Source organism: Mus musculus, chromosome 1 (assembly GCF_000001635.26).
Source record: "Mus musculus strain C57BL/6J chromosome 1, GRCm38.p6 C57BL/6J".
Classification (NCBI taxonomy): Eukaryota; Metazoa; Chordata; class Mammalia; order Rodentia; family Muridae; genus Mus; species Mus musculus.
Genome location: NC_000067.6, coordinates 67112198 through 67256376, shown reverse-complemented (window position 1 = coordinate 67256376; position 144179 = coordinate 67112198). Strand labels below are relative to the sequence as shown.

At 37.9% G+C, this 144179-nt stretch overlaps 1 protein-coding gene across 2 annotated transcripts; it reads right to left on the bottom strand.

Annotated features, from left to right (window-relative positions):
- Nucleotides 1-25109: 25109 nt before the first annotated feature.
- Nucleotides 25110-133951, bottom strand: Cps1 (carbamoyl-phosphate synthetase 1). 2 transcript variants are annotated; one of them, XM_011238500.1, is made up of 39 exons: nt 133935-133951; nt 133087-133230; nt 116511-116620; nt 113368-113512; nt 112422-112511; nt 110534-110590; nt 107575-107667; nt 104006-104095; nt 100116-100244; nt 99447-99553; nt 98500-98638; nt 97436-97513; nt 95420-95518; nt 93701-93796; nt 90806-90995; nt 89851-90008; nt 88008-88136; nt 85384-85528; nt 83511-83721; nt 81876-82074; nt 79292-79468; nt 76188-76306; nt 61093-61234; nt 59774-59839; nt 59309-59372; nt 57895-58076; nt 51675-51869; nt 51178-51245; nt 49546-49621; nt 46704-46781; nt 43867-43974; nt 42271-42360; nt 40797-40967; nt 38451-38525; nt 35776-35874; nt 29194-29253; nt 28029-28141; nt 26859-26988; nt 25114-26129 (listed from the first exon to the last, which is right to left on the bottom strand). In XM_011238500.1, exons 2-39 carry the CDS (start codon nt 133210-133212, stop codon nt 26031-26033), a joined length of 4503 nt encoding a protein of 1500 aa, XP_011236802.1. In that variant the 5' UTR covers nt 133213-133230; nt 133935-133951; the 3' UTR covers nt 25114-26030. The 2 variants fall into 2 exon arrangements, with proteins under 2 accessions (NP_001074278.1, XP_011236802.1); NM_001080809.2 differs by lacking the exon at nt 133935-133951 and having other exon boundaries at nt 25110-26129; nt 133087-133350.
- Between the last annotated feature and the right edge of the window lie 10228 nt (nt 133952-144179).

Sequence of the window (144179 nt, the reverse complement as noted above, 5' to 3'; positions counted from 1 at the left end):
ACACAAAATCAGCTAAGCAGGGCTCATAGGGGCTCACAAAGACTGATTCAACAATCATGAATCCTACATTTGTCTAGGTAGGTTCTCTGTTTAAATATTATGGTTGTGTATCTTGGTGTTCTTAAGGGGCTCCTAACAGTGGGAGTAGTAGGTATCTCTGACTCTTTTGCCTGCTTTTAAGATCTTTCTCTACTAGGTTGCATTGATCTTATTGTATCTTGCTATGCCACATTCAGTTCATATCCCTAGGAGGCCTGCTCTTTTATGAAGGGAAAAGGGGAAGGGAGATCTGGGGAAGAAGGGATGAGGTAGAGGGAGTAGGAAAAGTGTAGGGAAGGGAAACTGTGGTTGGGATGCAATATATGAAAGAATAACTTGAGAGAGAATAATTCAGACAACCTTATTCTAAATTATTCTAAATTTCTCATTTCCTTAAAATCCGAAAGTCTTACTGTAAGTTTCTCTGCCTGCTTTGATTTTTTTTTTAATGTGTAAGGGAGATGTGCATGGAATACAGGCATCCCTAGACACCAGAGGCATCAGGTCCACATAGAGCTGTAGTCATAGGTAGGTGTAAGCTGCGAATCAAGCAGGGATCCTATCAATAATAGTGTAAGCTTTTAACAGCTGATCATCTCCTCAGCACAACTCTATCCACTTCTAACATCCCAATTCTTCATTTCTTCTCCTTGTGTTCCAGACATAGCAACAGACTCAGTGTTGTTTTTCCACTGATTTCTTCCCTGAGACCTAGTAAAATTGTCATTCTCTGTGCCTAGAAATCCTTCTTCTTCATCTTGTCAGGGCACTCTGTCTCAGGTCACATATCATCCATCTACCCAGTTACTCCCCACAATATAATCTGTTTGCATTATCTCCATAACACTCCATTCTTTGAGATGAGCTTATTGATTTATTACGTGATTTCTAAACATTATGTCATCTCTGACACATTATCTGTCTTGTTCATCAGTTTATCTCCAAGGCACATGGCAAGTTCTTAATAAACATTTTAAATACCTCTTACATGAATGCATAAGTAAATGCAGGTAAATTATCAGAATTGCAAGACAAGCAACCATGTGTTTATACAATATTAAGCATTATATAAATGCTTTCACAGTTTATTGTGCTATGTCCTATCATATTTAAAAGATGTATTCATCTCTAAAAGATTTATTGGAAATGCTTATCTTTGGTATTTATACACAAACATGACTAGGACTCGTGTGATTCATCTGGAATTATACATCTCTTGTACCAAATTGTATTTCTGTTTGTGGCTACCAAGAATTTTAGGTTCAAGTTAAAGACCTAGTTTCAAATGACAGAAATGTATGGTGGACATTTGGAGTGTTGTATTTACCCCTGAGTCACATACATGATATTTATTTACATATCTGATAGTTTTACTTTAATATTATTTTTTATGTTCTCTACAAATACTATAGCAAAACCTATCTAAAATAAGTTAGTAAAATCAACAACCAAATAAACTATGTATGTTCATTTAGCAGTGGGCAGCATAGCTCAGGAGCCCATCTTTGTAATTGTTTCAAGGGTTTCTCCCCTTCAAAACAAGGTGAGTTTTAAATTCTTTTGGTTAGAAATCAAGTTTTAATGAAACATGCTTACATTATATCATAATTAGTTCATAACATCAATCCAATAAGATTTTAAGCCCTCTATCTATTTATATACATTTTGCATAATACAAGACTAGAAATTGACTTGTCCAACAATAGATCTGCCTAAATAATCTGCCTAACAGACCTTTGCTAAGTTCACAGGATGAGCACATGACCTTGCATGGCTTAAGACTCAATGCAAGAGTAAAGCAGTTGCTAAAGGCTGGAGACAGAAACAAAATTGATCCAATCCTCTCCCTAGTCTGGAGATACACTTGCCCACAGTCAGAAGCTGCAGAATGCTTTATATAATGGGTGCCCCTCCTTACAAGAACAAAGAAAGCATCAATGATACTCGACTACATAAATATCAAGAGACAGCCTGTGCCATGCTTCTAGGATGTACAATTCTTCTGGGCACAGATTCATCAACTGCGTGATGCTTTTGTATTGATTCTAAAGTGTTTTTTGGATGAACTTTGAAAGCCATTTGCTGAGTGTGGTATTTTGTAGGCTTTGGGTTGTCAATAGGCGTGTTTTGCTGCAATTAATAACTATATGCTCATGCACCTGTGGAGAAGATGAAGCATCTTTCTAATTTCATGTTCGGCAATAAACATGAGCGACTGTCTGCATGATCCCTCTTTTGATTCCAGCTGCCAACAGCTTGGAAAGCTTTGAGGCCAGCTAACTCTGCATTCCCTCATTAGCTGGTGTCCCCATTTATTTTTCTGCCTAAATGGGTAGAGAAGTCATTTTGTTTAGCTCATTCGGATCTGTTGAGAAAGATACCAGCAAATCAACACCTGTCACTTTTCAGTAAATCCTAAGAGGAAATGGGCTTTATAGCAGCTTTGCCTTGGCAGCACAAAGAATGCTCAAGGTTTGAAGCAAATGCCTAGATTCTAGGAAGCAGCCATCCCCAACTCAAAGCCAGTGAGGGGGTGCCTATGTGCCTATTATGGATATAATTAATCCAAATCACTCACAAGACAATAAAATTTAATTATGGGTTCTTAGTTTCTAAGAACTCGCCAATTATTGTTAATAGGCTTTGCCTTGATCATAGCTAGTGAGTTAAATCTGTTGAAGCTATTTTTCCAACAGTTAATTTCTTAAAAATTCACTCTATCTTTAGTTAAATGGGTTTAATCCAGCATTGCTTTGTGGTAGCAGACAAAATGCTCTACTGACCTCAGTTTAGCCCCTGTGTTTTGGAAAATACTTTAAGGTCTCAATATCTGGATGGTTTTTATGTAATTGGCATTTCCTGCACTCAAAAAACATCTAGCCCTGCTATCTGTCATGAGTACTTCCCCACTCATCTTGGGGCAGTTGGATATCTCCTTCTTCGTTGATTTTAGGTATCTCTGTGTCTGAGAATACAAGCAGCGCAAAGTCTTTCAAAGTTCATATTGATTTTATAAGATCCTATATTGATTCAGTTGTGGTTCAATCCCTTTAATATGTATAATCAAGAGGGCTATGGAACTAATGATCATTGTATTCACAGATGGCTAAACTGTCCCTAGAAATCAGCATTTTTTTAAAAAAGGAATTTGAAAAGGAATGTTTTGTTTCTGTAAGAGTCTCCATGAATTACCTTGTTTACCTGAACTACACTTCTATAAATAAACTGTGTTTCTTCATTGGCTGTCTTCTGGGGAATCTCAAGGATTTTATATACCTTGATGAACATTATGTAGCAAGTTACTCTTGACAATAGACTTCAACCATCAAGGATCCTGGATTTTACCCATTAGCTCTCTCACTTAAGTAAATGTAAAATAATAAATGCTTATAACAGAAGCTCCAGTTTCTTCAAAATACTCCATGCTGTTACTATGGCAGAACAACATGACTAGTGGAAAATTATTAGATGTGCACATAATGTGTAGTTGCCTCTTAGGAAGAGGATGTCAAAATATTTGTTAGAGCCATGGTTGTAGTCATTGATCCAGGAGTATAGTCAGAATTCCCTGCCTGTGTCTGAGGATTTGTCCAGATGAGTTTCCTGAAATAATTCTGTTTTGCTTTTGAGTCAGTCAAAATTACTTTCATCCTAGCCCTTGACCTCAGTTGACTTAAAAGTATTATGTAACCTTTGATAGCAAAATTCTACTTTGTGCCATAGAGAATCTGGGTATGTCCTGAAAAAAAAAATTGTGGGGATGTTGCTTGATTGCTGATGGCAAGATTTGTACTATGAATGATAATGATAGCTAGGGTGACAACTGAAGGAGAACTTCTGCAAGGAAGCATTGTAAATTGTCTGTGGGTTATCTAACAAGGGTCAGGCACTATAATTAATTAAAGATGTGTGTAAACACTTGGTTAAGCCTCACCTTGAAAGGAAGAACTTCACTCCTTTATCCTTAAATCTGAATTTCCCTTAGAACTTGAAGTGTTTAACTGGTGGAATACAAAGAAGGGATGTCCTGAGAGTTCTAGGACAAAACCTAAGAAGACACTGCTTCCACTGGGGTCTCTTGAAATGCTCACTCTGGAAGAAGCTAGTTGCCATGTCTGGCCCCAGAGCCTGACTTAGAAACTTCAACTGAAGGCACTCTGGCCAAAACTCTGGTTGGGCTTTAGAATTGTACCTGTGAATGAAGCTATCTTGGATCTTTGGAGGAGGGGATTGTTTTGTTTTAGGTTTTATAATGGTATGAGTATGCTTGGCCCAAGGACTGGCACTATTAGGAGGGATGACCTTGTTGGAGTAGTTGTGGCCTTGTTGGAGAAAGTATGTCATTGTGGGCATAGGTTTTAAGACTCTAATCCTAGCTTCCTGGAAGCCAGTAATCTGTTTGCCTTTAGAACAAGATGTAGAACTCTCAGCAGTTTCTACATCATGCCTGTATGGTTGCTGTGATGCTTCTGCCTTGATGAGAATGGACTGAACGTCTGAACCTACAAGCTAGCCCCAACTAAATGTTGTCATTATAAGAGTTGTCTTGGTCATGGTGTAGGTTCACATTGATAAAACTTAATTAAGACAGGGTTTGGTTTTTTGTTGGATTTCTTTTGGTTGATGTTGTTTGCTTTGTTTGTTTTTTGAGAGGACCACATTATAGTTCTGCTAGCTTTAAACCTACTTTGTAACTAAAGATGACGTTTGAATTTCTAATCCTTCTCCATCTACCTCCTTAGTACTAGAATTACAGAAGTGTACTACCAAGTCCTGTTTACAGCATGTTTGTTATCAGATTCAGGACTTTCTGTCTGCTAAGGCAGCATCCTACCACATGAGCTACATTGTCAGCCCAACCTTTGAATTTTCAAGACCAGTCAATAGACTATTTTTGTATCACAAAATGACCTCTACCAGTATGACAGAGAAGAATGAAGTAGGGAACCCTGGTCCAAAATTCTAAGCTTTACAGTAATACAGTTTAATAACATGATGTTCCAAGCCACTAACATCAGTATTCTGTAGTGATAGAACAATAGCAAAGTACATCATGTGGCATGCATAGGTAGAAGGAAATCAGACCTTATATTTTGATTCTGTCCTCACATAATCTCAAATTCCCAGGCCATAAAGAAGTGAGTTCTTCACACTCACAGCCAAATATTCACTTACCTGGAATCCACTGAAATCATGTGGCTGTCTGATTATCTGCCATACTTGGACCCTCAGGATATGAAGAAGAGGGTAGACCAGGAGGGGGATAATGACTGTACTGTAAAAAAGAGATTAAAGATAATTTTTTAAAAGAAGAAATTCATACTTAAAGCAAGTAAACTAAACTGTCTACCAGTTGAACTCTGTTCAATAAAACTATATATTTCTAATGAATGCACCATATTATTTAACCTGATCCTGTAGACTATCACATCTCCAACTAGTTCAATATATTACTGAGATATGTTTCCTTAAGCATTTGGTAATGTGTCATAATTTACATTTTTGTCCTAATATACTTTTCCATTAATGTATCTCTAAATGTTTTAACATTGCATTACTTTTACTTTTATGATATCAGTAATAACTATAAGGAATCACCCTTTGTGAAATAATTTATTCCTGATATACAATAGACATTCAATTGATATACATTGATTGATAACCTACCCTTTTCTGCTCTATGCAGATGCCAGCTAGTCATCTTCATTTAGATCAACAGTTTTCAAACTGTGGGTCTCAATCCCTTTGGAGGTGGAACAATCCTTTCACTGGATCACATATCAGAAATCCTGAAAATCAGAAATTTACATTATGACTAATAATAGTAGCAAAATTACAGTTATGAAGTAGCAACAAATTAATTTTGGGGTTGGGGGTCACCACAACATGAGTAACAATATTAAGGGGTCACATACAGCATTAGGAAGATTGAGAACCACTGGCCTAGATGCTCTACAAAGTAATAACAACAATCATAACGGCTACCATGTATCACAGCCTTCTCTGTACTCAGTGTGATTCCATTCATCACTAATATTTTCTCAGTCTACCATCACATTAAACATATGAGTAGGGGCCATTGTCCCCATGCTATAAGAGCAGGTAAGATAAGAAATATAAGCAGCCTGCTGAAGATCAAGTATCTGCTAAGCATCAGTACTTAGATTCACAACCAAGAAAATAATATCTACTTCTAGCTGCAAATTAATTACACACCTAAAACATAACATCACTTTCAGTTAATTCTAATTCACAAGGGATCAAAAATAAATAAATAAATGTGGTCTCTCAAGCACTCTCTCACTTACCCAAATGCTACAGGCCATTTCTTTCTCCCAAACATCATAGTAAAATTTGTTGCTCACTTCTATTGTATTTTCAGAAATCTCTAAATACTCCAACCCCATCTAATCTCTCTCTCTTCTGTTCTTTTCAATAATGAAAGTAAGTTTTCCAAAAGTTCAAATATAATTATGTTGCCTTCTGTCTTAGGGTTTCTATAGCTTCAATGAAACACCATGACCAAAAACCAAGTTGGGGAGGAAAGAATTTATTTGACTTACACTTCAATGATGTTAATCTCTTCCTAATCACCGCTAATTTCTTAACTTCAGCTAACCAGCATCAATTGTCCCAATAACATAAAAGTTTTTCACTTTAATAATTCTGCTATCTTGTTCATCACAGCTGATTCTTAAGGCCCAGATAACCAGAATCAAAGAATCCTAAATCAAAATAGCTCTGATGAAGTCTTATTTTTCTTTCTGAGATTTCACAAGCCAGGTCTCCATCTTCTGCACTGCTCTCAACATTATCTTCCAAGGTCCTACAGAACTTCCCACAGAGTTCCTAACACTCAATGGTTTTTCTAGCCCAAAGTTCCAAAGTCCTTCCACAGTTCTCCCAAAAACATGGTCAGAGATGTCACTGTAATACCCTATTCACTGGTACCAACTTGTCTTATTCAGGGTTTCTATAGCTGCCACAAAATACCATGACCAAAAAGCAAGTTGGAGAGGAAAGGGTTTGTTCTGGTTATACTTGCACATTCATCACCAAAGGAAAACAGGACAAGAACAAAATCAGTGGAGGAACCTGGAGGCAGGAGCTGATGTGAAACCATGGAGAGGTGCTGCTTACTTGGTTATTTCTCGTGGCTTGTTATGTCTACTTCCTTATTGAACCCAGGATCACAAACTCAGGCACGGCACTACCCATAATGGGATGCACCCTCTCCCATTAATCACTAATGAGAAAATGCCTTGCAGCTGGATCTCATGGAGGCATTTTCTCAACTGAGGGTCCTTCCTCTCTGATAACTCTAACTTGTGTCAAGTTGACACACAAATCCACCCAGTATACCCTCTAAGTTAAATACTACAACAGCTTCTTATTGCCCTTAGCAAATGTTAAATCCTCATCATAGCTTACAGGGCTCTTGTGAGTTAGACCTATTTTCCTAGTTTCTCCATCTGCTCTCTGAGCTCAATGCTCTAGTTAGTCTCAGTTCTCTTTAGTTCTTCAAACATAGCATGTTTTTCTCTTCTCCAAGTCTTCATGCTCTTTGTTCTCTGATAAGTCCTTTCTTGCCCTCAGAGATTTGGACCTGAATAGGGCAGTGATAGAATGAAAAGGGGGCAGGCAGACAGACAGAATGATATACAGACAAGCTGAGTTTGAATGATTTAGGCCTCTGTCCTAAAAAAAAATTAGGGCATTCTTGAAGCTTGGTTGGTTTACTATAAAGAGTTGAACAGAAAGGCAAGATGTCTGAATACAGCTGAACAAGGGGGCAGTATTATTTCATAAAGGTAAATGAGGTAGGTTTTATAGTATATAGCTGGATCAAGGAGACAGCTTTAACTAATCTTGGTAGGAGCAATCTCTGTGGGAGATCAATCTTAGGGCTGTAAATATATGGGGGAGAAATATATTTTCTATGGTTTACACACACACAAAGATCAGAATAGAAGGTTTTGACATTTTCCCATGAGTCTGAGGCTATTGAGTCCTTGACATGGCCATCACCATGTCAAAGGCCTCATTTACCTCAGAATCTCTGTCCCTGCCTCTTTCTGAGAGAGAGAGAGAGAGAGAGAGAGAGAGAGAGAGAGAGAGAGAGAGAGAGAGAGTGTGTGTGTGTGTGTGTGTGTGTGTGTTTGTGGATTAATATGTAAGCTCTTAGCTGTTCTTTTGCTCTGACACCATGAACTCTATCTGAAAGCATAAGTTCAAATTCAGTGTTTTCCTTTGCAAGTCACTTTTGTCATGGTGCTTAATCACAGCAACAGAATTGCTAAGACACTCACCCATTGCTGTTAACATTGATTCTTCTCCCCTGATACTTCCCAAACTACAACAAACTCTAGCTTTTCCAAGAAACCCTAAGGCCATGCACAATTATGGAAGAACTGCACTCAGCTGGCTAAGATGATAAGTTGGGTTAAGACTTCCCTTCCCCTTTTTGCTAGAGGAAAAAGCAACAGCCAATAAATCCAATTATGATGACCTTTGGAGGAAAAAAAGGCTCAGCTGGATTCCTAAAGATGGTGTTAGTTTACGTCAGAAGATAGCCCTGTACTCTTCCCCTAAATGTTACAGAAATACATGTCATGGGAAACCTAAGAAAATTAAGAGGATTGGAAAGTAGCTATGGTATTTGTCAGGCACTGGCAGAGCTTCTCAGGAGACAGCTTTATTAGGCTCCTGTCAGCAAGCTCTCCTTGGCATCACAATAGTGTCTGGGTTTGGTGGTTGTTTATGGGATGGATTCCCAAGTGGGGCAGTGTCTGGATGGTCATTCCTTCAGTCTCTGCTCTACATGTTGTCTCTGTAACTCCTTCCATGGGTATTTTGTTCCCCTTTCTAGGAAGGATTGAAGTATCCACATTTTGGTCTTCCTTCTTTTTGAGTTTCATGTGTTTTGCAAATTATATCTTGGGTATTCTGAGCTTCTGGGCTAATATCCACCTATCAGTAAGTGAATATCATGTGTGTCCTTTTGTGATTGGGTTACATCACTCAAGATGACATCCTCCAGGTCCACCCATTTATCTAAGAATTTCATAAATTCATTGTTTTAATAGCTGAGTAGTACTCCATTTTGTAAATGTACCACATTTTCTATATCCATTCCTCTGTTGAGGGACATCTGGGTTCTTTCCAGATTCTGGCTATTATAAATAAGGCTGCTATGAACATAGTGGGGCATGTGTTCTCATTACAAGTTGAAGCATTGTGGGAAGCCACATGTGCTGTTGCAGGGTGGCGCTGGCTGGCGCTGGCTACCGCTGGCCACCACACATACATAGGCAGTAAAGTTTTTTTTTTTTTTTTTGCCAAGATGAGGTTTTGAGAATTAACCAATCAGATGAGAGACAAGTTACCCAATCAGATGAGAGACAAGTTACCCAATCAGATGAGAGACAAGTTAACCAATCAGATGAGAGAGAAGTTGACCAATCAGATGAGAGAGAAGTTAACCAATCAGATGTAGGCATGCAAATGAGGTGGTAAGCATAACCCATGCATAACCAATCCGGGTGTGAGACACGCCTCTCCTAGGCCTATATAAGCAGCACCAGTTCTGGGCTTGGGGTCTCTTCACCTCTGCAATCAACCTCTCCCAATAAACGTGTGCAGAAGGATCCTGTTGCAGCGTTGTTCTTGCTGGCAAGTCGGGCGCAGCCAAGAGAACATCTTCTGGATATATGCCAGGAGTGGTATTGCTGGATCCTCCAGTAGTACTAAGTCAGATTTTCTGAGGAACTGCCAGACTGATGTCCAGAGTGGTTGTACTCACTTGCAATTCCACCACTAATAGAAAAGTGTTCCTCTTTCTCCACATCCTCGCCAGCATCTGTTGTCACCTGAGTTTTTGATCCTGAACTTTTGATCTTAGCCATTCTGACTGCTGTGAGGTGGAATCTCAGGTTTTTTTTGATTTGCATTTACCTGATGATTAAAGGATGTTGAACATTTTTTCAGTTGCTTCTTGACCATTCAGTATTCCTCAGTTGAGAACTCTTTGTTTAGCTCTGTACCCCATTTTTAATAAAGTTATTTGGCTTTTTAGTATTTAATTTCTTTTTTTATTACATATTTTCCTCAATTACATTTCCAATGCTATCCCAAAAGTCCGCCATACCCTCCCCCCCACTTCCCTACCCACTCATAACCATTTATTTTTTTTTGGCCCAAGCGTTCCCCTGTACTGGGGCATATACAGTTTGCGTGTCCAATGGGCCTCTCTTTCCAGTGATGGTCGACTAGGCCATCTTTTGATACATATGCAGCTAGAGTCAAGAGCTCCGGGGTACTGGTTAGTTCATAATGTTGTTCCACCTATAGGGTGGCAGATCCCTTTAGCTCCTTGGGTACTTTCTCTAGCTCCTCCATTGGGAGCCCTGTGATCAATCCAATAGCTGACTGTGAGCATCCACTTCTGTGTTTGCTAGGCCCCAGCATAGTCTCACAAGAGAAAGCTACATCTGGGTCCTTTCGATAAAATCTTGCTAGTGTATGCAATGGTGTCAGCGTTTGGAAGCTGATTATGGGATGGATCCCTGGATATGGCAGTCTCTAGATGGTCCATCCTTTCATCTCACCTCCAAACTTTGTCTCTGTAACTCCTTCCATGGGTGATTTGTTCCCAATTCTAAGGAGGGGCATAGTGTCCACACTTCAGTCTTCATTCTTCTTGAGTTTCATGTGTTTAGCAAATTGTATCTTATATCTTGGGTATCCTAGGTTTGGGGCTAATATCCACTTATCAGTGAGTACATATTGTGTGAGTTCCTTTGTGAATGTGTTACCTCACTCAGGATGATGTCCTCCAGGTCCATCCATTTGGCTAGGAATTTCATAAATTCATTCTTTTTAATAGCTGAGTAGTACTCCATTGTGTAACTGTACCACATTTTCTGTATCCATTCCTCTGTTGAGGGGCATCTGGGTTCTTTCCAGCTTCTGGCTATTATAAATAAGGCTGCTATGAACATAGTGGAGCATGTGTGCTTCTTACCGGTTGGGACATCTTCTGGATAAATGCCCAGGAGAGGTATTGCTGGATCCTCCAGTAGTACTATGTCCAATTTTCTGAGGAACTGCCAGACTGATTTCCAGAGTGGTTGTACAAGCCTGCAATCCCACCAACAATAAAGGAGTGTTCCTCTTTCTCCACATCCTCACCAGCATCTGCTGTCACCTGAATTTTTGATCTTAGCCATTCTGACTGGTGTGAGGTGGAATCTCAGGGTTGTTTTGATTTGCATTTCCCTGATGATTAAGGATGTTGAACATTTTTTCAGGTGCTTCTCTGCCATTCGGTATTCCTCAGGTGAGAATTCTTTGTTCAGTTCTGAGCCCCATTTTTTAATGGGGTTATTTGATTTTCTGAAGTCCACCTTCTTGAGTTCTTTATATATGTTGGATATTAGTCCCCTATCTGATTTAGGATAGGTAAAGATCCTTTCCCAATCTGTTGGTGGTCTTTTTGTCTTATTGACAGTGTCTTTTGCCTTGCAGAAACTTTGGAGTTTCATTATGTCCCATTTGTCAATTCTCGATCTTACAGCACAAGCCATTGCTGTTCTGTTCAGGAATTTTCCCCCTGTGCCCATATCTTCAAGGCTTTTCCCCACTTTCTCCTCTATAAGTTTCAGTGTCTCTGTTTTTATGTGAAGTTCCTTGATCCACTTAGATTTCATCTTAGTAAAAGGAGATAGGTATGGATCGATTCACATTCTTCTACATGATAACAACCAGTTGTGCCAGCACCAATTGTTGAAAATGCTGTCTTTCTTCCACTGGATGGTTTTAGCTCCCTTGTCGAAGATCAAGTGACCATAGGTGTGTGGGTTCATTTCTGGGTCTTCAATTCTATTCCATTGGTCTACTTGTCTGTCACTATACCAGCACCATGCAGTTTTTATCACAATTGCTCTGTAGTAAAGCTTTAGGTCTGGCATGGTGATTCCACCAGAGGTACTTTTAACCTTGAGAAGAGCTTTTGCTCTCCTAGGTTTTTTGTTATTCCAGATGAATTTGCAGATTGCTCTTTCTAATTCATTGAAGAATTGAGTTGGAATTTTGATGGGGATTGCATTGAATCTGTAGATTTTTTTGGCAAGATAGCCATTTTTACAACGTTGATCCTGCCAATCCATGAGCATGGGAGATCTTTCCATCTTCTGAGATCTTCTTTAATTTCTTTCTTCAGAGACTTGAAGTTTTTATCATACAGATCTTTCACTTCCTTAGTTAGAGTCAGGTCAAGATATTTTATATTATTTGTGACTATTGAGAAGGGTGTTGTTTCCCTAATTTCTTTCTCAGCCTGTTTATTCTTTGTGTAGAGAAAGGCCATTGACTTGTTTGAGTTAATTTTATATCCAGCTACTTCACCGAAGCTGTTTATTAGGTTTAGGGGTTCTCTGGTGGAATTTTTAGGGTCACTTATATATACTATCATATCATCTGCAAAAAGTGATATTTTGACTTCATCTTTTCCAATTTGTATTCCCTTGATCTCCTTTTGTTGTGGAATTGCTCTGGCTAGGACTTCAGGTACTATGTTGAAGAGGTAGGGAGAAAGTGGGCAGCCTTGTCTAGTCTCTGATTTTAGTGGGATTGCTTCAATCTTCTCACCATTTACTTTGATGTTGGCTACTGGTTTGCTGTAGATTGCTTTTATCATGTTTAGGTATGGGCCTTGAATTCATGATCTTTCCAAAACTTTTATCATGAATGGGTGTTGGATCTTGTCAAATGCTTTTTCTGCATCTAACGAGATGATCATGTGGTTTTTGTCTTTGAGTTTGTTTTTATAATGGATTACATTGATGGATTTTGGTATATTAAACCATCCCTGCATCCCTGGAATAAAACCTACTTGGTCAGGATGGATGATTGCTTTAATGTGTTCTTGGATTCAGCTAGCGAGAATTTTATTGAGTATTTTTGCATCAATATTCATAAGAGAAATTGGTCTGAAGTTCTCTATCTTTGTTGGATCTTTCTGTGGTTTAGGTATCAGAGTAATAGTGGCTTCATAAAATGAGTTGGGTAGAGTACCTTCTACTTCTATTTTGTGAAATAGTTTGTGCAGAACTGGAATTAGATCTTCTTTGAAGGTCTGATAGAACTCTGCACTAAAGCCGTCTGGTCCTGGGGTTTTTTTGGCTGGGAGACTATTAATAACTGCTTCTATTTCTTTAGGGGATATGGGACTGTTTAGATCGTTAACTTGATCCTGATTTAACTTTGGTACCTGGTATCTGTCCAGAAATTTGTCCATTTCATCCAGGTTTTCCAGTTTTGTTGAGTATAGCCTTTTGTAGAAGGATCTGATGGTGTTTTGGATTTCTTCAGGATCTGTTGTTATGTCTCCCTTTTCATTTCTGATTTTGTTAATTAGGATTTTGTCCCTGTGCCCTCTAGTGAGTCTAGCTAAGGGTTTATCTATCTTGTTGATTTTCTCAAAGAACCAACTCCTCGTTTGGTTAATTCTTTGAATAGTTCTTCTTGTTCCACTTGGTTGATTTCACCCGAATTTGATTATTTCCTGCCGTCTACTCCTCTTGGGTGAATTTTCTTCCTTTTTTTCTAGAGCTTTTAGATGTGTTGTCAAGCTGCTAGTGTGTGCTCTCTCCAGTTTCTTCTTGGAGGCACTCAGAGCTATGAGTTTCCCTCTTAGAAATGCTTTCATTGTGTCCCATAGGTTTGGGTATGTTGTGGCTTCATTTTCATTAAACTCTAAAAAGTCTTTAATTTCTTTCTTTATTCCATCCTTGACCAAGGTATCATTGAGAAGAGTGTTATTCAGTTTCCACGTGAAAGTTGGCTTTCCATTATTTATGTTGTTATTGAAGATCAGTCTTAGGCCATGGTGGTCTGATAGGACACATGGGACAATTTCAATATTTTTATATCTGTTGAGGCCCATTTTATGACCAATTATATGGTCAATTTTGGAGAAGGTCCCGTGAGGTGCTGAGAAGAAGGTATATCCTTTTGTTTTAGGATAAAATGTTCTGTAGATATCTGTCAGGTCCATTTGTTTCATAACTTCTGTTAGTTTCACTGTGTCCCTGTTTAGTTTCTGTTTCCACGATCTGTCCATTGATGAAAGTGGTGTGTTGAAGTCTCCCATTATTATTGTGTGAGGTGCAATGTGTGCTTTGAGCTTTACTAAAGTGTCTTTAATGAATGTGGCTGCCCTTGCATTTGGAGCGTAGATATTCAGAATTGAGAGTTCCTCTTGGAGGATTTTACCTTTGATGAGTATGAAGTGTCCCTTCTTGTCTTTTTTGATAACTTTGGGTTGGAAGTCGATTTTATTCGATATCAAAATGGCAAATCCACCTTTTTTCTTCAGACCATTTGCTTGGAAAATTGTTTTCCAGCCTTTCACTCTGAGGTGGTGTCTGTCTTTTTCCCTGAGATGGGTTTCCTGTAAGCAGCAGAATGTTGGGTCCTGTTTGTGTAGCCATTCTGTTAGTCTATGTCTTTTTATTGGGGAATTGAGTCCATTGGTATTAAGAGATATTAAGGAAAAGTAATTGTTGCTTCCTTTTAATTTTGTTGTTAGAGTTGGCATTCTTTTCTTGTGGCACTCTTCTTTTTGGTTCGTTGAGGGACTACTTTCTTGCTTTTTCTAGGGCATGATTTCTGTCCTTGTATTTTTTTTTCTGTTATTATCCTTTGAAGGGCTGGATTCTTGGAAAGATAATGTGTGAATTTGGTTTTGTCGTGGAATACTTTGTTTTCTCCATCTATGGTAACTGAGAGTTTGGCCGGGTATAGTAGCCTGGGCTAGCATTTGTGTTCTCTTAGTGTCTGTATAACATCTGTCCAGGCTCTTCTGGCTTTCATAGTCTCTGGTGAAAAGTCTGGTGTAATTCTGATAGGCCTGCCTTTATATGTTACTTGACCTTTCTCCCTTATTGCTTTTAATATTCTATCTTTATTTAGTGCATTTGTTGTTCTGATTATTATGTGTCTGGAGGAATTTATTTTCTGGTCCAGTCTATTTGGAGTTCTGTAGGCTTCTTGTATGATCATGGACATCTCTTTCTTTATGTTTGGGAAATTTTCTTCAATTATTTTGTTGAAGATAGTTGCTGGCCCTTTAAGTTGAAAATCTTCATTCTCATTCACTCCTTTTATCCGTAGGTTTGGTCTTCTCATTGTGTCCTGGATTTCCTGGATGTTTTGAGTTAGGATCCTTTTGCATTTTTTATTTTCTTTGATTGTTGTGCCGATGTTCTCTATGGAATCTTCTGCACCTGAGATTCTCTCTTCCATTTCTTGTATTCTGTTGCTGATGCTCGCATCTATGGTTCCAGATCTCTTTCCTAGGGTTTCTATCTCCAGCATTGCCTTGCTTTGGGTTTTCTTTATTGTGTCTACTTCCCTTTTTAGTTCTAGTATGGTTTTGTTCATTTCCATCACCTGTTTGGATGTGTTTTCCTGTTTTTCTTTAAGGACTTCTACCTGTTTGGTTGTGTTTTCCTGTTTTTCTTTAAGGGCCTGTAACTCTTTAGCAGTGCTCTCCTGTATTTCTTTGAGTTATGAAAGTCCTTCTTGATGTTCTCTACCATCATCATGAGAAATGTTTTTAAATCTGGGTCTAGATTTTCAGTTGTGTTGGGGTGCCCAGGACTAGGTGGGGTGGGAGTGCTGCGTTCTGATGATGGTGAGTGGTCTTGATTTCTGTTAGTAGGATTCTTACGTTTTCCTTTCGCCATCTGGTAATCTCTGAAGCTAGCTGTTATAGTTGTCTCTGGTTAGAGCTTGTTCCTCAGGTGACTCTGTTAGCCTCTATAAGCAGACCTGGGAGGCTAGCTCTCTTCTTAGTTTCAGTGGGCAGAGTATTCTCTGCAGGCAAGCTCTCTTCTTGCAGGGAAGGTACCCAGATATCTGGTGTTCGAACCTGCCTCCTGGCAGAAGTTGTGTTCCACTCACCAGAGGTCTTAGGATCCCGTGGGGAATCCTGTGTGGGCCCTTGAGGGTTTCGGGAGACTCCGCTGGCGAGGCACCCTGGTGCTCGAGTGGACCGGAAGGGATTTGTGCCCCAGGTCAGGCCCGGGTCGTCTGCTTCCCTAGTTACCGCAGTCTCAGGTTCCGCACAATTAGAATGGGGGAGATGCTGTGTTCCACTCATCAGAGGTCTTAGGATCCCATGGGGAATCCTTTGTGGGCCCTTGTGGGTGTCAGGAGACTCCGCTGGCAAGGCACCCCGGTGCTCGATTTGGTATTTAACTTCTTGAGTTCTTTGTATATATTCGTAAAGATCTTTTCCCAATCTGTTGTTTACCTTTTTGTCTTATTGACAGTGTCCTTTGCCTTACAGATGCTTTGCAATTTTATGAGGTCCCATTTGTCAATTCTTGATCTTAGAGCACAAGCCACTGGTGTTCTGTTTGGGAATTTTTCCCCTGTGCCCATATCTTTAAGGCTTTTCCCCACTTTCTCCTCTATAAGTTTCAGTGTCTCTGGTTTTATGTGGAAAAGTGGATGTTCACAGCCATCCATCAAAAGGAGCACCAGATCCCCAGTGAAGGAGCTAGAGAAAGTACACAAGGATCTGAAGGGGTTTGCAGCCCCATAGGAGGAACAACAATAGGAACTAATCAGTACCCCCAGAGCTCCCAGGGACTAAACCTCCAATCAAAGAAAACACATGGTGGGACTCATGGTTCTGGCTGCATATGTAGCAGAGGATGGCCTAGTAGGTCATCAATGGGAGGAGAGGCCCTTGGTCCTGTGAAGGTTCTATGCCCCAGTATAGGGGAATGCCAGGACCAGGAAGCAGGAGTGGGTGAGTTGGGGAGCAGGGGGAAGCAGGTAAGGGGAATGAAATTTTCTAAGGGGAAGCTAGAAAAGGAGATAACATTTGAAATGTAAATAAAGAAAATATCTAATAAAAAAGAAAGAAAGTGGGTATGGGCAAATGACAATGGAAAAAGATGAAGTGAAAGTATGGATGTGTTTTCATGGATTTGTTGGCACACTGATTAACACTGGTGGCATTGAGACAGACAATAGCACTCATTAATTTAGAAAAACTGTAACTAGGATCTAAGATAACATGTTGAGCTACATATTTTTTTAACAATAATTGGTTGAAGATTTGAAACAGCCATATTGGCATTTCTACGACAAGAGCCTGCCAAGTCCAGTTTGGCCATGATAGGGATGGCATGGCATGGTTCCCACCTCTGGAACAGAGCCATCAAGGTGTGGTCCTCCAGGAGGGTTGAGGTCACTGTGGACATAATGCTTGTTTGTACAATAATGTACATATTTTCATGTTCCTCCTTCAAGGAATGCAGTCCCTGTTAATGTTAATAACTTCATGATAATTAGAAACACTACCAGTCCAGGAGTCAAGGGTGTATCTATGACTCAGCAAAATGGAAAACCCTGAGACTGTCAGGATGGTTCTTAAGGCTATGAGAAAGCCTTATGAGGTCAAAAATATATAATTTCTCAATTATGCAAAATATAAGGATGCAAAATGAGTTGTAGAATGAGCTTTACACATCTAAAAGAACAGAGGCAGCTGCACTATAAGCCAGCTTTTCAGAAAGATACTAAGGAAGGAGATAAAGAGATTCTGGGGTGGAAATCACAGGGCAAGATCCCACCCAGCTAAGTTTTTGTTTTGCTTACAAAGGCAGGAAGATTCCTGAGTTCAAGATCAGCCTGGGACAAAGGGAGTTTAGGTCCAGTCCCAAGTGTAGTAGAAATGGTAATTTCAGGGCCCGGTTCCACCCAGCTAGCTTATTGACTGTGCTCTACAAAGGCAAGTAGATCTCTGGATTCATTTGCAAGGAAAGAAGGAAGGAAGGAAGGAAGGAAGGAAGGAAGGAAGGAAGGAAGGAAGGAAGGAAGGAAGGAAGGAAGAAAGAAAGAGGAATGTTCTTGTTGTATCTTTCTAAGAATAAAGAGCCGGGGGTCATAGGATGCTGATTCATGGGATAGTCAAAAGGTAATCTGGCATAGTGACTGAACTGATATGTAAATAAAAGACTGGACTTTTTGACTGCAAAAAGATGGACTATTTAGAGAGGAATTTTTTTTTAGAGTATCAAGAGAAAGCTGTCTAGAGCAGAACATAGAGGGAGCAATCTGGAAAGCTGTCTCAAAAAGAACACAGACTATCTGCTTGTAACCCACAATTTGACATTGAGTCATTTGTTTGGCCACTCCCAGACACTGCTTCCTCAGAACCCCTCTCCAAGCTGAGACTGACCTTTGGCAAGAGCACATGAATGGTTCTTATTTCTTGAATGCATGAAAAATAAGGTTAAGACCCCAGGCACAAAAGAGTCCATGACTCATGTTGCTAACCCAAAAGAAATGACAAAATCTAGCAGCTAAAAGACAGAAGAGAAATTTAATTTTGATAATCAAACACATCTCAACACAAGTTTTCTTATCATGAAAATTTTGTGGATCAATAATTTTGAGTAACAGCTGTAAATTTTGCAAATTCTGCAGTCAATAAAATAATATGCCCATAAATTTCATAGTCTTCAACAACTACCAGTGTTTCATGATTGTTTTCTTGGCTATAGGTTGAAGGAAAAGGTTTTTAAAATGATCTAAAATCACTGTGAGATTCACCTTCCTGTATCAAAGGAAATTAACACTGATTAAAATTAAGCCTGTAACATTAACACTAGTACCAAGACTAGTAATCAAAGGATTTAAGTTCTCACATATACCTGAGAATAACCCATTTACATCAGCTTCCCAATGCTTAATATGGCAAAACACAATATGTTAAGCCAGGGACCATTCCAGAGAAGGCAGTTTGTTTTCATTAAGTCCCCAGGGCCCTAGCAAATCCAGATTTCAACAGATCTAGGCACTAGGATTAGTGAGGGACCTCTCAAACTAACAGTTCTTTGCAGAGGGCCCAGGGCAGGTAATAAAAGATCGAGGACAAGATGATTGCTTGCTCTGGAAGGCTTCCCTGATGCTGCGACTCAAGTTAGTGCTGTTTATTTCATTCTGATCCAGTAAATAAAATTTGAGCTCACTTTATATGAAACACTTAAACCTCATGGCTTTTCTTTTCCTTCTCTGTTAACTCCTACACGCTCACATTTTACCCAGAGAAAATATATTTGCCCTGAAAGCTTCTTCAATATTTTAATTGGGAATAGAAAAGAAAGTGTACCAAACAAGAGAATAATAGGACAATACGGCACTATATATCTATAGTTAGAGAGTAGTTTTTGAAAGGACCCATATGCAAATCCTCTGGAAGAGAAGTTTAGTAAGTCTTACAGTTCAAATTATTTCACATATGTTTATTTTTCAACATTCTATTGAATAATTTGCAAAGAGATATGGAAAATGTTTAACTAGGATGACAATCTTGCCATCTTTCAGCTTTCAATATATTATATAGAAAGTGGGTGAAATTTTGCAATGGGATTTCTGGGAGCAGGCAGGCTAGAGGTTAGTGATTAAAAACACTTGTTTCTCTTCCTTAGGACTCACCGTCAGCTCCCAGCACCTACATGAACTGATTCACAACCACCTGTAATTCCAACTCCAGTGGCTCCAACACCTTCTGTGGCCTTTGTGGACAACTGTATTCATATGGTACACACACACACACACACACACACACACACACACACACTTGAGTCTTTAAGAAAATGAAAATAGATTTCATTAAAGACAAATGGTATGTCTTTAATGTCAAAATGGAAAATATTTACTGGGCACTAGACATTAGGATATATTCTTTAATAATGAAACCAAATAAAATTTTCAAGTTAGTCATCCCCTTCATAGCTTTATCTGTACTTGGATTCTCTCTCTCCCCATTCCTGCATGATATCCTATGGGGAAGTGACTTTGGAAGACATAAGAATCTTTGACTGTTCTTCCAGAAGGATGTATACATTTATTTGATGAACAAAAGCTCCTCCTGGTGGTTTATGGGTCTGTTCTAAGCAAAACCATAAAAGGAAATAATTTGGTAAGCTGGCAGTTTCTAGAAAAATGGGCTTTTACTATTGCTGGAAAAGCCTGATTTGTTTGTTTTATTTTGGAGAGGGATTGATCATTTTCCGTGTAGATATAAATTCTTTCCAAAAACAAAAGCTGTGAAGACCTAAATATGGTCTTTAAGCAATAGAAAGCAAGCACAAATGGTACTAATTTTGACTCACTGAGGGTTTTGATTTTCCTATCGGCTGTCTTGATCTCAACAGCTGCAGGTACTTAAGTTCTTTCTGCAGCCTTTGCACCCTCCATTATGCAGGAGAGAAGACTGAGAGACAATTATTACCAATTTTTTCATGGAACCCAAGGAGCCACTTAGAAGGGCACAGACATTCTCCCTCCTGCTACATTAACTTCACACTCACTAATCGCCACATGTCTGACAGAACAGCAAAGTGACATTTATTAAGGAAAATAGAAATTTTATATATTAGAACAAAGGGGAAAGAAATGGTAATAGAAAGAAGAGAGAAATAAAGTAGAGCTGGTCTTTTTCAAGTTAAGGGTGTCTCAAACAATCTGTAATGAAAGGTCTTTGTGGATTTGATTGGGTGTGCAAGAACATGTAAGGCACGTGTGCCTGCAGGGGGCCGCACCAGCAGCCAAATGGTAACGCTGGTGTGTAATTACAGAGCACTTAACTGCATTCAGACATGGTTTTGTTTCTCTGATAATTTCCACTTTCATTGTTCGAGAGGCCGTGGACACTGTAGAAGCTGAGGTTCAAGTACCTGCAGCTGTTGAGATAAATGATTGTTGGAGCTGCTTTTAAAAGTTTCCATCAGGAATTCTGCCTAACAGGAAAATTTCACAAAAGTACTTTAAAAATATTCCTCTCCCCTTTCCAAAGCTTTAAAATTCCAAATCTATAAATGGACTATTCTTTATCCCTCTTCTCCTCACAAGCCAGCTATACTCCCTTCCCACACAGAGAGTCCATCCTTTTCAAAAGCTATTATATTCTTAATATGGAAACAGCACTTCAGTTTACTGTTCGGCAATAGGACTGTTGTCACTGTGTTGACTGCACTTGTGATGTACAGCAAACTGAGAAATCTAAAAATGTGTTAACTTGCTTATATGAAAGACTCTGTACAAGGAGAAAACCTTGCTAAATCTGAACACAAGAGTCTCTATTTCCTTGCATTTCTCTCTTCCAACTAAATATTGTAAATGCGATATTTATTTGCACTTAAGTTTTATTTAAAAATGAGACATCTGGAAACAGAAAGGCAAAGGAATGTCATTTTCAGCACCATGGAGAAGGCATGTACGATTCACCCCCTAAAATAGAATTTATCCACAATTTGGTTGTTATTATTTTTCTCATTTTACTGTATTTTACAAATGACTTCAAATTAATTAATTAATTAATTAATTAATTAATTAATTAATATTCTTACTGTTCAAGACAGTACCTGAAGCCACATCTCCCCCCCCATATCATTGCAGGCAAATATTTAATTTTCTGTGACTATATATGTGTGTGTGTGTGTGTGTGTGTGTGTGTGTGTGCGTGTGTACTATATGTATATATAAAATTTGTTATCATGATACGATTGTTTAGGTGTCTTAAGCATGTCACTTGCCTTCGGAATGTCTAGTTTCTATAGGGATTACTCACAGGGATATTGTGAGGATTGGTAAGTTAATTCATGGCTATTTAGAACCACCTTGAAAAATAGTAGGAACTCTATAAACTTCATATTAGACTTGTGGCTTTGAAACTACTAACAAGTAGTTTATTAATAAGAAAGCATTAGGATATGTGGGTCAAGTATAGTAAGCATTCAACACAAAATATTCTGTAATATTAAATATTTTCAGGCAAACAAAAATAAATATGAAATAAAAGAACTATAAAGTACAACGGTCTCATCCACAGTCACTGGGACAAGAGTTAGTGAACCTGGAACATCTCCTGTTGTAGACCTGTACAAAATATCATCAATTAACTCTAGTGTGAAAGAAAATGAGCAAGTTAGTCATGGTATCATCTTCTCAGAGCCATCACAAAACTGAATTCTATGTTCTTAGTCTGGCTTTGAACATCACTGTACCCACTGGTACTGTCTTCATCAGATGTTTGTCAGCTCTGAATTCAGTTACTGTCCTCTGTGTTATACAAGACATTCTTAAAGTGTATCATAGTTTTAAAGTTTATTATATGTATCTATCAAGTGGTAGAGCACCTATTTAGCATTAGGGTCTATGCTCTACCAAACACTGCAGGGTCTCATTATAGATACTTAGATACTTAGAGCAAGACATGGAAGGATAATGGTTATAACTAAATATTATTTTATCATAGCTATGTTTGTAACCTATATAAAGTTGTTTCAAAAACTAAGCAAGGGTATCCTGGCTCCAACTCCTTTTTATCACAGAAAGCAGATATTTTTGTATGTCTAGGTTAATAAGTAAATATAGCAATTCAACTAGCTTTTGTAAACTAATTTTATTATGGTTAGCTATGTTTAAGATGTCCCTTTCCATCCCTAATTTCTCTAGGGATGTTATCCTGAAGAGTTGTTGAATTTTGAGAAAGGCTTTTTATGCATCTAATGATATGCTCATACGAGTTTTCTTTCAGTTTGCTTATAAGGTAGTTGCATTTATTGACCTTCATAGATTGAATCATCACTGCATCTCTGAGATGAATCATCTTTGGTCATGGTGGATGATCATTCTGATATATTCTTGGATATAGTTTGCAAATACTTTACATTTTGCATCTATATTCATAAGGAAAAATGATCTATAATTCTCCTTTTTAAGTCTTTACATAGTTTGGGTATAAAGATAATTGTGGCCTTATAAAAAAAGTTGGGCAATGTTCCTTGTGTGTCCATTTTGGGGACTATTTTGAGTAACGTTGGCATTAACACTCCTTTGAAAAATCTGGGAGAATTATGTGCTAAAAAACATGTGGCCCTTGGCTTTGCTTGGCTGGAAGATTTTCAACGACTACTTCTATTTCACTAGGGCTTATAAGTATGTTTACATTGCTTATTCACATCTGATAAAGGACTAATATCCAAAATATATAAAGAACCCAAGAAACTAGATAATCAAAAAAAATCCAATTTTTAGAATGAGTACAGATCTAAACAGAGAATTCACAATAGAGGAAATTCAAATGGCTGAGAAATATTTAAAGAAATGTTTAACATCCTTAGCCATTAGGGAAATGTGAATCAAAACTACTTTGAGATTTCATCTTGTACAAGTCAGAATGATAAAATCAATAACACAAACAATATTAATGCTAGAGAGGATTAGAATAAGGAGGAAACTGATGTATTCCTGGTGGGGGTGCAAACTTTTACAGCCACTATAGAAATCAATATAGTCATTCCTCATTAAGGCAAAAAATCCAACTACCTGAAGATACAGCTATACCACTCTGGGGGATATACCCAAAGGATATTTCACTGTACAATAAGAATACATGTCCCCATGTTCATGGCTGCTCTGTTCACAATAGCTAAGAATTTAAAACAACCTACATTCCTCTTAGCAAAAGAATGGATAAAGAAAGTGTAGTACATTTACACAACGGAGCATTACTCAATTGTTTAAAAAAAAATAAAATTTGCAGGGAAATGTATCAAACTAGAAAAAAATCATTCTGAGTGGAATAACAAAGATCCATTAAGATAAATATAGTATGCATCCTCTTATATGTGACTATTATCCATTAAGTAAATGATAGCCATGGTACAATCTATAGGCCCAGGGTGGTTAACTATAGAGGAAGGGACTAGGCAGGAACACATGGATCTCCCTAGAAGAAGGAAATGGATTATATTTTGGGGTGGACTTGGGGAAGAGGTACAGAATAGAAGGATAAGGTGGGGAGAGATTAGAATAAAGGGGAATTTGAGGGGTGGTGTGGAAACTTACTAAAATATATGAAGGTGATCCTAATAAAGTCTCCAAATAATGACCAAGCCCAAACTAGTCATCTCTTGTCACAAAATGAAGCTTCGACTTCTAGGACTGGATTACATCCAATTGAGTTGTTGTCCAAATAGGTCCCTTGGAAATCCCCAAACAAACCAGGTTGTTGTCAAGATAATACATTACACTCTATAAACTGAGAGCAAGCCTCCATTGATGAACAACACCCACATAACTCATTGAACAAAGAGAAGTTGAGCTTATACCTACATAAAACATTCATCCCTATGTTGTAGTGTCTTTGACAAGGGAAAGTACTCTGCAGGCTATGCCCCCCACCCCCCAAAAAAAGAAACAAAGACATCAACCCAGCCACAAAACCTTTGATTTAAAATGCTTCTGTTACTGGGGAATATGCTAGGGCAATGGTAGTATAATGCTTGTGGGAGTAACCAACCAATGTCTGATTTAACTTAAGGCCCACTCCATTAAGTGGTACCAACACTAGACAGCTTGGAGAATCAAGAACCAGAAACTGCATAGCTGAGAGGCCTCTGATAAACACAAATATTATTGGTCTAGAAAAAATAACAATAAGATGACTTCCAGTGATATTCTGCTCGACTTGCAGGCCAGCGCCTTTCTCAGCCATCATCAGAGAAGTTTCCTCCTGCAGCAGATGGGTACTGATACAGAGACCCACAGCCAAACATTGTGCAGAGAGAGAAGCCTTGGCATACACACCTCTAAATGAGATGCCTTCATCAAATCTCCCCCCTTCAGAGCTCAGAGATCTCCACAGGAGAGGAGGTAGAAAAAATGTAAGAGCCAGAGGAGATGGAGGACACCAGGAGACTAAGGCCCTATAAATTAACTGAGCAAAACTCATACAAACTCACAGAGACTAGAGTAGCAAGTGCAGGGCAGACTTGGGTCTGCACCAGGTCCTCTACATATATTATGGCTTTTAGTTTAGTATTTTTATTGGACTCCTGGGTGTGTGAACAAGTGTGTCTCTGATTCTTGTGCCTTCTCTAGGGGCTCTTTTCCTTCTGTTGATTCACCTTGCCCAACTTCAAAGCGATGGTTTTTTGTATGAACTTATATTTTATTTTGTTAAATAAAAAGAATTCAACTGCATTTTCACTTAATAGTATTTTATTTAAAAGTTCACAATTAAAGTATTGTAATAACCAAAACACTTAAAAGCAACAAATGCTATCTTGAAAGAAAGAAAAAAAAATGTTGCATGTAAAGGAATGGAGGCCCTATGTGTAATATGTGTGGTATACAGAATGCAAGGTGAGAGTCAGGCTACTGCCAGAATCCATCCTACAAAAGGAACAGGAACTTCTACAGGGTTTCCAAATTGGAGCAGAAGGTGAATCAGCCTATACATTTCACTTGACTTATATTAAAATCCAACATGAATATCAAGAAAATAACCACTTCTGTGTCCTCTGTCATCTGCTGACATCTTCTAAAACCTGAAGCAAGGATCTATCAAAGAAATCCAATCTCACTTTGTGAATCATGGGAAGAAAAAATGCTATTTCTAGGTTGACTATATAAGTGAGAATCATTGCCAAAAAAAAATAACAATACACAAGCATCATGATGCCATTCATAAATTAAATCCATATTTTATTTTAACAAAATTTCATGGTAATCTGTCCTGTTTGTGGACTTTGGGTGTGACTGAAGTTACTTTAAAACAAGAGTATGTTTAGAGTATAGAATTCAGGAGATAGGGCAGCAGCTTTTTCTACTTCAATCGTTATAAACCAGCACCATGAAATGTTAAGTCAGTCTACAAAAGATAATGTGTGAATGGTTGAATTCCTTGTGAAGAACAAATGACTTGGGAAGAACCTATAGTTTTGAAACAGTGACTGACAACAATCTAGTGGTTAAAGATACAGACTACTAAGAACAAAGGAAACCAAAATAAAGTTTGGCAACACCATCCATTCCTGGAGATAGGCTGGGACCAGTCCCTTTGGTGCAGCATGACTCGAGCTGACTCGAGGATGAATTCACCAGACCAGCATACTGCTTTAGGCGGCCTTTCCAGCACTGTACTGCCTGTAGTGGAACAGACTCTTGGAGTCCACAGTGCGAGATTTCTGCACAGCTTCAGCAAAAAGTTTGGTCACCTGAAAGAAAATGTCAAGAATGTTAGCAACCTACAAGAGATGAAAGTGAATGCAGGATGAATCAGGAGTGAAAAGTCACAAGATCTGCTCCCAATTTTCAAAGGGGTATGGAATGAAAGATGTGATGTGGCTTCTTTTCAGAGTTCAGACTTCAGCACCAGTAAACTTACCCTACCCCCAATGAGGATTAAAACCTACTTAGGCCAAAAATATGATACACAGATCATTAGTGAATCTCAGATATGTGGTTCTTTCTGTGATAACTCTGGCAGCTCATAGTCAAATAAAATTGAGTGAGCTTCATATAATCTTTTGTGTGTGGTGTGATGTGGAAAAGCATGTGTATTACAGCTGCACCTTTGATCAATAAACTATTGCTTTCCTGCAGTGGCTTTCGCTTGGAGATAGGGAGATAGCACTTCCAATCTTCATTCCATATTATACTATATCTTTGTATTCACAGGATAATTGAATAGGTGATAAAAGAACCACTCCTAATCCTGGCTTTTGATTATCTCTAACTTTTTCAGTGAGGTCATGATCTATCATATTAACTCCATTGTTTTGGAGTCTATTAAATCCATCTCTGCTCTGTTCTGAGAGAAAGAGGGGGGGATAGGGAGAGAGAGACAGAGAGAGAGAGAGAGAGAGAGAGAGAGAGAGAGAGAGAGAGAGAGAGAGAGATCCAGAAGTAAAACCTGTACATGGCTTATAAATGAAGAAACACACCTGGAAATTGGTGAGGAGAGCAATTCCACTGTCCACAGCTGTCCTCCGAATCACGTAATTATCATGGACAAATTTGGTGTTGTTATTGGGGAGGTTAATCACTAGGTCAATGCTTCCATCTCTTATCAACCTAAAAGAAAAAATAAATAGAATCCTACAGTTGACAACACCTATTTTTTACTTAGCTTCAAAATTGCTAACACAACTCTCTCTCTGATTATTATTTGCATAGATCCCTGATTCCCACTACCTGTCCAGAAAAAGCATGAGAGTACCTTGTTGTGAATTAACCTGTGTCACATTCTGTTGTTGGACTGATGAGACATTCAAATGTCAAAAGCATGAAGCCAAACTGGACTCATTTTACAAAACTCTAAGTAAGGGGCTCATAGCATCAGTGGAAGAGTTCTAAGGTCTGCATATGTTGCTATTTTTTCATTTATTGCAAAATGGTTTCCTGACTTTTAATAAACACCATAGAGCATAGAATTTGGTATGTTATAGTTACTGGGTAAACCATAACATCCGGGAGTAACATAGAAGGAGCTATTGTGCCCTCGTCCCATGTAGCTTTGTAAAAACAAATTCACTGCTGTTGCCAAAGCCTCAAACAGTGTACCTTACAAAATCATGTGACAATGTGGCTAAGGAACAACCATTTCATTAGTGACATCATCAAAATGCTTATTTTAGTTTTCTCCATGCAGCAAGTGCTCAATAAATTGACTAATGTACAACTTAGATGTACAACTTCAGTGAAATGTAGATGATCAATCACACACACACATATATGTATGTATATATATATATATACGTGTATATATACATATATACAGTCTATGTATACATATAGTAAGCACTGCATGAAATACTTTGTAGTTTTACTTGTTTGTATATGTCAACAATTTTACCAGGAGGATCTGAGAAGTGCTTTCTAGCGCATGTGCACAGGTGCACACATGTAGTAATAACACTTTTTATAAGAATGAAGCTATCGCCCATAAATGTGTTCTTTTGTAAATTTGTTAATTTGAAAAGATGTGAGAGCAAGTGAGACGAGACCGTCATCCTGTGCGAGCTCCCAACATTAATCTTTTGCTTTTCCTTTAGCTTTTGGTTTTGTCTTTTTTTTTTCCCAAGAACTCAGAAAACAGAATATTCAGGTCTTACTTTCTGATGGAAGAGAGGCTGGGATTCTGTCCTTCCTGAGATGGCCAAGCCACAGGGGTGGCAGGGACATTGTTGGCATTGAGCCAGTCTGATGTAGCTTCTGTGGCAAAAAGCTGCATTTAAAATAGAAAACACAGTTACTATAAAGAAGGAGCCTTTGTTAATGAAGGGACAGAGACTCACTTACAATAGGAAGAAGAGAAAGAAACATGTGAAGAAGTATGGCACTAACAGTAGCCACTTGAACTCAAAATTTGGAGGGGGGTACAGATTCTTTAAATATTTGTAAATATTTTCAGTGAGGAAACATTTAAGAGTCTCATTTGAAACTGCATTTGTAAAGGAATTAGTCATTGCTGCTCAATTATTTTTATGAGGTCATGAAATCCATGATCATAGGCCCGATCTGAGCAGTGGAAATAACCTTGTTTTACTGAATCAGGCTGTGGGCAAAGCATTTTGCTACAAAGACACTTTGCCTGTAACTGTAACAGCTGGAAACTATGACCTCACACAGAATCAAGAAAAGGAAACCATTCAGAAATACACTGGCCTAAGTGTCCTAATTATGTTTCATCTAAAGTTACTGAGATATTTGAGCTGACAACCGCTATTGAGTTTGTAGTCATTTTTGTTAAACCTAGCCTTTCTACTTATTTTACTCTATGTAAAGTTTATATTCTAACTTTTATTGTTTGCTAGTTTTGTGGGCTTATATAACCAATTGTAGTTGTTTTCACCCCTATTCCTATCTCGGATCTTCCTCTCTCTCTCTCTCTCTCTCTCTCTCTCTCTCTCTCTCTCTCTCTCTCTCTCTCGCCCTTCTTCTCAATGGGTTCTCTTCTGTTTTCATGTCTTCTTCTGTGTGTGACTCACTGAACTTAATTAGACTTTCTCACTGTGAGTGGAATGTTATTTACGATAGATGGGACAACTTACCAGGAGCTACAACACTAAAGGAAATGACACTCTCCTTATCCACCAATCATTAATCACTAATAATCCTCTGGGGACATTTTGAAATTACCAAGTTAATCAACCTTTCCGAACTGAGAAATCAGGTTTCCTGTTTGTACAGTATTTTATTGTATGGACAATTTTCAATGCTGAACTAAAGCTATGTGGGTTTTTTTGGTTTTGTTTTTAATGAGCTAAGAGAGTATACCTTGAAACCTTCATTGTGCAACTGCTCAGCAACACCAAGGAATCTTGGACGGAATGATTGCTGGAAAAGAAATTCAAAGAATTCACTTTCTAGATAAACATGGTCTTTGTTAGTCATATCCAACATGGTTTCCTCCCGCCGTTATGAATGTAAGCCTTAAATGTTGCTTTTTCCTTGGTATGAGTTATTTGTTCTTCAATGTAGGTGAAATTCCATTTGTGTTCTCTTGTTGTCTGCCTCCTACCTATGTTTAAGCCCCTTCATGCACAATGAGTCCTCAACATCTTTGTCTAGAACCACGCAGACTCTTTGTGCATGTTCTGTTGTTATTGTTGCTGTTTGTTTGGTTGTTCTGTTCTGTTTTGTTTTGCCTGGTTATGGAGATACTGTGCTGAGATCTGAACATTGAGTTAGCCCTCCTGGCACCTGGCTGTTTTGATCTTCCAAACAGCCTGCTCTCATTGCTGAGTTCTTCTTTTCCAGTGCTTTTAATAACTCATTAATCATCCTGGAAGTTCATGTGCTAGGAGCCCCTTAAATATTAAGTTCCTTTCAAACCCTGTTTGCCACTCACTAGAAGTCTATGCTCAGAAAAGTTAATAGCTTTGGCCCTCACTTCTTCTAAAAGAATGATGAGAAAGTTCCTATCTCTTGAGGCTCTACAGCTCACAAATTTGTGTTTTCTGATTTAGCATTTTTTTAGGGAGTCTCCTAATCCCTTTGGTACAGTGGTAACAATACTTGTGGTATTATGTCATTGTCATTGACCAGTAGGAAAATTTATTAGCAATCGTTATAGAGTGTTAAGACTCACAATCAGCCCTTTCTGGGCAAATAGCAGTTCTCATGAAATATTGATTAACATTAACATTAAGATAGTTGCCTTTTTCCAGCTTTTCGGCTTTTTAATCCTGGGTTCTCCTTCCATTTATTATAGCCCAAACCAACTTTCCCACCATATGCATCATTTCCACATGTGTTTTCCTAATGGTCCAGCTCATTTTTCAGAGTTTCTATCAGTATGTAGTTTTATCCTTCCTAGGACCCCAACTTTACCCCATTCCCCTGGATTCCTGCCCATTGCCATCAGGTGTTGCCCACTTCTAAAGATTTCCAGTGTTTAAGATTTTGTGTTTTGAGGCAACGTTCAGGAGAACATACAACAAAGATAAGTCACCTACCCACAGATTAAATTCTATCCTTGACATTATTATCTTGAGTTCCTTAGTATCTGAGCAACTTAAAATTTTGCATGCTTACAGCATATCTATTCATTCAATGAGATCATTTCACTGATTTTACTTTTAAAAGTTTTGTTTAACTGATGGTATAATGTGGTTGTTCCTGTAAATGTCTTCTGATCGATTTGGAAATCACACTAGTGATGTTTGAAAAAATATGGACATGATCTTATTTCTAGTGCAAAAACTAAGAATTATAATTAAAAACACATTAGAATCCTTGTAAAATTTTGATGATGTTCTACCTGTAAAATCTTAAAATATTTACAAGCAAAGGTTCTCTGAGAACAGATCTAAATCCTAGGGAATGACTCCGAAGACTATGTTCAAACATAAAATCGTTTTGTAGATTCTGGCCCTCTCAATCCCAGAACTGCAGTTTTATGAGAAGAAACTATTGGCAAATAGAAAAGATAAATGCAATGGAGTGACCTGAGCTAAGGCAGGCACAGGGCTTATTCATGACAGCCTTCTAGAACATGAATTGTAACTGTGCCCCAAATAGTAGCTTTATATTTCTGCTCAGGAATACCTGCATTTAGATACCATCAGTTCATGGCTGTACATAAAAATAAAATAAAATTATGAAACATAATAGAGAAAACAGAGAACAGAGAATAATTCCTACTGACTGACAATAGGACAATTGAAGGCAGTATGTAGCAATGTCTTGGCACATATACTGGACAGATCAGGACATTAATATGCTCCTGTGGTCTTGCTTGGGAGACAAAAGGATAAATGAGATGATCCATCACATTAGTTTCCTAGTTTAAGGTTTCTTGATAAGAAATATGCATGAAGCATGCATGAAACATGCCAAATGGATCTCTTCCTTTTGTCCAATCTCCTTCATAGGTAACATTGAATTTGGACTTTCTGATAAATGCACAACAGACTCAGGTTTGTACTAAATGAGAGGTCTCAGTTAATGCCTGGGTCATTAGTGCATTCATCACTCATTTAACTAATGACTTGCAATCTCTTAAACATCCGCTTAGCAAAAGGCCACTGAGGACAGGTGATAATAACATGATAACCCGTTTTTCTTCAGGTCTCTAAAATGAACTGCTACAAGTAAGGTGGTTCCCGGATGTCCCAAAGTAACATCATCAGTGTTGTCTGAACGTATTAAAAGTAGAAAACTTTAGGCTCCACCCGTTTGGATTGCATCTCGTGGGTATCCCGGTCATATATATAGTTTTCAGACTCTCCTGGTCATCCTGAGCAACACTTCAGTTTAGAAGTGGAATCTAATGAGGCTATGGGCGTTATCCTTGACTCATTTTGCAATTTGAGGTCCAGATGCCTTAACCTTGACCAAAGTCACAATGAAAAACACTGAGGGAAGAATACCATAATGCAATTTTTTTTGTCTGCCACTTTAAAATAAAATAAGTCAGCAAATCCTCTAAGACCTGCAGATACCAGGCAGGACCTCATTATGGAGCTGTTTCGGTGCCGTCCCCCAAGTGAGAAAGATAAATATCCAACATGACAGTATTGGCAGTTCCTGGGCAGGGAACCACTCTGCCTTCTGGTGTGGGGTGTTGGCTTTCATAGTCACATTATAAACTTCTATCAAACATGTATTGAACACTTGTGACACATAAAACAGCCTCTCTACAAAAAGAAATTACCGCTGTCAGTTTGCATCTGAGTAGCCTTAGATTTAAAAGCTGATTGAAAAATATCTGCGTAAGAATCCACTCCTTGGTAGAGGTGAAAAGTACAAAGTAGCTTATGTTCTTGGAAATATTAATAAGGAAAAGTTCTTTTGAATGTGGAATACATATCTATTTCCTTCAGTGATCGATTTTTTTTCACACTAAACCAACTTCCGGCCGCCGAAGGGAAAGCCAAGTTAATGCCAAGTGATATCTGTGGATGCTACAGGGTGCCTGGATTGACAACTGTGTGGTTGTTCCTAATGATGCCTCTTTGAAGATAAAAGGTTATTCATGTCACTTGGAGTCATCTTTTCGAATAAACGCTTGCTTTGTGTTTCGAAGCAGTGCTGAAGCCCAGATGTCAGGCCGTCAGACCGGTGCTTGCCACTTCACCAGCATCACTGAATAGGCCAATCAGAGAGGGAAACACAGAGAGCGCTCTCCATCCCCTCTAGAGTAAATCACTCATTGTTAAAGGATGTTCTAGAAACCCTCAAAACAAGGCAGATTGCCTCCTCATAGCAACTAAAAATACATCGTGACAGGATGAAAGGTGACTGGAATAACAGCAGAGAAATCAAGGCTGATTCTGTTGCCTCCTAAACCCATATTATGCTTCTTATATTACAAAAGTTATGGAATATGGAAGGCTTCTCAGTAAAGACCGAGTGAGTACACATGGCAATCAACGTGACAAAAATGCTTTGTTAAGATCTGCATCCTGACTCTTGCTTTCTCCTAAATCCTAGGTACACAAGACTGAAGGTACAAATATTTCAAACTTCCTAGGTGACTTGACCCTGGGATCAGATATAAGAAAGGTCAAAAGAGAGTTCATGAGTAAAAGATTACGATGGAAAAGAGAAATACAGATTTAACAAAATGCCGCATACAGGCAAGTATACACACTATACACACATACATGACCACACACACACACATCTGTACATATTTCAAAATATACTAGTAATAGATACTTAGTTTTAGAATGTTTTCATCCTATGACACTAAGTGAAGAAATTCTTCAGCTCAGAGTCACCTTGCTCTCTACTTCAAGGCTCTCTCTGTTCCCCCAGTTTTCTCTTGGAACCTGTTATACCAACTGAATGAATCTAAGTGTCTTCATTAAATATTTCTACCCAGAGCACATATTTCACTCAGGGGTTGTGACAAGGGAAAAGACCTCCACTATAAATGGGATGGATGCTCAGCATCCTCTCCACTGCTCTGAAAAGGAAAAATAAAGGAATTTCTAGCAATGATATGACTCTCTGTGCTCTGTGAAGCCTATGGCAGCATCATACAATGTGGGTGACCTCCCTAAGGAGCTGAGATGCAGATGTGAACTCCTCCCTCATCGCTTAATTAAATAACTCCCCCAAACAGGTGCTTCCAGACATACTTTCTAGCCCTGGTCTTCATTTTTATAATGATTTTCTGTTAACTCCTTTTCTATTCTGATCATAGATTTGGAAGAATTGTGGTGAAGGCTTCTGACCCAGTGATAGCAAGTTAAGATGCTTTTTCAAAGTGTATCCTGAAATACAGAACACAGGTAACTGGGTCCAGGAAGCTGTGAAGTCTAGGTAAGAATAGGAGTGTGGTGTAGATTCCTTTCTGGCTGAGCTCATCTCTCTAAGATTTAAAACTGTTGGTTCTCTGCCTAGTCTATTCTGTCAGGTTTTCGGTGTAAATCATCAGATTAAGCACTTTTAAAAATTACTATGAATTAAATACAGAGACTACATAAACATTAAATGTTGGGCATGATAGGTGTTCCTTGCCTCTCATAAAATAAGTCAGAAAATTATCTTCTTTCTATTTCTCAAGGCTTACAGTTCTACTGATCAATTTCCCTCATGGTAGATATTTCAGTAAATATAATTTTATTAAATCATTTTTAAACTACATTTAACCTTGTACCAAAAATATATTTAAAACCCTAATGATTGTCACTCATACACAAACAGAATGTCCTTTGTAATAACTCATATAGCTGATGAAAGATTGTTTTAAAAATAATTCATTCCAAGGCAGAATTTTAATTAATAAAATCCCATTGCTTAGAAAATATTCTTCTCCCCTCCATAAAGTCCCCCTTTTTCCTACAAAGCAAAATTCTGTTCACTGATGCCAAAATCCCACAAATATTTCATAGGAACAAATTAATTTTGCGGCACATTTCCCTGCAGCACAGGAACCAAACAATCCACAATTTTATACATCACTGCCTCTTTAAACTGCTATCTGAAAATGTTAGCGGTGTTTTCATTAGTTGTGGCGATGAGGGCTAAGGGCACGGTCTCCTCTGAATGTCCCCAAGTCTCACATTAAACTTTAAGCCATCCCTGGAAGTTGGGCCAACATTCTCCTAGTTGGAACTTAATAATACTTAGTACCCATTTATAAAGTGATGAGCCACTCTTATGATGTGATTTGTCTCTAAACTGCCATTAAGCCTCACTTAACAAGTCATCTTGTTAGCCTCTGTTCTAAGTCCTCGTCATTGTCCTTCTTCCGCCTCCATAATGCAAAATCTCAACCTACTCTCCAGTAACTTCTCTAAAGTGACTACCTGTCCAGTCTCCAGAGTCTAATTTGCTAATATTAAGACACCCTAATGAGGCGGCATTTATAATAATCACCCACCAGCTTGAGAATACCTGATTCTGTTCTAATTATGTTTTTATTGATTTTTGAGAAGCCATGCAGGGTTTGAGCTTATTAAAGTCACAGCAGGGGAGGTATATATGACCAGTCACTGTTTTTAAAGGATATAAGAATGACTAATCTCAAGTCATAATGAGTGACCACTTGAGAAGCATATACAATTATTTTTAGCAAATAAAAAAGACATGTATATACTACTGCAATAATTACTTCAAAATATTCCAGACACTTTATATTCAAATTTTTACCCTGAGATATATTTATACCTGGCTTGCAAAAATAAACCAATGTTTTTTTATTGTGTTAAAATATTCATACAGAGTCATCTCATGTTGCTTTGGCCTATATGCATAAAAAAGAGGCACAGACCTGTGCAAGCTCAAACCAGACAAAATTCCAGCATGAAGAAGATTTCCCTTCTTTATGAAGCCCCATACCTACCTAAAGAATTATTGGTAACTGTTAGTTGGGATAGGGTACACTAATTTGCTTGAAGAATGTAGTCCCTATTGGACTGCCCACCCTCATTGAAGACCCTACATCCAAGAGTATATGGACAGCACAAACTATAATTAGGAAGTTTAGAAAGATAAAGAACACAAAGATGGGGAGGTAAGAAAGGAGGAGTGGACCTGGATGGAGAGGGGGCAAAGGATGAGTTTGATCAAATACTACTGTAGAACACTCCAAATAAATGAATAAAAATGAGACAAAATACAGAGAGAAGGCCTAATCAAGGAACAAGGGGCCATTGCTTTTCTAGCATAGCCCCTTCCTCAGCACATACTCCTTCACTGGAGACTTTTTTTCTTTCAGTTCCTTAGTTTACATTTCTATTTGCTGTTGCAGCAGGAGAATGCCAAAATAAGAACCAGTGTCCATTCTATAAGTTACCATTTTTCCAAGGAATGTAACCTATCCCCCTCACTTCTGTGACAGATTAGCATCCCAGCCACTATCGGTGTGCTACCCAAGAATGAGCACAGACACACACCACTCACCTGGATTCCAATCAGAATGCCCTTCTGAGGTATCTTAAACCCTGTAGACAGCATGGCCTTTAGGAAGGCGGTATGAATGCCCTCGCCGAAGCACGCCACCTGTTTAGGATTAAATTTAAAAAATAAAATAAGAGAAGGAAAGAGAAGAACAATCTAACACACTTGCAAAGGAGAGAGAAAGAGAAAAGACAAAGAAAAGCAATTGAAAAGCAATTGAAAAGCAATGTACTGATAAACTCTCTAGATTTTATTAGTATTTCCCAAAGACCAAGTAATCTGCATCCAAGGACTGAATGGCTGGCCAGGACAGATGTATCTTATGTTTTTAATTAAGCATAATGAATGAATAAGCAACTCCTTCTCAATTCAACAACACTCAGTGGAACAACATACCGGATTGCACTGCAAGTTATTTGGATACAGATCACAGCTTCTGGTGTGTAATGTGGTGAAATCACAAATATTAATGTGAGTTGGTGTTTAAATAACCAAATATGTCATGTGTACAAGGCAGCAGTATATGAATTTAGGATAAAAAAAATGATAAGAAGGCCAAACTACTGACCCACTGGTGTAAACTTATCTCAGACACCTTAGGAGAAAGCTGCCTAAGAAATGCAGTAAGTACATGAAAATCCCAAAAGAGTTTCTTCTTCTTTTTTTTTAATCACTTTTTATAAATGGAACCAAAATATCCTGCAACGCATCCTGGAGACCCAAGCCATATGTAAAGAAGGAAAAGATGCCAAGCTAACACAAATGGGCAGGGTCTGTCGAGATTTCCCTGGGGTAGCTTCTGTACACTGTAATTACAAGTCAAACGGCCACCATAACTAGAGGACAAGTGGTGTATTTTAACATGATGGGAGTCAATTCTGCACATATCATCTGGCACACATTCAGAGTCCCTATTATAGTAAATAATGCTGACGGCTGAATTCATTCTTTAAGCAAATGACTCTCTCTTGCAGGGCAAGGAAAGTTCTCATGAGTGTAACCTTCAGCTGACCACAAGTACATGCCTGCTTTTTCACTCCACAGTGAACATTTTAATCAGTCATATGCTGGCCAATCAACTCGAGCAATGTCAGTGGAAGTTAATGAGTCTCACTTCCACTGAAAGGAACCCTGTAGTCTGATCAGAAGTGCAAGTACCCAAAACAGGTGTCCCAGCAAAGTCAAATAGCCCTGTGAAGATTGGGACTACATCCTCACTTTATCCCTGTAAAATAAAATGCCCCTTAATTAGATAAGATGGTGGGTGCTTATGCCACTATACAACAAGCCACTTAAACACTATAAAAGTGTCTTTGAAGCATAGCTGAGATTTCTAAACTGGACTTATTATTCTGTATTCAGTTATGAAACAGAATTTAAAATATCATACTTGATGACACTTGGAATTATGACTTTAATATTAGAAAAATTATTTTTATGGTTTAGAAAGGAGACAACACATAGGAACAGCTTCTAAGTGGTTCACATTATCCTCATTGAATGAAACAGAGAGGACATAAACCCTGAAAACAATCAGGCCACACCAGAGAAGGAGAAAAGAAAGAAACCTCTCCATGTTCTGCCTCTGCATCCACTGAGAACAGAATCATGGGATCAGAGTGAACCTGAAACAGCATCATTTGTCTGGGAATAATGTAAGACCCATAGCTCACAGCTAGGCCTGTTTTCCAGCTGAATTAAAAGACATGGCAAAAGGATCAAGAGCCACTTTCTAAGAATGTAACTATATCACCACAGTCTCTCATCCCTCACTGCCTATCTTGTGGTCCCACTTGGCTTCTCAACAAAGCTCGTGCTTGTAACCAAGCAACCATAGAAAACATCTGGCATTCCTTGCAATTAAATATTCTCCTATTTACATTCTCTCCTTAATATGAAGAGAGACCATGAGGTTTCACAGCCTGGTGTTGCCACTCCAGTGAGGACAGATGAGAATCTGAAGGTGGGAGCCAGTATGTCTGTCAAGGGCTAGGTGATTCATAAAATGTCCTGACACTGACATGTAGCGAACTTTCTAGAATCTGACAGCTCTCTATGGCATAACACATTTCACATTCTTAAAGAAACCTTCACCTGATGCAATCCCAACACAAGAGAAGAGGGACACCCAGTGGCCAGTCCCATTATAGTTTTTAGACCAGCCTCAAGAGATTGAAGCAGGGATTCATCTTAAAGGTGGGCTGGAATATTTCATGTTCACAATTTCCACAATTCACATCTATGACCTTTTAATGATGTCATTTTACACATTTCTAGTAAAGATGTGCTGTTCTGCTTCAATCATAGCAAGCCAGAGGTTCTGTCGCTACAGAAGTATGTGAGAACTTTAAAAAGAATGACACAGGATATACTCAGATGTCTAGAGAAACCCATGACTGTTGTTTACAGTGGGTAATGTGGAAATGAATTAAGTACACATGTATTCTCAATTCCCAGGTTCACATGTAAAAATGTCAACTTGTTACAAAAGGTAGAAGACTTCCCTTTAATTCAAACTTCCTATTCCTTTGAGTTCTCCAGGGAAGGTGAAAGCTTGTGAAGTTTATGTTTCTCTTGCCACTGATAACTTTCCTTACATGATGACCATATTCAGATCACAGACACATAGATTTCCAAGTCAACTTAACAAAAGTGCTAATGGATCATTAGCTATTTACCTCTCCAGTAGAAGCCATCTCACATCTCAGAATAGGGTCAGCATCTCTCAGTCGGGGCCAGGAAAACATTGGAGCCTGTTAGACGCAATAGGGAAGAAAAACACCGTGAGATAAAGGGATGAAAGAAATCACCTCCCACGGGATTCATTAGGGCCAGGGTACATGAGCAGAAAAATAAACTCTCTTTGGCTAAAAAATCTGACTTGAAAAATAGCTTTAAAATTCTGTTCCAAGAAGATGTTTGTATTCCTTGCCCAAAAGTTGGGTGAAGTAATCACAAACGGTCTCTGTAAACAGATGCCCTGTGACCAGTCTAGACCAGTACTGCTAATCTGGCCTGCATATATTCGTATTGGAACTATTTCAAACAACATCTACTGGGCATGAGTCTCCCAAACACAGAGTTCAAACACATTTTCCTTGATAGGCTCTTGGAACATTCCTCTCCTTATTTCATTCATTTGAACTTGCAGCAAGCCACCTTGCCAGACATGGCTGTCTGTGAGCGGACTTCTGAGACATTACAGTGCTGTTGATACCTCTTAAAAGCTTTGAAAAACATTCACTTGGAAACATTTTTTTCCGTCTTTTTTCATACAATACAAGCAAGAACACTGAAGTACTTCCTTTTCAATTATTTTATCAGTGTGGCTCCTAAGGACTTGAGTTCTTATTTCTTAACATTTGCCTGTTTATCTGGTCTAGACGATCCTTCTGTTGATAGCCACACTTTCTAAGTTGTGGGAAAATGAGCTTGGGGTAATTTTATTGGATGATCTTAATAAAGTTATTATATGCTCCTATCTTCCAGCTTTCTTCTTCTGCTACTTTCCTGTCAGCCACACTAGGTCTTCTAAAATTGACAACATATAAAGACCTTGAAAAAATCATGTTTATACACACTGAAAACTATGAAGATGTGAAAATCAGTGCATTTTGAAATGTGACCCTTAGTTGGAATTATGACATATTCTTATGTATGTATATCAATTTATAAAAATAAGCATATTTTCTATGTTTATTAATAAAATAATTTAAGTTTATAGTGAAAAGATATTTTTGTCGACTAATACCTTCTGATCTTAAACTTAAAATTCATGTGTAGTACGTGCCTTAACAATGAAAAAATAAGATCCTATCTCAACACACCACATAATCCAAAGAATTCTAACTCATTAACTTTATAATTTTGAATCTTAGAAACAACTTAGACAAATACAACTAAATTCAGAAGTTGGAGTCTCGGCAGAAACAGAATCATGGCTGGAGCTACTAGTATATATAAGAACAGAATCTTTTTAAAGCAATGGTTCTCAACCTTCTTAATGCTGTGACTCTTTAATATAGTTCCTCATGTTGTGGTGACCCCCAACCACAAAGTTATCTTTATTGCTACTTCATTTTTTTAAAGATTTATTTATTTATTTATTGTTTATATGTAAGTACACTGTAGCTGTCTTCAGACACACCAGTAGAGGGTGTCAAATGTCATTATTGATGGTTGTAAGCCACCATGTGGTTGCTGGGATTTGAACTCAGGACCTTCGGAAGAACAGTCAGTGCTCTTACCCGCTGATCCATCTCTCCAGCTCTATTGCTACTTCACAACTATAATTTTGCTATGGCTATGAATCACAATATAAATACCTGATTTTCTGGGTATTTGATATGAGAACCCTGTGAAAAGGGTATTTAACACATATCCCAAGAGATCACAACCCACAGGTTGAGAACCACTGCTTTAAAGACATCCAAAATATATCAATGTCACATAAATTAACTATATTTCAAAATATTAGTCAATTTCACTGCGTGTGATTTATCTAAGAGATTCAAATGTATTTGTCTATTTCATAACTGCTCATATCTGTCCATCAAAGCATTCATAATTATGACTACAATGTATCTCGAGGAATATAGTGGCTTTATGACTAAAGTATTATTAAAATATAATTTTAATTCTGTCACCTTCAGAGCGCCACTGCAAACTGTCATTTCAATTTTCCAAAAGGGAGAATCTGTTTCACTGAAGAAAGTACAAACTAGAAAAAGGCAGCCCAGGGGGTAAGAATTAACCAACACCGAGACTCATGAATACCGAGAGACTGTTCACAGTTCAGCCTTGTCCTAAACAAGACTGCCTAAAATTTCGATTTGCTAACTAAACCAGCACCAACATGTGTCAGGTGCAGAATTATGGGATACAATCTACCTGGCTAGCTAATATTGAGGTTAGGTTAGCTTGATGGTTGTCAATGTTTCTCTGAGTGCAAAAAATCCACAGGCAGTTTCTGCTTATAAAATTTCATTTCTGCTTATAAAATGACACACATTGCAAGATGTTACCTTAATGGCAACATAGTCAGAGGGAATGATGGGCTGCTCCAGCGTGGGAAGTCGCTTCTCATCAATGCTCTCCCCGATCATCACCTTTGTAGCCACGTCAATGAAGTCCACCCCAAGAGTCTTGGAGACAAAGGGGAAGGATCTTGATGCTCTCAGATTGCACTCAATCACCTAAGGACATAAGTTCAAAAGGAAGAAGGTAATGAGCGACAGTAACAACCATCTAAATATTCACTTTGTCCCTTGGCTTCCTTCTATTTCCAGGTCACTCCTCTAACCCCATCCCCTTTATCTCCACTGCTTACATTTTTTGACTAATTCCCTTCTTTGGGGTCATTATCTTTGAACTGTGGCTCTTTTCCATCACATTTCCTGGTTCAATCCCTACATATTTCTGATGCATTTCATTTAATGCAGAGTTTGGATAATGTGACACTCCTAACTGAAACATTACTAGAATCCTGCTGACTTCATATTCAAGCCTAGCTAGTCAAAGACTTGCACCTCAACATGTATCTCTCTTCTCTTAAACCACTTTAGAGGCCCAAGTCTGACTTTCCAAGATTCTATTCTCTAAGCATAAAGATTGATGAATTAGGATCTCCCCAAAGTGCTAGTTATTCACTGTTGTAGATGATCTTATAACCATGTAGAATACCCTATCTACCTTCAACTTACCAAAATTTGGGTTAGTCTATAAACTTTCAATCACAATATTAAATCTTTCTTGAAACCTTTTATTATTTCTCCATATAAGATATAATATTCAAATATATGCTATATATATATGTATGTGTGTGTGTGTGTGTGTGTGTGTGTGTATGTGTGTGTGTGTATGTATATATATATATATATATAATATTATCTTCCTTTTCAACTCTAAAGACATTTACACTCTCCTCCAGCAGCTACTAAAGCTAGTACACTTTTCCTCCCAGTCGTCTCTAAGTTACACAGTATCTGAAGGTGGAGATTATGCCCCATTCATCACTGCAATCACCCCTTGACTCCATGAAAAATAGTGAAAAGGTATTTGTTACTAATCATTTGAATAAAATAAAACAATTAGAAACCATCTAATTGGTCCAAAATTATATTTTGTCTTTCAAGATGGCTTATAAAACAACTTTTTTCTCTGGGTCGGAAGCAAGTCAAACTTCAATGAAGGAATGTATAAATACATGTGCTGTTCACTGTAAGAGATGCATGCATCCGTATGTACTTCACTGTAGGTGGGATGTGGTGCTCTTTCAGAACATCAAATACTTTACAAAGCTGTGAGTGTGAGTGACATCTCAGTGCCACTAAGAGCTCTTAACTTCAAATAGGAGAGACATTGTGCACTACGTAACATTCCTCTCAGAGAGGAGCCACTGACAGGGTCACAAAGATCAGCAAGGTGAAGCACAGCCCAACATGACCAACATAACCTAACAAGATGGCAAAGTCCTCCAAGAACATTAGTATTTCTTACCAAGACATCATTTCCTTTGACAAGAAACTGGACATTGAATGGCCCAGAGATGGCAAAGGCTTTTGCAATCTTTCGTGTGGCATCCTTCACCTGTGAGAAAGGACAATGACACAGTGATTGAGAGCATAGTAGAGACTTAAAGAGATGCAGAACTGTGTCTAGATGGCCTTTATGTCCTTTTGTAGTGATCTACATTCCCATTAATAATAATAGTTAGTAGCAATAGTGGGTAATGGGTCAAGACACAAATATTTTACAAGGGCATTTGTCCTCCTCTTGCAATCACATACTCTTTTCTTCCAGAGGAAGCTAAATTAAATCTTTCCTTTCTACTTCCTCCAAGAACGGAAACTGCAGTTCAAACTATACATCAATCTAATGACCTACCTGCTGAGAAGGGCAGGCTCTCTAAATACATGGTCCTGCAAGCAGCCAGGGAGATTTCTGTTGCTCTTCTGTTACCCTGAACTCTACGAGGATAGATATTATGTTCAAAAGAAATAGTGTTTGCCTGCAGGGAGTCCTTACATGTGTATATGTCACAGGTTGAAGACCCTCTACCTAGCAAGAAAGTGAAGTTTCTCATGCCAAGATTGGCAATGATGACAGGAAGTAAGAAGTTTCCACTCATTACAGATACAGGAGTGGGTCAGCAATGTAACTGTATATGGAAGGAAGCCCAGCTTATGCTATGTCTACTCAGAAAGACTTGGGAAAATCTCAGGTTTGTGCTTATTCACCCTAACATGAAAGATTGAATCATATTTTAAATCTAAAGACTTCCTTAAACTCCTATGCTATTGTTATTACGAAGCATTCTATTACCTCCATATTCTAGAGCAAAGGCCTTCAAAATATACTCAAAGCAAATGTACAGGCCAGCCCAAATTCTTATAGTGGGGCTTTAAAAAAGAAGCTCTCTATAAAGGGCAATTCAACTTGATCTCCCTTAAGTTCTCTGACTTAGGATGACAGGATCTACATGTGTATAACTTGTCATGCATACTGGGTGCTGAAGCAGTCATATCTTTAAAGGAACTGCTCTCAAAGAGAGGTCAAGAGTTATATCAGAAAGTGCTGGCTTCAAGTGGGGCTCAGAGTGAAGAGAGAGTGCTCAGGTTCCAAAGTTTCCCGAGTGGCTGCTCACCACTCTTCAAAAGCACCACTTTTTATTGCTCTTAATAAGTCAGTCTCAGCTATCAGAATCACCTGTGGTATTGTCTCTAGATGTGATCCCCAGACCAGTGGTGATTATAACTCTAGGAGACCTTGGTGCAAAGGAAAATTCAGAGAAGTTTCTAGATTTATAGCATCAGAGATTTAGGGTGGAGTCAAGTGTTTAAGCAAGTCACCTGGATGATCTGGATGTCCACTAAAGGTTAAACTAGCACACAATCAAACAGGCTCTAAGCACAGTGAAAAAGATCATCACTACAACACTCAGCTGGTTAAGGGCAAGAAAGTCCCTCATTAAATTTAGCCTGGAGCACGCCTTGCAAAAACACTTTTTTAAAACTAAAGGATTCTTCTGTTGCTTTCAGTGGTGTTTTTTTTTCTTTTACTGCTTCCTTTCTGCCCTCATTTCTAAATGATGACCTTTTCAATGGCTCCTTGGCTGATGGTCTGTGTAGGTAGCATCAGGGTGGCATCTCCTGAGTGGACACCTGCATCTTCAACATGTTCAGAGATGGCATGGGAGATGACCTGCCAAAAGAAGAGAGTTTTAAAAATGTTTTGTGAGACACCTACTTCTGAGCACTACTCCATCCCCCTCCCTGTGATGTTCGGCCAGTTCTGACATCATTACTGAGCTACTCTGCTAAACTCCTGTTAAGAGCAGAAAAAAGCTTCACCACTGGCCAGGCCTCAATGTATAGTGACAAATAACCTCTATGGGGAGCAGAGAGGGACAAAAAGACTGGTATTTTCCTCTTTCCCCAATTGGCAAGGGTGGAACCAGTAGAAAAAATAAGTAAACTCATACTGACTAATAAGGTTAGGACAGGAAATTACAGTGAGAACAGCTTTATCTTTTAGGCCCAGGGGAAGAAGACAGGAGAGGTGACTATCTAGTGATATGAATGGCAAGGCACACCACACACCACACAAACCCTGTTGTAGAGAGAAAGATTGAAGATTTGGTGCAGAGATCTTTACAGTGAAGTTTGAGAGGCAAGAAAATACTCTTGTTCTCCTTGAAAGAAGCAAAGGCCTTCTTCATAAGGAATAACCACGTGTGTGTCAAGTTCATGAGGTTGAAAGAAACTCAAACTCTTGCCTGTCAGATTCTGCAGCTTAAAATCTCAATAACTTGAAGCCATAGGTTAATAAGATATGTTGCTCAGAAACTTATGAGGTTTAGTTATGGGGAGGAGAGTTTCATGGCTGCATGAGACTAATGGAAAACACATAAAGGTGTTTAGTCATTGAATTTGTAAATTGCATAATAGTGTAGAGTTTCTATTCTTCTGATGTCAGTTTTGAGCTCTGGGACCCAGACAGGGCAGCATGGCATGGGTTTCTATCGAAAAGGGAATAACAGTGGCGCTTATCTTTGCAGAAGATTTGTAAAACACAGAATGCTTATGAAGTTCATTCATGTTTGTGCATGCTTGTGTGTGTAAGTCTATATGTGACAGCACATATTTATGTGTATGAGTGTAGGTGTGGGAATGCATGGATGAACATGGGTGTGTGTGTGTGTGTGTGTGTGTGTGTGTGTGTGTGTGTGTGTGTGTATGTGCCTGTATGTGTATGTTATATGTGTGTGATGTTCTTTTCCAACCAGAAAAAAAGATTCCAATATGTAGCCTAACAGTTGTGAGTGTATAGGAAAAACAAGAGCAGTCATCCCACTGAACTCAGTGGCATTAAGATAAATAAATATGAGTGGTATGCCCATTTCTGGGAATGAAGTTTAAAATTGTGAGAGTTACATGAAACAATTCCAAAAGACAGATTCTGGAACAATATCCAAGGGTATGTCGGTAAAAACAAAGAAAAGTCCACATTACAAAAACCCAGACCAAAACCAATCCAACAAGCCAGTATGGGCTCTAGAAGAAGCACAGTATGCGAACAAGCACACTTTCCAGGACAGCCCCCACTCTCCACTTCCATAGACGAACAATTGCATTCCTCCTACTCTCTATCCCTGCTTCAAATACTAAAGGTGGGACTTATTTTATTATCTAAAACAGGAGATGGGGAATGAGAGTTCTAGGAAGAAAAAGATTATCTCAAGATAGAGAGCATGTGAGAGACTCTTTCCCAACCTGAAAGAAGACTCTAATCTATAATCTAACAGGTATGAGGGTATAGCTCCAGGATAGAACACTTGCTTAGCATCTGCCAGGTCCTAAGATCCATCCCAAACATGAATAAAAATGCAAAAAAAAAAAACCATATGTAATCTTAAAGTGATTTGTACTCTTTGTCAGCAACTTAAAATAATCAGATGAGCACCCTCTGAATATGTTTTAGAAAAAAAAAATTCCTGTCCCTGAAGACAGGAGACTGGAAATATTATCTCTGAATGCTTCAAGTCAGCATTATGAGATTCTGTGGCTAGGAGAAACTGTCATGATTTTAAAAGAAAATAGGAAAACTCTACTCTGCAGTGCTAATCTGCTTGGGGAAAAAATAGATTTGACATATTTAGTAGTGTTTTGAAACATTTTCAAAACAAAAGATGAAGGCCAATTTTTAACTCTATCCTTGAGGCAAATAAAATGCCATGCCTTCTGCTTCATTAAGACAGCCAGCAAATTTGAGTGAAACACACTTCCGTTTCCATTCTCCTTGAAGTCAGAGGCTTTCAGTGTTGTAGCCATTTCAGATGTGATATAGAAAGCTAATATGACTATATTATTCAGCCTACAGAATTCTGTTCTGTTGCCTTTATTAATCCAATGAAAAGGAGAGGAGATAGTGGGAAACAAGAGAAGAAAAATCAGAGGCTCAATTAGAAATCTTAGAAAGCAAAGTGTTTGGGTGTTTTTATAACACTCGCTAAAACATAAAAGGAAAGCCACAGACAAAGGAAAATGAGAACGAAAGATCTATTCAAGAAGGAGGAGTGGGGTTTGGTAATTGATACTGAACATCATCAAAGAGAAAGGCTGACAGTCCGAAAGGCAAGGAATACGATACCCATGAGAAGTCAACTCAATCTTCAGAGACTTTGAGAGTTGGCCTTCAGGGTTTTGTGTTGTTTTTGTTTGTTTTGTTGGTTGTTATTAGGGAAGCGGAGTTTGGGGGGGGGGGATGTTTGTGATAGTGTCTGGAGTTTTGATTGCACAGCTTCCCCATTACGATCAGACATGATTTTTAGAAGCTGTGGATCCTAACCTGTGACCACTTCAGGGTTGCCACAGATAAAAACTGGTGGAAAGACAAAGGCAGGAGAAGTGAGAGAAAGCGCTAGCACATACCCGTCCTTCTTTGCCAACAGCGTCCATCTCTACTTCCCGGGCCCCCTCCACAAACTTGGTCAGCACCACCGGGTGTTCCTGCGGACAAAAAAAAAAAAAACAGAAGCTGGAACCTGAGCAGAAATTCCGTGTGTAATATCAGATAGCTGTGCAGCCTAAATAACAAGGCAGTGCTTGCAGAAAATGTAAGGCTGAACGTACAACAGGAGCTCATTAGCCAGTCTGTTTTTGTAAGAATAAAGTCATGTTCTGCTTACAGTAAGAGCAAGTGTTTTTCTACAACTCTGGGGGCCCAGAAAACAGAAAATAAGTTCTGAAATGCCAAATATTGGCTTCCAATCCAGTTTAAGGAAAGAGAAGGCTAAGGATGAGACAAATACAACTTCCTGGCCTTCCGTCAGAATCATCGAGACACCTCTGTGTATTTTGTACCTAGAGGTGATGATTGCATCTGATTCTCTTATTTGTTTGTGCAAGTGTCACAGCTTCTTCCTCAAAAATCTGAAGGAAATGTGTAAGACATCCGAACAAGCTTAGAGGAGAGTAATGACATTCAGTTGTGAGGTTTTTGTTGATTTTGTTGTTGTTTTGTTTGAATACAAAATCCTTTGTCTGGAATTGATAAGCCTTATCCTGTTTTTAGAGTATGAAGCTGGCAACTGGAAGTCAAATCTATTTCTCTATTAACCTTACACGTGCATCTTTTGGCAGTGTTGCAGACTGCTTATAGGTCTTGAATTGCTTCCTGTACTCAGTTGTCCTAGGACAATGTTGAGGTGCTCAGGCCTACCCAGACCGACACTGCTTCCTCGGCACTAAATGAAGAGGAAGACTGGTGATCTTGCCATTCCCTGTTCCTCTTTCCCTATGCTATGGGCTTCTGCAATCTAAGCCACTGTTACATTTACCTGACTTCATAACTATCTTCCTTGTGTGTCCTTCATCTTTTCTCTTCAACGTAGTCTTTTATACAATAGCTCTCCTTCAAAGCCTAGGCCAGGTACTACCTTCTGGAAGATTTCTCTAAGCCCTTCTGGCTACTATGCTAAAATTCATCATTTTAGGCATGTGTTAGGTTTAACAGATATCCTTGAACACTGTAAATAGAATTAAAATTTAAAGATATGTTTTCATGCTTTTTTCCCAAGGCTCCTCATCTTTCTGTATTTTTCACTGAGCCCTAGATAACTGGTATCCACTGGGTGTCCAACTTAGCTGCTCCTGTCTTCTGTCCTTACTCATTAGTCATTCCCTCCATTTCCAAAGCTTTACTTTAAAGGTGAAGCTATTAATTTCCAAGTCAGTATTCATGTCTCTGTCTACTCATTCTCTTCCTTTAAAATTTATTTTAATCATGTGTGTATGTATGTGGGTCTGTTTGTACATATGTACAGATAATGGTTATGCCTGTGGAGACCAGAAGTGATGGACCCTTCTGCAGCTTTCCAACGTGGGTGCTGGAAACCAAACTCAATAGCTTTTAGATAATATACACGAATGAGCAGACAAAGGAACAATTAGCAGCACTAATTTTACTGTGAATATGTTCAATTGAGTATCATGGGTTCTACTGTAGCATGATGAAGAGACTTGAGCTATCAAGTTCTATTAGGACATCTCCCTTACAAAACTGTAGTGGTGTGTCAGCTGACATCCTAACAGAAAAGAAAAAGTAAGCCTTTTACTAAGTGGAAGTCCTCTGAGGCTGAAATAAAGACAACCTTATCCCATCCCGCAAATGTAGGGTATAGTTACTGGCCTCTCAAAAGAAGAACACAACAGGATCTTGGGCAGAAATCATAATATATAAGTTAGTTCACTGATTCGTTAAGGAGATGTACTTCAGTAACTGACTTTCCTACCAATGTGAATTCTAACCCCACTAATTTCCTTTCTTTAGAGTTATCAGTCTCTTCTTGCTCATTCTCCTTCTCCACCTTCTTTATGACCAAGCATCCTTGAAGAACAGCTGTCATGGAGGAAAGGGACCAGGGTTCATGTGTTCAGAACAATCCATGCTTGTTTTCCCACTCTGAAATGCCTCAGACTCCATTCTTCAGCTCCCTTCAAACTCCACTTACCTAACATCAAACTCTCCTCTGAATTGTTCTTTTTAAAAAAAAAAAAATCCCAAGTAGCCTTTGAAAGCTTTTTAAAGGAAAACATTACTTTCATCCTCCACAGTGCGAGGTCTGCAAATCAATAACCCTGCTGGGTAAATCTTAAATGGATCACACCAAGGTAACACCAAAGGAGGAAGTGAAAGCTTGGGGCAGTTAGGAAGGGTGTCTTAAGTCACTTCAAAATCATAAACATTTTTATTAACTCGCAAATGCGGTGTAGCAGGATGGAAACAGAAATCAATAGGTGAACAAGGTGACTTACTAATAAAGTTGTGTGGTTGATTAAGGCCAATCCCCAGGTGTGAGGATTAAAAGCAAAGAAAGCTTTCACCTGATAGTTATAAACATGGCTGGCTCTTCCTGGAGGCTGGGAGCCCCTGGAATAACTTGACCAGCATGGAGCTCACGAAAAGGACAAGATACTTATTAAGCATCCAGCGTGGGCGCTCATCCTTTTACACTCCCAGAGTCTCCAAACAAATTAATGTGATGATGAAAGATGCCCAGGTCTTCTGCTTATTCCACCAACACTAAGAATCCAGCCATCACTTAAAGACATTTTTCTTTTTCCTTTTTAGGTTTTCATTCTCATGTGTAAGAAACTAGTACACAGACAAAGGGGAACCTTTACCCCAACAACTTCATGAGAAAACAAAACCTTCATAGAAAACAAGTTACGGGATACAAAACAAGATTGTTGCAAAGAAATGGGACACTACCTGAGAGACTCGAGTGGCCTCCTCAAGAAACCTTTTCATCTCATCCTCAGAGAATACCACGTTCATGGCAGACCCACTGGAAAGGGTGAAGGGGAAAGTAGGTGAGTATCCTTTACCAATTCAGAAATAAGGTATACTACGTTTGATTGAACAGTACCAGGCAATCTCTAGTTCCAATACAGAAGAAAGGTATCTTTTTGTCTAAGCTGCGTTTTAATTCCATGTAATCACAAGGTCATTAAATCAAAGCAAAAAGTCTAAGAACTTAAGGGTGGGACCCCCAAAATCCCTGATGCTCCCAGCAATTGCCATAGCCCCATGATTATGCTGTCTGATTCACAGCATCAGTATTTTCTGGGTTCTAGATAGTTGTTCTTGATGGTTAACGGGGTTCAGCCCAGACCATAATTCCTCTCACCCTGTTTCTTCAGTATTCATTGTCAACAGCTAATCTTAACCCACTGGCACTATGCAAAGCAGGTCACTATTTCTCTGTAGCAATAGAACCGATTCTTCAGTAACATGTGCCAATAAGATACAACATATGTGACTAAGATGTATTCAACTGTATCCTTCCTTCTAAATACCTAAGTGAAAGTGCTCTTAAATAGATTTACTCTGAATCTTGGCACTTTGGCAATGCAATGGAAAGTTGGAAATGAGGAGAACTTAAGTAAGCAAAAAAAAAATTACTTCCCTCTTTTTTTAAAAAAGTAACATTTTCTTTACCTTTTCAAATTACTATAAAGTTCTGCACAAAGCCATTGCTTTATTGGCTTGTGAGACAGTGGCTAAAGCGGTGACCCTGAAGATTCAGGGTATAGGAAAGTGGAAGATAAATATAACTTACAATATTCAAAGACTTTTTCTTCCAACCCTCTTTAAACACATGCCTGTTGTTTAAATTGATTTACATTAATTCTTCAAAGTAGTATTATTAGACTGGTTTACACAAAATGTCATTTCAATGAAAGGACGCATTTCCTCTTCTTTTCATTATTTTAAAGAATCCCATCTCAAATCCTATTCACACTTGCAAATTGTGCACAGCAAATTGTGTTTCTCTTATTATCCCCTGTTCAGTGAAGTGGTTCCTTACATGTGGTAACATCTGAAGGGACTATAATTCACAACTTCTCCTTTGATGATAGAACTTAGTTTCAACGTTAACTATAAAGCCTCCCCAATGCCCACATTCTTCACCATCATCCTTCATCAATTACGAAAATCTGATCTCAAAAACCCCAAAATTCAAAACAAAGACAATATCAAAAGATAATGATGAGAGTCGAAAAGAAGCTGTTGTTTCTGACTATCAAAAAAAAAAAAATAGATGATGCCAAGAGATGTCCCAGATTGTGTTTTAATATTGTCTATGTAAAACTATCTGTCTTTAGTTTGGCCAGGAAATGCCTTTAGCTATGATACTTCTAGATGACGTTGTTACCACTCCTGGAAGAAAATTTAAGCTGGAAGAGTGAACATTTATACTCAAGCTTTCTGTGTTGCTTCAGAGATTGTGTCTGGATCAACAAATTCCTACCCACTAAAGCCTTGTATTCTTAGCATGCAGCACATGTTTCTGTCTCTCCTAGTTTTTGAAACATTGTTTTGGAAAACAATATATATTACCTCAAAACATAGGAAGGTCTCAGTAAGCAGGGGTAGCCCACAGAGTTTGCAAATTCCAGTGCTTCATTCTAATTAATAGGTGGAAAAAAGAACAACACAAAGGGTATGAATAGTTTAAAATACGCAATAAAAATGCAGACTGGTATCATTAGATCAAGGGATAACCTAACTCTTTTTATTCCTCCTCTCAAAAGACTCCATTAAAATGTAAATTGGACACCGAGATACATAAAATTCCTAGTTTCTCATTCTACATATCAAATCTAGTTCAAAAATAGTTTGAACTTCTTTTCATTGTCTGAATCTTAATGAGAATACTGCTGTCTATTTATAATCAGCATTTAAGTGCAATCATCAAACACAGCTACTTTAGAGTAAATTTACTAAGCATGGTGTGCATTCCACCTGCCCTCTAGTTAGCTTCTCTAGTAGTTAACATTCAAGTTAGGACTCTTCAAAAGAGGACATTAAGATGAAACACTTGTTCCTTTCCTTACCAAAGTGTTCACAGCTTTCCATGGAGCCTGGGCCACCTTTAGCTCATCTAAGACAGCTGAGAAGATGGAGCGATCCTCAGCCCTGTCGATCTGCAGAGGGCTTGTACCCATGATCTTGACACCATTCTTGTACAGCGGGACCGCCAAGTTGTTTGGAATCTGGCCGCCAACTGATATGATGCAGCCATTACATGCCTGGAAGAAACAAGCCGCATCAGCCACACGAGTCACCTGAACAGGGATGGGTGGCTGTGCTAATAATATTGACAGCATATCCTCACTGAAATATGTGTCATGATGGTGAGAATTTCATACTGATTAGCAAAGCAGAGAATATTAGATTTTAACACAAAGAATAAGAACTTCTTTTGACTTTGCTGCATAAAATCCATGTAAAAACGCCACAGAACAACATATGAGTATCACTTGAGACATTTACATGGAATTTTAAAAATAAAATGGATGAAGTGTACCATGTGCTTGTCACTATAGTCTATCATAGCCCGTGGCTTCCTGGGACACTCTTGTTATTTATGAAATAAATGCCTATTTTCCAAGTTGTTTCTTTTACCTGAGTTCTCTGAAAGTATCCAGTGCCTAGAGAATAAAGTTCACATCCCTACCATCTCTGCCATTTAAGCCTTTGCTATCTTATCCACCACTGTTCCTATCATCCCCGTGAGACTATTCATCATCTATAACCTCTAATGTCAACACTAACAAATTCTTTATGACACCCAAACATCTTGTGCTATTGTTCTTCTCCTTCTACACCCTCATTTACTTAGCCTCTGACCAACCCTAAGTTCAAGTCCATCTACCCCTACCTTGACATCCTAAATACCAAGTGTTTTCCTCAGCTGACACCTTTGCATCTGTTCCCTGTACTGAACAAAGCACTTACTTCCTATTTCCTTCCCACTTCTCTATATATGCATATATACATGTATATATGTATATATTCCTTATAAGCAGATATATGTATGTTCTTGTATTTATATATGTATATGTGTATATATATACTTAAGGCTTCTCAATAGTGTTGCAGGACTAGTGAGGAAGAGCTGAGGTGTAATAACAGGGAACTAGACATGCAGATAGCAATCCTTTTCCCTATCATTTCATACTATGCATTGAACACTCACCCTGAGGTTACATCATTTGTCTATGGCATTGCACCACCCTGACTCACATAGCCAATACATGGATTAAATAAGATTGTGAAGCCTCAATACCTTATATACACTGTGTTTATAAATAAGGAAGATATTAAAATCAAAAATATGATAACCAATAGGTATTTGTCCAAATGACCTACTAATGAAAATTGATAGTTATTGAAGTTATTGATCCATGCCAAATTATTTTTTCATGATTTAAAAATGCTTTTGGATTACTCTTATAAGGAATGAAGCTAACATCTCTTCAGAGACAATAATTACAGTGTTGCCTAAACAAACATACTGGAAGTGAATTCTTAAAGGCACTGTAAATGATATTGAATTTAATAACCAACCATTCTGTGTATTTATAAAATTTCATATATTTCCCACTTTTTAAAAATGCACTCAACATTCATCTGTGCAAAGATTTTGGAAAACAGTTATTCTCTTTACTATTGTAATCCTTGTTTCTGACTATTTTGAGTTTATTGTAAGTACCACTAAGATTTTGAGGCTTAAAAAACAAATTTCCCATTAAGCATATGCATAAAGCTCCCATGTAACAGACGTCAAGGAAATTATAAAGAGGATCCATGTTGACTAAATTAAAGCTTGAAGTTGAACAAAATGGCTTGAATGAATATACCAATATTATTTTAATTTTCCATCAAACTTTCTTTTTTCTGAGAAATTAACAACTTTCAATGATAGAATAATATAGCAGCTACTATTCTTTACTTAGCCCTTAACTGTGTATTCTAAAGTGTCTCTTTGATCCTTACAAAATCCACATTGGGCAGTTATTACTAACTCCATTGTGTAGCTAAGGAAATTGGCTCACAGAAGGCCACGAGTCTCTTTTGCAGCTAACTCAGGGCTGACATGTGAATTCAACTCTGTAGAGTGTGAAGCAGCTACACTTGTGTAATATACAAAATATCTGAATGCTGAACCAACTCAACTAGCTGTTTTCAGACATGGTTGACGTTAGAGGATAAGAAAAGTATTTGTAAGACTTTTGGGAGATAGTAGACAAAATGAATCTTCTCTTTCCAAACCAAATACTCGTCATTCATCACTGGGAAGTTGACTCATGTCCACAGGAAAGCTCCAAGTGAAAATGAATAGCTTACAAAGAGCTAGTCCATTAACCAGGAGGAACTTGGCGTGAGAGCATGTTTGCTGGATAACAATGATATAGAACCATTTCACAGAAGATTCTAATCTTGATTAGACCAATGTTTCTCAACCCCTTACGGGGATCGAGCAACCATTTCACAGGGATTACACATCAGATATTTACATTAGCTGGAGAGGTGGCTCAGAGGTTAAGAGCACTGCCTTCTCTTCCAGAGGTCCTGAGTTCAATTCCCAGCAACCACATGGTGGCTCACAAACATCTGTGATGGGAGCCGATGCCCTCTTCTGGTGTGTCTGAAGACAGCAACAGTGTACTTATACACAGCTATTTACTTTAAAATTCATACCAGTAGAAAAATTACAATTATGAGGTGGCAACAAAAATAATTTTATGTTGAGTGTCACCACAACATAAGGAACTGTGTTAAAGGGTCTCACAATGAAGAAAGTTGAGAACAACGACTGAAATGGGATATTCCTGGCTTTCAATACAGGAACTGGAGATGCATACATAGAAAGAGAATCCTGGCATTCCCCACTAGCCAGTCATCATCATTATGGTTACTTACCAGTAATATTCTGAAATACAATATACTAAAGTTAAGATTTCACTACAGGAATTTCTAAATTATTTAGCCTGAAAACAATTCAACAGGCTCTCAGGGTTTCTCTGCACTGAAGGCCGAGCTGAGAACAAGAAGCCTGTAGAGCAAACATTACACTGAGCTACATCCCCAGTTCCTCAACTTTACCTTCAGCTTCATTTCCTACTTTGAAACTTGATATCCCCAACTTAAGGTAACATGAGGATATTTCTAAACATTATCCAAGCTACAACCACACCAGAAACTTATCTTAAAACCCTAATGAAGTAAAAGAACATGCTTCAATTTTATTTGGGAACATTTTGATTTCTCCTAACCCTTAATCATATTGGTCAGCACTGATTAAATGCTGCAACTGAGGCATAATTCAACATAAGAAAATGTAACTTATCTTACTAAAAGAAGTAGCTTTCGCCTCATTAAAAATGGCCTTGATTTTGTAATTTCATGAGTTATCTCCAGTTTACAAAATTACACTGTATGTACCAGTGAGAAACAGTATGCCTTATATTTTGGTACTTTTCATTTTAGGTAACACATTACACTTTATGTAGAACCTTGGCATCATATTTAATTACAATTAAACCAAATGCTAAAAACAAATTCTATTTAAAGCCTTGCATTCCCTAATGAGCACTGTTCATTACTAGTTAATGTTTGTAAGTCATTCATTTAACTGTTTATGTTACAAAAGTATCATTGTCTAACAAAACCTATAGTGTTAAAACACTCCTCCAGAAAAACCTTGACACATAATCAGAAGAAATAGCTGATGCTCTTTGTCATTCTTTAGAATGAGGGTTCCTTTTCTAGAATAGTTTCTAGCAAAAAAAAAAAGAAAAAAGAAAAGAAAGAAAGAATTTAAAAGGGAAGAAAAGAAAGGAAGAAAAGTAAAAACGAGTGGGAAACAGATGTCAACACTTCCTTGAGAGCCAGTGCCAAAAACCTCCTCAAGGACACCTGCTTTACTTACTGGGCAGCTCACTTCTTAATGTTTTATATTATAAGTTCAATGATTGTCTGTAACTAGACTAAGAGACCTATCATACTTGCTGTTACCCCATGCAATTATGCATTCCGGAGAAAGAGATTTCCTTAAAAAATGACTTAAATGTTGTATTTCTGAAAATTGCTAGACATGTTTTCAATTTTCTAAAAATAAAATTAAAAACTATGCAACATGCTAGGGCATTCAACATCTCAAGATAGGATATTAGCAATCTCCTGCATTGAAGTTACACCCATTATCAGATGTGATAGAGCGGCTTCGTGGAGCCTGCTGTAAGGAAAGACTACAATGACATGAGAGGAAACATATATGTACATCATTGTGTATGTTACCTGATACACCATATAGGGTAACCTAAAGGACATAGATGGAATGTTGCTTATATGTTCTCCAACATAACATTGTATTCTGATGTGGTAGTTATATTTGAGTTTCAGTGAAGTGTCAATATATTCATTTCTAAAATATAATATAATCTGAATATAATCCTTCAATTATATTCAGAGTTTCATTTAAAGTTATGTATGAGAACATCTAAAAGCAGTAAAGAAGTTTCTGAATATTCCTGAAATATTCACACAAGGAAACAGTGTAGAAATTACATGATGCTATTGCCTATGACGCTTCTTAATATTTTTTCCAAAAACTGTTTAATTTTTCATGATACATCATGGATCCCAGTTTTATTATTAATGCCTTGAAGGTAGAATGTTTGAGCTGGCTAGTTTTTATATCAACATGACACAGGCTAAAATCATTTTGAAAGAGGAACCCTTAATTGAAAAAAATCCCCAACTGATGGGCACATAGGCAATCCTGTTATGTATTTTCTTGATTGATAATTTTGGTGGTGTGTCCATCCTACAGTGATGCCACCCCCAGGCGGGTGGTCCTAGGTTCCATAAGAAAGCAGGCTGAGGAAGCCATGGGAAGCAACCCGTAAGCGGCACTCCTCGATGGCCCCTGAATCAGTTCCTGCAGTCAGGTTCCTGCCTTGAGTGTCTTCTTTGACTTTCCTCAGTGATAACTGTTACCTCGAATTGTAAGATGGAGTGAAACCCTCTCTTCCCAATGCTGCTTTTAGTTATGGTGTTTGCTCAGTGCAATAGAACCCTAAGACATATCGTTCCTGCTAAATGTGGCATTTAGAAAATTCTAAAGAAAGATTTGTAGAATGTACTTCTTTCGATGTTCAACTATCTATCTGAGAGCATAAAGGAGTCACCTAGAGAGCTCTTATCAGTGAGAGAACTTAATTGTCTTCTATATCGTGGATTATATAAATGGTACAATGAGTGTCATTATATTGTGTTGAGATGAAAAGGTCAGATTTAAGCAGACACCTGTAAGTATACATAGGTTCTAAATTTATCTATTGCTCTTTGTAAACATGAAGTCATCACATTGCTTCAGCTCTATACATTATCATCCAAAATTCCACCTCATCTTCACAGTGTCTGCATAGACTGTGCCTACATCCTTATATTATTCATTGACAAAAGGATAGATCACAGAGACCTCTAGAAACACACACAAGACAGTTTCTCAGTCAAAACTAGAATTCAACCCTATGGCTATGATTCAGTGTATTTCTCTCACGTAGAGGACTGTTTCTCTGTGGTGAGAAATTAACAGAGTTATATCAACTACTGGGCATCATCATGATATTTTACAATAGTTATTTATATAATCTAAAATAACATGTTCTACAGACTTAGAGTAACCTTAAATCACTAATCCATAGAGAATATATATTCAACAATATTGTCATGAGGATAGGTCAATTTCAGCTGTAAGAGAAAGAAAGCCTCACAGAAACCTGAATCATTTGGAATAGACTCACTAATCTGACCCTGAAGACCAGTGATAATGGTTTTATCTGATTTAGTAAGGATTGAACTGGTCATTGGTAAACAACTGACCTACCTCTTCTGAGAACTGTTCACCACTAAGCCACAATATTTATTGTATGAAGATATGACCTCTTAAATCATTTCAAAAGATATTTATGGAGACTCCTGTATGCTAGTTAATATGTGACTGGTATGTGTCAGTGAGCTTTCAACATAGTTGGAATGGGGGAATATTGCATGAAATGACCATTCTATGCCAAGATATGAGAAGTAAAAAGCTAGGGCAATTATTTTTGGAGTTTCCCTACAAAATTAGACAGTGGAAAAAACTGGAGATATGTCCCAAAAAGAGTTACACTATAAATCTGAACACATGAATATAATTATATACAAGATATACACTGAATATATCTCTCCTTCCTGATTTGTTTTTTTTTCCTCCCTTTTTACCTCCTGGTGGTAGATGTCTAGGATTCTCTCCAAAGACAGCTCTTCAAAGTAGAGTTTGTCACACTCATCAAAATCAGTGCTCACAGTCTCTGGGTTACAATTCACCACCACTGTCTTCTTGCCAAGTTGGCGCAGTGTACGGATACTGGAGACAGCACACCAATCAAATTCCACACTGCTGCCTGCAGAGACAAGGAATATTAGGAAAAGGAATAAGAGAAGAAATATTTCTCCAGCCAGCGCAGATGAAGGAAGTCAATGCTTTCAATTGAGTTCTTAGTATAAAACTTTAAACCTATTTACAAGTTCTGTTAATAGGAAGAGAAGTAGGGACTGGCTGGACAATAATGAAATATTGGCTTGAATTATACTTAATCTAGGTAATAAGTATCTTCATATTTGAAGAATTCGGGCCTCGATGTCAATGGACTGTAAAAAGATAAACCTCATTTAATGAAGGAAATTCAGAGAGCACACTGACTTCACTATGCTAAACAGCTAAGCCAGCAATTAGAACACTGAAGGTCTTGCTTTAACTCTTTGACTTAATTACTCTTAGAGGCCTAACCCAGCAGTCCCTGAGGTCACTTGCAGCTCTGACATATTTTCTGACTGGAGAGTCCTGTCCTTTTTAAGACTGTGTGACCTTCTAAGAATTAATCTAAGCATAATAAAGACCGAAATGACTCAAAATATCACTCTGCTGGGATGCCATAGAGGCAAAAGTACTCATATGAATGCTTTGCATTAGGACATTATCTTCTAAAAAGTCTTATCAAAATATGTTTATCCACTTGCAGCTGCGTGCTCCTCAGTGTCAAGTAATGCATGCACCTGATCATCAGTTTGGCTCTTCTCTGAACCACAATGCAACACGGCAGTAATAAATGAATCACATGAAACCAAAGGTTGAAGGAAACAGAAGAGCTTAGGTGGCCATAAAAAGGTTTTAGGTTTTATAGCCATAAACCAAATACAGATAGGTGGTACAGATAGGTGAAGTTCACACCAGTGTGCTGGAAACACAGTCCTTAGCCACAGTCTTTGGAGGGGAGGCCTTTGAGAAGCAGCAGCCTTAGAGTTAGATCCATGATTTAGGGCCAGCCTGGAGAGAGAGTTTGATTTGACTTCTTTATGCCCTTCTTTATGAACAAGAGTGAAAATTATGATGTAATATAGTGATACAAAAGGAGGTGGAATTTGTAGTTGAGATTTGTGCTTGAGTTCCACCTTTTTTGCGACTAAATCACTTATTTCATAAGTTTAAATATTATTTCTCTGTAACTCAGTTTCCTAAACTGTAAAACGTTTTTATGACAATATTTGTCTGGTAAACTCTTAGAATAATGGAATCAATATTTATAAAGGGTGCTAGAAAACTCTAAAGTCTTATATACACATGTTATCACATTACCAATGTGGTATGGACCACAGCCCAGAACCATTATTCCATGTTCATCAAATTTGATATCGTGCTCCTGAGGGGAAAAGGAAAAAATATTGAAATTATAATGTTGTTATTCCATCTAGTTAGACTACTTGCCCAGTCTCTGTGTCTTTCTCACATGCACCTCTATTAGTCTTAGGAAATCCCTAAATATAAAGTGTTCTCACAGAAGCTCTATTTATTTTTTTAAATTGCTGTAACTCAAGATTTGCAACTTAGTCATGAGGATACAGAATACTCTCACACTTGCTTGGTTCCATTGTTAAGGCAATTCCTAATGGAATGAGTTCAGACATTCCTTGTGGCATCTTTCTCACATGGCATCTATTACCAAGGTCGGCCAATAATCAGAGGTGAAAACTATGCACTCCCTAAGGTAGGCCAGCCCTAAACTCAGAGCAATCTACACGTGATGACCTCTGTAGTTCTTACCTGGCCGTTGTAGGTAACATACAGGTAGTTTGTTACTGATGGGTATTCTGCAGCCAATGTATCAATCTGCAAAAGAAAATTTGTTAAGTGATAAAGTTTTTACTCTTTACAGTTTTTAAAGACTGGAAGTTTCATGCTATTTCTTTAACATCTAGTACTGTCAAATATAAAGCCAGGAAAAGTTATGTATAACCAAGGCACTTACTGATTCTGAAAACCAAAGAGACAAAAGAAATAAACAACATAAACTAGTAGTCACTTGAGCAATAAATAACTAGAGATTGCTCAGTGCTTCCTTGGAACCCTGCAGTAGTACCACCCACATAAAATGGCCATAAGTCACAAGGACCACTTATTCAACCAGGCACCTAAAGCGTCTATGTACAAAGTCTAAGTCAGACCAAACTGCTCTACATGAGAGGATGTTTACAGTTTGCAAATTAATGTATAGGATTTACGCTAGTGATAGTACTAATGGGTAACACAAGAAAGCACAAACAGGCGGTGGGGAATCCTGGTCGCATCGGACATAATTGGAAAGGGTAAATCAATTCTACTCTCAAGGGTCACTGGCTCAGCTTAGAGAGCAAGCATTTTGGGCTGACAGGGCAAACTGGTGTGAAGCTGGTAAGAAAAAAAGAAAGGTAATAATCGCTGAGCAGAAAATATTTAGAATCCAGCTTGTGACCTAAGGGCTCACATGTACGCCTCAAACCCACAGAAAAAAAGTCAATGATTCTAAAGGACAAAAAGCAGCTGGTGGTATTTTAAGCCAAAACACTTCTTCCATTAAGAGAAAAAGAGAGAGAGAGAGCCAACCAAATGGCATACCTATGAATGTTCATGTGTGATTGTCACTAATGCTAGATGAGATCATTACATCCAGCCCCGCCACGATGAATATGAATGAACCATAATGATGGGGCACTTAAAATAAAGTACTGACCTTTTAAAAAGTTAGTGCCCAAAGAGATAATGATTTTTTTTTCCAGAGGCTCAGTCCCTGTGCTGACCCATATATTATTACACCAAGATTTCTGTCACTACATATATGTTAGACATAGGTCAAAGGCAGAGATAATTTTGGTTACTGTATTTAAAGCATAGAAATTATATTTTCTTTACACCCCACTGCCCCTTCTTCATCCTTGTCCCTTCAGGAACGTGTCACCCTGTGCTGAGTGAGCCTAACAAAGTCATGGTCATCAGTCAGATAAACGGAGTCGTCTTCTAAGCATGCTTTGTTAATGGTAAATTTGAGATGATAGCTACATGTCAAAAAAGAAAAACAAGAATCCTTGATAGAGATATTGCATTACCTGTTTAACCCAAGGGTGGATGTTTTTCTTTAACCTCAGCTCTCTTGTCTGGGCTTCAGTCAGTCCCAAACATTTTGAAATCTGCTTGTCTGAGAACCCAATCTCCTTGGCCTTTCTCAGAGTTTCTTCTGTAACAGAGTCACTGGGATTTAATGGAAAAGAAAGATTTAAGTTCAAACCAAACACAAGCACTGAATGAAACAGTGAAGTATTCCATTTGAAATGCATCAGATATGCTCTTATATTCCATCTCCATGCATACTCATGGCTCTTCCCTTCAAAAATTCACAAATACATATTCTTCAAGCCATTGGGAGGCCTCTGGCATTAGCAATGCTGACATCTCTATAAACTTCTGTCTCTTGCTGTCTCTGTCTCTCTCTGTCTCTCTTTCTCTCTGTCTTTTTCTGTCTCTCTTTCTCTCTGTCTTTCTCTGTCTCTCTGTCTCTCTCCCTCATCTATTTAAAATCTTATGTTTATGGTTCTAATGAGTTTTCTTCCTCAGTAATAACTAGGGACTACTTTTTATACAGTTTTAAGTGACTGTATAAAGCCAGAGTTGCCACATTGGTTCCTCTACCCATTCCACCCTGTTTTTTATCCATTGCAACTGGTGCAGCTTTTGTCCAGCCTCAGCCTTTGACACCTGTTCCAGTTGGACCACACTCTCTCCCTCTGTGTATGTAGCCACTGTCATGAGATCCATTGGCCTGGCTGCATGGTGATTCCTAAATCTGCGGCTACCTTTTCAATGTTGGACTTTTACTCTAGCTCTTCTTCTGTGTGAAACAGGAATCTATTGGAACTGGTTTTCCAACATTACACAAGACTGCACACTCTCTCCACCAACAGTTCAGTTATCAGATTATTCCCAAAGCCTAGCACATTATCTGGTCCACAGACAAACATTTATTAAATAAATGAAATTATTAGTCTAATATTCAGTGTAACAGAAAAGACACAAAAGCGATTAAAGCCACCCTTTAACCTAAAATTCAAAACCAATAGAAAAATAATTGGTAAAGTACCAAAGTGCACAAAAATAAAATGCTACTGTAAACCATCTATTGCCCAATACCTGAGGGCTCCTTCTAGCAATAGCTGACACAATAAAATTAAATTACAATGGTTTAGTATTTAATCCAGTAAAGCTGAAATACATAGCTGTGATATCAGAAAAGCTAACGCACAGTAAATAAAACATTTTCATAAAACTTGAATAGGATGTAGTTAAGGAGGAGGACAAGTCATCTGATTCAGTAGAATAGCTACTGGTTAATTATCCTTGGTTTGGTAAATAACCCCAGCTCAAATTCAGGCAAGCAGTCATAATTAAACCAACATGGCATTTGGGGGGGTGAGGGGGAGAAGAAAGAAAGGGGAAAAGAAAAAAAGAGGGGGGGAGGGAGCAAGGGAGGGAGGTAGGGAGGAAGGAATGGAGAAATGAAAGAAACAAACAAGGAAAGAATAAAAGCTGGCATGGAACCAGAGAGATGACTCAGAGGCTAAGAGCATTAAGAACTCTTGTTGCCCTTACAGAGGACCTGGGTTCAGTTCCAGCACACACATGGAGACTCACAACAATGTGTAACCCCTGCTAAAGGACATCTAATGGCATCTTCTGACCTCTGCAGGCACCAAGGAGGTAGATGCATGATATACCTATATACATGCGGCTAAAATACTCATACACATAGAATCAAAGTAAATACTTTTTAGAAATGGACATGAGAATTTTTGTGAAAAAGAAGTAGGTCAACAGGAGCAGGAGAGGATAAGAGGGTCATGTGGGTGACAGAAGTTATTAAAATATACCATTACATATTTGAAATTGTCAAAGAATAAAAATTTTAAGTATTTTCTGAAAGTAAATTATTTCAAATGGCAAAGGAACAGTATACACAAAATTTAAATACACCATTTAAAACTTTCTGCAATATAAAAATGCTATTATTAAACAACTATAATACAGGCAACAAATGAAGTGTGTTAAAATAGGCACACTGAACATTTGGTACATATTTTGTATGTCCCGTCTTACTGTTTATTTTAACATGAAGCATATTTTCTATGTCCCCAGGACACATGTGAGCTTCTGAGGGTATATTACCCACATCTCTCTTCTACATATCATCTTCAGTGCCCAGACACTGCCCTACAGAAGGTAATATTTATCAATACGCGTTTCATCCTCTTCAATGGGTGAATGGATTAAGTCCAAAAGACATTAATTTGTATTATATACGTTTGCTTCATTATATCTTGAAGACCACCCTCTAAACATACTAGAGACTAGCTACAAGAAGAACTCAATTATTACTGTATTAGAAATAAAATTTTGTGTTTATATGCGCAATTTCCCTAGGCTTTAGTATCGCTTTTGCTGTAGATTATTTCTGCTTTGACTTTCCCAAGTTAATTTGTTTTCCTGTTGGACCCAAAGCCTCTTCTATCATTCCTCTCAGTGCCTTGAACTTGTTGTTTAATTGCTATTTAGAGTTTTAACATATGCAGGTTTTGACATATATTTCATCATAGCAATGCTTTTCCTAAAAAAAAAATTATTGAATTACTGATATTTCTATTGTTATGCACTGAGATATGTCAAGTCCTAGCTACACACTCAAGAGCTGTGCTGTCCACGATGCACGTCACTAGCCCACCGGTTATTTAAATATAAAGCCTTTTTCATAAACTTAAATTTTATATCGGTAGTTCCTCACCTTTCAATTTGCTTGGTAGCCATACCAAGCTATCAGTCACTCTACCCAGCAATGCAATATATAGAATATTCTTTCTGGAAATTTCTACTGGAAAGTGATGCCCAAGGAAATATGAAAGAATATTTGACACAAAGGAATGATGTGGATCTGAAAGAACTCGTGTAGGGATAAGCTGCATGAGGTACCGTGAGGTCAAGGCAAAGAGATGAAGTGCAGGTGGTTGCATGTGAGAAATACCACAGCAGCAGAGGGCTGAGAAAATAAACATAGAGCCAGTTCAGCTCTGTGACAGTGAAGGGTAGTGATCGACAGTCTACGAGTAAGAACAACCATATGCAAAGTAACCTAGCACAGCCATGTTCCAGGCAGATATGGAGATGCACTGAGACTCTGCAGCTAGAATGTGCTCAGGAAGCTGACCAGGGACTGCAGAGCAGGTAGGTCACTGTTGTGTCATCCCTGCTTCCACGCTTGGTGACTCTGTGCATGTTTCAGGAGTGAGCAACGGGAGATAAAATCCAAAATGTTTACATTCAAAGAAGCCTCAGTGCATTAGATAGGGACAAACAGCTGTTAGCAGGTATGTGCTACACCGAAGCTGTTCTGAAAGGCACCCCTGCATGTCATACCAGGTGAGAATTTTGCAACAAATGCATCAAGCTAGATGCACACTGCAAATTTTAGGATAACAATCTGATTCTTAGAATAATTTTATAGTAAACAAATGAACTATTTTAACGTTGACTATTCAGTAACTAGATCAACAACAGACATGATGTTTTGGCATGTCTTGAGAATTAGAGCTCACTGCACCGGGCTAACTATTAAATCAGTGTTCATACTGTAAATGAAAGCAAATACTAGACAGCTGGGATTGTGTGAAGTCCATGAAGGATTTTTACAGGATTCTTCTCTGCTATTAATTTCTGCTTTTAGACGTGAAACACTATAAAGCAATTTTCAGTCATCTTCGGTGAGAAATGGGGGCTAATTCTGACCCACTGTGACAATTACAAAAACAAAGTTAGGTTAGATCCCTTCCAGCTGCCTGATTGGAAGTAGACCAACCCCCAAAGCAGAGAGCAAGCTATCTCTGTCTCACACTTCTGTGCAAAGCAAAGTTGGCTGACATGTCATCGTACACGGAAGGAAATTGACTGTATCCCAACCTGTTCTGATACAAACCTTCATTTTGTACCCCATTACAATAAGAAGAAGAGATAGCTTAAAAGCATGATTTATTAGCATAGGGCCTGTGAGTCAGATAAGGTTAAACTTCCTCAGAGTTCAGAATAAATAAATCGTATCTAAATAGGTGGTTCTCAACATGTGGGCTGCAACCTTTTGGGGCCAAGGGAATTCTTTCACAGAGGTCACTTAAGACCGTCAGAAAACACAGATAGTTTCTGTTGTGATTATAACAGTAACAAAACTACAGTTATGAAGTAACAACAAAGATAATTTTATAGTTGGAGATCACGACATGAGGAGCTGTATTAAAGGGTCACAGCAATAGGAACGTTGAGAAGCACCGACCTAAACGACCAAGAACCCCCTTTAACAGCCTCAGGCGCACCTCCTCCCTTCCTGCCCACACCTACATTCCTCTAAACAGGACGGCTTCCATCATCATCACAAGAAGTTGGTTTTTATTTTTGCGTTTTCCTTTCCTCTCTTTCTTTCTTTTCAAACTAGTTAGAGTTGTATTTTAGGGAAAGGGAAAATAACAATTTTATTTTTCCAAAGGAGAATTTAAAAAATAATCTTCATTTGGAACATACACAAAGCACAATAATTGCTAAAAGAAAGATAAATGCTGAATTTGTATTCAAAACCATGATTTGAATCCTCAGTGGGGAATGCTCCATTTACGTTATATTATAAATCAAGGGAGCATTATACCCAGCTAGGAGAGTGATCAGTTGAAGGGAACAGAGCACACTAAAGCACAGGGTTTTTAAACATGTGCAATAAATGATTCTTCTATTATTGGATATTCGTGTGTGTGCTGGGATCCGGTTTATTTTCACACTTTTAAACGTATGTACATTAAATCTATATTACAGAGGTACAGCTTCTAAAATATGCTGTAGATACAACTTTTATTTGGCCAACCTGCTTTTCTTTTCAGAGTTCAAAGGTAAAGTCTTCAAAGACTGGACTTTCATCACGTCATAGCAAAATCTACACGACAGTGTCACACCTCATGCCCAGGACACAGCACTCTCAGAATCCCCAGCTTCTCTCTACTTAACGAGTGAAATTTTAGGAGATAAAACATCTTAAATCAAGACAATAGGAGCTTTACAGACTCCGCTGTAATCTTTTACTGGTTAGACATCATGTCTCAGCTTCTCCAGCAGGAAACCTCTTGTGTGTTCTCTGGGTTATAAACAATACAAGTTTTCCTCTCTTTTTCTCAGACTCCCTGTGTGGATCTTGTGTTGTTGTTGTTGTTGTTGTTGTTGTTTAAAATTCTACCCTGTAATCTCAGAGACTTCCTCCACTCACACTTGGTCTTCAATAATAAATGATGAAAGGAAATGGAATAAGTTCTCCTTAATGAGGAAATTTTCACCTGGCTCAAGGAGCTGGGGAAATCTATTAAGGGACTGGAGGAGTGCCTGCAGCATTGCAATTACCAGGGGAGCTTTGCACTCACGGGGTCCTCGCTGCCACTTGACTGCTTTCCTCTGATCCACCAACTCACAAGCCATACTAAACAAATTTCCCTCCCTATTGCATGAGCTCTAATGTGAAAATAAGCACTTTACTCGGCCTACAATCATGAGATGGACCTGCAATTTTATTACTGTCCTTTCTCTTAGGAAAAACAGAAGGCAGAAGCTGGGAGCTCTAGTCCTGGTGCTCAGTAAATGACCCCAGGTCTAGCAAGAGCAGAGGACTGAGTGGCTTATTCTCATCCTGCAAACCCTCGCTTACTTCTCCCCCCGGGTTTGCGCCACAGTGGTAATAATTTTTTGGCATCTCCAAATATTAATACTGTGCTGCAGTCATATTATCGCCACTGGTGGGAAGATTATTTCCCATCTCTTTTCCTTTGGGGAAAGAGGCCATGCCTATATCCTTAAGAGGACTACAGAAGATACTCTGCAAAATAGTGAGCAGTGTTCAGAAAAGCAAAAGACAAAAGAGGGGACAAGCTGCAAGTTATTGGCCTCTCTTCATTTCTGATAGTGTTGTGACATGTTCCTCGGTAGCAATGGGGTCTTTGAAGGGATGCCACACCTTCATCTTTGCACATGATACACAAGGCAGACATGAGCCATGCTATGAGAAAGCCCAGCATCTTGAAAGGGACCTAATGGGACCTGAGTCAAGCGGGCATTCATGTGCCATCATATCTGAAATACTGATTCTCAACAGACAGCATCATGTGAAACTACTTTAGCTTGAAAGATAGAAACTATACTCTCAGCTCCAAAACTTCATGAGAAATCAATACTGTAGATGTTTTAAATAGTCTAGTTCTAATTTCTTTGTTCTGTATTATTACCTGTCTTCCTTTTTATAATTTCCTATTTATTTTTGTGAAGCTGGGGATTGAATCCAATGTCTTCGATATGAAAATAAGCATATTGCCACTAGTCTACATATGTAGACTAGCATATGTCATAGTTTATGTCCTTAGCCTTATATTCATTTTTAAATAAAGTTTAGAATCCCTGGTTATGCAGAAATACTATGATATTAGTTTCAGTCTGTTAAGGCCACTTATATTCTGTCAAATTTAATAATGTAACTTTCCTATGAATATTTATACCAAAATACCAATTATTTCCAGGTGTGGTGGTACATGTCTTTAGTCCTAGGGAGGTAGAAGCAGGCAGATCTCTGTGAGCTTGAGGCCAACCTGGTCTACACAATGACTTGCGGAATTGTCAGAGCTACATTATAGAGATACCCTATCTCAGGATGCTCACACGCCTCTGCCCCCTTTGTCTCTTCCCATCCTAGATTGCATTCTTGTATACAGCCCTTGAGGCAGTAATGAACATCATAGTTTTTAACTCTTTGGAAATGGGCAATGAAATTCTGAAGAGACTGCTCCCAGGCATTTTGGGTACCAACCTGAAGTTTGCTCATTCCTACACTATATCTCTGACTTTATGTACTGTAATGGCATCGCAGGCATTACTTACCATGTAAGGATACCCTAGGGGGAAACATTCTCTGTAATTTTGCCAGTATGATTTTCTTTCTCCTCTATTGTTTTTCCCACAGCTCAATGTGCAAGAGGAGGCTCATGCACTATTTTAAATATATACATATTAGTAAGTATGTTAGAAGTTACTATTAATAAAGCAAGTGTTTTAACAGGAAATCCTATGAGATTTCTGTGCCTTTAAAACTTCTGTTTACATCTTCTAAAGAAGCCTTTGGGGCTTCTTCCCTGTCAGGCTGCCTGGATGCTCCCCCAGAAGAGCTCTAGAAAAGGGCATGTTCATTACAATATTTCTGCTCTAAGTGAGGTCAACTATTCATGCAGGAAAATGTGTATCTCACAACATGACAGCTGAAGGGACCTGATCTCCAACTGTCTGTTTAAAAGCTGTGCCTCTAAATAGCTTTGAAAAAGAGTTGTTTACTAGAAATGAAGACAGGGGTACTGAGTTGGAATTCTTGTCTTTGTCTGACTCACAGGCAAAAAGGATGGCAAGCACCTGGGTGTGACTCAGTTGCATGATCTACAAAAAGTAGGACCATGCTATTTCCCAGCTATATCATACATAGTACCAATGTGCTATAAGGTCTCAAGAAAAATACAGATGTTTTCATCGAAAACAGTCTCTGGGTTTTGCCTCAACCTACTTTACCAAGTAAACCAGCTCTGTCAGCACAATTGAAAATATTCATGAAAGTTTCTCATCAAAACTTCAAAAATGGGGCCAGGTGTGGTAGCACATGCCTTCAATCCCAGCACTTGGAAGGTAGAAAGAGGCAAATCCTGAGTTCGAGACAGCCAGGGCCACACAAAGAAACTCTTGTCTCAAAAAAACAAAACAAAACAAAACAAAAGAATGGCCAAAAATGAACATTTTTGAAGATGTAGATTTTTTTTCCCAGAAAAGAAGTATATAAATGTTGACTATTCTAAAAAAATAATAAAACATTCATCCTGAAACTATTCTAGTCCTTGGTGCTTACATGTGTATGATCTCTATTTAATGACACAAAACAATTAGACAAATCTTATTTTATTAGTAAATGTTTCATCTAGAGCCTTCCTAGATAATTAGAAAAAAATTGGAACCTAACTATGCTAATTTATGATGTCTTTCACCATAGTCAGCTTATTTCTTGGACTATCCATCTTGCAGTTAGTAATTTGGTTGGATTTGTTTGTTTGATTGGTTTGGTTTGGTTTGGTTTGGTTGGATTTTTTAAGCAACCGGGAATCGTGTTTTATTTCCTTCTCCCTTCTTTCTTACAACGGAGAAATTTTGATTTTTCATTAAGACCAGTAGTGTTTCTGTATTTAATTAGTATATTATCATATAAATTTTACTAATTGCTCACTTTATGCTGATTCCCATGAAAATATAAGATAAATAGATAACTCTAAATCATTTGTATACATTCTAAGATGTATGCTCTTCTTTAGGGTGGGAAGCGCTATTTTATACTCTTTCTTACAAATCAAAAAAAAAAAAAGCTCTTACTATAAAACAACTAGTGCAAAAGGATATTAAGCAATTGGGAAGGCTCAGCAGGTAAAGGGGCTTGTCACATAACCCTGAAGACCTGAGTTCAATCCCAGTATCCACAATGGAAAGAGGAAGCTCTACTACTCTAACTACACACACCATAGCACACGTAAATATCATACACATGCATGCACACATACACACAAATAGCAAATTTTAACTTAAAAAGTATATTAAGATATTTGCATATTTACTCTTATCCCTAGTGGAATTTCTCATTTAATTTTGAAGGTAATGCCATGCATATGATAATTATAGAATGATGATGCTCTGTAACTTCAACTGTTACAACTGTGGCCAAATAGTTAGACAATATTCAATTTAATCTTACACTGTCTTCACTCAAGACTCTCACTTTGATTAAAGTTAGCATAAAAATACCAGCAATCATAATTTCTCACTTCCTAAGTAGAATTTATCTACTCTCCCAGTACATGTTTCTCATAATGTACCTATCTATGACTTCCCTCCTATCTCTCTGTAATTAACTTCATTGGACTCGTTCAATTGTCTTCCATAATTATCTCGCCAACCCCTCTCTACGTTATGCCAGATCATTGAAAGTGTCTTCCCATTGATTTATTTCATAGGATTTTTTTTCTTCAAGCTGCTGCTGTAGTGATGGGATATTTTAAAGTAAAGCATACTTGCCTTGGACTCAGACTTGACTCCAGCATGAACCACTTGTGAAACCTTGAGAAATTAACTTAAGAATTTAGGGCCTTCATTTATAGAGTAAAATATGGATATAGATCTTCTCAGACCACTCATGTTGAGATAGGAGATAGATATACAAGAGTATTTGTTCTCTAAATCTTAGTCTTCATTCAATTTCCCTGAATTAACATTTTCATATTTACCATGTCCATCAGTGTAGCTTATTCTTGTGTAGCTATTTATATAGATTATAAGCCCACTGAAGACAGGTTAATAACTAAAAATTATCCTTCAACAAATGACACTGGACCTAGTTAAAGACCTTGTACACAATGGGTACCAAATAAATATTCATTAGTAATTGCTAATGGATGAACATGGTTATTAATAAAGGAAAATTACATCAGGCAAATGCCTATTCCATCATGCTGCAATTAGACACACTGACAATATAAATAACGTAGGAATTATTAATGACTAATCATTCATATTCATACAATTTGAGTATATGTGCTTTTTCATCAAGTTAAGGCATTTAAATTTTTCAGATATGTAAAATTAATTGAGAAATATATAACATAATATGAATTATCTGAATACCATTCTGACAAGCTTTTGAGTAAAATATCTTGTTCATACCAGAATCATAAGAATGCTTTTATACTTGAAAAATTCATGATTATTGTCAAACTATGATATTCTCATTTAACTAATAAATGAAGTTTTCTCAGGACATTAAATGTTTTGTGTAAATTTTTGTATCATGTATAATAAATAGATTATTAAAATTAATAGAGTCATATTACACCCATGAGATTACTTAAAATAACCTATCTTGTCATATAAAAAAATAAATTTTTATATTAGTTAAAACATAATGCACCTTTCTATTAGTTCTGAGGCATAACATTTCCCATAGCAATACTTCTGTTTTAAAGAAAAACAATTCTTGTTTAAGTATTCTTCAATTTTAATACTGTCAAAGAACTTCATAGCCAGGCAAGATGGCACACACCTCTAATCCCGGAACCTAGGAGGTAGAGACAGAAGCATCAGGAATTCAAGGCCACACTCAGCTACCTAGTGAGTTCAAGGCAAGCTGAGTCTTCCTGAAATACGGTCTCAGAAAATCAAAAGAACAAAAGAAAAGTAGAAAAAGGAAATGCACTGTATAGATGGCTAGGGATATGAAGACTAAAGACACAGAATAGCAATATGTCATGACTGGAGAAGTGGATTTTCTGCCATGTTTAACACTTCATACGTCACATATTCAGCACCTTGTATATCAGCCTAGTAAAATAAGAAGGGGGCATGTGTTATAATTAGGATTAAACTAAGAAATACAGTAAGTTGGTACTTCTGTAAAGTAATATAAAACCACTTCCTGGGAATAAAATCAGAGGACTGCACGAAAGTGCCCTACCCCCACATCCTGTTTCTACACCCAAAGAAATAAATAGCACCATAAATATGTCATTCCAAAATAAACAAGTCCTAACAGGCAAGTATGTTATAGTCATATAAGTTTCCCTGAGTTGCTTCTATATTTGATGTTTTAAACCAGAAATTATAAATTAACGCTAGAAACCAAAGCACAGACAGTCTCATTCTTATGTGTAAGTTCTAACAACTCTTGGGTGACACTTTCCCTTGGAAACTTCAATCAAATGTAAGCACAAAGTGTTCTTGTCTGATTTTGCTATGCCTTGTGAGCAAGTTAAATAAAAAGTCAATAGAAACTAGCATGTGTAGGTGAGGGCATTCAAAGGGACGGTTCCAGCTAAGGTGACACCTGCATTATTACATCAGCCAGAAGTTTGTGGCTGCAGGGAAATGGCCAACTTTACTGAGCTCAATTTACCACTTGAATGCCCAAGCAGAACTCACTAGGCTTGCCTGAGATTGTTTCCCTAAGCAATAGGCATGCCTGTGATTTTTCAGCACCCACCAATAGGTATAGTTTATCGCACAAACATAGTGAAGTTCAGATGGAAACCGGACCCTTGAAAACTGTACTTTCCCCTTCTTCAGTTCATTCATTATAGCAGTAAGGGGAGATGAAAAAGGAAGCAAATATTCATATTATCAGAATCGGTGTAGCATAAAAAAATCAGAGAAGCCCATAGAATATTGGATAAAAGTAATTTCTGTATTTTCATAAAGAAATAGCAATTTTACATCAATCATTCATAGAGAAATAAATCCAAACCTTAGCTTCTAAAGTCTAAACTATAACTCCCTAGGTATATACACTACTTCTGAGCATCTAAAACGGTGGGGAACAAATTCCTTTAAACAGTTATCTCCAACATGACTAAGGAAGTGGCATCCATCGTGTGCCACAAAAACCAGAGGGTAAAAGAGGCTGTTCCAGGAAAATCCCAGTCGCCATACATGGTGAGAGACCTTCCATCTGTTAACGTCACACAGACAGGCTGTTTCTTCTTTAAAATACTCACTTGAAGGAAAGCTGGAAAGCCCACGCAGCTTTGTTGTGGCCAGGTTTTTATGTAAGTTTCTCTAAATTATGCATGTGTAATGGCATCCCTGAAGTGCTATATTAGAAATATTGAATGAGTCCAGAAGAAGAATGGTGTTTGAAAACACACAATTTCTGAGCAGCCGACAGAGGATACTGAGAGGCTCATAATTTTTCTGACCTGTTAATATTTCTTTAAATATTATGGTTGTCTTTCAGTTGAAAGATGTTTAATTCAATTTGATGCTATAAATAAAATGTTTAGGACATAAGGTTCTAAAGTATTTCCTGATAACAAGTGAACCTATTTATATTTCATTACAGTGATAATATCCCAGCTAAAGTATCTTAGAGCCTGTTTTTGGTCTGACCATTGCCAACACAATGAAAATGATCATCATAGGCTCTGGTTAAATGGAATTAAAAGCTACTGTGCCTTTAGTGGCAAATGTAACTCTGGTGGAGATGTTTACTACATATAGTCTTAGTTCTTCTAGATGGTACATAATACACCTCTAAACTATAAACATACCCATGTCTGTGTATGTGTGCACATTTAATTCCTCTAGAACTTCAGTCTTAACTTCTCAAACTCCTTGAAGATAATCTATCAATGTGTAATGACCTGTTATTGCACAGATAATAGGTAACTTGGTACGTACTGGACCTCTAAATTCCAATTTCAATACGTGTGCACGCACACACACACACACACACACACACACACATGCACGCACATCCTGTATGACAACTCATCACATTCAGTAACCAGAAACTTCTCAGAGCCTAGACAGATAATTCACATCAATGGTGCTGTCTTGTGTTGGTTAATGTCAGTGTTTCATTTATGAATTTGATGATCTGCCTAGCATGTTCTTCATCAGCAGTAAATAATTAAAGACAACATGAAAGTCAGTGAACACAAGTGGAAAGGGGGAAAGTTTGACCGAAGCTGCCTAAATAATAGCTATGCCCAATTATAGTAAAAGTGGATATTGTCCTGAAAGCAACACATATGTCACCACTTCTGTGCTCACGCGATGGTGAAACAGTGATCAGTACTGAGTTCTGAAAGGGAGACCCTCAGTGCTAAGACACTAATCTGATCATCACAGCAGAGCCCACCTCAAACAATCACACCAACGATGGCTGGGATCCCTTGCTGTTAATTTCCCCCAGAAATCTCTGTGAAAGTTGCAGGCGATTTAAGCACATGGGCACCAGAGATACGCAGTAGCAGGAGAAACTTGGAGTCCTCTCAACATACATCAAATAAATAATTACCTCCTGGGCCCACATCCAAAGTCAGATTTTCCAACAGGGGAACAGTTTAGGATTTAGAGCAATGTAAATCATAAACAAATGTGAATGTAAAAAAGAACAACCGCTCTTTTTAACCCTTATCGAAGCCGGAAACAAAGTCTACTCCTTAATGTCAACTGACGATAAGGGGTTTCTATTATTTGGGGAATTATGCATAATTTGAGAACTAAATCTTTCTGGACATATAGAAGTTTCTGAGGAAATAAAAGATCTCATGGCACAGGATAAAGGTAAGAATGATCAAACCTGGGCCAGGATACTTGAGTCTCAAGTACTTAAAATCAGTCAACTTTGGCAATCCTTTTGACCTCAGACCCTTATATACCATAGAAGGGTCAAGACAGCTAGCTTCGGTGGTCAAGCATGCTCCTTATTTATATGACATTTATAGCAAGCATCAAGTCACTATGTGCTTAAATCAGTGAACCTCGGAAAGAGCGTGAACAGTGCATACAGTATCTCTCGGATAATAACACGAAATTTACGGTTAGTGCCATTTGAGTCTCACCACAGGTGTTTGGATTTCATGCTATAATAAGCATCAAAACTATTTACACAGGCTAGATAATGCTTTTGAACCTTTAAATGTATAACAAGCTCTGGGATAGCTCTATACAGGTCTTTATGAACAAATGAATGAATATTTAGTTATGAATATGCTAATATCATAAAATGGAAGCTAAAAATGTCAAACTATCATCAAGCACATGCAACAGAATCAGTAGACATACTTTAAGTTGCCTACAGCAATAGGTTGTTCCTACCCTCCAAAGACCTTTCTCTTTTTCTATCAAAATCCATTCTTTTTCTGTTTAGTTGTAATCTTAACATGGCTTCTAGCTGTAACAAGAACTATTCAATTAAAACATTAAGTTGCTCCCCAAACCCCGTGCTCGCAAATTAGAATTTATATCAAGTGCACACTTCGATTACAATAGCATCTGCTATTCTTCATTTTGGGGCTGTTTGGTGCACTGCGAGTTTCTAGCGCCCCCGTGTGGTTTCACAGTAGTGCTTTCAGAAGCCTTTGAAATCTGTTGCCTAAAACTGAGCCGTGGAACAGACTATACATAATTCAACATGGAAGTTTTGCTGGTGTCATAAACCAAGAAAAGAAACCCTAAGTCAGCAAAACCCTTAGACAAATGTATAGGTTCCATCTTTGTCTTATTTGCTGACTACTGTTCATTTTACACAAGCTCTTAAAAGGATAGCTACAGGCAATGGTGGCCAGTCCCGTCCTTGTTTGGCAAAATCCCTGTGTACAAAATCAAGAATTTAACATGGGTAAAACCCAGGAGTAACCCCCTTCCAGATTTCCCATTGTCCTCAACATTTTATGTAATTAAATCGTCTGCATTTCCCCAAGCCATTTGAAAATAATGTATACTTCCAAGTCTTTCTTTCTCTAAATATATCCCTAGGCTTAGAAAGGAACTCTCTTTCCAACACAGGTATGTTTCAATACATTAGGGAGAGAAGCTGAAGAAGACCTTACATTTTAATTTGGTAATAGATGCGCCTCTTCTCAAAGATGTATGTGTTAAATCTGTCTAAGCCAGAGACAACCCAATAGGCAGTCTTCAAATAAAAAATTAAAAGGATACATTTTAAATATCTGACATTATCAGAACATTCTAAACATAAAATGAAATTTATAAATAATTGGCCATGAAAAAATTAAAATGTAAATTAGTCAGAGGTAAAGAGGTTATTAACAGACACATCAGTATGGCTCATTTATATCCTAAACTAAAAAGTCCCCATTTTGATAATATCAGTAGAATATAAGGAGAATAAATTCTCTATCAACACATAGTGATTTGTAGGTTAATATTAAAAGCAGAACTAAGATTCAAAACTGAAAATCAGAGTTTTATTTTTTGAATTTCTTATTAATAATACGTAAACCAGTAAATACTTATAAATGTACTCTAGTTAACTCTGAGCTCTAGAGACTTAAACAATCACAAAATTTGACGTCACAAATAAAAGTATAAAATGATTAAAATATTAATAAATGCCTTTCAAAACATAGTATGTGAGAAACTAACAGTTATCTCTTTTCCTTATGCTGGCATCATTTAGCTCAACTGAGGCAGACCCTTGGCCAACAGCATGAAAGGGCAACTCAAGCACTGCACTGAAAATACAGAGAGTGGTTCAAAGCAATCCTCTTACCTGTTAAGCCCTTTCAGTGTCTTATCCATGTTTAAAATGTCACGCATCTTGTACAGAAACCACTTGTCGATGGACGTGAGCCTCACAATTTCGTCGAGGGACATGTTGTTCTCCAAGGCCTGCCAGAAGAAGCACAAACACTTTGCCTGGCAACCATTTTCTAAACCGCTTGTTTAATTGAAAGCATAGGAGCCATTCCTTCACGCATTATTTAGAGAGACTGGGGCCAGGCTACCTCCTGAGATATGGAACTGAACCATGGATGTTCCTTGAAATCAACCTAGGATGCTGTGAACTGCACCCACAAATGCCATTCAGAGAAAGGACAAGAGGAATGTGTGCTCACAACAGTCTAACAGGTCCTTTCTCTCCTCCTCCTTATTTGGCTAGGTTACTATGTCCTAAACTATTTATTATTGGTATAAAGAAGGATCTAATGACACTATAAACCTACTCTATTGGCAGCTCCCATCATTTTCTTAAGTGTACTTTAACAATCTAAAAAAGCAAAATAGTAACTACTCACTGAGCTGAATGTACTAGCAAACTACATAACTCCCCTAACCAAACCTCCCAACCCCAAAACATGCACATTGTTATTATTTGTATTTATACAAATATGAACAATAATAGACATATAATATCTATTTCAAAACTATATTAGAAAAATATTTTATCTCTTTAAACTCAGAAGAGAAGTGCAAATAACCAGTAACTCTGATGTTATATTCAACTCACAGAGTTTTCTTAAAACTTTACTTATTTCTACTGTAAGAGAGTCCATGATTGTAAGCTTTGAGCTATAGCATGGTTCACAGTTCACTTGACTAGAATAACACTTTATGAAAACACTCAAAGCCATGTTTGCTTTTTAACTTTGTATTACTCTTATGTAACTCTTCACAAAATCACGGTCTTGTCTACAAAATCTACATTGGTCTTAGTCCCTAAGAGACTAAAAGCTGCCAGGCATTAACAATAGAAGGTACATAGAAAATAAGTTATTCATGCTTTCTACAGATTAAATAAAGATTGCATCTGATGATGTAAAATGAACAAGGGCCCAGAATCTGGTAGCCATTTCCCTGAGAGGACGAAGAACCTACAGTCAGGCCTGCTTCCATTGTAAAGCAAGCCTGCCACTCCTGAGACATCAACTCCTCACACTGTAACTACTCTGTCTGGCTCCCACTGGAATGAAGTCCATTATGACCCCAAACACATTTGAGGCTGGTGAAATGTTCTCCAAATAAAAACTAATGCCTGCATTCTCCCCAAATCAAAAGAGGTGGTGACCCAGTCATCCTGAAATAAGAATTCTGCAAAAGCCAGACCTCAGAGTACCTTGCCCTCTCCTGAGAATCATGAAAGCAGGTGGGGAGTCCCACTCTCCCTCTATTCTTTTTCCCTTTCAGTCCTGCACTGTCCTTATTTCTTTGTCAAAATCACCAAGTCCCTGGTTGCTGTGGAAATGAACAGTAATGATGACCTCTAACAAACAGGAATCAGTTCCCTGTGCCAGCACTCGGGCAGACAATAATTTATATCCTCAAGCCTGCACTTCTTGCTTGTATACAGCGTGCTCTGAGCAGGATGAACCTCCGAACGTTTGCCCCGCATCCCCATCCTTTGTAAGTCTGTTAGAAAAGAATGAGAGATTTGCCTGAGTTTTACAGCCTGGCTGGGAACTAGGAAATGCTATCCTTTTTCATCTGCTTCAAGTGGCAGAAACGAGATTGCTAGACTCAAGGAAAAAATCCATTTACTGCACTTCCCCTGAGGGAGAAAATTATATCTATATATGTATCTATATATTTACACATCCACAACCACACATATGAATGTCCTTGGTTGCTTCTTAAATAAAAGACTAAGAGAAGAACCGTATACACAGTGAATTGGCCTTATAGAAAAACCTGACTTTGTTGCTGCACCCCACCACTCCTGAAAAACATCAGTCTTAAACTCAAGAGTAGAAAATATTCATCAAAGATAATAGTCTCTCCCAGAATTTCAGTAGGACTTAACTATTCTAGACATAAAACCCATAAGTATGAGAAGAGTATATATATCAAATGCTCTGAAGGAACTATCCCTGTTTCTTTGTCAGCTCTCGGCAGGCCTGTCACTAAATGCTAGAAAGAGTTGCAGTGAGTTCAAATCAGAAAGTGCACGTTTCTGTTGCTACCAAGGTGTTATATAAGTCAGATTTCTTCTTTAAAGATACAATTCATATTTTCATTAGTATATCTCACATGCAAACACACACAGAAAAAAACAAAACAAGGGAGCTTTGTGAACCCAGGGTGGTTTGACACTGTTGGAGGATTAATGCCGGTGCTTCCTTAAATGTGAAAAAGTCATTTAGAGATTTCTGACCAGACAGATTCCAGATGCCCAAGTCACCTTTCATAAAATCAGATGGGCTGAAACGTCAAAACTCTAAGCACAGTAAATATGAAGGGACATTAAAATGGCCCTTCGTTTGCATTTGAAGGAACTAGGGGATGGACTAAGAAAGGCAGGGCTTTCTGTTCCACAGGTAACCCCTCCAATAAGATAATTGCATGGGAAAGCCTACTGTCACAGTCTAGGTAGCCTGATGTTTAAACACAGAAAAAAACAAAAGGGATTATGTCAGGGTCTTTGGTAGGATGTACTATAGGATACCAGCATAGCTCCTCTCTAAATACAATTTCATCCATTTTCCGGGAGCATTTGCTAAAAGGTTACAAGAAAGGACAAATCAGAACTATTAACTCTTAAAGTCCTGGTGCTGTGTATACAAAATGGAAGGCCCATTTCGGCTGTGTCAGTATCCTTTAAAAATGCATTGTGCCCTTGGGTCCAAGCTTCAAGTTAAATTAAAAAAAAAAAAAAGTTTCTATTACCCAATTATAAGACCGTCTGATGAAATTCAGAGAGATGTTGCGTGTGAGACAGGGATAAGGAAGAGGTATGTTTATATGTGTGTGAGAGAGACAGAAAATGCAAGCATGTATGTGTGCAGGTTCACATGAAGAGGTCAGAAGGCACCTCGAAAACACTGGGCTGTTTGCAAAGCTGACTAAATTCCAAGGCCATTTCAGGTCATCCCACATTACCTTAGCAATGGCGTAGATGCGGGTGCTGGAGGGCTCAGACAGCTCTTTCTTCAGATCCAGGTTTGCTGGCCATTCCTTATTCATTGGGAGCCGGGGAGTGAACCCATCCACAGATGGATGGCACATCCTCAGAGCCTTCTGGAAACTTTCCTCAAAGGTGCGACCAATGGCCATGACCTGGGATGCACACATAAGAGCTTCTCTTGAAAGAACACCCTCACATAGTTTTAGTTTCTCACAAAATTAGCTGTGTAATATGTTCCAAAACATGACTACTGCAAAAAGATTCTGAGAGTATTTACAGATTTTGAGCTTCTGTTCCCTAGTCGCCCTTCCCCTTTCTCCATGCTTTTGAATGAAATGAGTCTTTAACATTTTATTAGGTTTTTACCAGCTAGTGAATGTAGCTGTATTTCCTGAGAGTAAGGAAGTCATTGCCTGCACCTGTTCTGAAGCATAATAGTATTAAAATGAGGAACACTGGGCTGTTTGCAAAGCTGTGAGGAACACAGTATAGTATGAGGCTACAACACAGGGACCCTCCCTTTCAAACGACAATATCCTGTAGAACACAAAGCAAATAAGAAGAAAACAGACTGTTTGAAGAATACCAGGCAGGATCCATGGCTGCTTGGCTTTTCCATAGCTAAGTATTAATATTAGCAGAGCCCTAAGAATCATAACAAATACACATAGGTTGTGATTTTTAATCTAGATGGAGGTTAAATTCCACCATGACAAATTTTATGTCTTTTTTTACAATATTTATAGCTAATTGTATTTAATAAGAAAAAAAATGGGACAATTTAGTCTGAACCAGTCGGTACTCAAAACTAAATTGAATGTGGCCTTGCAGCCTACCCAGTTATTTTAGTGGATGAACGTTGCCTTTGAATCTCTCCACGGAACAATAAATTGCTGTGCAGTTTTTGGCTCCAATTTAAAATATCAATGGTTACAATACAGCCTTCAGTAAACTTTCATGATTCCTCAGATAGATTCAAGTTCACATTAATGACAAATTATAAAATGGCTATGTCAACTGTGTGAATGATACATATTCAAATACCACTAATTTCAAGCAGATTAACCTTTTTACACTGTCCCACATGTAATTAGAAGTAAACGGAGTTTCCCGGAAGCAGGGATAAACAAAATATCAGGACCTTTCCATTCAGCGAAAGGGAGATTAACATTCCACCGTGCTTGCTCAGTTTGGAATCGTTGTACTTGAAGGTTAGTGAGAGCTCATGTAGTCTGCCTGTCTCCCATACAGACGTGATAATGTGAAGGATAAGAAAATGAAGCCACAATTCACATGAATGGAATAAAATCAAGTTTTTAACGTCAAAGCAGGTGTCTGGTTTGGTACAGTACACTATTTAGGGGTGTGGCATTTGTATGTGTGTGGTATATTCATGAGTAAGCATGTAGGTGTGTGGCATGCACTATCTGATCTATGTCCTGTGTGCCATGCACCTACTGATCCACGTGCTGTGGAGACCAGAGCTTGATTGGCGGATGACTTCCTGAACTGCTTCTCCGTATTAGTTTTTGAGACAAGATCTATTACTGAACCTGGAGCTTGCCATTTAGCTAAATTAGGTGGCCAGGGGACAGCCAGTCTACAGTCTCCACTCTCCCACCTTTTTCCAAACCCTCTCTCCACCTTGTGCTGAGATTACAGATCAATGCCATCACTCCTGCATTACCTGTGTCCTGGTGACCTAAATCAGATCCTTATACTTACTCAACAAGCATTTTAATCACTATCTTCCCAGCACCTATATTATCTTTTATACTGTTTTATTTTCTATATTTGAATAAAAAAACAAATTTCATCTCAGGTATATGCATACAGTATATATATTGTTATATAAGAGTATAAATATATATACTATATGTGTGTATGTATATGAAATGAAATTTGTTTTTAGTCAAATATTGATCAATATTACATACATATATATAGGTGATCAACAGGTAGATAGATATGTATCATATATGTATGTGATATATATGTATATGCATACATATGTATATACATACATATACATATATATATGTATATATATGTATGTAGAGAGAGAGAGAGAGAACTTTGGTTTTTTGTTGTTGTTGTTATTTTGTTTTGTTGAGCTCATGTCTCTAGCTGCATATGTATCAGAAGATGGCCTAGTTGGCCATCAGTGGAAAGAGAGGCCCATTGGTCTTGCAAACTTTATATGCCCCAGTACAGGGGAATGCCAGGGTCAAGAAGTGGGTGGGGGGGGGGGAATGGGGGGATGGGGGGAGGGTATAGGGGACTTTTGGGATAACATTGGAAATTTAAATGAAGAAAATACCTAATTTAAAAAAGAGAGATAGAACTTTGAATCCATAAAAATATCATGTAATAAATAACATAGACTAACCCTCAAGAGAAGCACTGTTAAAACACTAACTAGGAAACGAAACTTCTAGCAGCCAGAAAATCAGGCATCCTCGTATCCAGGCAGCTTCTTGACTTTCAATGTCCTCAAGGAGTTGACAAGAGCACTAAGACCAAATACAGTGTGAATGGAGTACTAACTCCCAGACTCACCTCGCCCACACTTTTCATTGAGCTACCAATTCGGCTGGATGTTCCATGGAAACGGTCAAGATCCCAGCGAGGAATCTTGGTCACCATGTAATCCAGGCTAGGTTCGAAGCAGGCTGAGGTCTTCCCAGATACAACATTCTTGATTTCTGGAAGTGGGATTCCTAGAGCAATCTTTGCTGCAATGAATGCCAGTGGGTAGCTGTAATGCAGGAGGCAGAGTTAGCTTCATTGGTTTGTTTGTTTTTAAATCCAAGCAATAAGTACTGAAAACAACTCCAGACTTGACGGAATCTTTCTTTGCAATTCTGGCATCAGTCTGCTTTAAAGTATAAGACATACCAGATACCTCCCCCACGTAAATATTTCCTGGCCACTTACAAATTAATGCGATTCAAGATAGAGCATGCAGCAGAGGAGAATCCACTTTTAAGCCCTATCTTGTATTACTACAATTTCCAGCCTTCATCCTTTCAACACAAAATCGATAGGTTTCTTGGTAAGTAAGATTTTATTTCCACTGCCTGTGCCTAACGTCCACTTAAATTAAAATCTGCAAAATAATCTCTGAGAAAACCCTTTCAAATTTGTATCTAAAGAAACAGCTGGAGCTCTGTGTATTATACATGGGCAGGAAATAAGGGCTTTGCAAGTCTGAGTCCTTGTTCTGTCTCCAAATATTTGAACATTGGAATCTTGTAAAAAACTAACACTCCAGAATTTGGCCATTCTCTGGAATGTCAGTTCAGATAATTTTACTTGGTAAAATAATTCATAAAACTAAGAGTTGGATATGAGTTATTTGGTGAAAGTGATTGTCTTAACAGACCAAGAAACTGAAGGAGGTAAGTGCTTTGTCCAAATTCACTAAATCTGTGGATGAACCAAGCAAGAATTCAGGTCTTCTGACTTCTGTATAGAGCGTTACAACCTTGCACTATGCTGAAGCTCCATAAAAATACTAAAGAAGTAAATATTTTCCTCATTTAAATGCCATACAACTTAAACACCAGATGCTAATAATATCAATAGAAACAAGAGGTTTTATTTACTTTCCTTCCAATTATGCTTGCTAGCAGCTGTTAAATGGACACTGAATTTACTTATTTGGTTCTAACATTTACCCATGGAAAGATCTTATACGGTTAATTCCTGTGGAAGTTTTAAAAATCACTAATGTTAGTTATAAGCTGATAGACAATTATGCATGTTTTATCATGTCTACTTTCAAAATCAAAATAATCTGTACAGAAATGTTGAGTTAAATAAAGTGTTTCTTATCAGCTGCTTGTATATGCAGTTGAAAACCAAAATTAAAGTTTAATGCTCACTCTAACAACATCTGCTAAGTGCAATTAAGAAGCATATTTTTCACAGCCTGTTTGGCCACCCAGATTTTGATTGGCTTCTGATTAGTCAGCAAACAGAGTTACCTAACAATACCAGTTGTCTCAACCTGGCAGCAAGCTCGTTAATAACCGTGTCTTTGGGGTTTTTTAAATGTTCTGGAGCTAACACTCAGGAAATGGGGGGTAAATTTTTTAAATACAGAATGGTCTTCTGTATTGACTAACAGTCAACTCCTCATTTCTACATACAAAGAAATTAAAAACATGTGCGCAATCATTCTGATCTTACCCAGTGGCCTTGGAGGCCAGGGCAGAACTCCGGGACAGCCTGGCATTCACTTCAATGATACAGTATTCCATGGAAGTGGGGTGAAGAGCAAACTGAATGTTGCATTCGCCCACAATGCCCAAGTGACGAACAACATTGACTGAAGTGCGTCTCAACATCTGGAACTCTGCATTGGAGAGTGTCTGGGCTGGGGCCACGACAACCGAGTCACCTGTCGACACAAGCGCTCATTATTCCATGTTATATTTCAACAGCCAACTTGACTGACTTAATCTCCTAAAAATGATGCAAGGCATAAAGTAGGCCGAAGACACGAGGAAAGGATTAAAACTAATATTCACATTCATATGAGTGAGCTATCAGGTATTCTTCATAACTCTTATTTTGTCCATGTGATTTTGACAGTTTACTTATAGAATCTCACACACACACACACACACACACACACACACACACACACCCCGCAACTTCGCCACGTTCGTCTAGATGTTAAAGCTTAATTTATCAGCTACTAGGTTCACATCAGGCCCTTCAGCTTCTTGTCCTTCATCTCAATCTGTCTCTCAAGTTTTCAACTTCATATTCTATTTCTTTCCAACCTGTCACTGACCGCTCCACCAGGATCTGGTTGGTCATAGCGAATGCCTCCCAAAGAATATTCTCTCCTTCTGTGATAGACTAGTTCAACCCTCTCCTTTCTCCCTTTCTGTTCTCATTCTATTCCAACGTGAGGCCTTTGAAGTTTCAATCCCAGGCCCCTTATTACCCTATCTTATTACCCATAATCAGCTCCCTTTTCCTCAACAAACCTATCTCCAACATGGTCAGACACACAATTCTCTCAATCTTTTCATCACTAAACATGTTGGAAGTTTGTCAAGTTCCTCACCCCTCCCTACCTTACAGTCCCATTCCGTGCATGTTCCATCACTAAGTTGAAGTGTCTAATTTCTCTTGTGAATAGCTAAATACCCAAACTAAATCTTCATTCTTGACCTTGCATAGGAACTAATACTGCTACAAAGAAAGATCTTTTATATGTTCTTGCATTGACCTATCTGATACTTTTTCCACTAATTTTCCTCATAACCCTTATTTATCTCCTTTGCTTCTACACTAATTATCTTTATCCTTCCCTAGAAATTGAATTGTTTTCCATCATTCAAACTTTAACCCTCTTCTTACTGCTGTCTATGCCTATTCCTTTAAAAGGTATGTGTGGTCCTGGAGAGATGGCTCAGTGACTAAGAGCACCGACTGACTTTCCAGAGGACCTGAGTTGGATTCCTAGTAACCACACAGTGTTAAAAGGTATGTGTGTCTCTAGTTTAAAGATTTCTTCTACACTACATGATTTCCAATGACCCTGTGTCAACATTTTCATTTTTGTGTTCCCAGGTATCCCATTCTAGAGTCTCAACTCCTTTCTCCAAATTTCTTCCATCTTCAATTTGACATTTCTGGAATGAAAGTCAGCATCTTTATCCTGTGGAACCAACTAGTTTAACTTGCTAAAAGCCTACTTTCAATACCTTTCAATACGGTTTTCTCAATTGCTAATACTTCAGTGTGCTGTAAGGCTTTGCAAGCCCCATCTTTACTTCTCAATACTGTTAAGGCTCAAATTCATGGTTTATCTGACCTTCCCCCATTGAAATCAGGATTGCAGTATCTATCATGCTGCAGAGAATTTCTGTGAGTTCCAAACTAAAGGTGAGGATATTTTGAGTGCTATAAAATACTATGTATAAGCATTAAGTGTTATAATCAGTCCACCAAGGAAGACTGGCAAAGTACCTTATCTAGGCTGTTAACGGCAATCTGAATCTGGAGCCAAAGGCATGACTACAATTCCGGAAGATTCTTTGCCTACCTGTGTGAACACCCATGGCGTCAACATTTTCCATGTTACAGACTGTGACACAGTTATCATCTGCATCTCGGACAACTTCATATTCTATTTCTTTCCAACCTGTCACTGACCGCTCCACCAGGATCTGGTTGGTCATAGCAAATGCCTGGAAATCGATGGCAGAGATACCAAAGATTTAAGGAAAGGCTCTGGTTTAAACAGGGACATTAAGGAAAGTGCTCTGACCTACATGCTGGTCAGCACTAAAGTCTTAAACCTCATCTCCGCTCTCCCCCACCTTCCAGAAGGCATGGGGGGTCTGAAAATCAGTGGGACCAGGAATAGCATCCTCCAGTGAATGTGCTTGATTTGGGTTATTGAGGCTTGCCATTCAAAGTGCTGATATGACATTAAATCAAACTAATTTAGGAAAAAGAGAAAATAATTGAGCAATCAGGCAGAGGGAAATGAAATTATTTCAGCAGCTAGGCTTCTGTGAAACCAGAAAATGTGATAAGTACAAATAAATGTGGAAAAATAAGTCGAAAGATTCAGGCTTTCTCTAAAATAGCTGAGGGTGCTTTGTACAGTGACACACACAATACAAGTTTGCTGGTGCTGATGAGGAAGAGAAAGAAGATGATGATGCTTTTAAACAGTTAGCCAAGACGGCATATGCAACTTGGGAATTAGAAAAATCATATGCAGCTATTATTATGGTTAATCACTGCCTAAGTGCTTAAATACTCTGAGTCGTATATCATACATGGCTGATTAGACAGATATGAATTAGTATAATTACCATTTCATATTTACTGCGTACCCACAGTATGGCAGAATGCTGAACTCAATATATGAAAGAAGCGATCTTTGACCTTAGGACATGTGGTGACTGACAACTGAAGACCAAAATATCCCTTTGTCTCATAATAGATTTGATTTTGGATGACAGTAAGATAAAAAGAATTTTCATTTTATTTCAAATTATCAGTAGTCTGGATGATGCAGTGACAACTCAATTTAAATTTTCTATAATGGATCTCAACGGTGGGTTTTTTGCAACCTCAGTCATCACTGTAGGCTTCAACACTAAAAGTGTGACTCCTTTGTCCCCTGATCTGCCCATCATGAGGTTCTCAAAGCTACTAGGACATTGCAGAGCTACTGTTAACAAACAAGGAATGATTTAATTTGTCATTTGAGTTGTTTGCAGAAAGAAGAAGATTCAGGAACAAACAGAATAAATTCTGTATTTTAGTAAACTAGGATAGAGATTTAGATACAGGAAAAACTGGCATTCTTTCTGCTACCCTTCTAGCCTTGTTTGTAAATTCTTTCAAGTCTCCAATTTTACTCCAAAGTTAACTTAAGTACCTAAATGACTTAGCACAGCATCAAGCAGCTCTAATTATAACATCAAATGAATAAAGGGATAGATTAGGAGGTAATGATATGACTAATTAATCTCAAGGAGAAAAAAAGATTTTCAACAAGGAAAATATGCAACAACCATTGATTATTTTAGCAGAGTAGAAATAATTGAAAAATATTTCATCCAAGCTGTCTTCATATTGTAAATGTTCTATGAAAAAAAGCTGGTAATTCAGAATGCTTTATTTTGTGGAGAAAATATATTTAATATAGAGAAGAATATTCTTACTGTCTCTAAGTACATTGCTAATTTTAAGAATTCATAGCATGGAGTATGCTATATTAAATATATTTTAGAACTACATATACATATTTTGCTTTAAGTAAATAACTCCAAAGTCCTGAATGTGAAAAGACACCTTTCATATTAAATATGTTGCCTTTTGTGTTTATAATATGGGCAACTTCAGAAAAACTACATCTAAAGTTGTTGGCTTATAAACCTGTCACGTACAAGTGCCTAGGTCTATTTAATTGTATTTATCTGCTTTCAACTTTTTAATATCAACAATTTTAAATCTTATTCTATTTTAATTCAAAAATAAAAAAATAAAAAGCTACAAATTGTGTGAGACTAAGATACCCCTGCAAATGGCTGCACAACAATAATGTCAAATTCATCTTGCCTGCTGTACAGATGTCCTAGCCATCCTGCGTCCTTGTTGAGAGTCATCACTGAGTCTCGGTGTGGCCATCTATGGTTCTTTAGAATCAGAATATGGACAAACATCTCTGGAGCAAGGTTTTATGTGTTTATCTATGTTTTATGTAGAACATCTTTTTTAGGGAAGATAGTTGCATTAAATCTCTCAGAATGTATTTAATGATGAATTAATGTGCTTTTGATAAAAAACAAACTATAAGAATTCCACCCTCCCTTGCATTTTTGTTTGTGTGTTGGCAAAATCCACTCATATTATTAAACTTGGAGGCTTATACTATTTTCTCAAAAGAAATGTGAAAAACAAGGCATTTTTAGTCTGCTCTTCTCTTAGCAAGTAAAACATCATTTAATAATGCAATTTGCTGGAGTAGATTGTGAAATGCAGGTGGTTGAGCTGTGCCTCCATGAAGTCAGTAGCAAAATGAAAATGGACAAATAGGTAGAGTGACCACTAGTTTACCTAAAGTCATATGGGTTAAAGATTTGTGCTTTTTCCCTCTCAATATCAGGACCATTTGAGGATAGAACATTGCTCAGAAAAAATACTTACTTTTGTGCCAAGGTCTATTAAGGTCTCCTTATTGGGACAGATGCCAGAGCCTAAGCCACCCAGAGCATATGCAGACCGAATCATCACAGGGTAGCCAATGGTGTCTGCTGCCTTCAAGGCATCCTCCATCTGTGAACAAATCGAGGATATTGAAGCTAAAAACCCAACCCCTCTATCTCCTCTCTCTCTCTCCCTCTCCCTCTCCCTCTCCCTCTCTCACTCTCTCTCTCTCACTCTCTCTCTCTCTCTCTCTCTCTCTCTCTCTCTCTCTCTCTCTCTCTCTCTCTCACACACACACACACACACACACACACACACACACACACACACACACACACAGTCAGTCACAACATGAAATCCCAGAAACTCAGGTTAATTGGCTGATTTGCACAGAGGGGAGTTGTTTTATGTTATCTCTGTCTAAAAAAAAAGTATCACTCTACAAAGTTAAGTAAAACATGGCTGTAATTTTTTCACTTTCATCAAGTGAATTTTAAGTTGACACTACACCATGGCCAAAGGCAGAAATAATCATCACTTATTTGAGAATGAAAGAGATACAGAACAATGGTATTTTTAGCTTTAGTCTGAAAGTCTGTCATTTAAAGGGAAAAAAAAGGTGTTTTCTATTCTTGAAGCTAACATGGCGATAAAACAATGTGCCATTAGGAATGCTACATAAAAGAAGATATTTCATTTTTCAAATCTATTCTCAAAACAGTCTCTCCAGCCTGGAGATTTTTTTAACTTACCAAATATGACATATGGTGGCTATATTTTTCTGTCATGGAATATTATTACACCACCAATGGGAATGTAATTACACCTTCCCCATATGCCGGTTTCTTATCATGGGGAAGCAAGGACATAATTATATCTGGCAATGAAAGTATGAATGTACGGCAAGAGCTTCCCAAAGCATTCGGGAGAGCTCCCACGGAATTCTTCTTGATTGACAGATTTGTAGTCTGCATGTATTTGGTAGCATTCTTTTCTGAGACAGATACACCCAGTTTTAGTCATGACAGAAATACTTGACTGATACCTAAAGCTTTGCCTATTTCTACAATGGGAAGGTTGTATTTAAAGCTTCTACTTTCCACTATTTTATATTTTGGGTTTTTTTTTGAGGGGGGTTTTATATATATATATATATATATATATATATATATATATATATATATACACATGTGTGTGTGTGTGTGTGTGTGTGTGTGTGTGTGTGTGTGTGTGTGTGTGTGTATAAAATCAAAATAAAATCAGGGCAAAAAGAGGTGTACACCTAGGTGATTTTTGTTGTTGTTGTTGTTTGGTAATATCCTAAAAGTAGGCACAATGTATAATAGAAAGTGAGTGTAGAGAAATGAAACCCACATGTATATAAAAAGTGTGCCCATCCAGGATGAGTCTTACTGACTTCATTAGTTCATTTCTTTACTATTTATTTCATTCCAAAAATCCAGTTTTCAGGGCATTACAATTTATACTCAACATGTGTGACTTATTGCAGAAAAGAAGAGAAGGCAAAAATATGCTGGCTATCAGAAGTCAGTATCATTATTTTCAGTTCAAGAGGTCATGGGTGCTTCAGCCTTACACAAAGGGGTTCACCTGGGGGGTTATATTTTTTTCTCTGCAGAGTAAAATACCAACATCTATTCCTCCAGTTTTAGCTCTGAATGCTGCTATTAATTCACACTGTTTCTATGGGACTAAAATATCTGTGAGAAAAGTATATGTAAATGTGAGGATTTTGGATATAATTATCATACATGACACACCATTCTCCATGCAGTCCAAGACTAGTAATGTGTGCCCATCTCCCAAGAACAAAGTGCCTTACTGATTCCACTGCAAAACTGGGTGCGATCTTCTCGTTGATCTCATTCAGCTTGTCTGAGAACAGCTGCCTGTCTTCTGTGGCCATAATGGACTCAACTGATGTGCCCAAGACCTTCACCCCATATTCCTTGAGCACACCCCTCTTGAATAGTTCCACTCCTACAGAATAATTAAACATCATTGGATTTCTTAATCCCAAACTCCATCTCTTCTTAACAAACACTGAAGACCTCAATTACAAAATAAATAAGTAGATAGATAGGTGACAGAGAAACAAACAAGCATCCTAGGTCTGGAGAAAGACAGCTCATCAGTTGAGAGCACTTGACTGATCATGCAGAGGGACAGGATTCAGTTCCCTCAGCACCCACACAGTCCATATCAATGGCCCAAAACTGTAGTTCTAAGGTTATCTGATGGCACCTTTTGACCTCCTGGAGAACAAGGTCCAAGTGTGGCACATATACATGAATGAAGGCAAATACCCATAACATGTAAATATATATATATATATATGCAATTTCAAAAGAAATTGCATTCAAGGAGACACCACAGTCAATAATAGAGCTGTAAAGTCCAGTCTATATCATCATGTGACAGGAAATGCCACAGCACCAACTATGGAGCATGAACATTAATTCTCATTTTTCATTCATAAGAGTTCTCAGAGTTTCAATGACAGCAATTTCCTGAAGTGAATAAAGAACCCCACTAAATCCATCTAGCCACGTTAAAGTCTTAAAGTGAATGTTTTCCCCTTTTTTCTACTAATTTTTTTCCATAAACTATACAATTTACTGCATGGTGTTGTAGGCTTCCATTTGCTGTTTCCTTATACATTAGAATAAAGGCTTTATGAACACGGAGAACACAACTATTAGATGTCTACTAACACTGTCTGTTTCACGTTGATGCGTTAAGTAGAGCAATCTACACCTGAACAGAAAAGAACTCACCACAGTTCAGAGCTGTCTGGCCACCCATGCCCAGAATCAGCCCATCAGGCCGTTCAGCCTTGATAACTTCTGTGACAAACTGGGGGGTAATAGGGAGAAAGTAGACTGCATCTGCCTGCTTCAATCCCACCTCGTTGGTCTGCACGGATGCGATGTTCGGGTTCATCAGGACTGTTTTGACATTTTCTTCCTGGAAGAAGAATCGAGTGTCTGAATTTATGTTCTAAGGAAAGTGATCTTTACTACATTCAAACGAAGACTACAACAAATCTTTTATTCTCTGGACTGGCTGCAGGGACAAGTTAATAAAAATTAAAGAAAAATAAGCATCTTGCCAAAGGAAGGAAGAAAACACTATAAAATAATGATAATAACAAAGAAGGGTGAGGGTTCCTCAAAATTGTCACCACGAATCCTACGCCAGAGACTGTCTAGAGATCTTCTGCTAAACTTGATTGATCTTAAGAGAATGAAACGATCAAAAACAAAAAAAATGCAAGTGAGCAAGCATACTATGGAATTGGAAGCAACATAGATGTTTTTCTCTATATGTCTAGCCTGAGAACAGCATTAAGTGTACATTTACAATGCAACATAATGTGTCTTATTCCTGCTAGAATCACTAAGATCCACCTGCTTGCTCATGGCCATTTTCTCTGGAATTTTAAGCCTGCTACAATGACTTAACAAAGGCCATTATACTAAGTGTCTAAAACTCATCCTTGAAAGCCAAATTTTGCTTTCAAAGAAGCTCTGGATTAAATATAAATACAGCTTGTGCTATTTTAAATTGCATGTAGTATAATATTGATTAATTTATTTTGTTTACTAATCCAATGAGAGAGATGCCGATCTTTCAATTAAAGAAAATGAGGTTCAGTGAGGTTAAACAGGCTACTAGGGGTTACATGCTGACAGTGTACTCTAATCTAAATGTTCCCATTCAAATGCACTTTTCTCTGACTCCAGTAAGAGTCATCAGTCAAGATTTTAAGAAATTATTCAGAATAAGATTGTTATTATAAAATAAGTGCTGCAAAGATACAGACAGAAACAAGTATATTTTGAATATAGATCATAATTGAAATAAATCGATCTAAACTGAAAACATATCACTAAGAAAGATTTGAAGGAAAGCTCACTTCCGAGGCACCAACAAACTTCAGAATATTGAACATGTTATATGTAGCTAATAGGACATGCTAGTCACTTTTTAATTCATTTAAAAATCCACACCAACCATAATTCATTTTACATGAACTTTGTCCTGATTCTTTCCATAATATATGGTATACATCATTGTTTTTGATACATTTTTGTTTCAGTTTGTATATTAATCTCCTAATTAATCATATGACATTGCATAATTTGAATCCTTCAGTTTCAGGAGAAAATAAAACACATTATATGAAAACCTAAACCTTTACAAAATTACCAAAGACTGAAACTATATACTACTTAAAAATATTCTAAATCCTGAATATAGTTACATTATGTCCTAGCCAAGATAAGCTGTTGAAAATCACTAATTAAAAAGATCCTGAATCAAAATATAATTGAATGTGAATTAATATTTTTAAATGTATAGGAAATAAAGTGAGAAGAGATGAGAAGGGAAGGGTTAAGGGGAGGGACAAGGAAAGGGAAAGAAAGAGGAGAGGAGGAGGGAGAAGAGGAAGAGAGGGGGAGGGGAGGGGAGGGGAGGGAGAGGGGTAAGAGAGGAGAGAGGAAGAGAAAAGGAAAGGGAAGGGGGAATGGAGGGAGAGGGAAAGGGGTGGAGGGATGGGAAAAAGAAGAAGAGAGGAGAGGGGAGGTGAAGGGAGGGGAGGGGAGGAAAGAAACTAGGCATCAGGGCAGTATTTTAGCTCTTTTCAACATTTATCAAGGAAAATCTTGGGCCATAGGCAAACTTTAGTCAGCTGTTTTCCAATGTCTGCTGTCCTTCTCTCCATCTGACCTCTCTGTGTTGCTCAGTGCTAGCCAGGTCTCTAGTGAATGCCTGAGGCAGGGTCACAGAGTCAGTGTTTATACCACCTCTGTATGACCTGGTTATCACAAAGTTGCTTGTTGGAGGCAGATTAATGAGAAAGCAAGATGTCTCTGCAGAAGACTGACTTAACCACAGGAGATAGTTTCTCTGGGTTGGCTTTGTTGGGATGGCAGTGGGGAACTTGGTGGATTGAAGAACCAAGTTTATCATTCCCAACAAATAATTCTTCCCACTTGAAACTACAGCCGTATCATCCAGTTTACAAGTCAGCAATAAGTGGATAGGATTCCCTGGGTGACAGGTGATAATTTTGTAAGCTTGAACAAAGGCATTACTATCCTCGCTTACCCAGCTAGGGCATCCCACATCCACCGTAGAAATGCCCAAAGTGTCTAAAATAGGATGTAAGCCTAAGGCCCAAACTTCCTCCTTTGCATCAAACATGAGCTTACTTAACAACAGACTCCTAAAGCCGGGTGTGGTGGCGGATGCCTTTGATCCCAGCACTCGGGAGACAGAGGCAGGTGGATTTCTGAGTTCGAGGCCAGCCTGGTCTACAAAGTGAGTTCTAGGACAGCCAGGGCTATACAAAGAAACCCTGTCTAGAAAAAAAAAAAAAAAAAAAAACAGCAACAGACTCCTGAAACAGTAAAAATTAATTCATGTTTTCAATGTGGAGAGACAACAATGTACATAATGCAACCACTTTGGCAAATGTGCACATTGGAAATAGTTAAAAGTTTTGGTTTGGTTTTGACCCAACTTTTACTACAGAGTTCTACCAATAGCTAAGGAAAATTATTATAGTGACTTTGAAAAGAAGTATCATAAATCTAAATTACAAGATACTAATTAGACTCATTAAGGAGAGCATATTAATCCTAGGAGAGCTCGTGCTCTCTCACCTTCATGGCTTTCACAGCTTGAGATCCCGAGTAATCAAATTCACCTGCCTGACCAATGGACAGACCTCCTGATCCCAGGATGAGGACCTTGGAAACCTGTAAATAATAAGAAAGAAACATTACTATCATTTCTCAGTAATGGAAATAAGGTATTCGCAAAAAGGAGAAGAGCCAAACTATGTTGTCTGAGTTTATATAATGATTCCCAGGGGAAAAGACTAACAATTAAAACACTCTAATTCCAGTATCCTTTCCAAAAAAAAATTTAAAAGAAGCTGATATTTGACTTAAGAATATGTAAATGCCAAATGCATCTACTCAACAAAAAAAATTTGTATATAAATATATTTGCATATAATGTATATGTTTTGTAAATGCAAAACCTTCTTCTAAAATTTATAATATTAAAAAGAGATAAAAGCTTTATCATAGTAACATATAAGTTTAAATATATGATTTAGGTCTTATACATATTAATCTTTGCCCATTTGCCTTTAGAGGTAAAATAATAAATTTTCATTTACCATATTGAATGGAGATTCATCCATTAAAAAAATAGATAATTGATAGAATTTAAAAAAATATTCTATCAACTGTATCTAGTGCAGTGATTCTTAAATATATGTAAGGCTTACACAGTGAGATTTGGAATGGGTAATGGAGAAATACCAAATTGTAAAATAAAGGTAACGCTGTTCTTTGGTACGTTGCTATTATTAACCTAGAAGAAGGGAATTTCAGAAGGCAGTATTTTAAGTGAAAATTCCTTATTCTCTGAAACTTGACCAGGTGTGAATCTCTGTGTGTGTTAATTACCATCTGTTGCAAGACGAAGTTTTGCTGATGAGGGTTGAGAAAAGCGCTAATCTCTGGCTACAAAAATAAGTCACTGGGAAAAGGTTTAGCACTATGTCTATTTAACAGAATAATCATGGTAGGATATCCTTGAGGCGCTGTGTGATTTGTTTAAACAAAGGTTCTGTGCAGAAAATAGAGGACTGGGTATATTCACCCTAAATGGGATATATATATACATATATATATATATGTATATATATATATATATATATATATATATATCATCCCAAGGCTCGAGGATCATTGGTTGTGCAAGAGGGGCAGAAAGAGTGTAGAAGCCAGAGCAGTCAGTGTCTACAATGAAACGTAGTTTCACAGATACAACAGGGTAGTTGTACATATGAACTCAGGATAGTGGTGGCAGCAGACACAAGGCCTATACAAGCTCAGAAGAGATGAAATTCCAGAATAGAAGGAGAAAGTAGACATGGAGTCCCACTGTTAGTTGGAAAGCTACTGGGCATTAATTGCTGGGAGGAAAGTCAACCTTCTTGAGTGGGGCCATGTGAGTGAATGGCCACACAGACAAGAACATACGGGCACCACAAATTGTATTTGGTGCACTTACAAACAATGAGGACACAAACCTAAGTAGGTAGGAAAGAACGGTGGATCTGGGAGTAATTTGGAAGGTGTGCCTCTATGATTAAAATACACTATGAAATGCTCAAAGAATTAATAGAAATATTTAAAATTTTTAATGTAAACGCCAATGACTTACCAAGAACATATAACAGAAAAATATAATGTTGCTGTTCATTTTTCATAGACATTAATATAATTTACATCACTTTCTTTAAAAGGTCATCAAGTGAGAGAATATGTGACTCACAAACCAAAACCAAGTCCACATCTACTGACCTCGACACGAGATGCCACCAACGCTGGCTTGGGCAGAACTGAGGTAATGGTGGTGCCTTTGCCCTTCTTTATCAGGGAGAAGAAGGAATCAAATAGGTACTAGAAAAGAAAAACAAAACCAACTAGTTACATACTTCTGGACTTAAGAGGTTTCTAACAACATGGCTGATGCTCAGTTAAGTGGGAGCTTCAGGAGACCTTTGTGCAGTTTGCTTTTTTGTTTGTTTGTTTTACTGTAAATTCTCCTATGAATATTGAAGGTTTTGTTACTTGGTGGTTGTAGTTTGGATTTTGAGTTTGCTCCAGTAACTGAATGTCCTCTCTTACAAATTAAGCCAGATAAAAACTTCAGGGAAGACCAGAAAGGACTCAATAGATGAGGGTTCATTTAGACTGTTACACACACACACACACACACACACACACACACACACACACACACACTAAACCTTTGGAGGCCGTCTGGGTTCTATTCACAAGTCCTAGAAGATGAGATGTTTTCTTCAGTCAATAAGCATGTCTCATACTGCCTTCTGAGAGTATCAAGTGTTTGGTTCTTTATTTGCATACCATTCATGTGAATCAAATTCTAGCTGAACAAAACTTGAGTGGAGAAGTTGGATGCACCTTCCAGTTGGAAATACTGCTATTTCTAATTTCTCTTGGCTCTAATATATGACCCTGAAAGATTATTCTTAAACTTTACCAGTGAGCTTACTTCTGTTGCTTCACTAGACATCACAAATGTCAACAAAAGTATTCACTTTGCAATTATTTGGAAAGACCAAAAAATAAATAAAATGGCCAGTCACAGTGCTCAAATTCTATGAAATAATTGCATCTTTTCTAATCTGAGGTGCTAACATGGTCTTGCAGCTAAATTTTAAATTTAAAACAAAATATTTAGCATGAATTGCATGAAGATAGTAACCATTTTACTGCTTAGCTTTTCTTAGGTTCATCATGAGTAGTTAAAACCATACTGGGTTGACTATTGTGAACTGATATTTCCAAACAATAGGAAGGACCAAAAAAAAAAAAAAACTGCAAATATCTAAGAAGCAACTTAGATGCCCAGCACTGCTCCTGAGGAGGCTCCTGGATGCAGGAGAGGAGTCACTCCAGACATGCCAGGTTTGTCAGGGTAGGAGTCATTGTGAGATTTGGTGGGATGGGTGTGCTAGAATACTGAACCAAGAGCTGATATTGAAAGAAAGAAAGAAAGAAAGAAAGAAAGAAAGAAAGAAAGAAAGAAAGAAAGAAAGAAAGAAAGAGAGAGAGAAAGAAAGAGAGAGAGAGAGAGAGAGAGAGAGAGAGAGAGAGAGAGAAGAGAGAGAAGAGAGAGAAGAGAAGAGAAGAGAAGAGAAGAGAAGAGAAGAGAAGAGAAGAGAAGAGAAGAGAAGAGAAGAGAAGAGAAAAGAAAAGAAAAGAAAAGAAAAGAAAAGAAAAGAAAAGAAAAGAAAAGAAAAGAAAAGAAAGATATCTAGGTTAGAAACACACTGCTCTAAGCATTCCTTTGGGTTCTTATTTTAAAAGTCACGTAAATCATGTGACCAAGCAGGCTGCTTTTTCCCCTCCCTGCTGCCCCTTTTCCTGACCCTGCTGCTGTTTATTTTCCCTCTGTGGATACACATCCAGTTGCCATAGGGATTTTTTTAAACTCACAGATGGGGGATTAAAATTTCATTCCAGTTATGAGATGGAAAGAGCAAGAGGGAATTCATTTGCATAGCACAACAATTGTAAATTTCAGAACTAAATATATTAGAATGATAATGCATAAAATAGCACCATAACATTGCTTTGAGCTTCTTAAGGGCTTTCCCCCTTTAAATTTAAGAAAAGATTAAAATTTACTCTATGATATTCGTGGGGGAATTTAATACAAAATGCATGGTACCAAAACACACTCCCTGAGAATATTATGTACCAATTATTTTGGTTTCTTGAGTCTTCACACACAAGCATCTCTGATTTTTTTTCAAGTATATAACAGACATCATCTGGCTGGCATACCTCAGTGTCTGTTGGCCCCGGGCTGACCTCTGGGTGGAACTGCACAGCGAAGAAAGGTTTGCTCTCATGCATAATCCCCTAAAGAAATAAGAAACAGGGAGAAATTCCATCTATGACAACAAATGTCAAGTATGGCAATGTATTATTCAGGAGATAATAAAGTTCAAATAGGAAACCAAGTTAAGTGCTTAATAAAGTTCTGGAAAAGCCCCAGTACTATTAAGTAACATGGTTGGAGACATTAAAGATTCACCTGTCTATTTAAGTAAGAATACAAAACAGCCCAACAAAGAAACAGCTGGATGAGGGTTCCATAATATAATAATTTTAAAAAATGAATGTGGTCTATAACCTTTGAGTCTCTTCTGGGATCTCTTCAAAATAAAACAAAATTCTCATATCCAACATGTAAATGACTTTCCCAAAGTTCTTCTTATAGAGGGTACTCTAGTGCTAAGTGAGACTCAAGGACACACCAAGGGCTTCCTCCAAACTGATCTGTATCAACTGACCCCTAATTATGATGGATATATAAGGTGGATTCTGGAGGAGGGTGCAAGTGCTGACTCTTAACAAGTCAACTAATTAGAAAGTAAGAGAGCAATTACTTTTTTTAAGTGACAGGCTGTTTGGGGAGATCACTCTATGGCTTAGAGCATTTGGACTACAAGCAAAAGGACCTGAATCCAAGTCCCTATCTTCTGTGTAAGTATCTAAGCAAATGAATGCATGTGCTTATAACCTCAGCATTAAGGAATGGAGCTAGACACTTCCTGAGAGCTTATTTATTGGCCGTACAGCCAAACCAAAGCTATCCAGTTCAATGAGTGACCCTGTCATAAGACAGTAATGTGAAGAACAATCCAGGAAGAAACTGGGTGTCCTGCTTGGGGCTCCCCATGTGCACACTTGGGTGCACATACCTGCACAGTAGACATGCACATGCATGTGCACTTGCACACACACATGCATATCACATAGACATGAGAAAGCAGTACAGAAGAGACCATAAAAAGCCCTTAATTTCTCACTTCCAACTGAACAGGATTGTTGAGAGCATTTACCTCGTTTGTTTGATCATTGACATTCACAAACAGTGGTTTCCAGCCAGCAGGGAGTGTGTTGTCCAGAGCATAGCCATGATTCTGAGCAGTTATGAAAGCCTGTCTGTTTGTGATATTCAAAACAGGTTGGTTCTGTCCTCTGGAGAGAGATGCAGAGAAAGAGCAGGGGGAAGGAAAAGTGAAGAGAATGTTAATGTTACTCATAAAGTCAAATTCAGAACTTTCAACAGCGTTCGCGGAAATCACTTTAAGAAAAGAGTCACAGATTGTTAATCCCAATAATTTCAGCCTCCAAAAAGAAAAATAATCAACTCAGGAAGCTTTGTTGAGTCTTAAATATCAGTTCTATTAAATATCTACAATCAGTTTTAGAAAGGCACTCATAACAAAAGGAATTGCATGCTGGCTTAACAGAAAGACAAATAAGCAACGTATTTTAAAGGAGCCACAGTAATTTTAAAACCCGAGGAGAACTGTCAGAGTTAACCAATAGATGACTTCTCAGATCAGAATCCTTCTGCACTGTGTGTGGAGGGAGGGAGGGACAGCATCTGGTATTGAATTGGGGTGGGGGCAAAGAAGTGAATCAGAGGGTCTGTTCTCAGATCTTGTGACATCCTAGCTCCTTAAATTTTATCAATGTTTTTAAACTAAGCTTAAAATTGGACCAATTTCCCTTGGAATACCATCAGATTGAATACTATAACTTCAATTCATGTTGTAAGAAGGAAAATAACCTTAAACTATAGCAAAGTTATTGTTAGAGAAGGCTGCCTCTCAGAAATGTAATAAAAGTGGTATCAGGTGGTCAGACAACTGTGAACTACATAATAGGATGGCTGTCCTTTACACTGCAGAAACGTTATGTAAATTCTCTAAGCCGTTTGTGTTTGGTTACTGGTGGTATTTCAAAGGTAGTCTGACTGCAAACAGTCATAATGCCTTACCTGTTGGCCATGGACATCTTGTAGGATTTGGCACCAGCAGCCAATCCTGTTATTATGTTTCCTGTACTGATTCCAAACAATGGCTCTTTGCGGTCACTCTCCAAAATCTATATCAGGGAAAATCATCAACGCAGTAAGACAGATACTGAAAAACTGTCTCTGAAAGATCAAAAGCTAAAGCACCCCCCACCCCTCATCAGTAAAGAATTTTCAAGTTAGAGTGTAAAAAAAAAAGACACAGTTGGTGCATCTGTAGCATTAGAACTCAGTAAAATGTTCTTGCCATTCAAATTAAACTAAATATAGTTTAACATTTTAAAAACCTGAAGGTCTGATAGGTTCTGCATTGAGATAAGAGGTCTAGGTTGTCATCTTGCAATTGTGAGGGACATTATAGGTGAAGCTTAGACTCCAGCCAGGTACTACTTTTAGTGGAGGAAGCCATGACAAGGTTACTCTGCCCTAAAGGAAAGCTACACTTCTTCTAATTAGAGTCCTCACTTGTTTCTCTCTAAAATACCTATGCTAAAATTGCCTCCAAAGTCCTAATATAAGTTCTAAAAATACCTGAATAGATGAAACATAGCTTCTTTAGAATACGGGGTAAATGCCCTTCACACCCTCCCACCCCTACCCCAGCAGTTACATACAACCCCAGGCTCACTGCACCTTTTTCACATTCTGAATTAGTGGCTGTGCAAGAGCTGGATTCCCAGGTCCCCCAGCAATCAAAAGTCCATCATACTCCATCTGGGTGAAGTCGTGATTCCAGGGAACCAAATGCACTTCAGCTCCTCGCTGCAAAGGAAATGCAAGAAAGATGAACTAAGCGTTTGCCCTGCTAACGTGTGATTTTGCTCGGTCTTCTTTTGATGAACCGGCCCCTAAAAGAAATAAAAGAGTGTGTAAACAAGTAACACTGAATAATGTTATGTTATGTTATGTTATGTTATGTTATGTTATGTTATGTTATGTTATGTTATGTTATGTGGGTGGCCCACTGTGCTTTATATGACATAGGAGGACCAAATGATCAATAAGAAGCAGAGGGGGAAAGGCATTGAAGGTTTCATCATGATAAAAACAAGTGGCATATTCCCATTAATGGCTTCAATGGCGAGCCTCCCCAGCACAGGACAGCAAGGCTGTTTACCACCTCAGCAGCTATAGCACAGAGTGGCAAAGAAGAGCCATCTCTGCAAATGTGTGACCACATCTGACCCTTTCATTTTCTCCTGTTTTGTCTGACAAGATTTAAGTTAACTTTTCTTCCTATGTTTTTTTTTCAACCCTTCATATCCTGAGAGAAGAAAGTCAAAATGATTTTCATAAAAGTAAGCAGGAGAAAGAGGTAGCGATCTTGAAGAATAAAATCCCTGTTCTTCTGGCAAGCTTACAAAGTGCCAAAAGTTGCTAGGCAAGGTGCTGGGGAAGAAAGTCATCCATGGCCTGACCCAGCACTGGACATGGTGCTCCCATGCTGACTGGCTGGGAAGATGTATCCACTATTGTAGTAGTGGCATTAAGGTTATGGGGATAACCAACTGCTTGCTGATTGGATAGGGGGCCTTTTGCACAAGGGAGATTTCATGACTGGCACTATAAACCTGGTCAAAATCTCATGCCTGAGGAGGTCATAGGCCCTAGCAGGGAATTAACTGCTGTTGTTTTCTTAAACAATCGTGATTTCAAATGTGTATGTTTATTCCCATAGCTCTGTGCAGCGCTCAAAACTTTGGTCAGAGAAGTTTCTTTTAGCAGTGAGTAGTGTATGAATAGGTAGCAGTGAGTGCAGAGACTCAGAAGTTCTCAAAATGCCAAGTATGAATAACACTCAGTGCTCAGCTCTGGATGGGTCAGGCATGTCAACCTCCCACCATCTGAGGTTCGTGACATTGATGTAAGGGGGCAGGAAAGCATGTAAGAGCTGGTGAATGGAAGGAGACCTGGGAAATGCTGGCTACAGCTGCTGGACACATCAACTCACAGTAACTGTGATTACCTACGTAAGACCAGCTCGTAGGTCAAGCAAGCCAAAATTCCAGTACAGATGAAGGAGGACCTCTAAGGCTCCATGTCCATCAGAGAAGCTGTGGGCAAATTGATGAAGAGTAGCTATCCTTTGGTCTAGCCGCAGGTAGCCATGCTCCAAAGCACAGAAAGACACTCATGGGCACATAGGCACTAACTGGACTGAACTGAATTAATAGCAAAAACAGAATCAAATAAAAAGAGGACATAACACAGAAGGGAAAGAGGGAGACAAGATGAAGTTGGAAGCAGGGTTGTGGAGAGAAGATCCTATCAGAATACATTGTATAAATGCATAGAGCTTTCCAAGAGTGAAACTATTACTTAGAAAGAAAGAAAGAAAGAAAGAAAGAAAGAAAGAAAGAAAGAAAGAAAGAAAAAAAGAAAGAAAGAAAGAAAGAAAGAAAGAAAGAAAGAAAGAAAGAAAGAAAGAAAGAAAGAAAGAAAGAAAGAAAGAGGAAAAGAAAGAAAGAAAGAAAGAAAGAAAGAAAGAAAGAAAGAAAGAAAGAAAGAAAGAAAGATCATAGACAAGATAAATGAAGAGTAGATAGAAAATAAAGAAAATTCCAGTGGGAAAAAATGTTTAATTACTTGGTTTGTTTGAAAGTTCCCCTTTGAACTCCTGAATGGGTTCAAATCTTCATTCCCTGAGATGAGGTTTTGAAGGTTTATTTGGAATATTTTTCCATTAAACATAAACGAGATTGACAAATGACACCATAAGACACTCAAGTACAGTATACAACAGTGACCTCAGTGGACAACCAGAGTGTGAGATCAGTGACCTGGAGCCAGCATTGAAAATTGGCCCAGCCTGGGGAAAGGGAACTTAGTAGTAACTCTATGATCAATGGCTGTGGAGTGTTCTAAGGAAAGTTCTATGTGTTTCCTGGCAGCAAAGAGGCTCTATCCAACTAGAGTAGTCCCTTAGTTAAAGAATCCTATAATTCTTGCAACTAAAAACTGAGCAATTTGAGTTAAAATAGCAAAAATAGGAGTAGACTATGAAAGGGCCCTTTGTGTATCTGCTACTAAAAGATCCATGAAAAATTTTGCTAATAAAACTGATCATTTAAAATCATTACCCAGAGCTTGTGTCTCTAGCTGCATCTTTAGCAGAAGATGGCCTAGTCTGCCATCATTGGGAAGAAAGGCCCCTTGGTCTTGCAAACTTTATATGTCCCAGTACAGGGGAAACACCAGGGCCAAGAAGTGGGAGTGGGTGGCTAGTGGAACGGGGGTGGGGGGTAGGGGGAGGGTATAGGGGATTTTTGGGATAGCATTTGAAATGTAAATGAAGTAAATAACTAATAAAAAATTGGAGGAAAAAAAATCATTATTTAAATGTTGCTGGTAGTCTCTGACAATGAGAAGATGAGATGAAGAATTCCCCTGTATCCACGCTAGTTTGATATTAAGCAAATATGGGTAAGAATGTGCAAGTATGTTTGTAGTGGATATGTGTGTGCGTGAGAGAGGGGGACAAAGAGAGAAAGAGAGACAGACACAGAGAGAAAGAGATTGAAAGTGGGAGGGTTATAAAGAGAAACTCTAGCAAAATAATACTTAATAAAATGCTGCTATAATGTTGTGAAATTCTCCTTAAGGATTTTAAAGTTCAATTTTACTTTGTTTTCTAAGAGATTGCATAAAGCTCTATAGAAGTCTTAAACAATATCAAGACGTAATCCTTGCAAACATAGTTCATAATAAAAGTAGTCCAACAGAGGAACTGTCAGACAAATCCTGGCTTTTTTCTATTTCCAAACTTCAATGAAAGTGAATGTAGACTTTCTCAGAATAAGTGATAAGAACAGCCAATCCAGGCCCAAAAGAATAGTACAGGCTCTCTATCGTGTGTGGCTTCTAACTCCTCCCTCGTGTGTGTGTGTGTGTGTGTGTGTGTGTGTGTGTGTGTGTGTCTGGTTATGTCCATATGCACATGTAGGTGATGTAGATATAGATTATGTGTGTATGTTTGTGTATATATACATATATGCATATGTATATGTTTTGCACTGGAATATGTATGAGTAGAGGTTGGAAAAAATGAGAGAGACCAATGAGGAGGAATTGGGAGGTTCTATGGGGGAATGTGGCGAGGCTAGCGTATATGTGATCTAAAAGTGAAAGGAAGAAACTAGAGGGGAAACAACCAAGTAGAGAGGAACAGGGAGGAGGGGGCAGCAAAAACTGAGCATTCACCAAATGGCCTTAAGAAAACCCTGTTCTTTGCTAACTAAAAGGATAAAATAAATTGATTAATTAATATAATAACAAATAAATGATTAAAAAGTTCCCTTTTTCCATGGGTTTTTGGTTCTTGGGGATTTTTTTTAAAAAAAGGACATAGTTGTCTGTGCCCTTTATTTGAACAGGGATATATGTGTCGTCTTGTGGATCAAAGGCAGCAGGAAGAGAAGAGATCCCCAACATTCCCAAATAAGCCTTCTCTCTCCTAAACAAAGGGAATCAAACAACACATCAGCACTACAAACTTCAGCTTCTCTGGGGAACGGATCTCTTACCTTAACTAGCAGGCGGATGACATTGTTTTTTATCCCACAGTCCACAGCTACCACTTTCGTGGGGTTTCCTTTGCCAAACACCTTGACATCCTGCATTTAAAGAAAGAAAACACTGAGAGAAGATTCCAGCAATAAGCACCAGGCCTGGACAGTAAATTCACGGAGGGTGTTTGGTACTTAGATGGGTAACAGATTGATTGTTAACTGCTAGGGAGTGACTGGCAGTTAAAAATCAATTTGTGTAAAAAAAGCACAGCAAATAGCACAGACTGTATCCTTTTTTATGAGAAAAAAAAAGCACTTTGCTGTTTTATATAAACTGTTCATTACAGTGATAAGAAAGATCTTTAAGAAGTTGGCTGCTTCCATAGTTAACTACCATCTTCATGTTTTGCCTCATTAGCAATGAAAGTTTCAAATAGTGTTGCCTGATTCCGTGGGAGGCAGACGAGGTAATAGATACATCATGCCTTAAATGCCACTTGATCGACGATTTGCAGTGCAGATCAGATTGGGTAGCCCTGAGTCACTGGAGAGAGACTGAATGGGTAAAATCAGTAAAAGTCATAAGAACTCACCAGCTAGTATAGACCAACTGGTCCTTTTAGATGAACTTAAAGTCGATTGCATTTAAATGGTAGATTTCATAAGAGAAGAACCCAGAGCATGTCATAATCATTATCTATGTCTTAAGTGCTTCTTGGAGGCAGATCGATTTTCATAAGCATCTACCCAAGAAGCAATTCTCCAGTCATAAAAGAAAAAAGGAACAAAAGAGAGAGGAAGAAGCCTACAGCACTTGGTGGACACACTGGTCCTGGCTTCAAGAGTGAGCTAGAGTACTCTGAATTTACAATGACTCCATGGTGTGCCAACAGTATTAGATGAAAGATGCAGCCTGAATACTTGAAAGAGCGTTTGCTTTAACTGCAATGTCTACCTCTCCACAAAGCCTTATGCATTCCTCATCCTTAGAGTGTGCTTGAGGAAAAGGGATCAAAAGGACGCTGGCCGTTTACTTTCTCCCTTCTGTGGCTCTGCTGGAGAGAGAACACTGAATCTAGGGAATTATTTCTGAAGTGATCCATTCATGCCATAGGTAATGTCTGGGAAGAGAGGCCCTTGGTCTTGTGAAGATCATATGCCCCAGTACAGGGGAATGCCAGGGCCAGGAAGCAGGAATGGGTGGGTTGAGGAGCAGGGTCAGGGGAGAGTATAGGGGGCTTTGGGGATAGCATTTGAGATGTAAATGAAGAAAATATCTTAAAAAAAAAGAAGAAGAAAGTACTTATTTAGTCTTAACCTTGGGCTCCTTTATGTTTTCCTATAAAATAAAATGTTACCATCTATTTGTAACTACTTCATATTGAGATGAGATGACAATGAATTAAATGAGCAACATTTCCAAGGCATATAACCAAACAAAACTCATAACATTTATATAACTTCCTGGTACAAATACACATTTTATCACAGCTGTGATGACATTATTCAATTACAGAGGCATTAACAGGACCAGCTGTTATCACTATGATTTTTTTCCCTTGGTTTGACATGGATTAAATATAGAACTGGTGAGATGGCTTAGTAAGTAAAGTGCTTGCTGGAAACCCCTAAGAACTGGGTTCATTATCCAGACCCCTATAGAAAGGTGAAAGGAGACACCAAAATCTACAAAGCTATCTTCTGTCCTCCACACACAATCAACACAAACACACAAACACACAAATGCATGCACAGAGTAATAAGAAGAATTAATTTAATTGCTCATTTCTATTATTCTCCACCTAAACAGACTTTGCATTCATCTAGCCATCATCACTGGAAATAGTATCAGACACTCTGATTACCAAAACCCACAAATGCTGAAAGCCCCTTTTCTAAGACCATGTGATATTTTCACAGAACTTGCAAGTCTAAGTGATGTCTAGCTTACTCACAGTAACTAATAAGACATAAATTGCATGTAAATAGTCATTATGTCATAGTGTATTGTTAAGGAAATGGCAAGGAAAAAAAGAGGTACACGTTTAGTATACTCAATGGAAATGCAAAGTAGCTGGCAGCTACATTTCAGGAAATGATTGAGGAAATGCAATTTGTTCTGCATGTGACTGAGGAAGGTGGTGAACAGGCACATGTGTGTTCACATAAATATGTGCAAATGAAGGCTAGATGTCACCACAACTTTTTCGGTAGTTTTGATTGTTATTTTGTTAGATGCACAGATCCGGAGCCTACACATATAGGAAGGGTTAATTACATGTTCTTCCCATGTCAAATGGCAGAAGCTATACAAAACATCACAAGTAGCCAGATGTGTGGATTTGCCTTAGGATTCTGAAAATGAATGGATCATATAGTGTTTTCAACTGACCACAGAACTCTTTATGGTGAATTTCTCTAAGCCAGTGTTCCTGACATTTGGGACAGTGGGATAGTGATTTTACTATCAGGTGACCTGATCCTCTGTTCACCTACGATCTGCTGCAAACACGCTGAATGGATTCCCCATTCTTCTCAGTACTGCTCTTCAGACAATGATACACGGATAGATGAAACACTCTAGATCTCATATGTATCCACTTGACATCTGCCAAATTTATTGTTCATATAAGTGAATCCTCTGCTTCTACATATCGACTTATGTATCACTCACTGAACAGACCCAGCTGCCCCAGGTCTCTACTTCTGAACACATGGGGTTATTTCTGCCATAAACAGCTCCATTTCTGTTTATTTAACTATCTATAGGAGCTAGCTTTTTGTCTGTTGGCAACCTGAACACCTCCACTGAGCCTTCAATGATAGACCTGCCTCATTTTGCTACTGCACCATGCATGCTATTGCCTTGACTCGTGAGTATTCAAAGGTTAGACATTAGCACACGATTCTGTACATACTGGATGGTTTGTCTGCTTCTCTCACCAGACTCCTATGGTCTCTGAGGTCAGAGAGGGTGGCACATAAGATTCATTCATACCTTTGTTTAAAAGACATTCCTTCAAGACCAAGAGGCATGGATCTAAAACATGTTCTCTACCTTTGATACATAAAAGCTAAGCACACTTCACTTTGGAGTTACTTAGATGTGGACATTAATTATTTAGTTTAAATATAATACAGTAAGTCTTTTATATAGAGGGATATTTTTCCTGCACAAATAACCCTAGACCTTTTATTTTTGTCTAATCCCATCTCCCATCTCCTATCTCCCGTTGGACATTTTAGCTCTGAGTCCTGCTCAATGCCATGTCTACCTCTAACAGATCTGTTTCTATTTGATGTGGTATAAACCTTAAACAAGCAAAAGAGAGGAGGAGAGCAAAAAGTACAGGGGAAAGCCTCTAAACGGAGACCTGGGCCCTCCAAAAATGTCTACAAGAGAAGGCTACTGACTTTGCATGCAAAGACTTGATGGCATAGCTATTTCCTGCCATGGGACCACTTTGCCCCTTTAGCTCTGGTGCTGAACATGACCTCCGCCAAAATGAAGATTTTAATATTATAAAACTGGTAGTCTTTGAGTGAATGAAGCAAAACTATAAAGTAAGAAAGAAATTTCTCACCTTGGTTGAAACCTCAGCAATCAAATTCTGCTTATTGGGATCCACAAAATCCACAGACTGGCCTTCAAATTCAATCTTCCCAAGCATGGTACCCTATGGAATGAAAATATTCATAAAGTGGGAAGTAAGAATGCTGTGCTGACAGGATAAGCCCACAGGGACTATGTACGGCTGTTCTGTCATTTGGACATCTTTATATCAACTCATAACCATCATCAGGTCTTCATCTTCTCACGTGGAAATGCAAAGTAGCTGGCAGGTACATCTCAGGAAACGATTGAGGAAATATAATTTGTTCTTTTTCACGTGACTGGAGGAAAGTGGTAGACGGGCACATGTGCGTTCACGTAAGTATGTGCATGTATTCATATACAAATGAAAGCTAGATGTCACCTTCAGGAGTCTTCCCTTGGCCTGGAGCTTGCTGGTTAAACTAGGCTAGCTGGTTATTCAGCCACAGGGTCTGACTGTCTCCCTTGCTCTGGCATTAGGATTGCAAGTAAGTATTGCCATGTCCAGGATGTTTTACATGGGTGCTGGGAGTCAAACTCAGTTCCTTGAAGATACAAGGAAAGCACTTTTACCAACTGAGCTATCTCCCCGGTCCCACAGGGAGATATTGTGGAGCAAAGGCCGTTGTATTTTGTAAGGAAAGTTAGATGGCATCAGAATTCAGGTCACCAGGTTCCAAACTAGTGTAGCTTAATCAGACACTGGAGCTAAAACTATTACACAGAAGAGGTAGGCAAAAGAATCTGTTGAAAAGAAATTCTGAAATCTAGAAACTGCAAAGAAATAAAAAGAACTTATAGAGTTTGATAGTAAATTTGAGCCTCAGAAGGGGTAAAGAAAATGAAGTTTAATATATCAGAAATTTGTAGAAGTCTGCATAAAAGTATTTCCCTGTGGTAGGCATGTTAATATGCAGGTGTCCCAAAATGCCTGATCTGTGAGGGATGTTCCAGCCTCTGCATCGTTTTCACAATAAGCCTTGCTAGACCGACTGTGGCAACACTGTCTTCTTTTATTAGCTGTAGTGTTTGTCAGGAAGTCTACTTTGAACTGCCTTGAAAACTGGCAGCTATACCTAGTTATTGGGGTTTCCCTCACACATTTATTGTACTGAAGGAAACGAAAGGTTTATTTCCCTTTTAAACTGATTCCCTGAGAGAAGTCACTATGTGAATGAGGATGGAAAATGCCAGTCCACCGTGGAAGCATGGTGGATTTCAGTGCTGTTGTTAAAACCAGGGCGCTCAATCAAAGCCTGAGCGAAGCAAACCACCTTTCACCCTCACACTGGAGTACGTGGTGACTTCTGCCGACATTTTAAATCCAAGTTATATCATCCTATAGTTATGCATCCCAAATTTTGAAACTTGTTTTTCTCCTTTCTCTTAAGGCATGCTGTGTGAGATGCAATTTGAGTTTTCAATCTATGAGGAGCAGAAGCAAAAGCTAAAATACACATTTTTATTATGAGCCAATATCAGCCATAAACAGACATAACTGGTCATGCTGCTGTGTGCCCTATGATATTCAGTCCCTATGAAAAAAGCAGAGTTCATCTGAGGCCAGCACATGACAGAGAAGGCACAGTGCAGACTTGGAAAGAGTTTTCACAAGTCTTCCTGCCTGGCTACATTCTATCCAGCCTGCTACTTATGCAGCCTGAATTGCATTCTCCACTTGTATTCCCTTCAGGTCACAGATGCTACATCACTGCTTCTCATTCCCATACTCTGTTCAGCTAAGGTAACACAAGAATCTACTTCAAATACCTAACCTTAGTAAAGTCTCTTCCCAGGACAATCATAGACAGGGTAAGGTAAGCAGACGAACAGAAGCCTGAGCTGTCACTGTCCGCCAGCCACAGATGCAGCCACCCTCTCCTGTTGAATAGCCTTGGGGTGCTTGTTCCAGGAAGTACTCAAATCCATGGCTCTCAGGTTCCTCACATAAAATGGTATCCTATGTTCATCGCACCTACATCTGTCTATGACTTTAAATCATATCTAGGCAGCTTACAGTGGTTAATATAATGCAAGTAAGATGGGAGGAGCGACCACCCTGTATTTGAGGGAGAAACAAAATGTTCTTAGATTTTTTTTAATGCACCTTTTTAATAGTTTGTGGAAAACATACAGGGGCAGAGGACTAACTGTATTCTAACAAGGAATTCACAACTGGTTTCCTGGAAGGATCTGTGTCAGCATATACTAGCGAATTCCATGGTTTCCTTTTTAATGTATTAAAATTTGGTGAGAAAACTTAGTTGCCTTTGGGGAAATTTTTGAACACTAGTGAGGAAGTGTTTCTTTCTGGTCTGGGTTATGAAGACGCATGTAGCAAATATTAGCACAAAGAAGGGAACAGGTGGTGATGACAATCTCAGATGGGAGGTCAGATGTTGTAGTTATCAGACAGAACAGCAAGGATAATTTTGCTTTGAGTCGTTTATTAATACAGTCTTAGAAAAGACTCTCTAAATAAGGTAACCCACACGTGTAACATAAAACTGACCACTAATTCTTCCAGGGTGCCCAAGTAAACAACAGCACCAATGCTGTGAAATTTCTGATCTGCATTCTTTAGCATGGAGGATTCTGGTTAGGTCTAATTGTTAGATGTATTGTAAATACTTCCTCTACTTGTTGCACTAGCTCAGTCTCCCTCTGTCACGTGAACAGAGAGATAACGCCTTGCCTTGTTGTCATAATCAACACATAGTAGGCACTCAATAAATTCCTGCCAGATAAGTTGGTCTCAGGTCCACCCAGCTGCAAACACCATAATTAAGTAAGCAGTCCTGGAAATTACATCAGAAAAGTAGAGGAATGTGACATAGAATTGAACAGAGAGAGCTAGCCAGATTTTCTCCCTTGTGCATTAGTGAGTCCTTCACGCTCTGGAGGGAAATGAGAGGAGACATAGATTCAGCCAAAGATGATGATCATACCTTATCCCGAATTATTTTAGTCAGCATTCTTGTATCCACTCCATAAATTGCAGGGACCTGTAAAAAAAAGTCGCAGTGACAGTGAAAGGAGAGGAGATTAGAGCCAGCATATTGTTTTCAACTTGTACGCTTAGCCTCATCTATCTTCTTGAGCAGTAAATAACTCCCCCACTCCTTCTTTGCCCTGACCCAGGGTGACTGTGTTGTCAGTTCCAGAAAAATTGCTGCCCTACTTAGCACAAAACTCCTACAGTGAAGAGCATTCTCAGAATAAAGAACAAGAAACTCTGCGTATTAATCCCTTGCAACGGCTTTGCTGCTTAACCTCAGATACTAAGGGAGTCACAGTCTATACAAATATTTATTTTGAAATAATGAGATGTGTGCATATTTTAGAAATATGTCTGTAATTTTATGTACAGCATATATTTTTTCATCTACATTATAAAAAGTCAATCAGTGAACCTCATAAGAAATAATATGTAAATCTTTCTGAGCCAAATATTCATGGCACACAGTAGGCACTCCACATATGTTTTTCTGAAGGCTTGTGTTGTTTTGTGGCTTTCCTAATATTTGTCCATCTTATTCATCATTGAGGCAATACACCCACTGGTTTTCTTTTCTTTCCTTTTTTCTGGGTTGAATAAAGACAGGCTCACTATACATATTGAAAGTGCACTCTGACAAGCCATGAGGCAGGTTGAAATCAAAATTACTAATTCTAATATAAGAAAACAGGTTTACTAAATAACAGAGAGAGAGAGAGAGAGAGAGAGAGAGAGAGAATGTCAGTGTGAAAAAGACAAAAAAGGGAGACATAAAAAGAGAAAAAAGACAGAGAAAGGAGAAAAGGGAGAGAGATGGGAAAAAGAGGAGACAGACAGAAACAAAGACAGGGAGAAAGATAGACAGACAGAGGGACATTGAGTGTTAAATAACCATTACAGAAACTAGCTATCAGCCAAATAAAGATAACTTGTTTTAATGGTTCAGAAGAAATCAGTGTAACGTGGGCCACAACAAAGAGCCTTCCTATGCCCTTTGTGTTTCAGGAAGACTAGGACCTAGGAATCCAGAACCAAGATCTTTGATTTTATTTTTATTTTGTCACAAAGCAATAACATTGAACCCAATAGGTAAACACTCATTGGAAAGGCAGAACTTTCTTGGTGCTTGACAGTATTATAATTATGGTGTCTACATTACAGAATCAGCCACAGTTGAACAAAAACAGCTATAGTAACAGTGAAGATGAAACTAAATATAGTAGGTCTGTTAATACTAAGAATTCCTAACACTCAAGGTGAATACTCTGATAAGGAATTGGCATTTAAACTATAGAAATAATGCAAGGTTTAACCTGTTTTCCACATTACTTCAAATGAAATTATGGCCAAGTAATTTTTCATAATGTTTAAGACACAAAATACTTGAGAATCTCTTTATACTTGTAAGAATTAAAGATGGCAAAAACAAAAACAAAAAACAAAAAAAAACAAAACCACTAATGGATGGAATGACTATGTGCCCTACACACAGAGCTCACAGAAGACCTTTCCTAGGACCTAGACACGGAGCTAAATTGTAGATGAAATGATGGGGTGACTGATATCGCTCAGGAGAAGGCAAATTTTTTAAACATTTCCTATTGCCTTTTCTAAATAAGATACGCTACCATTCGTGTGTGCGCGCCATCTAGTGGATAAACTGAAAATATCTCGGTCTATGTATTCAGAGAATGAATTCTGGAAATATTGAATAGGGTGCAGATTTGTTGTTTGTGTTGCTGCTGTTGCTTTAACAATCTCCTGTCTACAGTAGCGATATCCAGAAATGCATAAGCTCCCAGGTTTCCATAGACCCATAGACCTATCTGACTTCTCACCTTTTCCTCCTGCAGCCATTGACCCAGACTCTTGGTAGCCAGCCAGTGGTTATAGTCATTACTGTAATTCAGAACCAGCAGACCTGCCACCTAGGAAGACAGACAGTCATTTGAAGGGTGACTCACCAAACATTGTTCACTTCTTGAGACTTATCTTGAAGGTTAATTTTGCATATTTAAACGAAAATTCAAATTTTGAAACCATGATATAAAAAAGGTTGTCAACACTTGTATTTAAGTGCATCATTGTTTCCTTAATGCTACTTTTGGAAAGTGAGTTTGCCTTGCAGGCAAATCCCCAAATGAAGGAACTGTCACTTTTCAACCATTTAATGTATCAATGATGTTGTTCACGATTACTTATTCGATGTAGATAATAGATAAAATAATTTTCTTAATATACATACAGAAAAGACTGAGAAAATTGTGATAAATAGTTTAGTTGTGAGGACTAAGCACGAGACCCAAGGTCCCCCAAAACAGAATACAAAGAGAGGGAAGTAGCCTTGTATGTTTTAAACTGTGCGTATGCTCCATATTTCAAGATACTATCCAAATATCCTTGACTAGATAATCTAAATGTGTTAACTTACTATTCGTCATATAAATTATCTTTTACTAATACTTAAAGGGCAATAAATAACACACAGTTGATTATCAAACTTATCTCAAAAGATGATTCTTCATCTTTTATTGCCTCATTATTTGAACTTGTAACAATATTTCATGCATTAAAATAAGTTTCCCCAAAGGCATTAAAATCTAAACTGTCCTAATAAGTAAAACTTGTCAAGTTAAAGAATGTCCTGTGGTACTTAGGAATAAGGTTGGAAACATGGACTTAACACATAGTTGTGAGAGAGACTTTGCTTTTCTTGTAGCCTTAAAAATCAGTCAATTCAACTTTTTCAAAGAGAAACTCTTAGCACATTGTGGTGGACACTACCTTGATCCCATCAGACTCCATGTACTTATTCAGTCCCAGTTCGTCTCGGGCAGTGGTGTCGGGAGCCCCACCGTTCCCAATGATAGGGTTGGCCATGGTGAGGATCTGCCCCTTGTAGGCGGGATCAGTAAGTGCTTCCGGGTACCTGGGTAGACAGGCCAGAGTATTATCATCAAAGCACTTATAGAAGTGCAAATTTATTGTCTATGCACATATTCTGAGCCAATGAACTCTTCAATAAAAAGACAATGGGGTTAAACGCCTAAAAACTGTCTCTGGACTTCAGCAATCCTAAAGAAATCTCGTGAGAATACCAAATTGTATCTATAATATAACTTATATAAACAGAAAAGCTGGTGCTCATACAAAGGTAAATTTTTTATTTTTTTATTGTTTCATTGAAAAGAACTTAAATTTCTCAAATAATATTTCAATTTTTGTACACTGCTACCGATTTAACAACTACAAATATCTTAAAAGCTTCTCTAGCCTACCAGATAGTGAGTAAAATACTTATACTTACTGTGGAGGGCTGGAAGTTTCACAAACATACCAGCCATCAAAAAGGTGAAAATAATTTTTCACTATACATTATGACATTGAAGAGTAACCAAGTAATAACGACATGTGTACATATCCATATTAGAACTCAGTAAATATTTAAACTAAGGAGTTAATGCACATAAAAGAATAACTCACGGATACTGATTTTTAAATTATTTAGTTTTAGCATACAAGATGAAGCATACAACCCTGATAGCTATTATAAAGTGGGAAAAAATGTTGCTCCCTCATAATGCCTGCAGCATTACTGACTTAAAAATTAAGTTTCCAAATAACTATTTGTAAGTCCTGAAAATGGAACTGGAAACGAATGCAGAATTTTAAAGTTGGAGAGATGTGTGTGTGTGTGCGTGTGCGTGTGCGTGTGCATGTGTGTGTGTAACATTATGTGGGGAGGAGAACATTTTCCCATAAATACTAGGAACTAGCAACACTTAACTCCATGCACTTGAAGACATTCTAACTGATTCCTTCTTTCCTGACCTCTTACATTTTGTCTCCTGCAGACAGAGTTCAACCAAATCTTTCTTGTGGATTACGACTGAAAGTGAATTTAGGTGCTGAACAGGATGGAATAGACAGCCTTGAAACCAATCCAATACAGCTCAGAGAGCAGTCAACATAAATTCCCCAACCCCATCCAAACTAAGTCCTACCTGAACTAACTTTGTCAACAGAACACTTTGTCTTCCAGCTCCACCATCCCCAGGGGGATGCAGGGCTCACAGCCTCTACCAGCTTATTTCTCAGATGCCTCTCACCTGTCAACAACTGATAATTTTTTAACCAAGACTTCTACACAATATAAATGTGTTTCTTGAAGATGAAAAAAAAATACTTAATTATCAACCACTTTATTGAAGGAGCCAGGCAATGGATGCAACCTACATATCTCAATAAAACATAAAGTCTGTGGACTAACCCAATACAAATGCCTTTCCACATCAAAAGAGGCTTTAAATTAATTTTTATCTTCCTTGGTCTCTGTCTTTAAAGAACCTGACCTCTCCCTTAACCCTGGGCTTATGGTACTCTCTAGTGAGTTCATAAATGTAGCATGTGCCGCCACGCTGCAGTGTTGGAGGTAAATTAATCCATCAGGTCCTGTTTGACTTTTGTGATGTGACAAGATTTATCACCTGTAATCTATCACCAAGAAGAAAACTCGAGTGCCCTCCATCATTCTGATCTATATTAAACAGTTGTTTGTTGGCAGGTATATTAACACAGCTAGTAATTAGTGCTGTCGAGAAGCTTAAATAATTGCCTGCCGAAGCAAAACTTTGCAAACAGGTTTTATACACTGTAATTTAATGTCCTCACCACTGGGGCTGATTTTTAAACGACCTAATAGTCTTCATTCTACACAGAGAGGTGAGGATTTAGAGAAGATGCACATTAATAACGTGACAGGCTTGATTTATCAATATACTCAGTATCAGTTGACCCAACGTCCCTTTCTCCTTTCAAGGCTAATGTGAATTTCCCTGAAGTGTTCATCAAATATCTCATAGAAGCTTAGTTGACTGGCTCTCTGAAGGAAACCTTTTAAGATAATCAAGTCATATTTTTCCTAAAACACATGTGGTTTAAGCCTCCAGCTGTCAATTATTTTGTAATATACCCCCCTTACTTTTTAAATAGAAAACATAAAACTCCAAAAGACTAATCAATATCTCAAGATTCCATTCTCAGCTGTTATATTCTGGAACCAGAATGTTTCAGGCTGTTGTCTAGGTAAAAGCAACAAACTATATAACAATTCTCATATTCATTGCTGCCCACTAGTAAAACTTAAATACTAAACTGTGTCAAAATTGAAAACTATTAAAAATACTAGATATTCAGCTAAAGAGACAGCTCAGAGGTTAGGAGCACTTACTGTTCTGATAAGAAATCTTAAGTTCAATTCCCAGCACCCATATTAAGAGACTCAAAACTTCCGGTAGCTCCAACTCCAGAGGAGCCACTGTCTCTGGTTGCCATGATCACACACACACACACACACACACACACACACACACACACACACGCACGCACGCACGCACGCACGCACGCACGCACGCACAATTAAATAATAAGACAAATCTTTTAAAAATATTAGACATGTGTGCTATTTAGTTCCTTTATCTCATCAGTAATTTTTTTTTATTCAAAGGCTAAATTATACAAACTGCTCAAATGTCTCTTGTTAGTTGTGAAGAAATGGGGCTTAATTTTATTGACAGAATGGCCCTGTATTGTGACACTCCACCTTTCCCATGCTGCAAGTTTCCCCTCCATCAGATCAAAACTTCCCATAACTCATGTCTTCACAACATACATTTCTAAGATTGGGGAGGGGGGGTGTTTTGTTTCAAGAGCCAACTTAGCTTCCATGTTGTATTTCTTTTGCAGGAACAGGAAGCATACATCTATACCTGCTGGCCAGGCTGGTACCGTAGGCCCTGCACAAAGCTCCACATGAGTACAATATACAATGCAATGATGTGATTTCAACCTGTTACTATGAGTTTACATCACCCAAGTGTTCTTCTATGTAGAGGAAAAATAAAGTGTTCTGACAGAAGCATACTCACCCTCCTAAGCCAGTATTAAAAACCACTTCACCAGCAACAGAGGAGGGATGGCCAAAGGAGTAGCCTTTCATCTTAGTTCCATCTTCCAGAACAATGTGTGCTGTCTTTGCCTAAGGAAGAAGTTGCAAGAATCTTAAGAGCAAAATATGAAACACCAGACACACAGAAAAAAAAACTGAAAAAAATAACCAAGCATAGATAAATGTACAGCAGATTTACTGAAACCATCCCACCTAAGTGGGGTTGTTCTGTGTTACCTGCAAGTGTTCTCCAAGTGGAGGGCACTGTCAGTGGTAGGTGTTTTGTCTTGCTTTGCTTGGGAGAGGAACTGAAGCATGTCAACGACGCGTTGCCTATTCTAAGTCTACTTGTAGAGTTGTTGACAAGCCAGAAATACTTCAAGGTCGCTGCAGAAAGCTACACTTGGTATCTTCCCCTTCTTAATATTCCCTAGCTTTGCTCAAGTATACCTTGAAGGGAAGCTCGTGAGCTTACAAAGGCATCATGAATTATACTGTACAGCTCATGTTCACTCAGAGGTTTCAAGCTAGAAGGAATCCTCGAGATTACCTATTAAATTATGCTCCGCAGAGTTCTGGTGTTTGATGGAGTTGTCCCCAGGGCTGCCCTCTCCACACTGTGTTATGGACACTGGGAAGCTGGGGCTGTATCACTGTTAACACTAATCCAGCAGCAAGCACTGTGGAACACTCTAAAAGCAGTATTGTATTTTGCCTTTTATTAGAGTTAATTATATCCATGCCTGGTTCTTGGTTTTGGCTATGGGCATCCTGAATTCGATTATTCTGCTGTCTTAATCTTTGAACTAGCTTCTATAAAACTCTTGGCTAAAAGAAGGAACAATTAGAGAAACCTATCTAAGAGGCAAGCAAAGATCACCCATTCCTCATCAGTACTATAATTCTATTGTTGAAACAATTTACATCTCAATTTCCATAGAGGTCAAGGGAGAGGGAAAAAATATGTTAAACCACAGCTCAGAGGGCAAAATCTCTAGGAGACACTATAGCTCATTGTAATATGTGGTCATAAAATACTCCATAGCAACTGAGGAAATCAGAATGACAAATTGGTACTTGATTATACGGGATGTACTCTGTTAGGATTGATGACAGTATTAGGTTGTGCAGTTAAGGTTCTGTATCTTTTTAATAAATACATACTGAGATACTAAATCATAACATAGTATATCTAAAATTTGCCTCAATTATGTCAGAGAAATTGATACAATTATATATGAAACCAGTTTGGCCATGCACTGAAGTTGTTGAAGAAAGGCTATTTATTCTTTCTGTGAGGTTAAGTGAGCTCATTAGAAGAAGAAATACACCAATTCTCTATTCTCTGTCCCTTAACCATTTTAAGGCTGGGGTCATAGTGTCTAATCTCTTTGTATCTTGCTGTCCCACTAACACACACACACACACTAATTTAAAAGCAATTTAATAATTGATGCTAATGAGCTTTGTTTCTGTATTCCTCCAGCTCAGTAGGACTCTCAACTTTTCAAGTGTTAAAATACAGAAGTCTGTTATTTCTCAATAATAATGTCTGCAGAAATACAATGCTTCCTTTACATCCAAAGTGCTCAAATCTCCTGCCATTAGAATGATTGTTCTTACATCTAATGTGGTTTCTTGATTGCCATTCATCAAGCACTGTGTTCCTAAATCTCAGTTATGTATCAATGTGTAATGTATAAAGTATGCTTACATACAGGACTATTGTACTGTTTCCTATTTAAATCATAGTCTTTTAGATGGGTAATTTATTTATTTTATTTTAAGTAAAAATAAAACACATGGATGTCACATTTGTTTCCTGAGAAAGACAGAAGTTCTGTACTGCTCATTGGAAAGATGTCGGTGTATGGAAATGTGTATTGTAGAGAAGAGTGGGGCTCACAAGCTAGATGGTCTCTTTGATTACTTATACTTTATTTTTCTAGACACTATGTTAAGAAAAGTTTGAAATTTTTCCATCATACAAAAAAAAAGTGATTGGCATCATCTGATATCAGGGGTGATGAGATTTCTGTCAGGGATTAGCTTGCTCCACATCTAAATTTCCCTCTAAAAAATCAGCTCTGCCTGTCATATCCAATCACACCTTATCGTCACTCCATAATTCGCTTTGATTTTTTTTCAGTTACTTTTGTGTAATTACAATTCAAGACAGAGGTTAATGATTTTAGGAAATTTGAGTGCTAATGTTCAGTGTATTTCCAAAGATTGATAAAAGACATTCCACAGAGATGGGTCTCAACAGGGGAGTGTTTATTGGCAAAAGTCCCCAGATAACTCAGATGTGTTTCACTAGATGAAACCCTTTGGTCCAAGTAATGAAAATTTACTGTCACAAAACACTTTCTACTGGAAATGTTATTTTCTGTTGGTGGGGAAGTCATGTGAAACTGACATGCCTTCAGAAAATAGAAGAGAGTATGGTCTTAAATAACATGCAACTTAAAATAATTGTACTTAGGCAAGCTTGGCTGTGAACTCCAAATTCAGATATTATCTATGTTCCAATTTATCGAACTTATACTGAGCTTATCTGCCTAAAATGTCACCTTTGTTTATGTTTTCTTCTTCCCTCCTCTGACCTACTCCCAACTAGAGCTTTCTGATTATTGTCTGATCTCTGGGTTAGATGACACTATTTTAAAGCAAGGAAAAAATTCACATCAGCAAATTCATCTCTTATTACCTTTTCCCACAATTCTAGTTCGTAGTTTTTCCTCTCTTCTCTTCATGAAAGTGGTTTCCTGCCCTGCTCTTCTTTTTCTAAGATACATTTGAAGAGACATTTACTGCTGTCTGAAATAGTCCCAGAGAATGCGTTCAATATGTCTTTGCTCCCTTAATTATATTTTTTGTGCTTTTTGGCAGTTTTTATAGACCTTCCAATTCTCCTTCCTACCACTCATTACATTGTTACAAGGCTTCTGTTTATTGCCTGTAGTACACTTTATATTCCTCTTAACTATACTAGCCTCCAATGACTAAAATGATGAGTGCCAGTTGACTTATCTATGAATTGATGGAGGAACTCCAAGCACTGAGCTATTATTTAGCGTCCTCTCTCCTAGATAACCGTCCCCCCGAACGTCATTCCCTTACAGAGACTCCATAAGATTTCACCTTTCACCATCATAAGATATTTTTGGAGCCTCCATCCTGTCAAACAGATGCATAACCTAGGAATTAGATTTCTATTATTAAATTATAATTTAAATGCCCACTGCCAGGGCACGCTAGTCCCTTAAAAGCTGAAAATGTGGTGAAAGTCTTAATTAAGGGAAGTGTCTATACTTGCAGAATGTCATGAAAGGTTAAGAAAAATCAAGGACCTTTTTAATGATATGGTCCCTTTGTGCTTAATAAAAATGTATACGCCAATAGAACAATTAAGACCTAGCCACAAACCTCACTGAGCCTCTCCCACATGCTAAGTACTTGTGCCTCTGGAGATGCATAGTGAGAATCCCTAGACTCTCCGTTTAGTAAAGAGCTAGATACTTTCCTGAATTGTAAAACGGAGAACACTTGAGAAAAGCAGAATGGGAGTGTGACTGAAATGCCTGGATATACAAATTTGCCTAAAATAGCATCCGTTTCTATTCCTGCTGAGACTTGATGTCCCAGGGCAGGGTGATACCCAGGGGAGGTGTCTCTTTCTCTGTGGAGAACTGGAGAGGGTAATGGGGGCAGGGACTTGTGTGACTGGAAGAAGGGAGGGCTATGGTAGAGATATAAAGTGAATGAATAAATAAATTCATGAAAAATAGCATCCTTTTCTTTGGGGGAATTTTTTCATAAATGGATTTATGTTTTTCTCCCTATGTTTAAGATTAAAGCCAATTTCAATAAAGAAATGTTTAGCAAACTTTGTGTTTCAAGTCCCAAATTTGAAAAGCCCTTCAAGTCTTTGCTCGAATGTCACCTTTCTGTAGGTCTCCCCAATTCCTGTTTTTAAGACTATAGCTTGCCTCGCAGTCCTCCATGACCTTGGCCACGACTTTTGTCAACATTTTTCTCACCTTCCTAAAGCCCATACATGCAGTGACTCCTTTGCTGTCTTATCTTATCTTGCTAGGAAGCAAACTTCTTTTGAGCAAAGCATGACATCTGTTTTATTCCCTAATGTGCCCCCAGCTCATCTATTTTATTACTGAAATTATATATTTTCATGCGATACTTAGTCTTCACTTTTAGCTTTCCCCATTCTTAATTTGCTTGTCTAATTTTTGACTGAACTGTTCTTTCAAAGATAAATATCTAATGCTACGTGTTCTCTAGAACTGCTTATTATTGTTAGTATTTCAAACTCAAAGGCACTAAACTTCTTAGAGTTGCACCCTCTGCCTTTGTTATCTTTTCCTAACATCTTGAGAGAAGCCACTTTCGATTCACGTCTGGTCCTACAGGAACAATAATAAAGTTATTTAAATGGTACACCAATTAAAAGTAGCTCCATCTCAGCACCTAATACCCAAAGATTAATAACAATGATGACTAAGGAGAATGGGTCAGACACCCATTTACTTCTTCATCTAGCTCTACATTACATAAAATCACGCTGCTACTCATGAAATAAGACGTTCCATTTTCTATTGCGCCCCTTCACACAAGCTACCTCCATGTCTCCCTGTCTCCTAGCCTAGGCAGTACAATTAAGGCTTTCTTATTGAAGGATACTAGTCTTCAAATTAATCAATTTAAATATAGCTTCCTTCTCTTAGGTCATTTTCTACATGCAATACCTCTGCTCTTACTCTCTATGAGTAAACACCTTGCTTGTATCCTATTTACATCCTGGTTGTCTTTCTTAGTTTATAGGCTAGGCCTTCGATGATTGAACAAGTCAGAATTAACGCTGATTGCTTTGTGATCATGTTCCTGGCATTCTCTCAGTGTGTGTAGATGCTGATGCTGATGATGATGTGGGGCGGAGCATGTTATAGTGGTTTAAGGTATGCTTTCTACTTCCTAGGGACCTTTACAGCAAAAAACCTCAAGCCTATACCAACACCTTCAGAAAGAGCTAGCTGTGGTTCACATAAAGTTGCAGTCCGCCAAACTTAAGAATGCATAGCAACTGGTGTGTTGTGTTAAAATGTTAGAACACTAACACATGATGTTGTGAAGTGATTTTGATGGCCACTGGATCCTGGTCATTTTTATCTATCTTCAGCTCACTTGAATGAGGACACACTTTCTACCTAGGCCAATCCTATAGGATGAAGGGAAGAAAGGAATCCATTGAGACTAGCGATAACTCTTGGCTGCATGCAGCACCAGCTTCACACACCATCCAGGTTTGGGGTAGGTAAAGCTGTCGGAAAGTTCTAGAAGTCCTCTCAATCTTATTTTCATTTTTTCTCATGACTTAATTCCACTGGAAATAGTAGTAACTAGCCATGCTATGTAGAAACCGAATCCTCCATTAGCATAAAGGAATAAAACTAGATTGGATATACATAACCCAAACTCTTTTGTTTACTTTTTATATAAAATGCTTGCTAGCATCTAACTATTAAATATTTGTATGTAATGGGAGGGTTGGTAGTAGCCAGGACAAAAGAAAGGGTCGCAAGAGGTTGAACAAGATTCTGTAGAGAATGATTCTTTTTGTTTTTCTTCACTAATAAGGTCTCATACTTGAAGTGTTGTATTTATGCACCAAATTTCTAAATAGGAAATAATTGGTTCATTTTTCTGACTCCATTAAAACTGAAGCTGTGTGGCTTTATCTTTATTGTTGTCAAGGTTTATGGAGAGTGCTGATACATCCTTGCCACTGATAAATATTTGCATAATTATTTTTTTAAATATTTACTGAAAGAAACATATACTTGAAATTTCCTCTAGTGTGATCCCATTTAGTGAGGTGCCTCTTAACACTGGTGAAAGAGAAGGATTACCATTTCCTAAGAATGTCTTTGAAAGGAAGTTGATCTATTGCAGTTAGTAAACACCTACCTTTGACACTGCCTTAACAAGAAACTAGACTAGCACAATCCTGCTGAATGTAGTTGTCTATGTTAATCGAAGTCCATATGCAGTCGCATAAACAAATTGACTGGAGACAAAGCAGTGACCTCTGTTCAGGCCAAGGGATACGCATTCAAATAGTCATGAAGCCCTATGGGAATGATAATGTCTGAGAGCATTTTGTGTCACTCAGGGCTCCACCCTGATGTCCCCTGAGACAGCCTCTGCACAGTGATGGTTAACACGAATGTGCAAGGGAGTAGTGTCTCTATAACTACTAGTGGATTTCCTCATCTTTTCCTTGAAGAAAAGCAATGAGGTTGGTGACATTAACATCTCCATTTTACACTTGAGTTGACAGAGCCTTCGGGGAACAGAGATCCTCACAGTAGTAATTGGAGGAACAGTCTTTTGTGGAGGTGGTAGTTGTTGATGTCAGGTTTTTTTTTTTTCGTTTCCCAGTCTGTCTTACTTATCCCTTTCTCCTTTCTCCTTTACAGTTTTTAAAGAAAAGAATAAAAGTAATTTTATCATAAAGTCTAATCTACTTATAAGAAACTTTAATTCAAAATCCCTGTGGATAAGACAACAGGAGACCTGAGGCAATTAAGAATTGCCTGTCTCTAAATCATGAGTTGCCGGGGTGGTGTGGCTAGTCCAATTTTTTTTCATCCTAAAGCTCAGGTAATCCAACCTGTGTTGGCAATTAGTCCCACTGATTTCAGACCCCGAATTCTCAAGTTCTGAAAACAGCTAGGACCACAGATACCAAGGTAGGTCAAATGTTTTTCCACTCAGCCTTTCTTCCAGTATGGACTTGCCCTGCTGTGAGAAACCAGGCAAGAGGATTGCTTCCTGCTGTCAGAAACGCATTACCTGCCAGGTGGTGGTGGTGGTGGTGGTGGTGGTGGTGGTGGTGGTGGTGCACGCCTTTAATCCCAGCATTTGGGAGGCAGAGGCAGGTGGATTTCTGAGTTCAAGGCCAGCCTGGTCTACAAAGTGACCTCCAGGAAAGCCAGGGCTATGCAGAGAAACCCTGTCTCGAAAAACCAAAAAAAAAAAGAATAAGAAAAAGAAAGAAAGAAAAGGAAAAGAAAGGAAGAGAAGAGAAGAGAAGAGAAGAGAAGAGAAGAGAAGAGAAGAGAAGAGAAGAGAAGAGAAGAGAAGAGAAGAGAAGAGAAGAGAAGAGAAGAGAAGAGAAGAGAAGCACATAACCTTCCTGGAGATTTTTACATCTGGAGACTGAGTTAGACAGGGGACCAAGGAGCAAGCTTAGTGAGGGAAACTGATAGATCATCACTTCCAATTGGCTTGACTACAATTTTGTCAAACTTGTCTCCCGGTATATCTTTTACAAGGCTACTTCTAAAACTTCTATTCACTGAAGCAATTCCAAGTCAACAGCAGCTTCCCTGATATTACCCCAACGCCTTTCCAAATGAACCTAATTGAGAAGAGGCATTTTAACCTAATCACCCATCCAGGCTAATATTACTCCCAAGTTGGCCTATATTTAAGAGTGGACACACAACTAGACACAAGCAGCACACAGCTGGATGTGGTGATGCACACATGAAATTGTAGACTCTGAGAGACAGGTATAGAATGACATTGAGTTCAATTCCAAACTGGACTATATAGACAGAACACAGCTCATAAGAGAAAAAGAAGAAAAGAAAAGAATAGAAGTGTAGGCATCTATTTTATTTGTATCAGTAATCAGAAAAGCAGCATGCAATGACTTGAAGGAATGTTAATATGCACAGAGAGGGGAACTTTTCATGATTGACCTTAAACCAATGTTCAAATTATATCTGTAATTAATAATATTATCTCTCCCTTTTCAAGATCACATTTGTATTCATCTACTCCAGTTATTGTGTTTACAAAATATGCACAGAACCTGGAAATCAAGAATTTTGGCTAATACAGATCTGAGGGAAAATTCATTTAAGCTAATTTAATCTCTCTTTCTAAGCATTATAGATACTATGAGTCTGGGAGTCAATGAGGTTGTGAATAAGGTCTCAGAAGGTGTATTCATGGATGTGGGGAGATGGCTCAGCAGGTAAAGCACAGACTGTGCAAGCATGAAGACTGCAGTTCAGCTCCTGAGAAGCCTATAAAACCCTAGGTATGACTGTGTACATCTGAAACTCCACAGGAGTGTGCAGACAGGTAAGTCCTGGAGGCTCACTGGTCAGGCAGGACGTTCCAGGTTGAGTGAGAGACTTATCTCAAACAGTTCCGTGGAAAGCCGTAGAGAGAGACTCCAGTTGTTGATCTCTGGCCACATGAATGCACATAGGTAGACATACACAGAAGGAAACCTGCATTCTGCTGTAACGTGATAGAAATCTAAAGGCTTTATAAAGAAGAAATACAAAATCCCCCGTGGCCTAGTAATATTAAATGATAGTTTTAACAACAAGCATTTGTAGGAATGTCTGTGACGTTATCGATGTTTTAACACACATTTAAAACTTTTTACACCGTTTTAATCCTCTGCTTTGTGTAATACTCCTCTCTATTAAACTGTATTGTTTCTTTTTTTTCTGTATTATTTCAACATCCATAAGATGCCCATTCCTACATTGCCTTTAGGATGAACATTCTAAAACAAGTTCAATAGTGTCTTCTAATACTGTGAAACTTGGAATACTTTCACCAATTAGAAGTAATTTTTATGAAAACACAATTTTGTGCAAATGATTTGTCTATATATTGGATCATAACTCCAATAAAATTTTTGTCCTTCTTTGTGGTTTGCCTGTATGGAGCTCAGCATTGGGGTTTCACTGTGTCCTAAAGTATTTTAACTTTATTAATGACATTTTCTAAAGTATGATTATACAAATATTATCACCCCAAACCACTCTTCTTTTTAAGGCTTTTAATTTGGTAGGAAAATTTAAATTCACTTTGAAACTACATGTACAGGTTTATTTTCATTTTTTCACGAGGTGACTGGATAGCTTCAGAGGGCTATAAATGACCAGAACTCTTTGCTTTTTAAGGCTCTCAGTTTGAGATCACATTTAAAAGAGTCAATGTTTCAAAAAATTTTCCAGAATAAGAACAATGGGACAAGTAATAATGGAAGTCACACAGCTAAATTTCCCCTCAAGATGCTCTTCAAAAGTGTCCCTGGGGTTATACTAAGCTAACTTAGAGAGTTCATTCCTGGAAAGTGTATTCAAAATTGAAACGGAATTTATAATTAGCATATAAAGCTTCAAACCAGCTTCATGTTTATTACTGCTGGGCATTTCTTTGCATTCATTATAATGTTGTTTATAACCATCCATTGATGCTTGTTCAAGGTTCTGCATCCCAGTGTCATTCTACTGGCTTTGAGGATGTTGGTCCTCTGCTTTGAATCAGGTATTTTGTGGGTTTGTTGGTGTTTTTAATCCCTTACTTCAAGACACAGGAAACAAGTAGAATGGGTCTTTTCTTGTATTTGAAAATAGACTTGAGCTTTTGTATATAGGAGCACACCAGACAAGGTAAAAAGAAAAGCAGCACATGGCTACAGCCACACAATGATTTTATTGAAGGGGAAGGGACATATCTAATCAGCATTGTCCTGAAACACTCTATCTGTAAACTTTCTGACACCCATACAGAGAAGGAATCCTTGCTGACTCTTTGATCTGAGCCTCTTCTGAAAAATGCAACAAAGTAAAAGAGAAGAAAACACAATGTGTGGGCCATTGAGCTAAGATTCAGGTAGATGGGGGCTCCAGCCCGAACAAGGAAATCCCAGCAGGAAAATTGATTCAGCAGAGTCCAGTGACAGCGTCAACAGCTGTGGCCCCAGCACATAAGAAAATGTCAGGTTATAACATATCTATCTGGTGCAGAGGCCTGCAGCCAAAGTGGAACTCGTGGAATTCTGTGGAAAAGGAGGAGGAAGGATTGTAGGAGCCAGATGGATCAAAAATACCACAAGAAAGCCGGGTGTGGTGGCACACGCCTTTAATCCCAGCACTTGGGAGGCAGAGGCAGTCAGATTTCTGAGTTCGAGGTCAGCCTGGTCTACAGAGTGAGTTCCAGGACAGCCAGGGCTATACAGAGAAACCCTGTCTCGAAAAACCAAAAAAATAAAATAAAATAAAATAAAATAAAATAAATAAATAAATAAATAAATAAATAAATAAATAAATAAATAAATAAAACAAACCACAAGAAAACCTACAAAATCAACGAAATTGGCCTCATAGAGGCTCACAGAGACTGAACCAATAATCAGGGACCCTGCATGGGTCTGACCTAAGCCCTCTGTATATATATTAAGTTTGTGCAGCCTGGTCTTCCTGCGGGGTTCTAACAATGGTAATAGGAACGATCTCTGACGCTTTTGCCTGCTTTGGGGATCCTTTTTCTTGTTACAGGTTTCCACATCCAGCCTTAAGCTGAGAGGAGGAGCCTAGTCTTATTCCAACTTGGCATGCCATTTCTGGTGACAGTCTCTGGGAGGCCTGACCTTTTCTGAAGGGAAACAGAAGAAGTAGAGAATTGGGGGCGGGGCTGAAAGAAAAGGAGGCAGGGCGGGTGTGGTCAAGATATATCTATGAGAGAATAAATTTAAAAAGAAAAATTTTAAATCTGTCTAGGGTGATGAAAGGAGGGAGAAATTTGTGTAATTGTATTATAATCTACAAAACAAAAGAAATAATAAAAAAAGGAAAAATAGCTGATAATGGAGGCCTGCTTAAAGTTCTAACCACATTTCCTGATAAATATCTCAGAATGTTCTTGTTAACTTTGGTATTTACACATCTGTGAAATGGGAGGAGTAATGAAGCTTTTGACTGGCCATGTTAGTATTTGCAATCAAAATGTTTTGTGTGAAAACTTTAAGCTAACTGAGCAATAAAATTCACAGAGAATTGGACATAAAGCATTATAGAGATAATAACCCCCTTAAGCCAGTAGGAGAAATGAAAATGATTTACTCTGGGAATCTGACTATATTGCTATAGAGTCATTTATCTACGTAGGCTATTTGCATATCAGAGAAAGTAGAAGCCCTGTGTGTTATTTCCATTTTCACCACAGCCTCAAGCTATATAATATATTTGATTTCTGGCTTACCTGATATTTCATAGCTATTAGTTCACCCTGGTACTCAACCTCTTAAAAACATATATCTAAACTAAACTATGAAAAATAGGAAGCCTAAGGACAGATTTTTTTTCAGATATTTATTATGTAAATAATACAGTAAAGACTTAAAATGGTAAAGTTTTGTTTTGTGTAAATGAAATCTTATCTTTTCACTTTGGAAGCTATGCTTTCAAAATATGGGTATGTAATTTTCTAATTCGAACACAATTTGATTATCTTTAAAATATTTGATGTACTTCTTTGTATTTACGGATGCTTAACATTTCAGGATGTCTGAACATTGTAACTGTAGCAATCAATTAAGCCTTACAGCATCAAAGTCCACTGGTTTTGTTAAACATAAGCTAATGTAGAAGATTAAAATCACAAGGTTAATTTTGAACAGCCCCATGTTCTGGGCATAGCTGAACAAAAGAGCCAGATTCATGAATAATTTTGTTCTAATTATATTTCTCATAAATAAAGTATAGTATTTGTGAAGACTCCATTACAGATCTTCATAAGTGTATTTTTTAACAAGCTCTGACTATGCATATGGTATAGGACAAATGGTTCTGAATTTGAGAGTATTAGCTAACTTTTACTTATATTTATAAATTAGTATGGTCTGACATAGGTGAAATGGTCAAATTTGCCACTAAACCTATTGATTAACTAATGACAATTTCACCACCCACCAACTTCCTTGAGAAATTTGAAAGCTTCTCAAATGGTGTTTAGAAAAGAATAACGAAAGGAAATGACCTCAAAAGCACATTCAGGTTTTAACTTTGTCTTTACTCATGAATGCAATGTCACAGCAAGTTTGAGCCTGTTTGTTTGGCTGGCAAGTAGCCCAGTCATTGTAAAGATGCTGGGAAATACTAGTGACATCAAGGTCTGTCTGTCCTCCATCTGAACATTGACAGAGAGCTCCGTCTTCATCTCATTCCAAAAGGAGTACTGACAGCCATACTGCAGCTCTCAATCCTAACAAGTCAGAAATGCCAGGATGCTCTAATAGAGACATACAGGCAGAGGAATGAGCCCCATTTCCTCAGCAGCTGAACCTCATTTCGCCTCTTAACCACTAAAAACCATGCTCAATGATGGGCAAAGGAAGCCTCGAGAAGAAGCCAAGGAAACATGAGTCAAGACCAGGTTTGACCCTCAGAACTTGTCTTAACCAGAATCCATAGCTTCTGACCCACAGCAGAACAGTGATAAGGCAAGGAGGTCCATAGGGCTCAGCCTTAGGGGAAGCAAACCATGATCCGAACTAAGAGCCCCTGCTTCCAGAAATTCTGCCTCCTGGAGTCTCACTCACTACTCTCTCTCCTAGCTTTTCCAAAAGTTAGGTATGCAAAGATGCGCAAATGGTCAAAGCACCGTCAGTAGTAAGCTAAAGAATCTGTGCTTCAAGAAAATAAACAAAGTATGGATAACATACATGGGAATAGAAAAGAGAAGCCACCTCCTGACCACAGGAAAACTGTGCATCAAAAGCACACAAAGTGACCTCTTCTCTGAGCCAATTAGACAATAACTACTTGGGACTTGAACTTAATTTTTCATTGAAATATTTGTACTACCATGGATGAAATCCATCCCCAACATGTATGTAGTAAAAGTCTAATAAAACAGCAAACCTTGACTATGTACAATAAGCTTACCCCTACCCCAATCCTTACCCCTAAGTATTGTACAGAAAGATTCTAATATACTAATAAATTTTATTTTCATGAATGATTCTTAAGACTATAGGTAAAGGATTCTTCTTGGAGCTATCAATTCCTACTGAAGTGTTGATAGCTCCTCTAAATTGAGCTAAAGATTTTGCTTTATTGGAATCAGAATAGTCTTATAAAATAAAACTTTCCAAAAGATACTGTCACATCCAGATTGCCAGAGAGAAGACTCAAATGTTAGGTGTCTGGCTTAATTGAACACAGGTTCCTGTTAAGTATAAATAGATTAATATCAGAAGCCATAGTTACTGGGTTTTTTTTCCTATTCACAGGGAACTCAACCTTTTCAATTGAATACCTCTGGTTTTCAAATTTATAAGTAAGAGGAAAACTATTCAGTCCTGGTGTCTTTAAGACTTGTGAATTCAGAATTCATAAACCTTCAAGCTCATTGAAGTCAGAGACATCATACATCATTTTTGCCTATTCCCCTTCTATATTCTTCCACAATATGCTGATCTGTCGAATAATGAATAACTGGATAAGGTGGTGGACAAAATTGAGCATTTTGATATACAACCTGCTTTTTACAATTGCATTACTTATACTAACTAAAAATTGAGGCCTTGAATATGTGACACAAGATTACCCCTATCCCAATCCTTACCCCAAGGTCTATTTATTTTGGTCCTTGAGTCATATTTGTGATAAAAGACATATTCTTATTTAATTAGAATATTTAAGCAGAAATAATAACATTATAATAATAAAATAATCATCATAAATGTGTAAGAGCTCTTCTCAGGTTTCTTATCATTGAAATAATTCGTAGTTTGTAAAAAACATAAGGGTTCTATCTATCCCTGTACAAAGTCTATCTACTGAAGTGAATGGAACACAATTTTTTAAGTATTTATCTTTCATTTTAAATTGCCTTCTAAGCTTCAGTATTGTATAGTGATCATACATTCTCTCTCTCTCCACTACTTATGACAAAGTTTAAGTTCAGAGACTATGTGAGTTGCCAAGGTCAGAATAATATGGAATATATAATCGAGGCTAGAATCTATATTTTATTTTATTTCTCAGCCTCAGTGTCTTCAACAGTACTGTTCCAACTGACTGAGTATAATAATGCACACTGGACATTTTCAATACTAATAGAAAAAAGATTATGGTCTCTAAAACTTTCATATGTTATGGTTGTTGATCATTTATACCCTTGATACCAACTTCTTTTAAAACAAGGAACACCTTGAAGTTCTTTCTTCTTCCCCATGAGTGAAACGCAATTGTGTCCACTGGCAACACACACTCTGTAAATATTAGCCACCAGCAAATATGCAAGGAAGTGTCGCAGAAAAACAGAGTGTGTCACTGCTGGTTCCACCTCCTTCTCTCACCATGGGGAGAAAAAGGTGACCTCTTCTGGCATTGCAAGCACAACCTGACTCACAGGGCAATGCTTTTGTATCTGAGTGTCTTTCACAATCCATTTACTATCTGTAACTAGCTGTTCTGTTACTAACCTTTAAAAACTGCTCCCATGCCCTTCAATGACAATTATGTAAATATACTCTAATGACTTTTAACTATCTTTAAAATACTGTGCCCACATCAAAAAGAATTAATTTGGATGTGTATTTCTTAGAAAATTGAGTTTTAAAAGAGAAGGCAAAAAAAAAATCATACATAAAGGACTATTTCAAAATAAGTGACTAAGAACACAGGTCCCCCTTGGACTCTGTGGGACTTTAATTCACTACCATGAAGCTTAAGAACTTCCATTTTTCATGCCTGGCATTCCTCCAAAGTTCTGGCCAGTAATGACTGTATGTGAGTAATGGCTTTTGCACCTTGAAATGATGGCTTATTCCTCCTGAAAATTTGTCATTCTTAGCTATGAACTATGGAAGACCCTTGAAACAGATCTACCACCATGAGCTAGAACTGCTTTCCCAGGGGTCGGTCCACATAATTAGCTCATGTTGTTGTGTGGTAATTGCTGTGTAGAGTGCTTGCTGAGTCTAGGGATCTGATTTATAATTATTGTGGCCTCCACTATTCATTGCTCTGTTTTTGGTATTTAACAGAGACCTGCTCATCCTTAGCTACCCACTTCTGTGAGAATAAAGTGGTCCAGGTGACACAGTTCAGAAATATGACAAAGCACTTAAACTGTAGATGGTACTGTTGTCCTTACAGTTTCTTCTCTTCAAGATGGCATGTGATGTCTTCAAGGCATTGAAACACTTAACTAAAGCTAAACCACCATTCTCTGTATATCAAGGTACTATGTCCTTATTGATGCTTTAGAATATCCATTCTCCTTTCTGGCTTCCATCTTATTATCAAAATGAATCCAACATGGCTTTCTTAGGCTTTGTAATAAATTCTCAGGGTAGCAGGCTCAAGTTGGTATCATGTCATTGATGTAAGCATAAGTGTCTCTCTCCCTTTCCCTCCCACTCCTCCTCCCCTTCCCCATCCTCCTCTTCCTCTCCCTACCCTCCATGCCACCATCCTTTCCTTCCACCCTCTTTTTCTCTCCCACCAGTCTTCTTATGTCTCTCTCCTGTCCCTGGAATCTATAAGAACCTATAGAAATTGCCTGTTCCCACACATGCCAGAATCCAAAGCCCCTGAAATCCTGACCAAGGCATTATAAGCAAAAGAATCTCTTTTGGTATAGCATTGGAAATGTAAATGAGCTAAATACCTAATAAAAAATGGAAAAAAAAAAAGAGTCAAATGTCAAAAAAAAAAAAAAAGGAATCTAAGGAGCACCAGGACAATTTTTAGTCAGCCTACTATGCACCCAAACTACAAGCAGAATTCCCAGTGCTACTCAACCTGTTTTTACTCAACACTGAAAAAGAATGGTGTTTTTTTTCTACTTTTTTATAGCTCTTTGCTCTAAAGAAACAGTGTATTGAAGCTACTATGATTTCTGAAGCTTTGTATTCAGTAAAGAAGTGTTTCATTGACCAAGTCCCCATGATGCAATTAGCCTTCTCCAGTGAGAAATATCATAAAGAGATAGGAAAAGGTAGAGGTTCCTATAGGGATTTCATAACCAGGGGTGGGGGTAGGAGGGAAAGAATTTACTTTTCCACTGTGACCTTGGCCTCTCTGCTACAGATAAACCTGGACAGACAGATTTTTCAGCTGCTGTTTGCCTCAAAATCTGATTCTGCAAAAAGGAGAATCATAAATTTTTCCTCTGATAAGAAGGTTAAGAGAGCATGGAAATGCTGTCTTCCTCTGTGTACAGGGATATCCAATATTAAAAATTCGTAGATATTTTTCTTCTAAACTTTTAAAACCTTATATGTCTAGGAAGAAACCTTTTCAGTTAAGCCATTATAAAACAAAGGCTTAGCATACTTGGGGGCGGGGGGGGAGTATTCCTTGTGTACATAGAACCTGCTTCTTTCAACTCAGACCATTAGCAATAAAATCAAGGCATAAACTAAACTATGATAACTTTTTTAAGTGTACCCTTTTCCTAGTAGTACACTTATAGTTTATATGTCCGTAGAAACTGGAGTCATTCTTCATATTGGATAAATATCACCTCCACCTTACTCAGAGAAGATTAAAAATAATCATTTGCCATATCAATGGATTCTATGGTAAAGCACTTTTTTAATAAACAACTTTGTTCGAAGCTGTATTTGCCCTGTCAGCACCACATTGGCTTCGCTGCAAAACTGTGTCCAGTGCATTATCATCAGACACAAGAAACAGGGGTGTTACCTTCACAGAAAGGAGCCTGATGCCAGGTCTGGAGAAGTCCCACTGTCGCTTCGTAGTCACATTGGCAAAACCAAAGCCACTCTTCAGGGTCTTCACCACTTTGCAAGCTGTCAAAATCCTCGTCATTTTGAAGATGTTTTGTGACTAAAATTAAATCACAAATATCTCATGAGATTTTGATGTCCAATTTGTTTGTAACCAGTGTGAAAGAAAGCTGTGTGGCGACAGTACAGTTGAGGCTGTAGGCTGACTGCACAGCGATCTTTGACTCCCCATTCATTCTGCCATTAAATAACCTATCTACAGCTCCTCCTTTCCTTAGCCCCTCCTCCCAAGCTGATGTCCAGAGATGTTCCAATGGACATGTCATACAAATTGCAACATAACAAGTGGCACCTTCTCCTGTGGAAATCATGATACTGCTGTAGCAAGCAAGCTAGCCATCAAAGGAGTTGCTTATGTAGCTGAATAACATGACCCAGGCATGGTAAACAGCCTTAGGTGTACTCCTTCTTCAAAGGGCAGTACCTTGCTAATAATGCAAAAGATCAAACACTTTGCTAAGTTGGAAATGGTGCCTCATTCACTTCAGAATCCATTTGGATTTCAAGAAAACCCAAATATGGAAAAGGTTTCTGCTTGAAAAAGGATGATGGAAACCACATCCAGTAAAGAAAATATCAAAACAAACATTCCTCTACAAATATACAGAAAACATCTGAGTTACTTGGGAAGAGAAACTACTAATGAAGTAATATATTATATTTCTATTACAACACTCTTCTTCATTCTAGATTTTAAAGCTATTGGTAACCCTAATCAGAACACAAGGGAACAAAGGAATTTACTGTGTATCTCCAGATCTCTTAAGCCTGTAAAAATGAGAATAGAACAATGGGAAACAATTTAATATAAACATTAATCTCAATTATTTAGTGATTTAAGTATCACCTAAGATAATGCAAGATTTGGGCATTTGTGTTTTGACCTAAATACAATTACTCAATTCATGCTTTAGCCACAGGTAAGAGTGGGCAGTCAAAGGGTCACATTGGCTAGCAGGGCATCTCACTTAAGCCAAGGCACATAAAGAGAAGGCAGCCCCACAGCATCATTGCCAGACAGCCTTGAAGGCCAGGAAATGTAAGCTGTGAAGACTTACTCCTTAGGATTTCCATAGTGAAGGTGATGACATAAAGGTATGTTAATTTCACTGACATAGTGTCAATGCTGGAAGGGAAAATACGAACCCACAAATAAGTATCAAAGCAGAGCTTAAATCCTCTGTCTTGATGCATTAGTATAGAAACATTCACTGGGGTCAAACTATTTGAAAAAATAGTTAAAATTCTTAAACTCAAAATAGAAAATTCATACATTGGGACTCCACACGCAACCTCAAGATTGGAAAGCCCGGAAATGGATAAATAATGAATAAAATGGTGAGTGTCTTTGGAATTAAGTGCCCAGATAGACTAGAACTTACAACCAAACTGTCAAACATTATGACATGAAGGAGGAAGCTTACACTTGGGCAAGTCAAAGGGGTGGGGCTTAGGACATGATGGGTAGGGATCACGAAAGTCAGGCAAGAAAAATTTAAAAGAATAGTACACTTTCATGAAAGACATTCTTCATAATATTTTGAATTTTTCCCACATTGCTATGATTCTTTCCTTACATAAGCTGCATACATTCAGCTAAGGAGGGTGTCCAGAATATATCACGGACACAGATGATGGGCCTTGTCTTAGAAAATTTACTGCTTATAAGCCAGGACATTGTGGGTCTCTACGTTTATATAATTCATTTGTCTGGAAAAGTAAAATTATTTTACACAGTAACTTTCCCTCTGTTACTCATGCACTTACCATAGTTGTCACTGTCTATAGCTTTATTATTTTCTTGTATGTAATCCCACATAGAGAAATAAAATCAAGGCATTTATCACATTTGGAAGAATTACAAACATTCCTTTTAATTTAATGCTCAAAAAGCATTTTATTCTTTTCCATAAATTGAAATGTAAATTCATTTTCTCTCTCTCTCTCTCTCTCTCTCTCTCTCTCTTTCTCTCTCTCTCCCCTCCCTCCCTCCCTCCCTCCCTTCTTCCCTTCCTCCCTTCCCCTCCTTTGCTGGGGATATGGTTCAAATGAAGGGCTTGCAGCTAAAATCCCATTGCTGCAATCTTAGGAATCTTAGAATCTTAGGAAGCTCATGGATCCACTAGCTTGGCATACATGGTGAAAACTGTTTCATACTAGGTGGAAGATGAGGACCAACACATGAGATTATCTTCTCACCTCTATTCATATACTGTGCATACACATACCTGTACTTATGCACAGGAACACACACACATAAGTAAGAGTATATGTGTACAATATACATATATGTATATATAATCAATATATACTAATTGTATATAACTAATACAACTAGTTATCAAATTAAAAAAATAATAGCTCTCAGTCTTCCAAAGTATTTAAGTTTAGAAATTTGCAACTACAATATCTATTATTGTAATAGTATTATATCGTGTATGATGGTGAATTTATTTTCATTTTTTTATTTAAAGAAATTTCAAACATAATTGTGTCACCCCAAATATAACCTGAAAGTCGACAGTTTTGTATATTTTCTTTTATATATCTATGTAAATTATAGCTATGAAAACTTCAGTGAATTTGTATAGTGTTTTGTGAAGTAAAAACATATCAAAAAAAGGTTTACTATTGTTACAAAATCCTTTATATATCTTGAAAACTCTGCAATGAATCCACTTTCATTTCTTCCTATTGCTGTTGCTTTACATATTAATGTTAGCATTTTGATCAATATTGTTAAGGTTCTTTCCAAAAGTATGTGTCCCTCTACATACTAATTACAACTTAATCAAAGGACAATTCCTTGCAGTGGACACAGCACTGCCCTCGCTGGTATCTTCCCTAACTTTCCTTCAATGCAATAAATAGTGTTTGGTTTCACTTAACCATGTAGGTTATGGATGAGACTGAACACTTTTGTTCACACCATCTTTGTTCCCATTAATCCATTCATGGCAAAAATTTTGAAACAAGGACAAGGACACACAAAGCAACACTAAGGAGAACTCCTACCAAATGGAAAAGTTGAGAACAGCTCATTGTGGAAAATATAGGTCACAGGGTTAGAATAAATAATGGCATTAGCAATTCTTCTTCAAGTGTGCAGAAACCACCAAATCTCAATTCTTGAAGCATGACTTGCCAAGAAATGAATCAAAAACAATTCTAAGAAATTGAGCCTCTTTCAAAAACCCAACTATATAGCAAGCATGCAATAGAAGCTTTAGGGAAATGAATGGATAGATGCATGAATGAATGAATGAATGAATGAATGAATGAATGAATGAATCAGTTTATGTATACTGAGTTCCTGGTTTGTTATGATTATTTAAGCCATAGCAAACAAAATTATGTCAATAAACCCAGGAGGATATAACGATACCTAGGACTCAGGGGAAAAAAGGGAGCACTATTACTACAAAAGTCTCATTGTGAAAACATCACTGGAAGACAAAAAAAAAATCAGAATAAAGGAAGTTTAAAAACTCTCTGAAGAAAGCCCCACTCTTGTGCTAAGTAGGGATGTATTAAAATGAAATATGAAAGTATAAAGGGGTCAGGTTCAATTATGTGGTTTTACTAGTCGAAGAATATAACAGGAACATTGCCACAGTAAGGACGTGCACAAGAATGCCTGTAGTTTGAAAGGAAGAGAGGAGAATTACCCCACATCAATTGCACTTTCTTTCTTTGCTCAAAAGTGAGGGTGTGAGGATAGAAAGTTCCTTTGAGTTTAAATATAAAGATTTCCAACTTGTTTTAGTTGCTTACTAACATGTCAGATGTTGATAAGTACAATGGACAGATATTAAGTGGTTTGAGGAAAGGTTTTTTTATGATAACCAGTGTCTTTGGAAACTCAATCAAGTAAGGCAGGTCCATTAAGATCCCATTGACATTTTGAGGGCTAGAAAGTAAGGAACCAATTATGATTAATGTATTTATCAATCTAACATTTGATAACTTAAACGTTGAAGTGATGTAAAAGAAGTTGAAAAATGAACAGAGAGAAGAGACCTTGTAAAATTGGTTTCACTCAATAAAACCCCAAGGTGCATGTGATTTATAACCTATGACAATAAAAAAGCAATCACTTTATATAAACCCCCACGTGTTTGAAAAACACCGTAAAGAGAACAAGTTCATTAGTACATGCAACATGTATTTTTATTCAACAACAGTACATTTTTTGTGCTCATAGTTGTATTTAATCATTGTTGCAGGTTGAAATAAAACTACCAGGCATGATCTACCTTAACGTAAGAGGATCACATATATCCTAGACTAACATTGGTGCATAGACAATTTGCAGAGAATGTATAGAAGTAGGCTGCTGCAAGTAAATTAGCCAAGTATGTTGAGGGCAAGTGAAATGAAAAGAAAATAGACAACTCCTTCGAAAGTTGATTCAGAATTCAAGTGACCTTGGAAAAATTGAAGGCACAGTTAAACAGAAACAGAGCAGAGCAAAATCCAAGTGGGAAGGTCAGATGTAAGTCAGTCCAAAAGATGGAGGAAAAATGTCTGCCAAAAAAGAAAACTGTGGTGGATAGATTGTTTTTTGGAAGACAGGCATATGTAGTGCTAATATTGAATAGCAAGAGGTCCTAAGTTAGTCATAGCTGACTATGCTTGCATAAAGTATATTTAGATAACAGAATCTAGAATAGAAATTAAGAAAATAAACTGAAAATTACTTGTAAAGTTAAATATTGAATAAAGATGTAAAAAGTACTACTTTGGTGACAATTAAAATTTAAAAACATGTCATGTAGAGTTAATTAATCAAACTTAATCTTTAATGATGAAAAATGGAAATTATTCAATAATAAATTTAAAAATCTTACATAAGAAGCTAAGACACTAGTGTATGATTACAATTTTAGCACATTGCATATTTATAATAAAAGGTATGTCTATGTGTGCATAAATACATATTTAAATAAACTTGTTTTAATTGTTCTAGTCATGAATAATGTTAAGTAATTTGCCATTTATTCTCATCGTTAGGCACCTGCTTGCCTTCTCCATTAAGTTTAGAAACAACTCCTGGTTATCGATTGCTGTTCCTGTTGTATAGCTGATAGTGTGTCTTAGCTTTGTAACTAGCTTGTCTAGCACCACACTGAAAGAGTCGAGGCCAGAATCAGAATTCAGCTCTTAGCCAATGTCCATCCTCTTCCTGTGTATTGGTCATACTTGGAAAAGCGGGTGTGACGGTGTAGAATGAGGTGGAGAGAGTGGGCTGGGCAAGATCCAGCAAGACAGAAAGCACACCCGAGAGTGGAGGTGCAAAGAACAGATTTCAGAGCTCAGAAGGGTTTATGCCATCACGTAAAGTTAAGATGATACAACTTAAGTAAATGTCAAAAAATGAGGGATGAAAGTAATTCTGACTTTACTTTTGGTATTACATTTAAATTTAAAAATAACAACAATATTCAAATAGCAGGGAATTATACTGGCTATCTTGTTTTTGTAATTCAGATCAGGTAAATTGGATTGAGACTTGACCAGACTTAACTACAATAGCAAATCATGTTCTCACTGTTTTCTATCTTATACCTTATTGTTTATAATTTTTCATTCCAAAGCCACAGGATCTGAGTACTTTAGTCTCACTGAATTCTTATATTTGTTTGGAAATAAGATGTAGAGTAACTAAAAGAATTCAGGAAATGCTTACTAAGAAATGCTAGGATATCAATCAATATATATCAGGAAACAGTATTGGCTTTAACTAAAAATGATTTCAAGAAAATTCACAACATCTAAGTGCCTTACCTACATTTTTAGAAGGCAAATAGTATAAATTATATAGATAGTTTTAGATAGATTAAAAAATAAACCTTTAAAATAGTTTTCTGGTTCTTTTGTTTTGTATATATAAAAATCTGGCATCTGGATAAATATAGAGTCATCTCGTTATTTATGAGTTATTCAGTACTAAATAGCCTTTAGTAAAAGTTTTTAGTTTAGCTTTTCTTTAAAAAGGAAAAAAGGGTCAATCTAGACCTGAGTTCCACATAATTGATACCTTTAAAAAAATAACTTGATGAATATTAAAACAATTAGAAAGATGCTAACTGTGTCAGTTTAGCTAATCCTGGTCAAAGAAGTTTCTTAAAACTTGACCAAAACATGCTTACAGTGTAAATTTCATAGAGTGTGATGACTAAATCATTAGATATGTGCTCATTCTAACTAGTAAATTATTTCTACGAAAATGTTTTTTGAAAACAGCAAATTCATCAGCAGCCCTTCTTTGCACAGTGATTATTATTGCCAAAACCCTCCCCCTCTTATAATGTGCTGAACAGAACAAACTGCTCTGATGAACTTGTTTTTTCAATTTGTCAAGAGTAAACACTACTGATTTTGCAAGACTCTAAAGAGCAACCTTCGCCATGAGGAGAGAGAGGTGGTAATTCGGGTCATGAGCCAGGACACTACTGGACCCTTTTAAATTAAACACGTGTGATGGTCACAGTTTCGAAGTATGTTGTGTAATGGACTTGAAGGTACCGACCTAGTGAAGCAAGAGAGAGCCATTTACTTTAGAATGACGTTGAGAACTTTTTAAACAGGCCATCTACGCAAATTTCTAATCCACTCCCTTTAGCAGGATATTTGATATAATAAATCTGACACCTTCTGGGCCCTCCTGTTTCCAAGGGAATTTGATCTAGGAAGATGTGTTTCAGATTCTCGGAAACTGGAATAATGCTTTCACAAACTTTAAGTTTCATTATCCTAAAATGTTATCGCAGCTCGCCAGGAAAGGAACGCACAATTATTTCTCCCTCCAATGTCGAAGGTTGAGAATGGCATTATTATAAGGCATGAGTATTGTTGTTGTTGTTGCTGCTGCTGCTGCTGCTGCTGCTGCTGCTGTTCTTGTTCTTGTTGACGTGGTTATGGTAGTGAGATGGAGTTGGTGGTGGTGTTGTTTATAAAGACTTTTTATTTTAGAAAATCAATGCTATGAAAGGAAAATGAGAATAAGCTAGAAAGGAAGGACAATAAAAGGAGAAAGAAAGAGAAGGCGGCAGACTGATCTCTGAACTCTACTAACTGCTAACAATTAGTCAAAGAACCTCCTTGGATATCAAATTTCTGATATAGCTTTGAGTATTGGAGAATTGGTTGGTTTCTTTTTTCTGGTATTGTTCACTTGATGTCATTCATCCTTAACCTGCTCTTGCCTTCACTAAGATCATTCACAGCTCAGAAGAATTAAATATATATTCCCATCAATTGATTCTGGGTTGGAAAATAAAAAGTGTTCTTAAAAACTTCAGGAAATTCAAAAGCAAAGCAAGGATCATTTTTTAAAAAGTTAAAGACTGTGAAAAGATTTCAAAATGTTGTATTTAAAAGTTACCTGACTAACTGGGCATTTGGCGGGTGGGCCTGTAAAATCTCAACACTTGAGAGATGGGAAGGCCTGAAGTTCAAGGCCAGTCTTTAGCTGCTACATAGTAAGTTTAAGACTAAACTGTGCTATGTTAGACCTTGTCTCAAAAATGAAAAGCAAATGTTATTGTGGTGAGAAGCTGAGGCTGAAGTAGTGTTCTAGGAGTCTGACAAAAAGAATGATTACACATGTTTAAAGAGCAGGGGAAATGACATAATCAAAGTACTGTGTTAGTATAAATCGTACATTAACGTGTTGCTTGGAAAAGGGCTTTTCAAATGTGAATAATAATTATGTTAACAATGGTAAATGCATTCTTTAAATTATTAAATATTCTGACTCAGTCACTTGCCCATGTCTGGTTTCTACAATTGTCTTCTCTCTCTCTCTCTCTCTCTCTCTCTCTCTCTCTCTCTCTCTCTCTCTCTCTCTCTCTCTCTCTCAGAGCTGAGGACTAAACCCAAGATCTTGCACTTACTAGGCAAGCGCTCTACCACTGAGCTAAATCCCCAACCCCTTCTACTGTTGTCTAATCAATTTATTTGTGTTTGATTGACTCAGCAACACTTATCTTATTACAATCCATCTATCTTTTAAATCAAAGATAAATGAAGGGCTCTTAGGGAACAGGCTTATAACATAAAAGTGCAAAGGCCCCAGTATAAAATGTTACTACTCTCATAGGAACTGAGGACTCTCTAAGAAGTGGAACCAACTCATCTCTAAATCTCAAACACATACAACTGAAGATCATATAGATAGATTGGTTCACAGACAAACCTTTAAATAAAGGACAAAAATACTTTAAATAAAGACTTTTATTGCCTGTGGTTGAATTAGGGAAAGACTGGAAGAAGCTGAGGAGGAGGGCGACCCTGTAGGAGGACCAGCAGTCTCAATTAACCTGGTCCTCCGAGATCTCTCAAACACTGGACCATCATGCACCAACTGATATGAGGCCCCCAACACATACACAGCAGAGGACTTCAGGATTTGGTTTCAGCCAGAGAAGATGTACCTAACCCTCAAGAGACTGGAGGCCCCAAAGAGTTTAGAGTTCTGGTTGGGTGTGGGGTGGGTGATAGGGACATACTCGTGGAGACAGGGGGGCGGGGAGGAGGTATGGGATGTGGAAAATTAGGAGGGTGGACCAGGTAGGGAATAAATCTGCAGTGTAAATTAATTAATTAATTTAAAAAAACTTTTGTTGGCACTTTATTTTTTTTTCTTTTCCTCTCCAGAGGCTGAGGCTGGACCACCTGACCATAACAAAAGCTCCATGCCTTCGTCCAGACACTTTTCAGGACGGTAATTTTTATTCACACGTGAATCAAAACACCTTGGTTGTTCTTTGAACACAGCACAAAAGATTTGTTGTCCATTAGGATGGCGAAAAAAGAAAAAACTTCCATTTTAATTTTCTTTTTGGTAGACAAGGTAAGAGAAATAAATGTACTTATTGTGAAGATATAGTCCAACTTGTCTTGATTATAGAAAATTAAAATGTTATAGTGACCTGAGGAGTAGGAATGCAACTATGGTAATAAGAAGTTTTAATATCTCAAAACTAAGTTCTGAGTTGTCTGCACATACAAACTGCCTTTGTAGCTACTTCACTTCACGTCGACATCAGGAGAAGTACCATGAAAGTCTATGTTTTAACGAGGAAGCACTTTCTTAAATAAGATTTACATTGAAGTAAATGCTTCTATAAGACAAAAGTAGAAAATATATTAATTTAGCATCATTGCTTCATTTACATGGTCCTTTTTCCGCCCTTAAAGTTTGAAAGTAGAATTTTGAGATCATATTCTAGGTGTGACAGGGACGGTGATAGGCCAAAATGGCTTTTGAGCATTACTGTGAACAGAGATTTCTGGCAGAGACTAGGGAGAGGAAGATCCAGTTCTGTGAATTCTTCACTAGGACGGCTGGCTGGACTCCAGCCTGTTCTAGTACTCACAATCCCACATGATACTTTTCTCCTCTAGCAATACAAATTTCACCAGAAAAAATTACTAAGGACATGATAGAGTGGGGGGCAAAGAAGAAGAAAAAAAAAAATCCCGGGGGGGGAGGGGGACCACATGATTGTAAAATAATACAGCTAAAATACATAACTGATTCTTTACAGTGGCTTGACACTCCCTGTGTCAAAAACCATCCGCCTTGTGTTTACTAAAGTTTTCTCTGTACAAAATGAAGTTGACAGGGGAAAAATAAATAGAGCAGACTGTGACTCACTCAGCCAACATAAATTAATGCAATGCTTTGCCCTGTGAGGAAATCTGCCGCTGAATAACACTGAACTTTCTCTGTTTGCCTGTATTCGATGAAATCTTTGAATTCCTACAGAATGCTGTTCTTTTTTTTTTTTTTTCTGACATGAGACAAATTCTTTATAAACATCTTGTTTGGATCAGCCACCACATTGTAACATTGTTTCTTACACTAAGGCTACTATTCTATAAAACTGTTACATATCTCCACTCTAACTACAGTGCAAAGCTAAAAAAAAATTAAAAAAAATAAAAAAATAAAAAAAAGCAACACCTTCAGTTTTCTAAGACTTTACTCTCATTGCTTCCACATTTTGGATGTATAATCCTAAATTAATCTCTTCCTTGCCTCTTTTTAGCATCAACAAATAGGATATTTCCTAATGTAGCAAGCATTAGTTCTATGAGCCATGAGGGGTAGTTTTTAACCCCTCCTTCATTCAATGTTAACTAAAAGTCTTTTACATGCCAAGAGGGCTACAGTCAAGCCACTGTAAAGAATCAGTTATGTATTTTAGCTGTATTATTTTATTTATTTTATTACTTTATTTATTATTTATTTTCAAAAGTTCTGAAAATAAAAATGAGCTCAGAAACTCTCTCTGCAAACTCACTCTCAAAGAGCCTTTACAGTTTATTCTTAGAAAGAGCCATGTCGTATCTAGTCTCAAGACTAAACAATAAAGAAAGACAAAGGGAACTGTAAACCTACAAATCTCAAGACCCCAAGACCCAAGAACAACAGACCAAATCAATATTCCTCTCCAGCAGCCACACGACGATGAAGTGTGAGCATGTGTCTGTACACTTCACAAAATACAAAGCCCCCTGCATCAGCTTTCATATCCCAAAGGAGTTGACCCACACTTCTAGGAAGCCCTTCACATCCTACAACTTCTCAGAAAACAAGAAGAATCAGATTTTTTTGAGCAGACAATTGTGGCTGGAAGTTGAGTTATTATTACTGAGCAAATTGACTAAACTTTTAACATATGCAGGACTAAAAGATAAAGTATAAAATGAAAACTCATATATATGAGTAACTTTTTAAAACAAATGTTTTCTAAAAATATATGAAAGATAAGTCCAAGATCAAATGTGTTTCATGGACTTAGATTAATAGTCAATGGTAGAAACATGAGTCAAAACATTTTTTCATAAAATAACAAATCTTAAATTAAAACCCCAAATACTCATGAAACAACAAATCTTTAGCTCTTATCCCACCTAACAAATATACCACAATATAATTACTACTTGACAGAGAGAAAAGTAAAGGTTCATACCAGA

Excerpts from the sequence above, each read along its gene's own strand:
- Cps1 (XM_011238500.1), bottom strand. The coding sequence starts at position 133,212 with ATGACGAGGATTTTGACAGCTTGCAAAGTGGTGAAGACCCTGAAGAGT. Across the intron at positions 97,514-98,499 it reads TCAATGATCAAACAAACGAG|GGGATTATGCATGAGAGCAA; the intron begins GTAAATGCTCTC and ends TTATTTCTTTAG. Across the intron at positions 28,142-29,193 it reads TGCACAATGAAGGTTTCAAG|CTTTTTGCCACAGAAGCTAC; the intron begins GTATACTCTCTT and ends TTTTAAATGCAG.